Source organism: Gopherus flavomarginatus, chromosome 5 (assembly GCF_025201925.1).
Source record: "Gopherus flavomarginatus isolate rGopFla2 chromosome 5, rGopFla2.mat.asm, whole genome shotgun sequence".
NCBI lineage: Eukaryota > Metazoa > Chordata > Testudines > Testudinidae > Gopherus > Gopherus flavomarginatus.
This window is the reverse complement of record NC_066621.1, coordinates 29,531,393-29,660,494: the sequence shown is the minus strand read 5'-3', so window position 1 is coordinate 29,660,494 and position 129,102 is coordinate 29,531,393. Positions and strand designations below refer to the sequence as shown.

Genomic DNA, 129,102 nt, shown 5'->3' with positions numbered 1-129,102 from the left:
TGAGTTCCCTGTCAGGGAACTCAGAAGGGCCTTAAGGAAACCAGAATACAGCAGGAAATCTGCAGGGAAAAGCAAAAAAAATACATGTGCTGAGTGTGGGAAAAACTTCACTTACAGATCAGGCCTTTCTCAACATCAGAGAATCCACACAGGGGAGAGGCCCTGTGAATGCAATGAGTGCGGGAAAACTTTCAGTCGCAGCTCGCACCTTATTGGGCATCAGAGAATCAACACAGGGAAGAGATCCTATGAATGCAGTGAGTACGGGAAAACTTTCAGTCGCAGCTCACACCTTATTCGGCATCAGAGAATCCACACACAGGAGGGGTCCTATGAATGCAGTGAGTGCGGGAAAACCTTCAATCGCAGCTCTCACCTTATTCAGCATCAGAGAATCCACACGAGCAAGAAGCCCCGTGAATGCCGTCAGCAGGCCTGCACAACTCGTAAAGTGGTGATGTAGAGAAATCTCTGTATTAACTATCTATATAAACCTTTATAACGTTATAATGTTGTATTGTGTTATTTTGTATTAAGTATCTTTATCTTTATGACATTGCATCCGGCATGATGTTATTTTGTAATTCATATGACTTGACATTGTGCCTCTCTATTTTCATACAACTTTGTATTAGATCCCTATATAGAAAATTGGTAGAAAACTTTGTATCAAATGTTATAGCCCCTAAGGATAGTATAGTTAAAGTAAAAGAAAACATGTGCCTTTTTACTCTGTAATCAATTGCTCTATTGACTGAATGAGGTGTGAATGAGTGAGGCTTGGAAGACACCCACTTCCAGACAGCTACAACAGTTGAAGAGGGAATGGGAGCCAGAGCAAAGGACAATACAACTTGTCAAGTGGGCCCAATAAAGAAGAGAAGACATATTGATGACCTCAGGGATTAGAAGCAAGCACCTTCTTTAGAAAACACCCTCTTTGAGCAGCATTGGGACAACACCCAGAGAAAAGCAGCACAAAGACCAACGGACACAGACCCAGATTTTGAATCTGGTCTAGATTTGCATAAGAGGGAAGCTGCTATAAATGCGAGGTGTCTTGCAGAAGGACCCCGGATCTCGTCTTGTCACCATCGGACCATCGATTTGGATTGGTAGAAGCCCGGCTCCACCCCTCCCCCATCTAACTCACCTGGCCAGTGCAGTTAAGGGGAGCAACTAATTGGTAACAACAGCAAGATGGAGTGTGTTTATGTCTGTGTGTGTGCGTGAATGCATGACTGTGATATATATCTCATGTGCATATCATAGAGTATTAATTGATACCTGTATTACTAATAAATGTGGCATTTTGCCTTAATCCCCCTGAAAAGTTCCTGTACAGTACTTTGAGTAAAACAGCGAGGGCCACAATACTCCAAAGAAAACAGCTGAGGACCGAAACCTCCCGGCCCTGCGGAAACACCCCTCACTCAGGACCTCCCAGCCTAGCGGAAACACCCCGCCCAGCCCTGCAGAAAGAAACCCTCCTTCCCCAGCGCCGCCCCACCAAAACAGCAGTGGGTCAAAAAGGAAGGTTGGTGGTGGGAAGGTGTTACCTGATGTTAAATCAACCAGGGACTCCCTGCTAAAGAGGTGGCTGGGAGCCCTCAGGGTCAAATTAAAGGGCCTGGGGCTCTGACGTCTGGGGGAACCTGGAGCTTTTCAGGGCTGGGGCAGGGATTTAAAGGTCCCTGAGCTCCTGCTGCTGAGGGGAGCCTGAGCCCTTGAAATCCCAGCCTCACTCCATCCCCTGCAGCTGCCGCCAGGATTCAAAGGGCTCTGTGCTGCCTGCAGCCACAGGGATCCCTGAGCCCTTTAAATCTCAGCTGCTGCCGGGATTCAAAGGGCTCTGGGCTGCCCGTGCCTGTGGGGAGCCCTGAGACCTTTAAACCTCAGCTGCAGCCGGGAATCTCTGCGAGCAGCCCAGAGCCCTTTGAATCCCGGCCATGGCTGGCAGGCCGGCTTTAGGAAGTGCGGGGCCCATTTTGAACATTTTTGGCTGGGCCCCGCAGGGATGATTGGGGAAAAAAAAGCCTTTCAGTTCTTAACAACCGGTTCCCTATAAAAAGTTCTGCCACAGTATGTATTTTTTGTACCAGTAGGGTTACCATACGTCCGTATTTCCCTCCCAGATGGCGATTTAAGAACCAAAAAGCCTGACATGTCCGGGAAAGTACAGATGTATGTTAACCCTACCTAAAAGTTCTTTTTTAAAAAGATGGGTCTGAACTAGAAATGAGCTCTGCCACTCCCTTAGGGTGTGCTAGGGTGCACATGTGTGGGTCCCAGCTGCTCCCTGCCCATCTCATTGAAGCAGGTGTGCAGGGTTACTTCCCTCGGAACTGCAGGGCACCAGTGAACATGGGGCTGGCTGGAGGTGGGGGAGGGGGAGGATGCGATAGGTAGGGTCTGGCTGCAGGCTGGGCAAGGGGTGTGGGGCAGGCTGGAGACAAGAGGTGTGGGGTGGGCTGGCTGGCTACAGGCGGGGCCACAGGGAGAGTGCAGCATTGGTTGGCAGGGCTGGAGACAAAGGAGTGCGGGACTGGCTGGCTTCAGGCAGTGGGGTGCGGCAGGAGTTGGCTGGAGACGGGTTGGTGCAGGGCTGAAGGCAAGGCAGGGGGTACGGGGTTGGCTGGAGACAGGGCAGGGGGTGCAGGGCTGGTGCGGGCAGGGCAGGAAATGTGGCAGGAGCTGGCTGGAGACAGGGAAGGGGGTGCAGGGCCGGCTGGAGACGGGTTGGTGCAGGGCTGAAGGCAAGGCAGGGGGTGTGGGGCTGGCTGGAAATGGGCAGGCTGCAGGCAGGAACTGGTGCAAGCAGGGCAGGAGGTGCGGGGCTGGTGCGGGCAAGGTGTGCAGCAGGGGCTGGCTGGGGACGGGCTGGCTGCAGGCAGGGCAGGGGGTGCAGGTACAGGGGGTACAGCCCATCCTCTATGGTGAGTGCCTCCTTCTCCTCCTCCTCCTCCTCCTCCTCCTTCCCCCTCTCCCACTAGGGTAGCAGCAGCAGCCTGGGGCTTGGCGGCTATTTCTAGGGCCCAGGGCACCCGTGCTTCTACTGCCTCAGCTCTGTAAATAGCCACGGGAACCCTGGGGAAGCGGCGGAGCTCCAGTGGCTATTTAAAGGGCCGGAGAGGTAGAAGCAATGGGAGTCCTGGACTTTTTCAATATCCCCCAGAGCCCCGCAGCCATACCCCAGGGCTCCAGCAGCAGGGCTCTAGTGGCAATTTAAAGGGCATGGGGTTCCAGCCCCTGCTGGGAGCCCCAGGCCTTTTAAATTGCCCCCTGGAGAAACTGGGCCACCCTGGTACAGCGCACTGGCTTTTGCTGGTACTGGGGCTTGGGTGCGGAGTCCTGTTAGGAGCGAGACCGATTCAAGGGAATTGGTTAAATTGGCCTAAAGCCGGCCCTGGTGGCTGGGATTTAAAGAGCTCTGAGCTCCCCGCCCGCCTGCCCAGAGCCCTATAAATCCTGGCCGCGGCTGAGATTTAAAGAGCTCTGGGCTCCCTGCAGCTGTGGGCAGCTCAGAACCTTTTGAATCCCGGCCGCGGCTGAACTTTAAAGGGATTTGGATTCCCCACGGCTACGGGCACCCCAGAGCCCTTTGATTCCTGGCTGCAGGACGCACAGTGAGACTTCACGGGCCGCACGTTGCCCGTGGGCCGTATGTTGTGCAGGCCTGGCATGGAGGGGCAAAATAGGTAAGAAATTTCCGTGGCCTGTCACTAGCAAATAGTAGCCGCCATGCATCCTGCCAGAGGTGGCTACATCTTAGCACTGTGGGAAGCAACCCTTCACAGAGACATTTGTCTTGTGGTTTGGGATTCTTCTCAAGACATGCTGCACTCAGAGTGACCCCCTCATCCTGTGCCAGCTGGAGAAAAGAAAAGGGGCCAGCCAACTCTCCCACTACCAGCTGCGAACCACTGATCCCCAAACAGGGGGAGGCCTCTGGCTTTGATGTGTATTAAATATCAGGCTGGTCTCTTTCTTTGGCAAATATCTAACAGAGCTAAAAGAGGGAACAAATGATCCTCAAAGGAGAGGGGAAAGACAATCACTGGGAAATTTAATCTCCTGCAACATCCAGAATGGAGAGCGACTCAAGGCAACAGGTTCCCCCAAAGGAAGAAGTTTTTGGGATTTAGAAACATAAGGAACAGCACAAAACTTGAGAGGATTGTTAATTGACATTTGATAATGACACAGAGGGAAAACCTGAGCTTTCAGATCAGTGTTCAGAAATGAAAGACAAAGGGTGGAAATCAGAGATTTTGGATCCATTTTGCAAATTACAGAGAGGAAAGTGGAAAATCAGAGGGATTTTATATCAGTTGTTGACAGGAGGTAAAATCTGAGTGTTTCACATGAATACTTGATAAATGATTAAAGAGGAAATGGGCAACATTTGCAAACATTTTGTGTTCAATAATCTGAGAAAAGGTGTAAATCTGAGATTTTCTTATTATTTTATAATTAGAGACAGGAAAATCTCAGGGCATATTCAATTAGAAACAGACAACTAGAGAGAAGTGGGGCAAATGTTTAGGTTATTTTATTTGAATCTTTGAGATTTGCAAAGAAATTGTGTCACAAACTGCATATTTGATAACATGAGAGGAAAACACCAAGATCTGAGGGGAGAGAGTGACTTTCCTGTCAGGGCCCAGTGCTCCCTCCCCCTCCCCCTCCGGGGTCTCTCACTCACTGGGGGCTCCAGGCGGGGCTGGTGCGGTCAGAGCCTGGGGCTGCCTAGGGGGCAGGTCCCAGCTGGAGAAAGTCCCCTCGCCCCCGGCCAGGATAGGAATGTGCTACTGGTAGCACCCTGGGGCTGGACCCTCTTTATGGGGGACACTTGCTCCCCCCTCCCCTTCCTGGCCCTTCCCACGCCCTGTTGCCAGCAGAGAGTGGCCCCCCCAGCCCAGCCCAGAGGTGTCCCTGTCTCAGGCACCCCCCCAGCCTCTGCCCAGTTCAGATATCACTCGGGGGAACCATTTCCCAACTACACAAAGACAAATCACTGCAGATGAAAATGGGGGGAAACACCCCAAACCTGAGATCTGAACTGGCCATTGGCAAAGGGGAGAGAAAATGGGGCACAATGGCGGGAGGGGAACAGGGAACTTCTCAGGGGTTTGAGGGAAGGGGGTGTCAGCCTGGATGTTGCTTGTTGCTCTCTAGGGAGAAAGGGGGCAGGACAGGAGAGGAGGGGGGTCTCCACGGAGGGGGCAGTGGTAATTCCGAGGGGATTTCAGCCCTCCCTTTTTCTCCCCGCTCCTCAGTGGTCACCTGCTCTTCTCCTCTCGCCCCCCGGCCATGTCCCGGCTGCACAGACATTTTCCATCCATCCCTTTCCCAGGTCTCCCGCCTCCGCAGCCCCCGCCCGACCCCACGCAGGGGCTGCTAGGTGTAATGCATGTTCAGTAGGGATTTCTCCCCTACTAATGCCGGGGTGTCCTTCTCCTATACGTTAGTCTACTAATGATCTCCTCTTGGTGCCATGTGTGTCAGTTCATTGCTATGGCACTCGTGTGCTTAGACATCTGAGGATGCTCTATAGAAAAGCTCCTTGAGTGAGGTGATCCACAGGGAGTAGCTCAAAGCTCCAAAGTGCCTGGCCAGGGGCAGGACATTGGCACAGCAAGGGCGGGGTGTGGCAGTGACATCACAAAGGCCTTTTGCAGGACCTCACACTATTGGTCAAAGACTATTAGTGAGCAGGTGGTGACCTCACAGAGAGATCCTGACATCAGTCAGGGGCCAGGGGCTAGGGAAACCTCAGAGACCCCTGTGGCTTTGCTTCAGCAAGTCTCCTTCTCCAGGTCTCTGTCTGAGGACTGAGAGAGTATTCGGGTTCACGGACGTGAGCGCCAGGAGAAACCTCTTTCCAGTTTTCTCCTTCCCTTGTAGTGATTTTACTAGAAAACAGCCGTCCCTGTTTAGAAGGTAAGAGCCTCCTGGAGGTGTGAGACCTGTTCAGTCTGATCCATCTGGTGAGAGTTGAATTCTAGGCATGGAAAACATGAGCTTAAGGAGGCAGAATTTTATTCCGCACCTGGGATTTTGTCCATTAGAATCATGGGGACATTAGGGTTTGTCCTTTGTGTTTCACCTTTTCCTCCATCCACCTGTCCCTCCCTCCTTTCTCTTCATCTCTTCTTTTGTCCTTTCTCCTGTTCTCCTTCCAACACCAGGACGAGTGTGTGCGTGTGTGTTGCGGGGGAGTGCTCTGCAGCTCTCACTGTGGGAGTTCCACCCAAAGATGTGAGGCTGAAATAGTGCTCAGGCAGTCAGGGCTGGATTAACCTTTTGTTGGCCCTGGCACCAAACATATTTGTGGGCACCAGTGTAGTCACTGTGGGCTCCGAGTGTGGGCCTGGTGGGGCAATGCCATTGGTGCCTTCGTATACCCGGTACTGAACCTCAGAGACATTTTTCATTTTGATCACACACCTCTCCATGACTATATGCATTGCCATACACAGCTCCCTCAGCCCGCGGGTTTTCTTATTGAGCTGTACACCCATGTGGATTTACTAGAGTCCGCAGTGAGCAGAACTTTCATAGTGACAAAGGAAACTCCCCACAGATTTATCTCTTTCCTCATTCAGACCTTCTCTAGCCATGTCTCCAGTACCCCCCCATGTCACCAGTCACTGCATGTGGTCCTAGTCTCAGCTCAAAGTCCTAAAGCCAGCAGACACCTGATCTGTCCTGACAGATCCCTCCCTCAGCCCCCATCCTGCCATGTGAGCAAGCCACCTGCAAACACCATTTCCCCAAAGTGAGGACTTAGCCCTTGGGAATCTGAAGACACCAGAGTCTCTTCCTCTGCTCCCATCTACATGCTAGTCTGCTACCTGGTCACCACCACCTCTCCCCATACTTGTTTCCTTTCTACTTTGGACATGCTCCCAACCAGCTGGAAGCTCCCTCTGCAAGCCTGACCTGCTCCCGCCTTCCCTGCTCCCCCGACATTCCTTTCCTACTGGTGACCTCTCTTCCTTGAGGTTAACTCCAGTGTCTTTAGGTGCTCTAGCTTAATGTCCCCAGGAGTCATAGAGCCACTTGTAGTTTCTCTAGCTACAGCCATGGGGCAACTGCCAGAGGCCAGCCTTAGACAGCTGCAGCTACTTCCCGCAGGAGCGGAGGCAATGCCAAGGCTGAGCATGCTTGAACCTTGCAAGGGCAGCACAAGGGACTCTAAACCCTCAGCACTGGCCCTAGGCAGCTGCAGACTCTGGAGTTAGGCACTTTCCTCCTCTAGGTTCCTGCATGATAACAGAACTGCAGTAAAGTGGAACAATTATCAGCTTCTGTGATTGGAAGATGTCTGGATCCATAAAATAAGACTGTCCTACATAAATGAGGAAAGTTGAGGTGCCTTTATTATTCTTTTGTTCCATTCTTTGTTTCTAGGGGAATTTGCCAGTGCAATATCACTGTCTTCCTTTTAAACAAACAAAACTAAAAAAAAAGTGTAATGGCTGTTGAAAATAGCAATTCCAACCCTCGTTAGCATTATGAAGACCCCAACGTTTGTTGCTCAATTTTCTCCTACTTTTTCTAGAGTAAATGACAGTGGATCAGCATATTTGATTTGGGAGAAATGAAGTAACAGCTGCCCAAATTGAGCTTGAGCACTCCTGATTTTGAGGTGTTCAGATCTGGAAGGCAGGGGCTAGATTCCCTTTATGAATATTAGATACATCTGGAAAGGAAAAGACAATTTCTATTTTCATGGCTCAGAAGTGGAAATCCTCCTGTCCTGTATCTGAAGCTGTCCAGGTCCAGTAGAGCCTCCCCTTCCTTACTTACCATTTTACCTTCTGGTGGGATCCACATACCTCCCTTGCCCAGCTTCAGATAGAGAGGGGCCCTGTCCAGTTAGTCCACCCAGTTCCATCTTTGGGGGCTGCCAGGCGAGGTCACAGCAGCATCCCTAAGCCTGTCTGGGGAAGTCGTCTGCGGGTGCTACCTGGGCCAAAGCCTTCTACTGCTTGGTCACACCTCTTCCCTATTCACAGGTGGCACCCCCTTCTAGCAGCCAGCCCCCCAGCCACAGCAAGCTGCAGCGCATGGAGTCTCACAGCTTCCGCCCTCCCTTTCCTGTTGATAGCAGCCAAGGGAATGCTGGGAAATGTTCCTTCTCTGCTCCAAGGCAGGGAGCTGGTCAAGGAACTACAGCTCCCAGGCCCCTATGGGGTCTCAGCTCCCCTACTGAATCCAGGCTGCTCTGAGGCTCCCTTTCTGCAGAGGGGAGGAAGTTACTGTTATAGGTCCCTTCAGAGCTTGGGCCTAGCACTATGGCACCATGTCAAATCCAGTACTGCTCCCAACTCTATTCGGATCTGCTGCTGACAGGATCCCTTCCCATTCTTTTTGTTTCCTGTCTCCCCTCCAAGGAGAAGCTCTGCATTGTTTCTGTGTGGGGAATTGAACCCAGGCTGTCTGGGTAAAAGCCAAGAATCCTAACCACTAGACCACATGGGACTTCCATAACACCTTTACATGTTCATATTCTATAACACAATTAAACATAGCCATTCAAAGTAGCCATTTAAAAAAAGCCATTCAAAAAACTTCAAAAACAGACTTCAAAGAGAAATTGCAGAGTTACAACTGATCTGCAAACTTAACACCATTAATTTGAGCTTGAAGAGGGACTGGGGGTGACTGGCTCACTACAAAAGCAATTTTCCCTCTCTTGGTATTGAAACCTCCCTGTCAATTACTTGGAGAGAGCCACATCCACCCTGACTGAATTAGCCTTCAACACTGGTTCTCCCCTTGTATGGTAACTCTCTTTACATCATGTTCCAATATATATTTATGCTACTATCTGCAATTTTCACTCCATGCATCTGAAGAAGAGGGCTTTTTACCCAGGAATGCTTGTGTCCAAATAAATCTGTTAGTTCTTAAGGTGTCACCGGACTCCTCGTTGTTTTTGTGAAATAAAAGCAAAATGCACTCTAAGCTGATCTTAACCCTTTCAATGCCCTTACAAACTTAGATGCTTCTCACCACAGGCCGACTGGTGGCTTTTCAACCAGGCTCTCCCCTTTCGTCAGCGCTTCAGTTGCTTGGTGTGGGGGTGTCTGTAGATGTAGGTGGACGAGAGAGACAAAGCATGGCAAATGTCTCTGCTTTTATCATGTCCTTTCTTCCCTCTTGGCTTTGCTCCCCCTTCAGAGTCAGGTGAGCATCACTGCGTCTCTCCGAGCAAGTCTGAGCAATTCCCCTGGGGTGTCCTCTTGCAGGTAAGTGATTGCACTGTAGCTCCCTTGCTGAACAATGGCTGTTGATGGGTTGTTTGACACCCTGTCCGGGTGTTGGTTACTTTCCTTGCTGTTGTCACTGGGGAGCTAATATTTGGCTGACTCCCCCACCTTACAGCATAGTGATAACCACACTGCACAATTCTCATAACTTCATATGCATGAATGGTAAACATCTATGGGTAGAGAAATGACTTTCAGCAGATCATATCCTTTCCCCTGATACCTTACAAGGCATGCTCTGTATATAAGATCACGATTATATGAAAATGAGGAATATGGGGGTTACAGCACACTCCCCCAAAGGTACAGAATGTCACACTGAGATTCTATTTTCATTTGTTATGTAACAGCATTAAAGAGATCCAGTGACTGACCAATGGCATTTTCAAGTGCTAAAATAGCAAGCCCTGTTGGTCTCTCATTGGCCATCAGCGACTGAAGATACGGTTTAATGAGCCAGAGCTTCAAGGCGAGGGTGGCTCTGTCCACTGCCTTCCGTTGCGCTGCTGGGCACCAAGTCCCTGGCGGTCAATATGTGAATCTGGGAGAAGAGAGTGGGGTGGCAAGCGGTGGTAGAACTTTTGCCACCAGGGTCTAGCTGTCTAACTTCCTCTTCGTACTACTGGGCACCCGTTGCCTTCAGGTAACACAGGAACTAAGGCAGGAATAGGGTGAGGAAGCAAGTAAAGCCGAGCAAGGAAGGCAAAAGTTAATCTTGTCTTCATGGGCAGCTCGCAATGACGTCCTTTTTCTGTGCCACAGCTGACAACAACATCCCAGACAGAAAAGTAACAGGCCAAAAAGAAACCTAGCAGCTGCTGAAACAGTTCAGTTGGGAGCGTGCTAGACTAACAGGCTCTTCTATCCTCCTTTATGCACGGGCGGGATGTTTTCTGAGAGTGCAGCAGTTCCTTTAACTGCCACGAGTCCCTCATTTCAGGCTATGCAGCAGGAAAAGACAGCATGGGCTTCTGCACCGAGTTGGCCCACCTGACCTTTCATTCTTCTCTTGCTCTTTGTCAGCAAGGAGAAGAAAAAGAAGCTCTTCCTCAACCTGGAGTCACACGGGTGAGGTAAGGACGACTTCCTGAGTGCTGGCTCCAGTCCTCTGCCCTGCCAGCTGACCTATCGAGGGGCTACAAACCACATTCTCTAGATTTGTCCATCGGTCTGTGCCAGAGTGAGCAACATCCCAGTAGGTGGAGTTTCTGTAGTGTAGTGGTTATCACATTTGCCTAACACGCAAAAGGTCCCTGGTTCAAAACCAGGCAGAAACATGCTGGCTTCCTTTTCCCAGATCCCCTTGTTATTCAGAAAGGGCACTCCTCCTATTGGCCTGTCCCTGGGATAACTCCAACCCCTGCATGACAGAGGATGCTGACAGCAGTGGAGAAAGCACCTTGGTGTCAGGCTGGAGAACCTAGAGTAGTTAGGCCAGTCACCATTTGGAGGCTTGTGGCTTGGCCACCTCTGTTGTTGGAGGTTGGCCTATAGAGGCTCTCACTTCCTGCTGGGCTCCTTTGCGTGACTGGCCAAAGGAGGAAGTGAGGCAGGAATGGGGCAATAGAGGAAAGTTGAGCTGAGGAAGGCAGGGAAGAAGCTGTGCGGCTAAGTGGGGTTAGTAGAGCACCACACTTCATTCTGCAAAGCCTGGGGAGGTGTGGTTGGCTGCTGGGAGGTAGAATCCTGTGCCTGCCTCTTGGCTTCCCAGGAGTGGCTACTTGCAGCCCAGGAGAAGAAGGGAGGTTCTGGGTGAAAGGAAAACAGGCAAAGCTGAGTCCAAGTGGAGAATGGCGGCTCCATTATGGCCAACCTGGGGACATGACTGATGGTTTTAGAGGTGGAGGCTGGGCTGGCTGTGAGCAACTGGGATCCAGGAAACCCCCACCTGCCCTTCTGAGGGCTGAACCCATGGAGGTGCGGTTGGCTGCTGGGAGACAGAACCCTGTGGCTGCCTATTGGCATCCCAGGGATGGCTCCTTGCAGCCCAGGAGAAGCGGGGTTCTGGGGGGAAGGAAAAGCAGCAATGGTGAGGCTGAGTGGGCTCCTTTCTGGCTGAGATGGTGGACTGTGGTGAGTCTGGGAGTTGCCTGTAAGCCATAAGTGGACGTAGTGCAGTGAAAACTGCTGCTCCATTCTGGCCGACCTGGGGGCGCCATGGATGACTTGGGAGTGGGGGCAGGGCGCTGGCTGTGAGCAAATGGGATCCAGGAAGCCCCAGTCTGCCCCTCCAGGGGCCGAGTCTTCTTCTTTCCTGCCATGGGGAGCCCGACCTTAAGCCTGCCCAGCATGTGCAGCAGCTCGAGCATTAAGCCTTCCTATGTGCATAACTGAACTACGCCCTAGTGTAATAAGGTGTAAAGTTTAGATTGTGAATTTATCTTTAATTTCCATGGTAATTTACTTTGATCTTTTATTCCTAAAACTTATAATCCTTAAAACTCCATCTTTCTGTAGTTAATAAATCTGTTTTATGCTCTACTTAAACTGGTGTATTTTGCTTGAAGTTCTTGGGAAATCTCAGCTCCATTACAAGGCTGGTTCATGTACTATTCACAGTGAGGGAGGGGTGGACCCTGTGTAATAAACTCACACTGATCAGGCTTCTGATTAAGGCAAGATGGTATGATCCAGGGGTGCAAGGCTGCAGAGCTGTAGGGGGGACGACTTTCTATCATTAGTGTTATGAGTGGCTGCAGAAGCAGTCATGTAATTCAGTTGGCTGTGTCCCTACCTACGGATGTCTGTGTAAGTGCAATATCTGCCAGAGATTCACAGCTTGTCTCAGCATCACATGTGTGAGAGGGAGTCCAGGTGGTGGGATAAAGGGCTCAGGGGTCCCACTGTTCAGTTGCATCCCATAGATCCCATCACAGACTTTCAACAACCACAGCGGGTGCTCACTGAGACAGAGAGAGAGATGCCAAAATAGTGATCTCCAGTGCCAGCAGACATCAAACTATCAGAAATTCTGTGAACAGAGAAGACCTTGCTAGTGGAAAATGGCTTGTGAGGTATCTTTAGAAAATGCATAACCTACTGAATATTATCCTCCTGTTAAAATGTGTAGTAACACTGTATGTAAAATTGTGAGATTTTACAGTATGATATTACTGAAAAAGTTACAGTTCTGGGGAACACCCACAGACCAGTTCCTCAGAGATAGCAAGGCAAACAGCTGGTCAAACAGCCATTCTGCTGCAGGGGGAAGGTGTGAAGACATTAAGGGCTGGTCTACACTACGGGGGGAAATCGATCTTAGATACGCAAATTCAGCTACGTGAATAACGTAACTGAAGTCGAATATCTAAGATCGGATTACTCACCCATCCTCACCACGCGGGATCGATGTCCGCGGCTCCCCCTGTCAAATCAGCAACTCCTTTGGGGATGGTGGAGTTCCGGAATCGATATAAGCGCGCTCGGGGATCGATATATGGCGTCTAGATGAGACGCCATATATCGATCCCCGAGCAATCGATTTTAACCCACCGATACGGTGGGTAGTCTAGATGTAGCCTTACATTCCATCACAGGGACCTATTGAGGCTGTTGTGGAAAACGACCACTGGATTAATATTTGAATCAGCTCAGCCTGAGGCTCTTTTCTTGGTTACAAGCACGCAGGGGGCGACAGCTATTGGAATACTGTTCCCGAGCTAAAAATCACACAAGCCTTTTACAGCTTAATACCACAAACAATAACACATACGTTGCACGTTAATTTCCTTATTTGGAATATATTGCAAAATATGACGCAGGTCAAAAGCAAGCTGAACAAGCAGTTTTCCATATTTGGCCTTTCCTGTTATTTTTATTACACCTGGTGATATGGGAGCAAGACTCTTCATGTCTCAAGAAATGTCACTACCAACCTAGGCCATTTTCACATGCTGGGGTGCAATCCAGATCAGCGAGGAGTTGTGTCATCTGTAATCCTGGGTGAGATTCAGTGTTCTGCTGCTGGAGCTCCCCTGTCTGGATACTCCCAGTCAGAGTTCAAGGACGCACTGAGTGTCTGTATGATAAGTAACCCTGGACTGGCAGCTCTGACTCCAGCCGCCTGCTTGTTACACCCCAAGCACATACTGGTTTGGGTAGAGAAGGCTCAGGGTTTGAGAGAAGGCTGGGGGTAGGAAGCTTCTCTTCATTATGCTGGACCTAACCCCAGTTTTACTTGAGTAAAGAGGAGATATTTGACATTGTGTGATGCTGCTCCTGTGCTCTGTTCCCAAAGTGTTCTGCAGCAGAGGAGGGTCTCTGGTAGTATGTATGTTACTGGTCTATTGGGGTGATGCTGAAACAGGACAGGGTACAGATGGCATTGTGGGGGTGGCATGAACCTTCACTCTTCATTTCCCCTTCCAAGAACAGAAGGGACAGGAATCCTTACCCAGCAAGACCATCGTCTCATAGTTCCCCTGCATGACATCTCTGTAGAGGGCTCTCTGAGTGGGGTCCAGCAGAGTCCCCTCTTCCCTGGAGAAATACACAGACACCTCCTCGAAGGTCACCGGCCCCTGAAAGTGCAGGAGTCCAATACTCTGTATCTGCTGACCCACTCACAACCCCACTATTCACGGAACAGCAGCACCAGGGAAATGGAAGCTCCGGGAGGCACATGTTAACAGAGTCCCACCCCACCCTGCTTACGGCAGCCAGGAGGCATCAGAGGGTAGAAAGAGAGAACCTTTGTGTCTCCCATCTGACAGACAGAAGCAGGGTCTTCACATTTATCACATAGCTACTAGCCAGAGCTTAATATAGGAGATGGGGCTGTCTCTGGACCCTAATAGTGGCTCCCTGGTAGGAATCCAAGCACTCTCCAAATAAAATATATGGAAGAAAGGGGAAGTTAATCATAAAGAATAGAAGTTAGAAGGTCAGAATAGTAGTGCCCATTAACAAAGGTTTAGAGAAAATAGAGCTTATCAAACTAACGGGATATCCTTATTGGATGAGATCAAAAGTTTGGTTGCAGCTAATAGTATTGATGTAATATACCTAAACTTCCGTAAGGGACATGACTTGATTAGCACAATATTTTTACTAAAAAAAACTAGAATGATACAAAATAAACACGGCATACATTAAATAGATTAAAAACTCTGATAGTAAATGGGGAACCATGATCGAGTGGATTTCTTTCTAGCAGGTTCCTGCAGGGATTGGTTCTTGACCCTGTGCTATTTAACATTCTTATCCATGACTTAGAAGAGAGTACAAAATCATCACTGATAAAGTTTACAGTTGCCACAAAGATTGGGGTTGGTGGTAATTAATGAAATGTCAGTAGATTCAGGCTCCATCACTGAGAGTCTGGGAAGTTGTCCCAGCCCTGGCTGGAGGGTTATTTCCTGTTCCACAAAGAGGGGAAGTTCCATTCCCAACTCCTGTGCCTTGAAATTAGGACCTATCTGACACTACACCCCCATATTCATCATAGTGGTATGATTATAATATGATTAGGACATAATTATGATCTATTTTGTAGAAGATGCATCATGTGTGGTGTCACTGGAAAAGTTCTGATTTGCTGAATATGATTATCCTATTTGTGTGCACATATCATGTTCGTATCTGAAGTTATGGATATTGACTCTGTATCTGTATTTCAAATGTGCTTACTCTGGGTAACAGCCACAAGGAGCCTTTCAGGTACAACAATGAAGAAGCCAGACAGTGCTGATGGCTCAACAAAGACAATGGACTGTGGAAGAGCTTAGCCTTCCTGTGAATGTTTCAGCCAGCCTATGAGTCATGGCTACTATGACTCAGCAGGGCCTGTGACCAGACCACATGACACTAAACTCTATTTTAGTACCTGTATTTTTCCACAAACTGGACTAGGAACTGAGTTTGGAACAAAAGGTTCCCACCATATGGAAAAGCTACATAAGGTGGGGTGTGACATCATCTCTTGGCCTCATTCTCCACACAAGAGAACTTCTGGAAACACCTGAGAAACAAAAACGGATGTGGGGGAAGTGCTGCTCCCAGGATCAAGAGATTTCTAGCTTGTGTATGGAAACTTGGGGGACTGCTTGTACCATCAGTCAGGGTGAGAAATTGCTAATTCAAATTCTATCCATCTAGTATGTTAGGCTTAGTCTGAGTTTTGGTTATTTGCTAAATAATCTGCTTTGATCTGTTTGTTATCACTTATAATCACTTCATCTATCTTTCTGCAGTTAATAAACTTGTTTGATGCTTTATCTTAACCAGCGTATTTTGAGTGAAGTGTCTGGGGAAAATCTCAGCTTGTTGTGCACATCTGTCCCATATCGAGGGGAAGGGGAACTACATTAATGAGCTTGCATTATAGATGTCCCTGTGCACTATAAGATGGTATCATTCTGGATTTATACTACAGCAAGTGTGCAAGGTTGGGGAGTGGGAAATTGGCTCTTGTCTTCTATCTGTTCTTGATTGGCTTAGGTAACGCACTCAGGTAGCTTAGTTGGCTGCATGACGCCACCTGCTGTTGTGTTGGGTGATAACAGGCCCTGGAGAGGCTGGCGAAATCTCCAGCAAAGCAGTGTGAGAAGGGCCAGCCCAGCGTGAGGGTTAGAGGACACAGCAGTTCCCAGAAGCTCCACAAACTGCCTCCTGGGGGTGACAACCCATCACGCCCTACACTACACAAGTCTCAGCAGGTTTGTCACATGCTGTCCTCTCCCTTTCTTCACCTGAGATATTTCCTGCTTCCCACCACCTCTAGCAATTCCCACCCTCTTATGCATTTACTGCTCCTCAACCTCCAAGCAGGGCCCGCCACCCTGATAATCTCTTACCTGAGCCAGTTCCATTGCAGCCATTTCCTTGCCCCTGGGAGGACGAGATGATGTGCAGCGAAACATGGATGTTATTCTCTGGCCTGCCAGGGTGAAAAGGGCAAGGTGTGAGAATTCAGACTAGGCTTTTGTCCATTCCCCAAGCCGATTCCCCCCAGCTTTTCCCCTGCTAATGCACATTCTAGGTTCTAGCACACTGTGAAGCACAGAGTGACCTTATTCCAGTACAGGCCTAGCCCCCTCCCACCAGGGTGTAACCCTCTGACACATGGGGAAACCCTTCCAGTAACAGTCTCTCTCTTACACGTATCAAGTTTGCGGACAACACCGAGCTGGGAGGGGTTGTAAGTACTTTGGAGCATTGGATTAAAATTCAAAATGATCTGGACAAACGGGAGAAATGATCTGAAGTAAATAGGATCAAATTCAGTAGAGACAAGTGCAAAGTACTCCACGTTGGAAGAAACAATCGGAGGCCAGAGAAGAGCAGAAACAAAGGAGTCACTTCGGGGGATTCTCCCTGTCATTGTCCCCAAGGCAGCTGTCCCAGGTTTACAAAGGTGTTTCATGTTCCAGCCTTTATACAGTCTCTCCTGGGAGTGCCTCTTTCATGGACTGGGCCTAGTTTTAGTTTTTGGTAGTTAACAATCTTGATTTATTGTTCATCTAACCAGTATGTGTGGATTGAAGTGTGTTGGAAACTCTGTTTGGGAAAACAAGCTGGTGCATGTCATTTTCCGCTGATGAAATGACAGACTTCATATGAGCTTGGGTCGTTCAGTAGCGTGCTGGACAGTGCAAGATGCACATTTCTGGGGGAAAGTTGGGCACTTGAGAATTTGCTGGTTTTCTCCTGAGGTGTAATTCATGAGTGGCTGTCTAGCAGCACTCAATACTGTGTAGCTGGGAGTGAGTTACATGCTGGAGACTGTGTGTTAATTGGCCAAGAGGGGCTGTTCTCGTAGGAAAACAGCGGAAAAGGCACCCCATGCTGGAGGACTGAGGGGACAGCTATTTAACAGTCCAGATTGTACTCTGGGTAACATCACAGACACTCATTATGACAGAGCCTCTTACAACACAGAGAAAGTAAATCCATGTCCCAGAAATCGAAAACTCCAGACAGAGGGCAAGTGTCCCTGGCACTGCTTCTTGCTGACAGAGAGGTTCAGAGACAGTGCGAGAATCCTGGGGTAGCTGGGAACAGGAAGCATGGGCTGGCGGGGTTCGGTGGAGAAAGGGAACAGGAAGGGCAGGGATATTACTGAATCCAGGATCTCAGCAGTACTAGATGACAGGATAGCACATAGTGCAGCCCATTGGAAAACACAATCCCAACTATACATACAAAATGATGGGGTCTAAATTAGTTGTTTCCACTCAAGAGATGGATCTTGGAGTCATTGTGGATAGTTCTCTGAAAACATCCACTCAATGTGCAGCAGCAGTGAAAAAAAGTGAACAATGTAGGAAATAATTAAGAAAGTGATAGATATGACAGAATATCTCATAGATCATATTTGTAAAAACAGCAAATAAATCCATGATACACCCACATCTTGAATACTGCATGCACATGTCACCCCATCTCAAAAATAGATATATTGGAATTGGAAAAGGTTCAGAAAAGGGCAACAAAAATGATTAGGGGTATGGGACAGTTATGCCAGACCTAACCCCCAGTTTCACATCACAATTCCCCCAGGCCCTTTCCCTGCAGACAGACACCCTAGATTCTGTCATGCTGGGAAATGCTCAATCTGTTTATTACAATTTAGACCTGGCCCCTCCTGCCAGGCTAAGTCCACAGACACATTTTTAACCTCCCTTCTCTCTCCCCTCACCCCTTCTCTGAACACAAGGCTAGAAAAGAGCAGAACCAAAGGAGTCACTGTGGGGGATTCCCTCAGACACTGACCCCACGGCAGCCACACCCCAGCAGGGGGAATATGGAGTCAGGAACTGGCTTTTGCTCTGTCTGATCCTTGTTTTGTTCACTGGAAAGTGCTTCTGCCCCAGGATGCAGCAATACATGTGTCTGGGTGGACTAGAGAGCTGGAAATCTCTCACCCACATTCATTTTTCCCACTGCCCCTTTCAGTCTCTCCTTCCCCTGTCCTCTCTCACTGCCCCTCTGGCTGGGACAGTCCCATTCCTGGGGGCTTTGCTCTCCCATGGCTGGATTTCCTCCTGGCAACCGCTAATGGGAGGAGAAATGAGGTGGTGTTGTTTGTGCAGAGTCACTTTCTTGCCAGACCCTAGGACATTCCCTGAGGTCTTTTCAGTTACCTGGAGACTCTGGCTCAGAATTTAGTAGTAACAGGGCCCAGGACTGCCCTAGGGGGCTAGGACCAGCTGCAGAAAGTCATCCCCTGGGCCGGGCAGAGAAGAAGCTTTAATTAAGGTCACTTCCCAGCACAGAGCCCCACTGAGGGAGCAGCAGCTGGGACAGAGAGGGACAGAGTGTATGAGCAGCTTCCCTCCTTTAGCTCTCTGGGGAGAGCAGCTAATGGGAGCCCCTCCTCACAGGGAGAATGGCTGATCTCATTTGACCCACTGTCCATCTGGAATCACTCCTTGTCTTTCCATACAGTGACTCTGGATTAACAACGCTCTCAATGACACCGGATTTCAGAAAGAATGAGTTCAGAACGCTGTGGAAAAGACCATCGTGTGGCAGTGCTGACTCCCTTCCCACCTCCCTCACCCCTGCAGATCTAGGACAAGGACTGGGGGCAAAAATTTTCCAAACGGAACCGAAAGTTCCTGCAGTATTCAAAAGAGGAGAAAAGTAAATTCTGTGATTTCACACTAACAGTGTTTGCTAAGTGGACAGAAAGTTTTCACAGTGACAGGGCACGTGACTGGGGAATGGACTTGGTGACCTGGTGACTAGGATCCAGGACTCTGGTACAAGTTAACCAGAGAGAAGGATCATGGTTAGCAGCAGCCCCCAGACACCCCCTAGTACCCAGAGCCCAGTTCCCCCAGCCAGGGGCCCCAGACACCCCCCAGCCAGAATCCCATCAGATATTCCCTGGGACGCAGCCCCCAGAGTCCCTGGCCAGGGACCCCAGATACCCCTCAAAGCCCCACCGGCCAGACAACCCCCACCACACCATGATTGCCATGTTGGGAATCCCAAAGGGTTCCCCCCACCAAGAGCCCCCAGCAGCCAGGGACCCCCTCAAGGGACCCCCCCCACTGGGAACTCAGTCCCTCACTGCCTGCCTAGGAACTTCCCCACCCTCCAGAACGATCTACCCTGACATTTGCCTGGGACCCCTTTCTCTGCCCAGTGTGACCCCCTGATGCTTTACAGTGCGACCCATCACTCTGCTTCCCTGGCATGCCCTCATCTAGTGCCAGGGATCCCCTCCCCCAGCTCTGTGCACTGGGCATGGCAACAAAACCAGGAACCAGCGGGGGAAGCACAGACAGAGCCCCTGGCACAGAACCAGGCTCCCTCTAACCCTCTGTCCCGCCTCCCCAAGAGACACCCGCCCCCACTGTTCTGCAGCCACCAGGCTCCCAGCGATACCCACCTCCAGGACCCATAGCCTCAGGGATGGGCACATCAGAACCACCACCCCCGAAAACCCCAAACCTCCACAACCCACCAACCTGACTAGGGTACCCCCTGCCCAGCCACCCAGAGGCCTCCCCTTACCACAATGCCCCTTCAGCTGTAATCTCCCCACACAGACACCTTCCCTGCCCCTGCAAGTGTTACCTCACAGAGTGTGAGAAGTGGCTAGAAAGTTAACACCACCTCCTGCTGGCCAGTCACACAGGCAGAGGGAGCCTGGAGAGTGCTTCTTTAACAGGAGAATGGAAGGACTGGAGGGCAAGAAAGATCCACGGGCTGTCACTAGCAAATAATGGCCACCATGGATCCACCCCAGAGGCGGCTGCATCTTAGCACATTGGGAAACAACCCATCATATTCAATCAGAAATAAAACAACTAGAGAGAAGTGGGGCAAATGTTTGGGGTATTTTATATCAATCTTTGAGACAAGCAGAGAGAACCCTGTCACAAACGACATTTGATAACATGAGAGAAAACCACCAAGATCGGAGGGGATTTGATGTTGCTATTAAATAACTAGTGGAAAAGGGGGACTGTTGGACTAGATTTTATATGACTGTCCAATACATAAACAGAATGTGATGGTCCCCCCCGGCCACGGGGCAACCATTCACGTGAGCAGCTCAGAGCCCTTTGAGGAGCTTATTTAAGGGCGGGGGGAGCTGGAAGGTTCCCTGGACAATGGAAGGGGGCCGCAAGGGAATTGTGAAATGGGGTCTGGGCAGTCTCCATGGGGGATGTGCTCCTCCCTTCCCTTCCCTGCCCTGGCAGAGATCGGGAACCTCATCCCATCCCACTCCAGTGGGAGCCATGTTCTGGGGAATGACCCAGGGCAACAATTTCCCACCCAAACAAGGACAAATCGCTGCAGATAAAATGGGTGGGAAAATCCACCCCTCATCGGAGAGATTTTAAATTGACATTTGAGAAGTATGGAGAGAAAAGGGAAAATCAGAGGCAATTAGAGAGCTGATCATTGCGGGGGGGGGGGGAGGAGAATCTCCCTGGATTTTATAGCCACGTGTGATAATGAGAGAGAAAAAGGGAAATCTTGAGAGAATGTGTGTGTGGGAGGAAGTGGCAAAAACAGGGACAGGATCCAGTTAACTCACCTCCCTCCCACCCTGTGAATGTCCTGGCTGCACAGAGACAGATCTACCCCCGCCCGCCCCAGTGACCTCCCCGCCATGCAACTCCGGCTTCTACTCCCCCCTCGACACCTCCGCCCTCAGACCAAAGGGGGGGGCTTTGCCAGGGCCTCCCCCTGAGCTCAACTCCTGCTCCTCCCCCCAGCCCGGATTGTGCCCTTTAGCCCCCCACGAACCCCGCCTCCAGATGCCTGACCCCCCGCCCATCAATTTCCTGCTCTGCGCCCGCCCCCTCCACGCTCCCTGTTACTCCCCCGCCCCGCTCCAGCCCTGCCCCCAGCGCCCGGCGGAACGTTACGGCTGGTCCGGCAGGGGGAAGGGCAGCGGCTACAGCGGCTGTTACTGGGCATGCGCAGTGCCCGGGAGTAGCACATTGCTATGGGGAGGGATTTAATACACCGCCCGCCCCCGCCTGGCCCGGGGTCCGCCCCTTCCCCCCACACAACGGCCGGGACTGGCCCCCCCATCCCAACGGGGCAGGCGGGCGGATCCTCCTGCAGCTCCACTGGGGCCGAGGCGCCTTCAAGGCTTCTCCAAGGCTCCCTGGGGCAGAGTCACTTTCCTGCCCCGCAGCGACTCTCATTCCCCGGGGGCTCCGGGTCACAATGTCCCACCGCCCTTCCCCCGCCTGCAGCTCCGGCTTCTACCCTCCCGCCCCCACCAGCCACACCAAGGGGAACCCCCGGGCCCCAGTCTCTGTCCCCACCTGGATCACAGCGGTGCCGGGGGCAGATCCTGGCTGCAGCTGAGAACAGCGGCTCCGCTCCGGCTCGGGCAGCTCCAGGGCTGCTGGCAGCACGTGGAGAACCAGGAAGCAGCTGTTCATCCCGGGCCCCGCGTCACAATGTGCCAGAGCCCCGCCCCCAGGAGCTGCCCCGCCCCCGAGCTGAGTCAGAGCACCGCCCCCAGGAGCTGCCCGCACCTGGGATGTGTCAGAGCCCCGCCCCCTGGAATTTCCCCATGTTGGGTCTCTGAGCTTTGTTCTCCTGCCGCCTTCTTCCCAGCACCCCCTGCTCCCTTCCTGTGTCTGCAAACACCCCCCTCCCCCGGGGCCGGCTGCAGTGCTCTCTGAGGCTGACTCCAGTGGCTGAAGTTGCCTCCATCTCTGCTTCACCTGGAGGGGGAGAGACAAAGAGAGGAGATGGTCCCAGGGTGTGAAACCAGAATCAGGGGGCAAGGAAAGAAGGACTGTTTAGAAAGATGGGTTTTTTGTGGGGGGGGGGTGAGCCAGAGGGATTCAGAAGAAGTTGGGCAGCAGAGGCTCAGGGAAATTGAGGGGAACCTCCTGGGTGTCTCAGTGTTGCCCAGGGTTTGTACAGCACCTTGCATAATATGGGGTCTGATCTCAGTCATGGTCTGTGCAGCACCTGGGAGCCCTGATGTCTGTTTCCTGATCACAGGCTCTGGGAATGGAGAGAGGGAAACCTCAGCACCTGAAGGTTAATGCATCCCTGTGTTCAACCCCTGCTAGGGTGATCCGACAGCAAATGTGAAAAATTGGGATGGGGGTGGAGTTAATAGGCACCTATATAAGAAAAAGACCCAAAAATCGGGACATCTAGGCATGCTAGTCCCTGCTGTTCTCATAAGGGGTCGGCTTAGAGAGGGTTTGGCTACACTTGCAGTTGTCCAGCGCTGGGAGTTAAAGCTGTCTTCCTACAGCTGTTTAGGGAAAGCTCTGCAGTGTGGACACACTGACAGCTACCAGCACTCTGTCATGGCCACATTTGCAGCGCTGTTGGGAGTGGTGCATTATGGGCAGCTATCCCAGCATTCAAGAGGCTGCAATGTGCTTTTCAAAAGAGGAGGATAGGGTGGAGTTTGACACGGAGCGTGGGGAAAACAGAGCGAGTGGATTTTTGGAGCTGACACTGTGTCAGCTCCCTGCCTGGCAAGTTCAAGCCTCCTCCCCCACCCCTCTCTCATTCACTAAATGCAAATAGCTGCCTTTGTTTTTTTCCTCACAGACCAGATAAGCCGCTGATCCAAAACAGACCCCCCTTCCGTGCCCACCTTGCTGCTTCTCTCCTCAAGCAAACACCAACTGTGGGTGTTCCAAAGGGATCCTCCTGCCTCTGCTCGTTCACTGCAAACAGTAACTGTGTTTGGTTTTTAGATAAGCAGCTCCGGGAGCCTTGAGCTCACAACAAAACAAACAGAGGCATCACACCAAAACAAAGAGCGTTATCTCTACTTAAAAGCATTATGGGAAGGTTCCGGAGGTCAGTGACAGCGTAGTAAGATTAATCACTGTTTACACTGGCACCCCAGCGCTGCATCACCAGCTCTGTTCTCTTTATTCCTCTCACCGAGGTGGAGCACATGCAGCACTGTAGCCAGGGAGATACAGCGCTGTATGTGCCTTGCCAGTGTGGACGGGGAGTAAGTTACAGCGCTGTAAAGCCACCACCTGCACTGTAACTCTCCAGTGTAGCCAAGGCCTGTGTTGTAGTAATAAGAGCAGCCAAGAATCCGGTGGCACCTTATAGACTAACAGACGTATTGGAGCATGAGCTGTCGTGGGTGAATACCCACTTCATCAGATGCAACAATAGTCCCATATGGTCTAGTGGTCAGGATTCTTGGTTTTCACCCAGGTGGCCTGGGTTCAACTTCTGGTGTGGGAAGAGTGCAGAGCTTTTGCCCAGAGTGGAGGCAGGAAATGAAAGGAACAGGAAAGGATCCTGCCAGCAGTGGAGTTAGACAGTGTAGGGAGGGGACCCTAGAAGTGGGGGTGGGGCAGTGGTTTGAGGGGAGATGAGGGAAGGATCCCAGCAGTGCGGGAAGTTGACAACCTGGAGAGCACAGGCCTGGAATGGGGACCTGGAAGAGTGAATGTGTCCCTCTAAACCCATCAACTGCAGACTAGGCAGGCTTGGAAGAATTGTGTATTTGTTGGTAAATGTCAATTTCTGTGTCAACACACAACCCAATGGCAAAATATTTCCATCAATAATCATCAAAATTGACAGATGGGCAAGGTAAGAAACATGCTGCTTGAGAACTTATCATGTTGTAGGAGCAGCAGTGATCTGTATGCTCTGTATAACCTGTATGCTCAAAAGGTCTGTTAAATTCCCCCAACTTGTGTCCTTTCCCTCTTTGAAGGCCTGTGAAGTGACTTTCCCACTCTCCTTTGTACCTCCAGTGAATGCCCTTCACCCGGCCCATCTGGCCAGTGGTTCGCTGTGTTACATTCTATTGCACCACAGGGAGACTGATGTTCATCGCACCATCCATCGCTGAGCTGTGGGACACTTACCTTAAAGGATCCTGACATCTCCACTGCCAGGCCTGTCCCTGGAGCGTGAGTATGAGTGTGACACCCTCCCCCATCCCTTCTTTTGAGCTTAGCTATCAAGCTAATAAACGTGCTGCTTTCTGCCAAACGCGGGGGGGAGGGGCATTATTAGTTCTCTCTAAGCTTACTAACTGACTCAATTTTGGGTAACACAAGCAACATTGTTTGATCTGTTATTGTACCAAAGGGGGAGATGGTTGTCTATAAAAGAGGGTGAAGACTAAATGCCTCTGATGAGAATGGGATTTGCAGGCAGAGCGTAATGGGGTAGCAGTCCATCACCTTAACCACTCAGTCACCTCATCTGAGCTGTCAAAAAACGGACAGGAGGAGAAATCTAAGGCCAGCACAGATAGGGACACTAAGGAGTTTTTAAATACTAAGCGTAAGCAGCGTCTGAATGAGCTCCCCTCTCTCACCTAGTGAGGAGCTGGGGAAAGACTTCAGGAACAGATCGTGTTTGCATAGACACACCTACTCTGCCTAGCTATGCAGCATGATGGGGCCGCTTCCCCAAAATGACCAGTTTGGGATGATCTTGGGTTACAAATCACTTTAGGATTGAGTGGAATGAAATGTTATTCTCCTTCCTGTATGAGTGAAGGGCAGCAGAACATACCTAGTCCGTCCTGATGGAGGGGTAGGTGAGTGAGGAATAGCTTTTATTGGACTGCAGAGAAGTGATTGAGGACGTCACCCTAAACCAGTGGTCCCCAAACATTTCACATTGTGCCCTCTTAGCCATGGCTGTGGCCCCTCGGAAGCTACGGTCAAGAACCGGGGCTGGTAGGAGTGGGGCTGTTGCTTGCTGGGGAGAGGGGTGCGGACAGGGGTAAAGGGGTCGACGCCGGGCTGGGAGCCAGAGTCTCAAGCTGAGGGTGGGGTTGGGGAAGAGCTGTGGCAGAGCGTTGCTCCCTCCCTGCCCTCTATGTGGGCTGGCTCAGGTCCTGAGGTGCCCCCATGAATGTTCCTCTGTGTCCCCCTAGGAGTCGCACCCCACATTATGGGGACCACTGAACCCTACTCGCTAAGCCGGGGCTAGTGATGCCAAACCCCCGGGAAAGGGAGAACAAGTGTGGGGGCCCCAGCACCAGAACCATGCCCCTACCTTCTGTCTGTGGCTCTACCCCCTTCCACCCATGGCCCCATCCACTGTCAATTCTGTTCCACCCCTTCCCCCACCAGCCCCACCCTATCACTCCTTTAGCCCTGCCCCGCTGTGGCCCTGAGACCAGAGAAGCTCTGTGACCCTGCTGCAGCCCCCGGGCTGTAGCAGGAAGTGGGAGCTCCTCCAGCCCTGGGGCTGACATAGGGGAGACTTTTCCAGGGGGACCTAACTTGGCCAGGGCCCCTGATCATGGGCCCCACTGTCCCCTTGGCAGTGCAAGGTTTGGGGAGGCTGAGCCCCCTTGTCATAAACAGATAGCTAAGGGTTAATGTTCTTTTACCTATAAAGGGGTAACACCAGTAACCTAAAACACCTGACCAGAGGACCAATCAGGAAACAAGACTTTTTCAAATCTGGGTGGAGGGAAGTTTGTGTGTGAGTTCTTTGTTCTTTGTCTTGTGTCTTTGGCGTCTCGGCTATGAGAGTAATTTTTTATCTCCTGCCTTTCTAATCTTCTGTTTCCAAGTTGTAAGTACAAAGATAATAAGACAATAAGTTTATATTGTTTTTTTTGTATTGACATGTGTGTAGTTGCTGGAATGTTTAAATTGTATTCTTTTTGGATAAGGCTGTTTATTCATTTTTTTCTTTTAAGCAAATAACCCTGTATTTGTCACCTTAATACAGAGAGACCATTTTTATGTCCTTTTCTTTCTTTTTATATAAAGCTTTCTTTTTAAGACCTGTTGAATTTTTTCTTTAGTGGGGACTCCAGGGAATTGAGTCTGCAGCTCACCAGGGAATTGGTGGGAGGAAGAAGTCAGGGGGAAAATCTCGTTGTGTTAGATTTACTAGCCTGACTTTGCATACCCTCTGGGTAAGGGGGAAGACAGATTAGCTATCTTGGTACTTCTATTTCCTGGACTGGAAACAGGGAGGGGGGAGTCCCTCTGTTTAGATTCACGGAGCTTGCTTCTGTATATCTCTCCAGGAACCCAGGGAGGGAACACCTGGAGGGGAGGGGGGGGAAGGGAAATGGTTTATTCCCTTTTGTTGTGAGACTCAAGGCATTTGAGTCTGGGGGTCCCCCGGGGAAGGTTTTGGGGAGACCACAGTGAGCCAGGCACTGTATAAATCCCTGGCTGGTGGCAGCTTTACCAGGTCCAAGCTGCTAACTAAGCGTGCAGGTTTTCATGCTAACACCCATATTTTGGACGCTAAGGTCCAAATCTGGGAAAAAATGTTATGACACCCCTCCCCCATGAGCCTCCATTACGAGCCGCCCAGGCTACCACTGCTCAGTGTGTGGCCAGTCTCTGTGTTTTCTGCTGCTCGTTCTGGGGAGCCTTGCCGGTCTTAGGGGTGGTGCCCCCCGATAGTCGCCCAGGGCTCCAGGGGTCAAAGGGCACCGTGTGGCAGTGCAAAGGTGCTCACTGCTCTCCCCTGCCCCAATACTCCTCCATGGGTCCATAGACGTTTGAGGGGAGTAAGGAGCAACCCTATGTGCTCCATGCGTCCTGGTCACTTTTCCCACTTGGGCTGTGCTGTGAGGGGATGATCAGAAGCTGCTGCTCTCTGCCCTCCCGTTATGCAGCCCGGCTGAGGAAAGTGACCTGGATGCAGAGAGCTCGGATGATCTCACTTCTTGCCCCCACATCCCACTGCCCCTAGGGGTGCCCAGATGAGCAGTGTTTCAGGGAGGAGTGGGGGGCAGCAATGCCAGCTGCTCCATGCACACAGGTCAGTCTCCCCATGTGGGTGCAGGAGGGGGTGCAAGGGTTTCTGTGATGCCTATTCTATCAATATCGTCACTCAATACCAGGCACTCAAATTCACCAGTCTTAGTACTTAGACGTTTAGCGTTTGTATTTAAGCACTTCTAAAATGTGTCCCATTTTAGCTGTCTGCTATTACATAATGTAATTGAGGGAGACTCTTTCATTTCACTGTTTCTCATCAGAACCTACATGTACATTATCATCTTCCATCCTCTCCACCTTACTAGGTTATAGAGAATCCCTGTGAATAGTTCCTCTCCTAACGGATGTCTCTGTCTGAACCCTGTGCTCCTCAGATTGAAAGGTGATTTCGTTGAAATGTTGAAGGGCCTTAATGGAGAGAAAAGATTGGGTATTTACGGGCTCTTGAATGGAGCAGAGAAAGGCATAACAAGACCCAATGGCTGGAAAGTGAAAAGAGACAAATTCATATTACAACTGAGGCACAATAGTCAACAGCGAGGATGATTCACCACAGGAGCAAGCTACCAAGGAAAGTGGTGGATTCACCATCTCCTGATGTCATTTAATGAAGACTAGATGCCTTTCTGGAATGTGTTTGCCCCCAAAGTAGCTGTTATGTCATACAGGAGGCCTGTGATATGCAGGTTAGATGCTCTAATGGTGTCTTCTGTCCATGAAGTCAACTAATTTCTGAAAAACTGAGTGTAGCATTGGGAGCAGAGTCTGATGTTTTCCTGTCTAGCCGGCTTGCTGCCTAGAACGAACGCTCCTTGAGTGGGGTGATCCACAGGGAGTAGCTCAAACCTCCAAAGTGCCTGGCCAGGGGCAGGACATTAGCCCAGCAAGGGAGAGGTGCGGCAGTGACATCACAAAGGCCTTTTGCAGGACCTCAGACTATTGGTCAAAGGTGGTGGGGAGGTGGTGACCTCACAGAGAGATGCTGACATCAGCCAGGCAGGACAGGGGCGAGGAGCCAGGGAAACCTCAGAGACCTCTGTGGCTTTGCTTCAGCACGTTTCCTTCTCCAGGTCTCTCTTTGAGGACTGAGAGATTATTTGGGGTCATGGACGTGAGCGCCAGGAGGAACCTCTTTCGAGTTTCCTCCTTCCCTTGTAGTGATTTTACTAGAAAACAGCCGTCCCTGTTTAGAAGGTAAGAGCCTCCTGGAGGTTTGAAACCTGTTCTGTCTGATCTATCTGGTGACAAGTGAAATCTAGGCATGGAAAACACGAGCTTAAGGAGGCAGAATTTTATTGCGCACCTGGGATTTTGTCCCTTAGAATTGCTGGGGACATTAGGGTTTGTCCTTTTTGTTTCACCTCTTCCTCCATCCCTCCCTCCTCTTCTTCTCTTGCTTCTTTTGTCCTTTCTTCTGTTCACTTCCCAACAACAGGACGGAGGTGTGTGTGTGTGTGTGTTGCAGGGAAGTCCTCTGCAGCTCCCACTATGGAAGGTCCACCCAAAAATGTGGGACTGAAATAGTGCTCGGGCAGTGATCCCCACCGGTGACCTGGGCCATCCTTTGGGCTCTCTGGTGAGAACCCTCAGCCTCCCGTCCTCAGTCTCTACCCTGATTGGTTGAGCAGGGGGTTATTGACAGGGAGGAGACTCAGGTCCTTGTTGTTCTCTTTTAAGATCAAGTAAATAAGTCAGAACCAGTTCTGTCTTTGATTAATTTTGCTGCTTCTCTGCATTAATTGTCTCTGAGCAGTTGATGATTCCCTCTAACATTGCAGTTCTCCTCAAATACTTGCTGAATAATTACTGTCACTGTTGTTGGTCTGGAGCTCATCTGAGAGCACAGTATTCAGGTCATTCAATGTCTGAAATTCAAGATCCGATGGTTTGTTTGAAAATCAGGGCTCTTCGGTCCTATTCCCAACACTGCCTCTGACGGGCTGTGTGACGTAAGACAAGTCAATTCTCCTTTCTCAGCCTTAGCTTCTCCCTCTTTCAAGTAGGGATAATAATGATCCGCTCTTACCTACCTCATGGTGGGTGAAGGATGCGGATCCATTTGGGAGTGTCACTAGAAGTAGTGCATAATATGAAGTTTCCCATCATGTTTACTCAGAGCAGATTATGACATAATAGATTAGCTGAAATAGTCTATTTTATTTGTATTTTTTTCTTTTGAAATTGTTAATAGTAGCAACGACTTAGCTCAGATTGAAGCATCTTATCTAATGGTTGAGATGTAAGTGTCTCCTCTTTGTGTGCGAGGAGACAATTTAACACACTCTGACAAAGAGGAGATGCTTTTGTTTTGCAACAAAATATTTTTGCAAAGATCTTTCATCCCACTTGTTATGATTTTGAGAAACAAACTGGTTTAGTCTAAATGGGATTTTCGGACAGAAACGGTTTGAATGAAATTTTCCCACCATCTCGATTCCTGGGCTCTGGGGTGTTTTCATCTGTTAGAACAGGAGTCAGAACTGGTTGCTTCTCTTTCTGGCTCTGCCATCGCCTTGTTGTGTAGGCCTTGGGTAGGTCACTTCCCTTCTCCCATCTGTCAAATCGGAACAGGAACAGTTCCCGAACTATGGGCAGTTTAGAGCCCAAGTGAGGTAAGGGGTATTAAAGCCCTCTGTGAAGGAGAAAGGGGAGTTTCAAAGTGTTTAGCACCAAGGAATTCTAAAGTTTGCTAAAATGTCTAGTCTGTGGAAACAAGAAATGGTCGGGGCCAAACTTATTAACCACTGCCTTTTTAAAGCCCATTCAAAGATGTGAGTCCCTATCTTTTAGGTACCTGTGGTTCTTTGCCAGCAGCAGAGAAGAGGTTCCTGCCTCCGTTTTTGTGGCCTTAACAAACCAGGTGATGTGCACCAGTTCTCGTCTGAGACCCCTGAAAAACAACATCTTCCCTTCCATGAACAAGACAGGACCTATCTTTCAAAGGGGAACAAAAAGACCTCTGGGACTTACAGACTAGCTAGCCTGACTGCCATAGCTGGAGAGATCCTGCAATACCTTCTTAAACACTCAGTTTGTCAGCAGCACCTACTGGATGATTTGGTTCTTATGACTAGTGAGCGTGGAATTGTCAAGAACAAATCCTTCCAAACCAATCCTCTTTCCTTCTTTGGCAGGGTTCTGGGCCTGGTAGAGGTGAGTAAACAATAGATGGGATCTAGCTTGGTGTTACTAAGGCTTTTGACACAGTCCCATAGGACATTCTCAGTAGCAAACGAGGGAAATGTAGTCCAGCTGCAATCAGTGTAATGTGGGTGCAGAGCTGGTTGAAAGCCAAGATTCCAGGAGCCCTTCTCCATGTTTAGCTGCCCAACGGGGAGGGTGGACCTAGTGGGTCTGGCAGGGATCAGTCCGGTGTCAGGTACTATTCTATATTTTCATGAATGATTTGGAAAATGGAGTGGAGAGCATGCTCCTAAAGTTTACAACTGACACCAAGCACTTTGGAGCACAGGATTGAAATTCAAAACACCCTTAACAAATTGGAGACTTGGTCTTCTTGAGCCAAACTCCATGGTTAGGGCTCTCTCTCTACACTGGGCTGAAGTGAAACCCCAGAGCCAAGCACTCCTCCTGGGCAGTGAGCTCCGACCTTGATTGGTCAGATGCTGCTTAGCACTGTCAGAGCAGCTTTTGCTGGGAGATTCTCCCAGCACTTTTCAATAGCGGGAAGGTATGAAATCCCCATTTGTCTGCTGGGGACAGAGCCCGAGAGTGGGGAGCAACTTGCCCAAAGTCCCCAGGAAAAGGAAAACAACCAGCAGAGGAACCAATAGGAAACCCAGCAATGGAACTCAGGAGTCCTGGGGGTGTGCTGTGGTGACCAGATGTCCCAGTTTTATAGGGACAGTCCGAATTTTGGGGTCTTATCTACGATCCTATTACCTCCCACGCCGTCCCGATTTTTCACACTTGCTGTCTGGTCACCCTAGGGTGTGCACATGTGTGGGTCCCAGCTGCTCCCTGCCCCCCTCATTGAAGCAGATGTGCAGGGTTACTGCCCTGGGAAGTGCAGGGCACCAGTGGATGTGGGGTTGGCTGGAGGTAGGTTCTGGCTTCAGGCAGGGCAAGGGCTGCGTGGCTGGCTGGCTTCAGGCAGGGGGGTGCATCAGGGGTTGGCTGGAGACAGGGCAGGGAGGATGCGGCTGGTGCAGGCAAAGCAGAAGGTGCAGGGCTGGCTGGAGACAGAGGCTGACTGCCGGCAGGGCAGGGCAGGGGGTGCAGGGCTGGCTGCAGGCAGGGCGTGGGGCAGGGCCGGTGCAAGGAAGTTTCATGCCCTCGGCGAAACTTCCACCTTCCACCTTCCCCCCCCCACACCCCTGCCCTGAGGCGCCCCACCCGTGCCAGCTCCCCCCTCCACCCTGAGGCTCCCCTCTCGTGGCAACTCTCCTGCTCTGCCCTGCGGCACCCCCCTCGCCCGAGCTCACCCCTGCTCCGAGCACGAGCACCCCGAGCACGTCGTGGCTGCTTCACTTCTCCCACCTCCAAGGCTTGCGGCGCCAAAGCCTGCCAGGCGTCAAGCACCCTCCTCTGAGCCACAGCAGCCCTGACAGTTGACAATAGAGGCACCTTAACCCCTGAGTTCCTTCAATGTGTCCCCCTCGGGGGTCCAGCTCCGATCACCAGATACTCGGGGTATGTCTATACCACCTGCCGAATCGGTGGGCAGAGATCGATCCAGCGGGGGTCGATATATCGCGTCTAGTGTAGATGCAATACATTGAGTGCTCTCCCCTCACCTGCTGTACTCCAGCTCGGTGAGAGGCGCAGGCAGAGTCTACTGGGAGCTGCAGCAGTCAACTCACTGCGACTGTGATATTGTAAGTATAATCTAATATCTCACTGAAAGGTGACAGGGCCAGAAAGAGTTAATTAACTCACCTCACCGACTGACCTGACCCGTGGGTGAACCTTAATACTGGTTAACAAGATATGTAAATGAACAGAGCTTTGAAATGAAAGTCTGCAGTGTTAGAGGTAGAAGGGGAGGTGTTTGCTCAGGTCTTGTGATGTAGGCAAACAAGTCTTGTCTATTGCCATAGTTTTAATTCAAAGAGCAAAAAAAGAATATTAACATTTATGATGATACTTGTGTGAAATAGTATTATTGTCTGTGTCTCTTTGAAGGTTGTGGTAATCTGTATCTGAACTGTTTAATGAATAAATTACTCTGTACTAATTGCCAGGATGCTTGGAAGGAGAGTTAAGCCTATTGTTTTCTCAGGCCGAAAGGCTGCTGGAAATGTTTAAGAACCTGGGACACGATCCTTCTTCATCTCAGATCTGCTTTGGGTTTCAAGAGGGGGAAACCTTAAGCCACAAGGATTGAGATCCCCAGTCATTGACTGGAGCCACCCTGAATATGGACATTGGATTATAACCTATGGTCTATTTCTAAAAGGACTTTTGGCAACTACAAGCTCATCTCTACTTTGTATCTGAACCTGTAAAATTGAATTCAAGTCTATATGTCTATTAATCTTTTAACCAACACTCACTCTCTCTCTTTTCTTTTCTAATAAATTTTAGCTTACTTAATAAGAATTGGCTATAGCATGTATTTTAGGTAAAATCTAAGTTATAATTGAACCTGGTTATGTGGCTGATCCTTTGGGATCAGAAGAATCTTTTCTTTAACATGATGAAGTAAGATTTTCAGGAATCATCATCATATCTAACAGGTGTGTCTGGACGGAGGCCTGAGGCTGGGTACTTTAAGGGAACTGCGTGGTTTAAACTTCTAAGTAACTAGTGAGGTACTACAGAAGCTGTTTTGTGCTGGTTTGGTAAATCTAAGTATTGAAATAACCAGCAGCGTTTGGGATTTTTCTGCCCTGTTTTGTTTGCAATTCACTCTGATTCAGTGAGCTGAGCTGGCTCCCACGGGCAGCACCGTCACACCTACAGCCAGGCTGCAGAGGTCCGGGGGATCTTAGGGGCCTTGGGGTGCACAGATACCTATGTCCAGGCCATAGCAGTCCCTGGGGGGCTTAGAGAGTTTGTGGGGGACACAGATACCAATCTCCATGCTCGCTCTAGGGGTCCCATGGGGGCTTAGAGGGTTCGTGGGGGGCACATATTCCTACATCCAGGCTGTAGGGTTACCAGGGGGGCTTAGGGGGTTAGTGGGGGGCAAAGATACCTACGTCCAGGCTGGAGGCATCCTGTTAGTCTTAGGGGATTTGTGGGGGCCAAAGACACCTATGATGTCCAGGCTGTAGGCGTACCAGTGGGTTTTAGGGGTTCGAGTGGGCACAGATACGTATGTCCAGGCTGAATCGTTCCCAGGGGAGGTTAGAGGTTTCATGACTGGCACAGATATCTACGTCCAGATTGTAGATGTCCCGGGAGGGGGGGATTAGGAGGGTTGTGGGAGTGCAAATACCTATATCCAGGCTGTAGGGGTTCCTGGGGGCTTAGAGGGTTTCTGAGGGGCACATATACCTACGTGCACACTGGAGAGTCGCAAGGGGCTTATGGAGTCTATATGGGGTACAGATACCAATGTTCTGGCTGTATAGGTCCCTCGGGGGCTTAGGGGGTTTGTGGGGGGCACAGATACCTAAGTTCAGGCTGGAGGGATCTCTGAGTGTCTTAGGTGTTTGGTGGGAGGCACAGATACCTACGTCCAGGCTGCAGGGGTCTCGGAGGGGCTTAGGGTCTGTCACGGAGTGTGGGGGAGTCCGGTCCTGCACCCCTCTTCCTGGGACTCACAGTGACTCTCAGCCAGCCAGTAAAACAGAAGGTTTATTGGACAACAGGAGCGAAGGATACAGCAGAGCTTGGAGGCACAAGGAGAACCCCACAATCAAGTCTTCTAGGGGTTCAGGAAACTTAGTTCCCAGTTTGGGAATCCCTGAATTCCAACCACCCAGACCAAAAATGAAACTGAACTAACCCAACTCCCTCCAGCTGGCCATTTCCTGTGTCCAGCTTCCCGGGCAAAGATGATGACCCCTCCGCCCGCCTAGCTCAGGTTACAGGCTGAGCACGTGTCCGGTCCTAAAGTCACCCCCTGCTCTCCCATCCCCCACACAGACAGTCCCTACTCCATCACAGTAATGCACAGAGCATTTCCCGCATGGAGCAACAGTGACACCATGTGGCCACGCACGGTAACGCACAGAACATTTCCCATATGGAGCAACTGTGACACCGTGTGGCCAGGCAGGGTAATGCACAGAGCATTTCCCTCATGGAGCAACATTGACACCTTGTGACCACACCAGGTAATGGACAGAGCATTTCCTGCATGGAGAAACAGTGACACCATGTGGCCATGCAGGGAAATGCACAGAACAATTCCAGGATTGAGCAACAGTGATTCCATGTGGCCACGCAGGGTAATGCACAGAGCATTTCTCTCATAGAGGAACAGTGACAACATGTGGCCATGTAGGGTAATGCACAGAGCATCACGCCTATGTAGAGGCTGTAGAGATCCCTGGGGGGCTTAGGGGTCGTGGGGGGCACAGATAGCTACGTCCAGGCTGGAGACATTCTGGTGGGCATTAGGGGCTTCATGAGGGGCACAAATATCTACGTCAGGGCTGGAGAGGTCCCTGGATGGCTTAGGGGGTTGTGGTGAGCATAGATACATACGTTCAGGCTGTAGTGGTCACTGGGGGTTTAAGGAGTTGGTAAGGGTCACAGAAACCTACGTATGGTCTGGAGGGGTCCCTGGCGACTTAAGGGTTTGTGGCTGCACAGATACCTACGTACCGGTTGGAGGGGGCCCTGGGGAGTTTAGGGGGTTTGTGTGGCGTACACATAGCTATAACCAGGCTGGTGGGGGCCCTATGGGTCTTAGAAGGCTGGTGGGGGGCAGAGATACCTATGTAGGGACCGGAGAAGTCCTGGGGAGGGCTTTGGGGGTTCCTGGAAGTCACAAATATCTACGTCCAGGCTGGAGGAGTTCTGGGGGTATTAGGGAGTTGTGCGGGGGCAGAGATACCTATATCGAGGCTGTAGGGGTTCTGGGGTTGCTTTGGGGAATTTTGGGGTACAGATACCTACTTCCATGCTGTAGGGGTCGCTGGGAGGATCAGTGGGTTCGTGAGGGTGCACAGATATCTACGTCCGGTCTATAGGGATCCTGGGAGGGGCTTAGGGGTTTGTAAGGGGCACAGATACATTCATCCAGGCAAGAGGGGTCCTAGGGACCTTAGGGGGTTCATGCTGGGCACAGATACCTGCGTCTAGGCTGGAGGGGTTTTTGGGGTCTTAGGAGGGTTGTTTGGGCACAGATACCTATGTCGATGCTGGAGGGGTCCTGTCATGTGTTAGCAGATTCGTGGGGTCAGAGACACCTACATCTAGGCTGGAGGTGTTCCGGGGGGATTAGGTGTGTTTGGGGGGGGGAACAGATACCTACATCCTGATGGTAGGTGGCCCTGGGTAGCTTAGGCGGTTTTTGTCGGTCACCGATACAAACATCCATGCTGTAGGGGTCCCGAGGGACTTTGTGGGGCTCTAGGGGTCACAGATACCTACCTACAGTCTGGAAGGTTCCTGTGGGTATTAAGGGGTGTGTGGGGCATACAGATGCCTACATCTGGGCTTGTGGGTTCCCTGGGGGTCTTAGAGGTTTGTGGAGAGCACAGATACCATTATCCAGGCTAGATGGGTTCTGGTGGGATTAGGGGGTTGTGGGGAGCACAGATACCTGTGTAAGCAGAAGCATTATGAACTCTACCCTCACATCTGGTGGTGAATTATGGCAAGTGTGGAAAAGGTTTTCAGGGTCTGATCATGTTTGCATAGACACACCCACCGTGCGTGACACGGCCACGGCAGCCTGGGATGGTTACTTTGGCAGCTATGGTATCCCCAGTTTATTTGTTGTTGGGGTGTGAGATGTGGAGTGTTGTCACCCTGATTGTGTGGATGAGGAACTGTTAAACAGCTTTGAGACAGGGATTCTCACCATCAGTTGAGTGGCACTCACTAGACAAGGGAGTGGGCTCCTTGGGTGAGCTACAGTCACAAGTTGCACTTCTTTGCTTTTGACAGTTGAGTAGTAGTGTTGATTTTTTTATCCTCTTAAGAGTTGAATTTTTAGGTTCTTGAGCTGAAATCACTGAAAAGATGTGTTAGCTTGTGGGGGACTCTAAAACTGTATTGCAAAACACAGTAGTTGGCAGACAGGAGCAGTTTGTGGGAGTAGCCCACAGAGTGAGGTGAGTCTACCAGCTTTGGGGGACAGTTGGAGCAGAACACAGGTCGGCTGGCAGAGAAGCTGGTGGACTGAGCTGAGCAGTTTGTGGGGAAGGCAAAAGCAGAATCCCATGGAGAGGCAGAGCAGTCAGCAGTGGACCACATAAGGTGCCAATTTCTACTCAGGCTGGCAGGGGGAAAAACCCTGCAGATAGACTCTTGAACTCTGGGGTTGCGCAACTGTGGGTGATTTTGGGGTTCCTGGACTCTTGAAACATTGGAGATATTGGACTTTGGAGCCTTGGGGTGATTTGGGGATTGCTGGACTCATGAGCCCAGGGAAAAGGACACGGCCTAGTTGAGGTGTTTTCCCAATTTAATGCTATGTTGTTTATCTCACGTTATTAAACATTTTCTGCTACACCCAGACTCTGTGCTTGCGAGAGGGGAAGTATTACCTCTTTGAGGCACCTAAGGGTGCGTATGTAAAATTTTCCCATGTCACTGGGTCGGGGCTCGAGCTGGTTTGCATTACATTGTATGCAAGGGACCCCTATGTATTGAACCCAGTCCTTGCTGCTATCAGTTCAGCCTGGCAGAAGGGTTCCACCTACGTCCAGGCTCAAGGGGTCCCTGGGGGGCTTAGGGAGTTCGTGGGGGGCACAGATATCTAGGTCCAGGCTGTAGGGGGTCGGGGGGGGGCTCAGGAGTTTGGGGGGGGCACAGATACCTACGTCCAGGCTGCAGGGGTCCGAGAGGGACTTAGGGGGTGTCACGTAGTGTGGTGGAATCTGGCCCTGCACCCCTCTTCCTGGGACACACAGTGACTCAGCTAGCCAGTAAAACAGAAGGTTTTTTTGGCCAACAGGAATGAAGGATACAGCAGGGCTTTTGGGCACAACCAGGACCCCTCAATCGAGTCCTTCTGGGGGTTCAGGAAGCTTAGTTCCCGGTTTGGGATTCCCTGAATTCCAACAACCCAGCTCCTAACCAAAACTGAACTATCTCCCTCCAGGCAGCCCCTTCCTTTATTCAGCTTCCTGGGCAAAGGTGCTGACCCCCTCCCTGCTGCCTAGCTTAAGTTACAGGCTTAGGTCCTGTCCCTCACCTAAAGTCACCCGCTGCTCTCCCATCCCCAACACAGACAGTCCCCACTCCATCACAGTAATGCCCAGAGCATTTCACGCATGGAGCAACAGTAACACTGTGTGGCCATGCAGGGTAATGCCCAGAGCATTTCCCCGTGGAGCAACAGTAACACTGTGTGGCCATGCAGGGTAATGCCCAGAGCATTTCCCCGTGGAGCAACAGTGACACCATATGGCCACACAGGGTAATGCACAGAGCATTTCCTGCATGGACCAAGTCTGACACCATGTGGCCACACAGGGTAATGCACAGAGCATTTTCCCGTGGAGCAACAGTGACACCATTTGGCCACACAGGGTAATGCACAGAGCATTTCCTGCATGGAGCAACAGAGACACCATGTGGTCACACAGGGTAATGCACAGAGCATTTCCTGCATGGAGCAACAGTGACACCATGTGGCCACACAGGGTAATGCACAGAGCATCGCACCTACGTGGAGGCTGTAGAGATCCCTGGAGGGCTTACGGGGGTTCGTAGGGTCACAGATCTCTACATCCAGTATGGGCGGGACCCTGGGAGAGTTAGGGGGATTGTGAGGGGCATAGGTACTTGCGTCCAGGCTGTAGAGGTCCTGGTGGGGATTAAAGGCTTCCTGGAGGACAGGAATATCTGCGTCCAGGCTGAATGGGTCCCTGGACGCTTAGGGGGTTGTGGTGAGCACAGTGATCCCTGGGGGTATAGGGACTTGGTGAGGGGCACAGATACCTATGTATGTCCTGGAGGGGTCCCTGGTGGGGGGGCTTAGTGGTTCTGTAGGAGACACAGATACCTACGTCCAGGCTATAGGCATTCTGGGGGGGCTTAGGGCTTTGGGGGGCACAGATACCTACATCCAGGCTGGAGGGGTCCCGGGGGGCTTAGGTGGTTTGTGGGAAGGGGCACAAATATGTACATCCAGGCTGGAGAGGTTCCGGAGAGGATTAGGGGTTTTTGAGGATGGCAGAGATACCTATCTCCATACTCTAGGGGTCCCGGGGGGCTTAGGGTTTTTTGGGAGGCACAGATATCTATGTCCAGGTTGGAGTGGTTCCTGGGGGGTTTAGGGAGTTCCTGGGGGGCACAGATACCTAGGTCCATGCTGTTGGGTTCCCTGGGTGGATTAGGGATTTTCTGGGTGGCAGAGATACCTACGTCTAGGCTGTAGGTGTCCCTGGGAGGCTTAGGGGGTTTGTGGGGGGCAGAGATACCTACTTACAGGCAATAGATCTTCCAGGGGGAATTAGTGTGTTGGGGGGCACAGATACCTAGGTTCAGGCTGGAGGGTTCCTGCGGGAGGGGGCTTACGCCGTTTGTGTTGGGCACAGATATCTGCATCCAGGGTGGAGTGGTCCCTGAGGGGGCTAAAGCGGTTTGTGGTGGGCACAGATAACTACCTCCAGGCTGGAGGGGTTTGTCGGCACTTAGGGGTTGTGGGGGGCACAGATACTTCCATCCAGGCTGGTGGGTCCCTGGGGGGCTTAGCGGGTTCATGTGGGACACAGATCCCTAAGTCCAAGCTGGATGGGTCCAGGGGGGGATTATGGGGTTCAGGGAGCACAGATGCTTATCTCTAGGCTATAGGGGTCCCTGGTGGGCTTAGGGGGTTTTGCGGGCCCCAGATACCTAAGTCCATGCTGTAGGCGTTCCTACAGGTGCTTATGGGTTCGTGGGGTGCACAGATACTTATGTCCAGTCTGGAGGGGACGGGGGGGTTGGGGTTTCATGAGGGGCACAGATACAAACCTCCAGGCTGTAGGAGTCCCAGGGAGGCTGTGGGGGTACAGATACCTACATCTAGTCTGGATGGGTCCTGGGGGTTATAGGGGGTTTGTGGGGGGCACAGATACCTAGGTGCAGGCTGTCGGTGTCCCGAGGAGATTAGGCGGTTCACTGGGGGCTCAGATACATCCAGGCTGGATGTGTCCCGAGGAGCTTAAGGGGTTTGTGGGGTGCTCAGACACCTGTGTCCAGGCTGTAGGGATCCCTGGGGGCTTAAGGGGTTCGTGGGGGTCAGAGGTAGTTACGTCCAGGCTGAAGGGGTAATGGGAGTGCTTAAGGGATCGGGGCTGACACAGATACCTACGTCCAGGGTCTAGGGGAGGCAGGAGAAGTGAAGCGGCCATGGTGTGCTTTCAAGTAGGGATAATAATGATCCACTCTTACCTACCTCATGGTGGGTGGAGGATGGGGATCCATTGGAGAGTGTCACTAAGAGTAGTGCATAATATGAGGTGTCCCATCACGTTTACTCAGAGCAGATTATGACATAATAGATTAGCTGAAACAGTCTTTTTTATTTGTATTTTTTTATTTTGGAATTGTTAAGAGCAGCAATGACTTAGCTCAGACTGAAGCATCTTATCTAATTTTCAAGATCTAAGTGTCTCCTTCTTGTGTGTGATGACACAATTTAACACACTGTGACAAACAGGAGATGCTTTTGTTTTGCAACAAAATCTTTTTGCAAAGAACTTCCATCTCACTTGTTATGATTCTGAGAAACAAACTGGTTTAGTCTGAATGGGATATTTGGACAGAAACGGTTGGAATGAAATTTTCCCACCAACTCAGTTCCTGAGCTCTATCCCTGCCTCTGGGGGGATTTGTTGTTTGTTAGAACAGGAATCTGACTGGTGGCTTCTCTTTCTGGCTCTGCCACCGCCTTGCTGTGTAGGCCCTTGGGTAGGTCACCTCTCTTCTCTGTACCTCAGGCTCCTCCCATTTGTCCAATGGGAACAGGGACAGTTCTCGAATTCTGGGCAGTTGTGAGCCTGAGTGAGAAAAGGGGTGTTGAAGCCCTCTGTGAAGAAGAAAGGGGAGTTTCACGGTATTTTTGCACCAAGGAATTCTAAACCAAAACTGAACTAACTCCCTCGAGTCCTTCTGGAGGTTCAGGAAGCTTAGTTCCCAGTTTGGGATTCTCTGAATTCGAACTACCCAGCTCCAAACCAAAACTGAACTAACTCCCTCCAGCCGACCCCTTCCTGTGTCCAGCTTCCCGGGCAAAGTTGCTCACTCTCTCAGCCCTGCCTAGCTCGAGTTACAGGTTTAGATCCTGTCCCTCACCTAAAGTCACCCCCTGCTCTCCCATCCCCCACACAGACAGTCCCCACTCCATCACAGTAATGCCCAGAGCATTTCCCGCATGGAACAACAGTGACACCATGTGGCCACGCAGGGTAATGCCCAGAGCATTTCCTGCATGGAGCAACAGTGACACTGTGTGGCCACTCAGGGTAATGCACAGAGCATCACACCTACGTAGAGGCTGTAGAGATCCCTGGGGGCTTAGGGGTCATGGGAGGTACAGATAGCTACGTCCAGGCTGGAGGCATTCTGGGGGGCTTAAGGAGGTTCGTAGGGTCACAGATACCTACGTCCAGGATGGTCGGGACTCTGGGGGAGTTAGGGGGGTTGTGGGGGGCATAGGTACTTGCGTCCAGAGTGTAGAGGTCCTGGTGGGGATTAAGGGCTTCCTGGACGACACAAATATCTACGTCCGGGCTGGAGAGGTCCCTGGACGACTTAGAGGTTGTGGTGAGCACAGTGATCCCTGGGGGTTTAGGAACTTGGTGAGGGGCACAGATACCTATGTTTGTCCTGGAGGGGTCCCTGGGGGGGCTTAGTGGTATTGTAGGGGACACAGATACCTACGTCCAGGCAATAGGCATTCTGGGGGTCTTAGGGCTTTGGGGGGCACAGATACCTACATCCAGGCTGGAGGGGTCCCGGGGGGCTTAGAGGGGTTGTGGGGGGCACAGCTATGTACGTTCAGGCTGGAGAGGTTCCAGGGAGTATAAGGAATTTTTGTGGACAGCAGAGATACCTATCTCCAGGATCTAGGGGTCCATGGGGGGCTTAGGGTTTTTTTGGGAGGCACAGATAACTATGTCCAGGTTGGAGTGGTTCCTGGGGGGTTTAGGGGGTTCCTGGGGGGCACAGAAACCTAGGTCCATGCTGTAGGGGTCCCCGGGTGGATTAGGTGTTTTCTGAGGGGTACAGATACATACGTCTAGGCTGTAGGGGTCCATGGGAGGCTTAGCGGGTTTGTGGGGGGCAGCGATACCTAAGTCCAGGCAATAGGGCTTCCAGGGTGAATTAGTGTGTTGGGGGGGCACAGATACCTAGATCCAGACTGGAGGGTTCCCGATGGGGGGGGGCTTAGGCAGTTTGTGTTCGGCAAAGATACCTACCTCCAGGCTGGAGGGGTGTCTCGGCACTTAGGGATTGTGGGGAGGCACAGATACCTCCGTCCAGGCTGGAGGGTCCCTGGGGAGCTTAGCGGGTTCGTAGGGGTCACAGATACCTAAATCCAGGCTGGATGGGTCCAGGGGAGGCTTATGGGGTTCAGGGAGCACAGATACTTATCTCTAGGCTGTAGGGGTCCCTGGTGGGCTTAGGGGGTTTTGGGGGGCCCCAGATACCTAAGTCCATGCTGTAGGCGTTCCTACAGGTGCTTTTGGTTCATGGGGTGCACAGATACTTATGTCCAGGCTGGAGGGGGCAGAGGCCGTTGGGGTTTCATGGGGGGCACAGATACGAACCTCCAGGCTGTAGGAGTCCCAGGGAGGCTGTGGGGGTACAGATACCTACATCTAGTCTGGATGGGTCCTGGGGGGTATAGAGGGTTTGTGGGGGGCACAGATACCTAGATACAGGCTGTCGGTGTCCCGAGGAGATGAGGCGGTTCACTGGGGTCTCAGATACATCCAGGCTGGATGTGTCCCGAGGAGCTTAGGGGGTTCGTGCGGTGCTCAGACACCTGTGTCCAGGCTGTAGGGATCCCTGGGGGCTTAGGGGGTTCGTGGGGGTCACAGGTAGTTACGTCCAGGCTGAAGGGGTAATGGGAGTGCTTAAGGGATCGGGGCTGACACAGATACCTACGTCCAGGGTCTAGGGGTCCCGAGGGGATTGGGGGTTGAGGCGGGAAAAGATACCTACGTCACAGCTGAGGTGACTTGGGTGGTTTAGGAGGTTCGTTGGAGTCACAGATACCTAAGTCCAGGCTGTAGGTGTTCCTAGGGCATTCAGGGATTTCTGGGGGTCACAGATACCTACGTGCAGACTAGAGGGGTCCCAGAGGTCTTAGGAGAATTATGGTGGTCACAGATACCTACATGCAGACTGGAGGGGTCCTGGAGCGCTTAGGAGATTTATGGGGGCACAGATACCAACATACTGGCTGTAAAGGTCCCTGGGGGGCTTTGTGGGTTCGGGGGGTACAGATACCAATGTCCTGGCTGTAAATGTTCCTGGGGTACATAGAGGGGCTGTGGTCGCACATAACCCTACATCCAGGCTGTCGGGGTCCCGGGGGCCCCTGGCCAAATTGGGTCCCCCTGGAAAAGTCTCCCTCACGGTGACCCCAGGGCTAGAGGAGCTCCCACTCCCTGATATGACGCAGAGGCTGCAGCAGGGGCACAGAGCTTCTCTGGTGTCAGGGCCACAGCGGGGCAGGGGTAAAGGAGTGAGACCAGAGAAGCTCTGTGCCCCTGCTACAGCCCCCAGGTAATAGAAGGGAGTGGGAGCTCTTCCAGCCCTGAGGCCACCGTGGAGGAACATCTACAGCCAGGACATTGGTATCTGTCATACATTGGAAGCAAAAGGAAGACTAAGGACAGGGTAGGCCCACTGCTCAGTCAGGAGTGGGAAACAGTAACGGGAGACTTGGAAATGGCAGAGATGCTTAATGACTTCTTTGTTTCAGTCTTTACTGAGAAGTCTGAAGGAATGTCTAGTATAGTGAATGCTTACGGGAAGAGGGTAGGTTTAGAAGAGAAAATAAGGAAAGAGCAAGTAAAAAATTACTTAGAAAAGTTAGATGCCTGCAAGTCACCAGGGCCTGATAAATGCATCCTAGAATACTCAAGGAGTTAATAGAAGAGGTATTTGAGCCTCTAGCTATTATCTTTGGGAAATCATGGGAGACGGGGGAGATTCCAGAAGACTGAAAGGGGGAAATATAGTGCCCATCTATAAAAAGGGAAATAAAAACAACCCAGGAAACTACAGACCAGTTAGTTTAACTTCTGTGCCAGGGAAGATAATGGAGCAGGTAATCAAAGAAATCATCTGCAAACACTTGGAAGGTGGTAAGGTGATAGGGAATAGCCAGCATGGATTTGTAAAGAACAAATCGTGTCAAACTAATCTGATAGCGTTCTTTGATAGGATAACGAGCCTTGTGGATAAGGGAGAAGCGGTGGATGTGATATACCTAGACTTTAGTAAGGCATTTGATACGGTCTCGCATGATATTCTTATAGATAAACCAGGAAAGTACAATTTAGATGGGGCTACTATAAGGTGGGTGCATAACTGGCTGGATAACCGTACTCAGAGAGTAGTTGTTAATGGCTCCCAATCCTGCTGGAAAGGTATAACAAGTGGAGTTCCGCAGGGGTCTGTTTTGGGACCGGTTCTGTTCAATATCTTCATCAACGATTTAGATGTTGGCATAGAAAGTACGCTTTTTAAGTTTGCGGATGATACCAAACTGGGAGGGATTGCAACTGCTTTGGAGGACAGGGTCAAAATTCAAAATGATCTGGACAAATTGGAGAAATGGTCTGAGGTAAGCAGGATGAAGTTCAATAAAGATAAATGCAAAGTGCTCCACTTAGGAAGGAACAATCAGTTTCACACATACAGAATGGGAAGAGACTGTCTAGGAAGGAGTATGGCAGAAAGAGATCTAGGGGTCGTAGTGGACCACAAGCTTAATATGAGTCAACAGTGTGATACTGTTGCAAAAAAAGCAAACGTGATTCTGGGATGCATTAACAGGTGTGTTGTAAACAAGACACGAGAAGTCATTCTTCCGCTTTACTCTGCGCTGGTTAGGCCTCAACTGGAGCATTGCGTCCAGTTCTGGGCACCACATTTCAAGAAAGATGTGGAGAAATTGGAGAGGGTCCAGAGAAGAGCAACAAGAATGATTAAAGGTCTTGAGAACATGACCTATGAAGGAAGGCTGAAGGAATTGGGTTTGTTTATTTTGGAAAAGAGAAGACTGAGAGGGGACATGATAGCAGTTTTCAGGTATCTAAAAAGGTGTCTTCAGGAGGAGGGAGAAAACTTGTTCACCTTAGCCTCCAATGATAGAACAAGAAGCAATGGGCTTAAACTGCAGCAAGGGAGATTTAGGTTGGACATTAGGAAAAAGTTCCTAACTGTCAGGGTAGTTAAACACTGGAATAGATTGCCTAGGGAAGTTGTAGAATCTCCATCTCTGGAGATATTTAAGAGTAGGTTAGATAAATGTCTATTAGGGATGGTCTAGACAGTATTTGGTCCTGCCATGAGGGCAGGAGACTGGACTCGATGACCTCTCGAGGTCCCTTCCAGTCCTAGAGTCTATGAGTCTATGAGTAAACTGTGCCCCCCATAAACCACCAAATCCCCACGGGAACCCCTACAGCCAGGATGTTGGTATCTGTCCCCCTATAAATCTCCTAAGCCCTCTGGAACCCTTCCAGTCTGAAAGTAGGTCTCTGTGACCCCCAGAAATCCCCGAATGCCCCAGGAACCCCTACAGCATGGACTTAGGTGTCTGTGACTCCAACGAACCTCCTAAACCACCCAGGACCCCTTCAGCTAGGACGTAGGCATCTGTTCCCCCCTCAACCCCCAATCCCCTCGGGATCCCTAGACCCTGGACGTAGGTATCTGTGTCCGCCCCGATTCCCTAAGCACCCCCATTACCCCTTTAGCCTGGACGTAGGTATCTGTACTCCCACAAACCCCCTAAACGTCCCAGCGACCGCTTCAGCCTGGTAGTCCCCATCTGTGACACCCACGAACCTCTAACCTCCCAGGGATCCCTACAGCCTGGACACAGGTGTCTGAGCACCCCACAAACCCCCTAAGCTCCTCGGGACACATCCAGCCTGGATGTATCTGAGACCCCAGTGAACCGCCTCATCTCCTCGGGACACCGACAGCCTGTACCTAGGTATCTGTGCCCCCCACAAACCCCCTATAACTCCCAGGACCCATCCAGACTAGATGTAGGTATCTGTACCCCCACAGCCTCCCTGGGACTCCTACAGCCTGGAGGTTTGTATCTGTGCCCCTCATGAAACCCCAACCCCCCCTGTCCCCTCCAGACTGGACATAATTATCTGTGCACCCCACGAACCCATAAGCACCTGTAGGGACGCCTACAGCATGGACTTAGGTATCTGGGGCCCCCCAAAAACCCCTAAGCCCACCAGAGACCGCTGTAGCCTAGAGATAAGCATCTGTGCTCCCTGAACCCCATAAGCCCCCCCTGGACCCATCCAGCCTGGAATTAGGTATCTGTGCCCCACATGAACCCGTTAACCCCCCAGGGACCCTACAGCCTGGATGGAAGTATCTGTGACCCCACAACCCCTAAGTGCCGAGAAACCACTCCAGCCTGAAGGTAGTTATCTGTGCCCAATATAAACCGCTTTAACCCCCCCAAGGGACCCCTCCAGCCTGGATGCAGATATCTGTGCCCAACACAAACGGCGTAGCCCCCCCCCCCGGGAACCCTCCAGCCTGAACCTAGGTATCTGTGCCCCCCCAACACACTAATTCCCCCTGGAAGACCTATTGTCTGGAAGTAGGTATCTCTGCCCCCCACAAACCCCCTAAGCCTCCCAGGGACCCCTACAGCCTAGACGTAGGTATCTCTGCCACCCAGAAAACCCATAATCCTCCCAGGGAACCCTACAGCATGGACGTAGTTATCTGTGCCCCCCAGGAACTCCCTAAACCCCCCAGGAAAAACTCCAACCTGGACATAGATATCTGTGCCTCCCAAAAAACCCTAAGCCCCCCGGGACCCCTAGAGTATGGAGATAGATATCTCTGCCATCCTCAAAAACCCCTAATCCTCACCAGAACCTCTCCAGCCTGGATGTACATATCTGTGCCCCTCCCCACAAACCACCTAAGCCCCCCGGGACCCCTCCAGCCAGGATGCAGGTATCTGTGCCCCCCCAAAGCACTAAGCCCCCCCAGAATGCCTATAGCCTGGACGTAGGTATCTGTGTCTCCTACAGTACCACTAAGCCCCCCCCCAGGGAACCCTCCAGGACATACATAGGTATCTGTGCCCCTCACCAAGTCCCTATACCCCCAGGGATCACTGTGCTCACCAAAACCCCATAAGCGTCCATGGACCCCTTCAGCCTGGACGTAGATATTGCTGTCCTCCAGGAAGCCTTTAATCCCCACCAGGACCTCTACAGCCTGGACGCAAGTACCTATGCCCCTCACAACCCCCCTAACTCTCCCAGGGTCCCGCCCATACTGGATGTAGAGATCTGTGACCCTACGAACCCCCGTAAGCCCTCCAGGGATCTCTACAGCCTCCACGTAGGTGAGATGCACTGTGCATTACCCTGTGTGGCCACATGGTGTCACTGTTGCTCCATGCAGGAAATGCTCTGTGCATTACCCAGCGTGACCACATGTTGTCACTGTTGCTCCATGCAGGAAATGCTCTATGTATTACCCTGCGTTTCCACACGGTGTCACTGTTGCTCCATGCAGAAAATGCTCTGTGTATTACCCTGTGTGGCCACACGGAGCCACTGTTGCTCCATGCATGGAAATGCTCTGTGCACTACCCTGTGTGGCCACACGGTGTCACTGTTGCTCCATGCAGGAAATGCTCTGTGTATTACCCTACATCGCCACACGGTGTCACTCTTGCTCCATGCAGGAAATGCTCTGTGCATTACCCTGTGTGGCCACATTGTGTCACTGTTGCTCCACGGGGAAATGCTCTGGGCATTACCCTGCATGGCCACACAGTGTTACTGTTGCTCCATGCGTGAAATGCTCTGGGCATTACTGTGATGGAGTGGGGACTGTCTGTGTTGGGGATAGGAGAGCAGCGGGTGACTTTAGGTGAGGGACAGGACCTAAGCCTGTAACTTAAGCTTGGCAGCGGGGAGGGGGTCAGCACCTTTGCCCAGGAAGCTGAATAAAGGAAGGGGCTGGCTGGAGGGAGTTAGTTCAGTTTTGGTTTGGAGCTGGGTTGTTGGAATTCAGGGAATCCCAAACCGGGAACTAAGCTTCCTGAACCCCCAGAAGGACTCGATTGAGGGGTCATGGTTGTGCCCAAAAGCCCTGCTGTATCCTTCATTCCTGTTGGCCAAAAAAACCTTCTGTTTTTCTGGCTGGCTGAGTCACTGTGTGTCCCAGGAAGAGGGGTGCAGGGCCAGATTCCACCACACTACGTGACACCCCCTAAGTCCCTCTCGGACCCCTGCAGCCTGGACGTAGGTATCTGTGCCCTCCACCAAACTCCTGAGCCCCCCCCGACCCCCTACAGCCTGGACCTAGATATCTGTGCCCCCCACGAACTCCCTAAGCCCCCCAGGGACCCCTTGAGCCTGGACGTAGGTGGAACCCTTCTGCCAGGCTGAATTGATAGCAGCAAGGACTGGGTTCAATACATAGGGGTCCCTTGCCTACAATGTAATGCAAACCAGCTAGAGCCCCCACCCAGGGACATGGGAAAATTTTACATACGCACCCCTAGGTGCCTCAAAGAGGCAATACTTCCCCTCTCGCAAGCATAGAGTCTGGGTGTAGCAGAAAATGTTTAATAACGTGAGATAAACAACATAGCATTAAATTGGGAAAGCACCTCAACTAGGCCGTGTCCTTTTCCCTGGGCTCATGAGTCCAGCAATCCCCAAATCACCCCAAGGCTCCAAAGTCCAATATCTCCAATGTTTCAAGAGTCCAGCAACCCCAAAATCACCCACAGTTGCGCAACCCCAGAGTTCAAGAGTCTATTTGCAGGGTTTTTCCCACTGCCAGCCTGAGCAGAAAGGGGCACCTTATGTGGTCCACTGCTGACTGCTCTGCCTCTCCATGGGATTCTGCTTTTGCCTTCTCCACAAACTGCTCAGCTCGGTCCACCTGCTGCTCTGCCAGCCGACCTGTTTCCTGCTCCAACTGTCCCCCAAAACTGCTAGACTCACCTCACTCCATGGGCCACTCCCACAAACTGCTCCTATCTGCCAACTACTGTGTTGTGCAATACAGTTTCAGAGTACCCCACAAGCTAAAACATCTTTTCAGTGATTTCAGCTCAAGAACTTAGAAATTCAACTCTTAAGAAAATAAAAAATCAACCCTGCTATTGAAGTGTTAAAAGAAAAAAGCGCAAACGGTGACTCCAGCTCACCCAAGGAGCCCACTCCCTTGTCTAGTGAGTGCCACTAAACTAATGGTGAGAATCCCTGTCTCAAAGCTGTTTCACAGTTCCTCATCCACACAATCAGGGTGACAACACTCCACATCTCACACCCCAACAACAAATAAACTGGGGATACCATAGCTGCCAAAGTAACCATCCCAGGCTGCCGTGGCCGTGTCACGCATGGTGGGTGTGTCTATGCAAACATGATCAGACTCTGAAAGCTTTTTCCACACTTGCCATAATTCACCACCAGATGTGAGGGTAGAGTTCATCCTGCTTCTGCTTACATAGGTATCTGTGCCCCCCACAACCCCCTAATCCCACCAGAAAACATCTAGCCTGGATAATGGTATCTGTGCTCTCCACAAACCTCTAAGCCCCCCAGGGAACCCACAAGCCCAAATGTAGGCATCTGTATGCCCCACACACCCCTTAATACCCACAGGAACCTTCCAGAATGTAGGTAGGTATCTGTGACCCCTAGAGCCCCACAAAGTCCCTCGGGACCCCTACAGCATTGATGTTTGTATCTGTGACCGACAAAAACCGCCTAAGCTACCCAGGGCCACCTACCATCAGGATGTAGGTATCTGTTCCCCCCCCCAAACACACCTAATCCAACCGGAACCCCTCCAGCCTAGATGTAGGTATCTCTGACCCCACGAATCTGTTAACACATGACAGGACCCCTCCAGCATCGACATAGGTATCTGTGCCCACACAACCCTCCTAAGACAACCAAAACCCCTCCAGCCTAGACGCAGGTATCTGTGCCCAGCATGAACCCCCTAAGGTCCCTAGGACCCCTCTTGCCTGGATGAATGTATCTGTGCCCCTTACAAACCCCTAAGCCCCCACCATTATCCCTATAGACTGGACGTAGATATCTGTGCACCCTCACGAGCCCACTGATCCTCCCAGCGACCCCTACAGCATGGAAGTAGGTATCTGTACCCCAAAATTCCCCAAAGCAACCCCAGGACCCCTACAGCCTCGATATAGGTATCTGTGCCCCCGCACAACTCCCTAATACCCCCAGAACTCCTCCAGCCTGGACGTAGATATTTGTGACTTCCAGGAACCCCCAAAGCCCTCCCCAGGACTTCTCCAGTCCCTACATAGGTATCTCTGCCCCCCACCAGCCTTCTAAGACCCATAGGGCCCCCACCAGCCTGGTTATAGCTATGTGTACGCCACACAAACCCCCTAAGCTCCCCAGGGCCCCCTCCAACAGGTACGTAGGTATCTGCGCAACTACAAACCTTTAAGTCCCCCAGGGACTCCTCCAGACCATATGTAGGTTTTTGTGACCCTCACCAACTCCTTAAACCCCCAGGGACCACTACAGCCTGGACGTATGTATCTATGCTCACCACAACCCCCTAAGCCATCCAGGGACCTCTCCAGCCCTGACGTAGATATTTGTGCCCCTCATGAAGCCCCAAATGCCCACCAGAATGTCTCCAGCCTGGACGTAGCTATCTGTGCCCCCCACGACCCCTAAGCCCCCCAGGGATCTCTACAGCCTCTACATAGGCGTGATGCTCTGTGCATTACCCTGCATGGCCACATGTTGTCACTGTTCCTCTATGAGAGAAATGCTCTGTGCATTACCCTGCGTGGCCACATGGAATCACTGTTGCTCCATCCAGGAAATGCTCTGTGCATTTCCCTGCATGGCCACATGGTGTCACTGTTTCTCCATGCAGGAAATGCTATGTCCATTACCTGGTGTGGTCACAAGGTGTCAATGTTGCTCCATGAGGGAAATGCTCTGTGCATTACCCTGCCTGGCCACACGGTGTCACAGTTGCTCCATATGGGAAATGTTCTGTGCGTTACCGTGCATGGCCACATGGTGTCACTGTTGCTTCATGCGGGAAATGCTCTGTACATTACCAGTGTGGCCACACGGTGTCACTGTTGCTCCATGCGGGAAACGCTCTGTGCATTACTGTGATGGAGTAGGGACTGTCTGTGTGGGGGATGGGAGAGCGGGGGGTGACTTTAGGACCGGACACGTGCTCAGCTTGTAACCTGAGCTAGGCGGGGGGAGGGGTCAGCACCTTTGCCCGGGAAGCTGGATACAGGAAATGGCCAGCTGGAGGGAGTTGGGTTAGTTCAGTTTCGGTTTTGGTCTGGGTGGTTGGAATTCAGGGATTCCCAAACTGGGAACTAAGTTTCCTGAACCCCTAGAAGGACTTGATTGTGGGGTCCTGCTTGTGCCTCCAAGCTCTGCTGTATCCTTCGCTCCTGTTGTCCAATAAACCTTCTGTTTTACTGGCTGGCAGAGAGTCACTGTGAGTCCCAGGAAGAGGGGTGCAGGACCGGACTCCCCCACACTCCGTGACAGACCCTAAGCCCCTCCGAGACCCCTGCAGCCTGGACGTAGGTATCTGTGCCTCCCACCAAACACCTAAGACACTCAGAGATCCCTCCAACCTGAACTTAAGTATCTGTGCCCCCCACAAACCCCCTAAGCCCCCGAGGGACCTATACAGCCAGAACATTGGTATCTGTACCCCATAGAGACTCCATAAGCCCCTTGCGACACTCCAGTGTGCACGTAGGTATATGTGCCCCTCAGAAACCCTCTAAGCTCCCAGGAACCCCTACAGCCTGGACAAAGGTATTTGCACTCCCACAACACCCCTAACCCCCCCTCCCGGGACATCTACAATCTGGACGTAGATATCTCTGCCCCTCACGAAACCTCTAACCCCCCCTGGGAAAGATACAGCCTGGACATACGTATCTGTGCCCACTCGAACCCCTAAAACCCACTGGTACCCCTACAGCCTGGACATCATAGGTGTCTTTGGCCCCCACAAATCCCCTAAGACTCCCAGGATGCCTCCAGCCTGAACGTAGGTATCTTTGCCCCCCACTAACCCCCTAAGCCCCCCTGGTAACCCTACAGCCTGGATGTAGGAATATGTGCCCCCCACGAACCCTCTAAGCCCCCATGGGACCCCTAGAGCATGGAGATTGGTATCTGTGTCCCCCCCAAACTCTCTAAGCCCCCCAGGGACTGCTATGGCCTGGACATAGGTATCTTTGCACCCCAAGGCCCCTAAGTTCCCCCGGACCTCTGCAGCCTGACTGTAGGTGTGACGGTGCTGCCCGTGGGAGCCAACTCAGCTCACTCAATCAGAGTGAATTGCAAACAAAACAGGGCAGAAAAATCTCAAACGCTGCTGGTTATTTCAATACTTCGATTTACCAAGCCAGCACAAAACAGCTTCTGTAGTACCTCACTGGTTACTTAGAAGTTTAAACCACACAGTTCCCTTAAAATACCCAGCCTCAGGCCTCCGTCCAGACACACCTGTTAGATATGATGATGATTCCTGAAAATCTTACTTCATCATGTTAAAGAAAAGATTCTTCTGATCCCAAAGGATCAGCCACATAACCAGGTTCAATTATAAATTAGATTTTACCTAAAATACATGCTATAGCCAATTCTTATTAAGTAAGCTAAAATTTATTAGAAAAGAAAAGAGAGAGAGTGAGTGTTGGTTAAAAGATTAATAGACATATAGACTTGAATTCAATTTTTGAGGTTCAGATACAAAGTAGAGATGAGCTTGTAGTTGCCAAAAGTCCTTTTAGAAAAAGTCCATAGGTTATAATCCAATGTCTATATTCAGGGTGGCTCCAGTCAATGACTGGGGATCTCAATCCTTGTGGTTTATGGTTTCCCCCTCTTGAAACCCAAAGCAGATCTGAGATGAAGAAGGATCGTGTCCCAGGTTCTTAAACATTTCCAGCAGCCTTTCGGACTGAGAAAACAATAGGCTTAACTCTCCTTCCAAGCATCCTGGCAATTAGTACAGAGTAATTTATTCATTAAACAGTTCAGATACAGATTACCACAACCTTCAAAGAGACACAGACAATAATACTATTTCACTCAAGTATCATCATAAATGTTAATATTCTTTTCTTGCTCTTTGAATTAAAACTATAGCAATAGACAAGACTTGTTTGCCTACATCACAAGACCTGAGCAAACACCTCCTCTTCTACCTCTAACACTGCAGACTTGCATTTCAAAGCTCTGTTTATTTACATATCTTGTTAACCAGTTTTTAAGGTTCACCCACGGGTTAGGTGAGTCGGTGAGGTGAGTTAATTAACTCTTTCTGGCCCTGTCACCTTTCAATGAGATATTAGAATATACTTATAATGTCACAGTCGCGGTGAGTTGATTGCTGCAGCTCCCCGTAGACTCTGCCTGCGCCTCAGGCGATGGGAGAGCTCTCAATGTATTGCATCTACACTAGACGTGATATATCAACCCCCGCTGGATCGATCGCTGCCCACCGATTTGGCAGGTGGTAAAGACATACCCCGAGTATCTGGTGATCGGAGCTGGACCCCCGAGGGGGACACATTGAAGGAACTCAGGGGTTAAGGTGCCTCTATTGTCAACTGTCAGGGCTGCTGTGGCTCAGAGGAGGGTGCTTGACTGCCCGGCAGGTTTAGGCGCCGCAAGCCTTGGAGGTGGGAGAAGTGAAGCGGCCACGGCGTGCTCGGGGTGCTCGTGCTCGGAGCAGGGGTGAGCTCGGGAGAGGGGGGTGCCGCAGGGCAGAGCAGGAGAGTTGCCACAAGAGGGGAGCCTCAGGGTGGAGGGAGGAGCTGCCACGGGTGGGGCGCCTCAGGGCAGGAGTGCGGGGGCGGGGAGGGTGCAAGGTGGAAGTTTTGCCTAGGGCATGAAACTTCCTTGCACCTGCCCAGCCCCACGCCCTGAATGCAGCCAGCCCTGCACCCCCTGCCCTGCCCTGCCGGCAGTCAGCCTCTATCTCCAGCCAGCCCTGCACCTTCTGCTTTGCCTGCACCAGGCCGCATCCTCCCTGAGCTGTCTCCAGCCAACCTCTGATGCACCCCCCTGCCTGAAGCCAGCCAGCCACGCAGCCCTTGCCCTGCCTGAAGCCAGACCCTACCTCCAGCCAACCCCACATCCACTGGTGCCCTGCACTTCCCAGGGCAGTAACCCTGCACATCTGCTTCAATGAGGGGGGCACGGAGCAGCTGGGACCCACACATGTGCACACCCTAGGTGACCAGACAGCAAGTGTGAAAAATCGGGACTGCGTGGGGGGTAATAGGATCGTAGATAAGACCCCAAAATTCGGACTGTCCTATAAAATTGGGACATCTGGTCACCACAGCACACCCCCAGGACTCCTGAGTTCCATTGCTGGGTTTCCTATTGGTTCCTCTGCTGGTTGTTTTCCTTTTCCTGGGGACTTTGGGCAAGTTGCTCCCCACTCTCGGGCTCTGTCCCCAGCAGTCAAATGGGGATTTCATACCTTCCCGCTATTGGAAAGTGCTGGAAGAATCTCTCAGCAAAACCTGCTCTGACAGTGCTAAGCAGCATCTGACCAATCAAGGTCGGAGCTCACTGCCCTGGAGGAGTGCTTGGCTCTGGGGTTTCACTTCAGCCCAGTGTAGAGAGAGAGCCCTAACCATGGAGTTTGGCTCAAGAAGACCAAGTCTCCAATTTGTTAAGGGTGTTTTGAATTTCAATCCTGTGCTCCAAAGTGCTTGGTGTCAGTTGTAAACTTTAGGAGCATGCTCTCCACTCCATTTTCCAAATCATTCATGAAAATATAGAATAGTACCTGACACCGGACTGATCCCTGCCAGACCCACTAGGTTCACCCTCCCCGTTGGGCAGCTAAACATGGAGAAGGGCTCCTGGAGTCTTGGCTTTCAACCAGCTCTGCACCCATATTACACTGATTGCAACTGGACTGCATTTCCTTCATTTGCTTCTGAGAATGTCCTATGGCACTGTGTCAAAAGCCTTAGTAACACCAAGCTACATCCCATCTATTGTTTACTCACCTCTACCAGGCCCAGAACCCTGCCAAAGAAGGAAAGAGGATTGGTTTGGAATGATTTGTTCTTGACAATTCCACGCTCACTAGTCATAAGAACCAAATCATCCTGTACGTGCTGCTGACAAACTGAGTGTTTAAGAATGTATTGCAGGATCTCTCCAGCTATGGCAGTCAGGCTAGCTAGTCTGTAAGTCCCAGAGGTCTTTTTGTTCCCCTTTGAAAGATAGGTCCTGTCTTGTTCATGAATGGGAAGATGTTCTTTTTCAGGGGTCTCAGACAAGAACTGGGGCACAACACCTGGTTTGTTAAGGCCACAAAAACGGAGGCAGGAACCTCTTCTCTGCTGCTGGCAAAGAACCACAGGTATCTAAAAGATAGGGACTCACATCTTTGAATGGGCTTTAAAAAGGCAGTGGTTAATAAGTTTGGCCCCGACAATTTCTTGTTTCCACAGACTAGACATTTTAGCAAACTTTAGAATTCCTTGGTGCTAAACACTCTGAAACTCCCCTTTCTCCTTCACAGAGGGCTTTAATACCCCTTATCTCACTTGGGCTCTAAACTGCCCATAGTTCGAGAACTGTTCCTGTTCTCATTGGACAGATGGGAGAAGGGAAGTTACCTACCCAAGGCCTACACAACAAGGCGATGGCAGAGCCAGAAAGAGAAGCAACCAGTTCTGACTCCTGTTCTAACAGATGAAAACACCCCAGAGCCCAGGAATCGAGATGGTGGGAAAATTTCATTCAAACCGTTTCTGTCCGAAAATCCCATTTAGACTAAACCAATTTGTTTCTCAAAATCATAACAAGTGGGATGAAAGATCTTTGCAAAAATATTTTGTTGCAAAACAAAAGCATCTCCTCTTTGTCAGAGTGTGTTAAATTGTCTCCTCGCACACAAAGAGGAGACACTTACATCTCAACCATTAGATAAGATGCTTCAATCTGAGCTAAGTCGTTGCTACTATTAACAATTTCAAAAGAAAAAAATACAAATAAAATAGACTATTTCAGCTAATCTATTATGTCATAATCTGCTCTGAGTAAACATGATGGGAAACTTCATATTATGCACTACTTCTAGTGACGCTCCCAAATGGATCCGCATCCTTCACCCACCATGAGGTAGGTAAGAGCGGATCATTATTATCCCTACTTGAAAGAGGGAGAAGCTAAGGCTGAGAAAGGAGAATTGACTTGTCTTAGGTCACACAGCCCGTCAGAGGCAGTGTTGGCAATAGGACCGAAGAGCCCTGATTTTCAAACAAACCATCGGATCTTGAATTTCAGACATTGAATGACCTGAATACTGTGCTCTCAGATGAGCTCCAGACCAACAAGAGTGACAGTAATTATTCAGCAAGTATTTGAGGAGAACTGCAATGTTAGAGGGAATCATCAACTGCTCAGAGACAATTAATGCAGAGAAGCAGCAAAATTAATCAAAGATAGAACTGGTTCTGACTTATTTACTTGATCTTAAAAGAGAACAACAAGGACCTGAGTCTCCTCCCTGTCAATAACCCCCTGCTCAACCAATCAGGGTAGAGACTGAGGACGGGAGGCTGAGGGTTCTCACCAGAGAGCCCAAAGGATGGCCCAGGTCACCGGTGGGGATCACTGCCCGAGCACTATTTCAGTCCCACATTTTTGGGTGGACCTTCCATAGTGGGAGCTGCAGAGGACTTCCCTGCAACACACACACACACACCTCCGTCCTGTTGTTGGGAAGGGAACAGGAGAAAGAGAAGAAGAGGAGGGAGGGATGGAGGAAGAGGTGAAACAAAAAGGACAAACCCTAATGTCCCCAGCGATTCTAAGGGACAAAATCCCAGGTGCGCAATAAAATTCTGCCTCCTTAAGCTCGTGTTTTCCATACCTAGAATTCACTTGTCACCAGATAGATCAGACTGAACAGTTTTCAAACCTCCAGGAGGCTCTTACCTTCTAAACAGGGATGGCTGTTTTCTAGTAAAATCACTACAAGGGAAGGAGGAAACTCGAAAGAGGTTCCTCCTGGCGCTCACGTCCATGACCCCAAATAATCTCTCAGTCCTCAAAGAGAGACCTGGAGAAAGAAACGTGCTGAAGCAAAGCCACAGAGGTCTCTGAGGTTTCCCTGGCCCCTCGCCCGTGTCCTGACTGGCTGATGTCAGCATCTCTCTGTGAGGTCACCACCTCCCCACCACCTTTGACCAATAGTCTGAGGTCCTGCAAAAGGCCTTTGTGATGTCACTGCCGCACCCCTCCCTTGCTGGGCTAATGTCCTGCCCCTGGCCAGGCACTTTGGAGGTTTGAGCTACTCCCTGTGGATCACCCCACTCAAGGAGCGTTCGTTCTAGGCAGCAAGCCGGCTAGACAGGAAAACATCAGACGCTGCTCCCAAAGCTACACTCAGTTTTTCAGAAATTAGTCGACTTTCTGGCCAGAAGAGACCATTAGATCATCTAATCTGACCCCCTGCATGTCACAGGCCTCCTGTATGACACAAGAGCTACTTTGGGGGCAAACACATTCAAGAAAGGCATCTAGTCTTCATTAAATGACATCAGGAGATGAAGAATCCACCCCTTTCCTTGGTAGCTTGTTCCTGTGGTGAATCATCCTCGCTGTTGACTATTTGTGCCTTAGTTGTAATAGGAATTTGTCTCTTTTCACCTTCCAATCATTGGGTCTTGTTATGCCTTTCTCTGCTAGATTCAAGAGCCCTTTAATAACCAGTCTTTTCTCTCCATTAAGGCACTTCAACACTTCAGCGAAGTCACCTTTCAATCTTCTTTTCATAAGCTAAACAGGTTGAGCTCTTTCAATAGCTCACTAGAAGGTATTTTTCTCCAGCCCTCAGAACATTTGGTAGCTCTTTGCTGGCCTAGCTCCAATTTCACAACATCTTTTTCAAATGAGGACACCAAAACTGAAAGCTATTCCAATATCAGTCTCACTGATGCCATGTCACCTCCTGTGACGTTATTGACATAATCTGTAACTGTATAGATCACCGTTGCGACCACTGTTCTATATTTGCAGTCAATATTGTAGAAAGGTTGTTTTGTAAGGGGTCTATGGAGAGGTTCTGATTGGCAGATTATAATGATGCTATCTCTAGATGTTTATCATTTTTGTAGTTGATGTTATGAATATTGGCTCTATGCTGCCCATATTTCAAACTTGTGCCATAATGGGGGACAAAACAGCTACCTTGTTAGAAGTGGCTTTGCCAATAGATGGAACCTGGGATTTAAACTCCCAATGATCGCACTGTGTTTGGGATCCATTTGAATTCCTCTCCCAGGTCTTTGACACTTTCATCTCCACTCATAGCGACTCTGATAGAGGATTAAAGAAGTCAAAGCATCATCTCCAAGCACAGACAACGGAGAATGCTTCATCACATGACACTTTGAGAAGTGGATGGATAGAACGTGATGAAGATAAACTCTGCCTGGCTCAGACAAAAGATAACAGTTGTGTAGTGATGAGGAAGGAGGGAATTTCTGAGTCACCCGTCCACGGTCGTGTCTTCACAGTGCTCCCAAGCTGGAGAGTGAAGAACCCCCTCGGTCCCACCGTGAGACTGAGGAACAGGAGGCCTGTCACCCCCATTCCTGCCGTCCTGCATTCCTGGTGTCCAGCATCCCAGAGGGCCTCCGTGCCAGCAACGAAACCCAACCGTCGTCTGGACTCCCCAGTGCTCCTCCTCAACGGTTCTAAATCAGCGGGAGAGTGGAAGGTCCTGGGCGTCGCGCCGGCACCTGGGATCCACTGCACCTGAACAGTGGGGAAAGGTTTCTGTGTTGGGGCATTGTTTAGTGTTTTCTAGTTTCCAAGGGAGGGTTTATGGGCCTGAGCGTTAAGCCCACAAACCCAGTCACTGTTTCATTGTATTCATTAAGTTTGCATTTTCCCCTGTTCCCCCAGCTTTCTGTACCTTTACCCTGACTACACTTACCTTTGTTTGTGCCAAACCACCTTGTCTCCTCTTTATTTTATTTACACCTCAGAAGGAGGGAGGCAAAATCCACTGGTGATAGAGACAGGAGGGAGTCGAGTTTGTATCTCCTGAGAAAAGGGGTTTTTCCCTTTCCTATTTCTCCCCTACAATTTCTAACATTTTCCTTTGAAGCGTTGCCTTATTCAGCTTGAGGAAACATTAGCTTTTAAGATAAAAACTACGAAAAACAGAACTAGAGACATTTTTTAGAAATCTGGGATTTAGACATTTTATTTAAAGCCGGGGAGGGGGGGGGTGTTGGAGTTTCTGAGAAGGTTTTTGTTTGCAAGAAGCAACATTGTTGTGTCTGTTATTGTACCAAGTGGGGAGATGGTTGTCTATAAAGGAAGAGTCAAGACTAAATGCATCCAGTGAGGACGGGATTTGAACCCATGCATGCTGAGCACAATGTATCAGCAGTCCACCACCTTAACCACTGGGCTACCTCATCTGAGCTGTAATGAAAGAGTCAGGAGGAGAAATCTAAGGCCGACAGAGATAGGGACACAGGAGTTTTTAAATACTAAGCGTAAGCAGGGTCTGAATGAGCTCCCCCCTCACATCTAGTGAGGAGCTGGGGAAAGACTTCAGGAACAGACCGTGTTTGCATAGACACACCTACTCTGCCTAGCTATGCAGCATGATGGGGCCGCTTCCCCAAAATGACCAGTTTGGGATGGTCTTGGGTTACAAATCACTTTAGGATTGAGTGGAATAAAATGTTATTCTCCTTCCTGTATGAGTGAAGGGCAGCAGAACAGACCTAGTCCATCCTGATGGAGGCGTAGATGGGTGAGGAATAGCTTTTATTGGACTGCAGAGAAGGATTGAGGACATCACGCTAAAACAGTGGTCCCCAAATATTTCACATTGTGCCCTCTTAGCCATGGCTGTGGTCCCTCGGAAGCCACGGCCGAGAAGCAGGGCTGGGAGTGGGGCTGTTGCTTGCTGGGGAGAGGGATGCGGAGAGGGGCAAGGGGGTCATCGCTGGGCTGGGAGCCAGAGGCCCAGACTGAGGGTGGGGTTGGGGAAGAGCTGGGACAGAGTGGGATTGAGTGGTGCTTCCTTCCTGCCCTCCATGGGGGCTGACTCAGGCCCTGAGGTGCCCCCATGAATGTTCCTTTGTGTCTCCCTAGGAGTCATACCCCACATTATGGGGACCACTGAACCCCACTCGCTAAGCAAGGGCTAGTGATGCCAAAGCCCAGGGAAAGGGAGAACAAGTGTGGGGGCCCCAGCACCAGAACCATGCACCCCTTTCTGTCTGTGGCTCTGCCCCCTTCCACCCATAGCCCCATCCACTATCACCTCTGTTCCACCCCTTCCCCCACCAGCCCCACCCTGTCACTCCTTTACCCCTGTCCCGCTGCGGCCCTGAGACCAGAGAAGCTCCGTACCCCTGCTGCAGCCCCTGGGCCGTAGCAGGGAGTGGGAGCTCCTCCAGCCCTGGGGCTGACATAGGGGAGACTTTTGCAGGGTGGCCTAATTTGGCCTAGGTCCCAGTCATGGGCCCCACTGTCCCCTTGGTGATGCAAGGTTTGGGGAGACTGAGCCCCCCCGCTGCTCAGTGTGGGGCCAGTCTCCCTGTGTTTTCTGCTGCTTGTGCTGGGGAGCCTGACCAGCAGTAGGGGTGGGGCCCCCAGCAGCCACCCAAGGCTCCAGGAGGTCAAAGGGCACCGTGTGGCAGTGCAAAGCTGCTCACTGCTCTCCCCTGCCCCAATGCTCCTCCATGGGCCCATAGACGGTTGGGGGGAGTGAGGAGCAACACTATGTGCTCCATGCGTCCTGGTCACTTTCCCCACCTGGGCTGTGCTGTGAGGGGAGCATCAGAAGCTGCTGCTCTCTGCCCTCCCCTTATGCAGCCCAGCTGAGGAAAGTGACCTGGATGCAGGGAGCTCGGATGACGTCACTTCTCATCTCCCCACCCCCATAGCCCCTAGGGGTACCCGGAGGAACAGCATCCTAGGGAGGAGCAATGCTAGCTGCTCCATGCACACAGATCACTGTCCGCACGTGGGTGCAGGAGGGGGCGCAGGGGTTGGGGACAAAAGAGCGGGGGAAGGGGTTGGGGTGAAGGGGGTGCAGGAGAGGGGCAGTGGCTGGTGGCACAGGAGGGGCTGCAGGGGTTAGGGGTGAAGGGAATTCAGGAGGGGGCAGTGGCTGGTGGCACAGGAAGGGGTGCAGGGGTTAGAGGTGAAGGAGGTGCAGGAGATAGCAATGGCTGGTGGCACAGAAGGGGGTGCAGGGGTTAGGGGTGAAGGGGGTGCAGGAGAGGGTCAGTGGCTGGTGGCACAGGAGGGGGTGGAGGGATTAGGGTGAAGGGGGTGCAGAAGATGGGCAGGGGTTGGGGCGCAGGGTTTAGGGGTGAAGGGGGTGCAGAAGAGGGTCAGTGGCTGGTGGCACAGGAGGGGGTGCAGAGGTTAGGGATGAAGGGGGTTCAGGAGAGGGGCAGTGGCTGGTGGCACAGGAGGGGGTGCAGGGGTTGGGGTGAAGGGGGTGCAGGAGAGGGGCAGGAGTTGAGGCGTAGGGGTTAGGGGTGAAGGGGGTGCAGGAGAGGGTCAGTGGCTGGTGGCACAGGAAGGGGTGAAGGGGTTAGGGGTGAAGGAGGTGCAGGAGAGGGGCAGTGGCTGGTGGCACAGGAGGGGGTGTAGGATTAGGGTGAAGGGGGTGCAGGAGAGGGGCAGTGGCTGGTGGCACAGGAGGGGGTGCAGGGGTTAGGGGCGAAGGGAATTCAGGAGGGGGCAGTGGCTGGTGGTACAGGAAGGGGTGCAGGGGTTAGGGGTCAAGGGGGTTCAGGAGGGGGCAGTGGTTGGTGGCACAAGAGGGGAGTATGGGAGTTAAGGGCAAAGGGGACACAGTGTAGGGGTTAGGGCACAGGAGGGGGCAGGAGTTGGGGTGAAGGAGGCACAAAGGTTGGGAGTGCCGGAGCTAGGGGGTAAAGGGAGAGGGGGATCGTCTAGGGGCGATGGGGAAGTGCCAAAGTCTAAGTTTTACCCAGGGCACCATTTCCCCTAACGCTGATCCTTGGTAACATTTCTTGCTGGGACGGGGAGGGGAGAGAGATGAGGCGTTTTCTCTCTGTTTCTTTCCTCTCCATTTTTTGCTCCTTCCTTCAATTCCAGAATCCTCCCTTGTGTTTCAGACTGTGCAGTGACGCCCTCCCAACCCCAGGCCTCTGGAGCCTTTGGAGCAGAAAGATCCCAGGAGCTGAGTGTGAATCCAGGAGTGAGTAGCTGGCAGGAAGGAGTCCTAGCAGTTCTTCTGGGAGCACAGGTGAGGAATGACTCCCCCTTCCCTAGATTCTCCCCATGGGAACAGGGAGGGTTGTGTGATAAATTCCTGTAACTCTTCTGCCCCTCTGAGTTGGCAGAAACAAGGGCTGAGTTCAGTATCTAGGGGTTCTGCTTCAATAAAACAATACAAAACTGGCTCGAGCCCCCACCCAGTGACCTGGGACAATTACACATCACCCCCCTGGGTGCCTCTAGGAGGCAATACTTCCCCTCTTGCAAGCAGGGAGTCTGAACCGCTCCACTCCACCAGCCATTCCATGAACCACTCCAGTGGTCCCTGCAAACTGCTCTGCTGGGATAGCAAAGAGCCACCAAATGTTCTGAGGGGTGGAGAAAAATGCCTTCTAGTGAGTAGTGAAAGAGCTCAACCTGTTTAGCTTATCAAAAGAAGATTGAAAGGTGACTTCACTGAAGTGTTGAAGTGCCTTCAGGGAGAGAAAAGACTGGGTATTAAAGGGCTCTTTAATCGAGCAGAGAAAGGCATAACAAGACCCAATGGCCGAAAAGTGAAAAGAGAAATTCATATTACAAATAGGGCGCAAAAATTCAGCAGTGAGGATGATTCACCACAGGAACAAGCTACCAAGGAAAGTGGTGGATTCGCCATCTCCTGATGTCATTTAATGAAGACTAGATGCCTTTCTGGAATGTTTTTGCCCCCAAAGTAGCTCTTGTGTCATACAGGAGGCCTGTGATATGCAGGGGGTCAGATTAGATGTTCTAATGGTCTCTTCCGGCCATAAAGTTGACTAATTTCTGAAAAACAGAGTGTAGCATTGGGAGCAGCGTCTGATGTTTCGCTGTCTAGCTGGCTTGCTGCCTAGAACGAACACGCCTTGAGTGGGGTGATCCACAGGGAGTAGCTCAAACCTCCAAAGGTCCAGGCCAGGGGCAGGACATTGGCACAGCAAGGGAGGGGTGTGACAGTGAAATCACAAAGGCCTTTGCAGGACCTCAGACTATTGGTCCAAGGTGGTGGGGAGGTGCTGACCTCACAGAGAGATGCTGACATCAGCCAGGTAGGACAGGGGTGAGGGGCCGGGGAAACCTCAGAGACCCTTGGGGCTTTGCTTCAGCAAGTCTCCTTCTCCAGGTCTCTCTTTGAGGACTGAGAGAGTATTTGGGTTCACAGACGTGAGCGCCAGGAGGAACCTCTTTTGAGTTTTCTCCTTCCCTTGTAGTGATTTTACTAGAAAACAGCCGTCCCTGTTTAGAAGGTAAGAGCCTCCTCGAAGGAAGGGGTATCATGGGGGTGTCACAGTTCAGATGCCAATGCCCCACCGCCCCCACTGTAAGGAAGCTCCTGCCACCTGCTCTGTGTTTGCAGGGCGGGAGAGAGCAGCATCCACGGCAGAGATTTGCTCCTGGCTGCCGGAGCAGAGCAGCAGGCTTAGCTGTCAGAACTTCCTGGAGCTATGAAAGAGGAGGGTCCCATGGCTCTGTAGCAGAATGCAGGGCAGGCGAGTTCACGGCAGGCATTATGGGATACTGGAGGAGGCCAGTTATGGTTATATAATGAACGGCAGCATCTACACTGGCACTCTGTCCCTTTAAGTTTGCTGCAAAAAGCTCTAGGCCTCTCATCGAAGTGGTTTTATTTTGTCACCAAAACAGGGCAGTTTTGTCACCAGATGTGGCATTGCAGTGTGTACACCAGCCACGAGCTGCCGACCGAAGGTGGTCAGACACTGTGTTTTAACCAGATGCAAGCACCATGGCTTAGCTGGCTAAAGCACTTGCCTTATAAGCAGGAGATCCTGGGTTCAGGTCCCTAGGGGAGTGGCTTTTGGGGTACATGGTATTGGCTACTGTCAGAAGACAAGATTCAGAGCTAGATGGGCCTTCGGCCTAGCCCAGTGTGGTTTTTCTTATGGTTTAAATTATGCTCAGAGCCACTGATAATAGAGTTATTGAAAGTTTGGGAGATAAGAGCTGAAAGGACAGTGGTCCAGTCCCCTCGCAGCTGACCCCCTCCCTCTGAGACAGGGGCAGGTCTGAGCTCTCGCACCAAATGCTCATTGTGGCTGCCAGAATCTGTGGGCAGCTCAATTAATTTGCATTGAGGGTTGAGTCCTGCTTTGTGCCCAGTGTCTGAGAATGAAAATCCTAAACCGCCCTTTGAAACAACAAAAGCAGCAGGACGTGTTATTGTCCCTGCCCCAAAGCAGACAGACCAATGGAGAAATGCCACTGAGTCCACGGTAATACTCCACTGCCATTTTACCTTTTTTGCTTGCTAAACTCCCTCCCAACCTTGTGGGGTCCCAGACCCCGGTATTGAGCCTGAGCTGAGATGTCTACACTGCAAATTTACCACCCCACGGCCCAAGCCCCAGGACCCAGAGCTGGCATGGGGCAGCCCTGGATGTTTCATTGCAGTGTGGACATAGCCTAGCATTATGTCTACACTGCCATTAGCACACCCAAGTCACTATTCTCAAACCCTGGGTCAGCTGATTCAGGCTTGTGGGGCTTGTGCGACAGGGTAATAAAATTACAGTGTAGACACTTGGGCTTGAGCCCAGCCTCTGAGACTCCACAAGGGGTGAGGGTCTCCGAGCCTGGGCTCCAGTCTGAGCCCAAATGTCTACACTGCAGTTTTTAGCCTCACAACCTGAGCCCCAGGAGCCCAAATCAGATCATCCAGGCCAGCCAGGCCACAGGGATTTTATCTCAGTATAGCTGCACTCTCAGGGTACGTCTACATTGCAATGCAAGCCCAGGGTTAGCAGAAGTCATGTCAGCAGCCCCAACACATAAACCTAAACTATGAGGAAAAGACCCACCCACAAATAAGCTGGGCAGTGTCCTTCTCCCTAAGGTTCGTAAGTCCAGCAACCAAAAGTCATTTAACATGAGCCATCTCCTCTCTGCACCCCACTCACAGCTGTTGTCCTTAGTCAGTGCAAGCCCAGAGGTGCCTCTGTAGAGTTCATCTGCCATCCTGGGTGGAAAAGGGGGAAAATAAGAAGGCACCGTACTCACTATGTTGTCTAGGGACTCACTCATCCCTCCACAACCACCCTGTCCTAAAGTTGGTCTAACACATAAATTTTAGCATGAAGACTCAGGCCCCAGCCCACTTGGCTTTGGAACCAATGTCCCCTGCCTAGCAAGTGCTATTGAATTGAGGGTGAGTCCCTCCATCTGGGTCTGCCAAGCACAGTTCTGCTGCCCTCGATTCACACAAGAAGGACAACAACCCTTTATTTCTCCTGTCCCAATAACAAGGAGACTGGGAATCCAACACCAGCCAAAAGTGATCATTTTGGCAAGCAACCCAACATATTCCCAAAATACTGTAAAATCCACATGAAGACTCATACACGAAACCTTGCAAGAAAATCTTCCTGAGGGGGTCTGAAGCACCTGCTGCTGGGGGGAAGGAAGGAGCTGTGGGTTGAGATTGAGGGGCACTGGGAATAGGAGGGGGTTGTGGGTTGGGACAGAGGAGAAGGGTGAAGAGGAACAGGCTCTGGTTGGGAGTGAGGAGCAGTGAGCATAGGAGGGACTGAGGGTTGGGACTGAGGGGCACTGGGCAAAGAGGGGACATGGGTTTAGGCTGAAGAGTATCCTCATTTGGGGATCCAGCAGAACAGGGGAAGGCAGCAGGTGATTCTAATTCCATAGGGATATTTTGTGTGTGTGCGTGCAGGGGAGGAACATGCTATATGCCCAGAGGCCTTTATTCCTCCAGCCTGCAAGGACAGAGGGGCTGTCAGGAAGTTGCCCCTTCAATCCCCCACACACAAAGGCCCTTCTTAGAAAAGGCAAAATCCTGAAGAGAAAAAACACCAGAGAAGACTCCAGAAAGACAGATTTTTAAGATATAATGAGTAGTTTATTACCTGACCAGGGACTTGAACCCTCAGATTAAAAGTCTGATACTTTACCAACTGAGCTAGTCAGACTCACAAACAAATACAGCAAGTTGGTGCAGAGGAGAAACTAGTCAAGGAAACGAAAGCAGGAAACAAAAGGGGAAACCTGCTGCTCTCTCTGGCCTGGTCAACACTACGAGTTTATGTCACATTAACCCTGCATCCGTCCACACAAAGAAGCCCTTTATATTGATATAAAGGGCTCTTAATATCGGTATCTGTACTCCTCCTTGATGACGAGTAGTGCTGAAATCAGTATTGCCATGTCAGATTAGGGTTAGTGTGGCTGCAATTTGACGCTATTGGTCTCTGGGCGCTATCCCACAGTGCACCATTGTGACTGCTCTGGACAGCAATCTGAACTCGGATGCACTGGCCAGGTAGACAAGAAAAGCCCCGTGAACTTTTGAATTTCATTTCCTGTTTGCCCAGCGTGGAGCGCTGATCAGCACAGGTGACTATGCAGTCCCAGAATCAAAAAAGAGCTCCAGCATGGACTGTTCGGGAGATACTGAAGCTGATCTCTGTATGGGGAGATGAATCTGTTTTATCAGAACTCCGTTCCAAAAGACGAAATACCAAAACATTTGAAAAAATCTCCAAGGCTATGATGGACAGAGGCCACAATAGGGACTCAACGCAGTGCTGAAACTTAAGGAACTGAGACAAGCGTACCAGAAAGTCAAAGAATGAAATGGGGACGCTCATGGGGGAGGGGCGACTGAGGATTGTAACTATCCCACAGTTCCCGCACTCTCCAAAAACCATTTGAATTCTTGGCTGAGTTCCCAAAGCCTGAAGGGTGAAAAACATTGTCGTGGGTTGTTCAGAGTATATGTCGTTCCCCCGCCTCCTGCCCCCATGAAAGCAAAGGGAAAAAAATCCTCTCTCACCTTTTTTCAGTGTCACTGTATGTCTACTGGATGCTGCTGGCAGATGTGGTGCTGGAGCACTACACAGCAGCATCCCCTTCCCTTCCCTTGCGGACGGCAGACGGTACAGTAGGACAGGTATCCATCATCGTCGTCCCGTGAGTGCTCCTGACTGGCCTCGGTGAGGTCGGCCAGGGGTGCCTGGACAAAGATGGGAATGACTCCCAGGTTCATTCATAGCAGCTGGAGGCTGCGCTCCCCTCCCCCCTTTGATCCCTGCTTGCAGAAGCAATAAAGTCAGTGTTGTTTCAAATTCCTGCATTCTTTATTACTTCATCACACAAATGGGAGGATAACTGCCATGGTAGCCCAGGAGGGGTAGGGGAGGAGGGAAGCAATGGGTAGGGTTGTTGCAGGGGCACCCACTAGAATGGCATGCAGCGCATCATTTCTGCGGGATCTCTAGGGCTCTGACCTGGAGTGCCCGTTTGCCCCTCTGGTTCATTAGTAGGCTTGCCTGATAATCTAGGCAGAACTGACTCTCCATTAGACAAAACTTAAAGAAGAGAATGACCTGGGGAGTCATTCCTATTTTTGTCCATAAGCCCGTGGCTGACCCCATCGAGGCCAGCCAGGAGCACCCATGACAGCAGCAGATGGTGCAGTATAACTGGTAACTGTCATTGTCAACTTGCAAAGCAGCAGACGGTACAGTAGGGCTCGTAACCATCTTTGCTAACTTGCAAAAAGCAAGGGGATGCTGCTGTGTAGCACTGCAGTACCACGTCTGTCAGCACTATAAAGAAGACATACGGTGACAGTGAAAAAAGGCTGAACGGGCTCCATGGTTGCTGTGCTATGGCGTCTGCCCAGGCAATCAAGGGAAAAGGGCGCAAAATGATTGTCTGCTGTTGTTTTCATGGAGGGAGGATTGAGTGATGACATTTACCCAGACTCACTCATGACACTATTTTTGCCCCATCAGGCATTGAGATCTCAACCCAGAATTCCAATGGGCAGGGGAGACTGCGGGAACTATGGGACAGTTACCCACAGTGCAACACTCTGGAAATTGTATAAAGTCGAGGACACAGGCCCATACTAAGCACATTAATTCGGCGGTGTGCGTCCATGTACCAAGGCTAGCATCAATTTCCCTGGCCAGGCCCTTTGGAGGTTTGAGCTACTCCCTGTGGTCACCCCACTCAAGGAGCGTTCGTTCTAGGCAGTAAGCTGGCTAGACAGTAAAACTTCAGACGCTGCTCCCAATGCTACACTCAGTTTTTCCGAAAACTAGTATCTGTAAAATTAGTCTACTTTCTGTCCAGAAGAGACCATTACAGCATCTAATCTGACCCCCTGCATATCACAGGCCTCCTGCATGACACTATAGCTACTTCTGGGGGAAAGGCATCTAGTTTTCATTGAATGACTTCAGGGGATGGAGATTCCACCACTTTCCTTGGTAGCTTGTTCCTGTGGTGAATCATCCTCGCTGTTGACTATTTGGGGCTCAGTTGTAATATGAATTTCTCTCTTTTCACCTTCCAATCATTGGGTCTTGTTATGTCTTTCTCTGCTCCATTCAAGAACCCTTTAATATCCAATCTTTTCTCTCCATTAAGGCACTTCAACACTTCAGTGAAGTCACCTTTCAATCTTCTTTTGATAAGCTAAACAGATGGAGCTCTTTCAATAGCTCACTAGAAGGCATTTTTCTCCAGCCCTCAGAACATTTTAGTGGCTTTTTGCTGCCCCAGCTCCAATTTCACAGTATCTTTTTCAAATGAGGACACCAAAACTGGAGACAGTATTCCAATATCAGTCTCACTGATGCCGTGTCACCTCCTGTGATGTTCTTGACATAATCTGTAACTTTATAGATCACCATTGTGACCACTGTTCTATATTTGCAGCCAATATGATTGAAAGGTTGTTGTGAAAGGGGTCTATGGAGAGGTTCTGATTGGCTGATTATAATGATGCTATCTCTAGATGTGTATCATTTTTGTAGTTGACTTTATGAATATTGGCTCTATGCTGTCTGTATTCAAACTTGTGCTATGCTTCCGAGGAACACCCCAGCCAGACAAGTTGATGTCAGTTCTGCCTAGCCTGCTTGATGGCCCACTAAGGACCATCAGCTCTACAATCAACCCATTGAGAGAAGGTAGATATGCCTTGTGGCTCAGCAAGGTATGCAGGGACCTGCCTATGGACAAAACTCAAAGGTTTTTCTATGCCACGTGCTGGATAGAGTGTCCTTGGGACAAAGAAAACAAAGACCACATGGCAAGAGACTGTAAAAGGCTGATGCCTCGTCTCCATCTTGTCTTCAGTCCTGCTTCATACCTCTGAAGGGACTTTGCTACAAACTGAAGCTCTGTACAAGGGACTGAATGACCCATCCCAGCTGTGGATGGACTCCAGAGACTTGATTTGAACCTCCAGTTTATTCCATCACTGCTACAAGCCTGAACCAAGAACTTTGCCATTGCTGCATGTGAAGGGTTAAAATTCATGTGCATATTATATAACAACCTGGTCTATGGATTGTGCCAGCTCTTTTCCAGACCCAAAGTCCAGAGTATAATCAAGGGACCAGAAGCCTAGCAAATAGTGACCAGCTAAAAGAAAGCTGGGTAAACAGAAAGCCTTGCTTGCTAAGATAGGCTTGGTCAGCAAATTGCCAGGTGTTGGAGCTAAGAACTAAAGAATTGTATCTTATTCAGAGTTGCAGATTGAACAAAGAATCCCTGTTCCTATTGTGTAAGTCTCTTCTGTAGGGAGACGTTCTTCCCAGAGATCCAACCTTGAGTTTATGAAAAGTTGGCAGATGTCAATATAAGATATGGCATCCTTCCACCTCCCTTCCCAGGGACCAATGCCTTGCCTTAAGACACACAGAAAACAATCTTTATTGCCATATACTTTCACTGTTTCTTTGCTTTAAACCCTAGGAATGTACCTGGAGGACAATCAAAGGAGTTGCTCCTTTCCTATGGACCTCAAATCAGAATTCAGCATAGATATTTTATACTAATAACATTTTATCAAAGTATTCATGAAATGTTAACTTGCTAACTTGAGACCATGGGTGGAGACATTATGTAACCTGTTAACCTTTGGCTACTGTGCTTATCATGTCTTGCTGCAAAACCTATCCCAGAGTTTGGAACTCCCTACCCCGTCTCTTTCCCCCACCCATGGAAAATCTATATATTCTATTGTAATCAATTAACAGTGTCTCTGAGCCTAATAAGCAAGGTGACACTCTGCCACTTCTGTGTGTAATAAACTCCTATTCTTGCCCTCTACATGGTGGAGATTTATGTCCTTCACAGACACCTGCTGAACAAAGAGGAGATTCAGCATCCAGCTTGGCTGAATGTGTCTTCTCTTCCCACAGCTTGGTGATCTTCTGAGGAAATGGAGAAGACTGCCTTTGCCTAGCTGCACATTGCTTGCAAGAGAAACAAGTCTTTTTGGTGGCAAGTGTTGAAAGGAGCCATTAGACAAATGTGGAGACAGGAAAAATGTCCCCCAACTCAACTGGCATCTGTGGATGCTGAAGTCACAACACAAAGTGCTAAACAGTACATGAGCACAGGCTGGTGTCAGAAGAGTCTCTACCAAAGCCTTTTCCACCAGCAGGGGCCTCTCTGTGTGCAGAACTCCTGGTAGTGTGATGGCTGCAGGCAGTGGAGAACTCTATTTTGGCATCTCTTTGTCAGTGAACATCTACAGAGGCTGTTTAAAGGTCTTTAGATAGTGATCTTTGGGAAGAGCTGGCTGAAGTGTCTTCCTAGTAACCAGAAGATCCTGGCTTGGCCTGCCAGTTCTTCCGTGCAAGTCTTGAGGGAAATGGGGAATGTCTGTAGTTTGGAATTTGCAGGTGTTGTCCTGGACCATCAAAGGGAACAGTTGCAAGCATTTTCTCAAGGCAGGCACCATGGCTTGGGTGGCTAAAGCACCAGTCTAGTAAACAAAAAATCCTGGGTTCAACTCCCAGTAGTACCTTGTTCTATGGGTTTTGTCTCCTCTGCTCACATTTTCCTGTGTCTTTCTAGGAAACAGAAGAGACCTCCCTTGGTATCCAAGTCATTGCTTGCTAAGGAAAAGGCTTCTTTGGAGAGAAACATTGGGAAGAATCAAATCACAAGCCTGGAGTTGATGAAAAGGCTGCTGTGACTGGCATTGGCATGGTGGTTGCTTTGACTGCAATTGCTGCAACACAAAAGCCTCAACCACACGTCCTTGTGATTCGCTGGGGATGTCCACACACAGATGTCATGTCATCTTCCTTTTGATTGTCACTGATGAAAAATGGAGCAACTGGGAGAAAAGTCCCAGAGGCACTTGCCAGGTAAAGTAGAGGTTAGAGATGCAGCACCCAGTGGTGCGTTGCCAAATCTGTCCACTCCTCCCACTTTTTGGTCAATCTTTTGAAGAAGCAGAGAAGACTGCCTCTGCCTTGCAGTGCAAATGCTTCCAAAAGAAACCGGTCATATTTCCTGACAAGTGTTGGAAGAGGCACCTAAGAAATGTGGAGACAAGGAAAAGGTCATCGTAACTCAACTTGCATCCATGACTCTTGAGGCCACAACGCAGAGCACTGAGCACTGTACGACCACAGCTGGGGACAGAAGGGCCTTTTTCAAAGGCATTTTCCACTAGCAGGGTCTTCTCTGTTCACAGAATTTCTGATAGTTTGATGTCTGCTGGCACTGGAGATCACTATTTTGGCATCTCTCTCTCTGTCTCAGTGAGCACCCGCTGTGGTTGTTGAAAGTCTGTGATGGGATCTATGGGATGCAACTGAACAGTGGGACCCCTGAACCCTTTGTCCCACCACCTAGGCTCCCTCTCACACATGTGATGCTGAGACAAGCTGTGAATCTCTGGCAGATATTGCACTTACACAGACATCCGTAGGTAGGGACACAACCAACTGAATTACATGAATGCTTCTGCAGCCACTCATAACACTAATGATAGAAAGTGGCCCCCCCTTCAGCTCTGCAGCCTTGCACTCCTGGATCATACCATCTTGCCTTAATCAGAAGCCTGATCAGTGTGAGTTTATTACACAGGGTCCACCCCTCCCTCACTGTGAATAGTACATGAACCAGCCTTGTAATGGAACTGAGATTTCCCAAGAACTTCAAGCAAAATACACCAGTTTAAGTAGAGCATAAAACAGATTTATTAACTACAGAAAGATGGAGTTTTAAGGATTATAAGTGGTAGGAATAAAAGATCAAAGTAAATTACCATGGAAATTAAAGATAAATTCACAATCTAAACTTTACACCTTATTACACTAGGGCGTAGTTCAGTTATGCACACAGGAAGGCTTAATGCTCGAGCTGCTGCACATGCTGGGCAGGCTTAAGGTCGGGCTCCCCATGGCAGGAGAGAAGAAGACTCGGCCCCTGGAGGGGCAGGCTGGGGCTTCTTGGATCCCATTTCCTCACAGCAAGAGCCCTGCCCCCACTCCCAAGTCATCCATGGCGCCCCCAGGTCGGCCAGAATGGAGCAGCAGTTTTCACTGCACTACGTTCACTTATGGCTTACAGGCAACTCCCAGACTCACCACAGTCCACCATCTCGGCCAGAAAGGAGCCCACTCAGCCTCACCATTGCTGCTTTTCCTCCCCCCCAGAACCCCGCTTCTCCTGGGCTGCAAGTAGCCATCCCTGGGATGCCAACAGGCAGCCACAGGGGTCTGTCTCCCAGCAGCCAACCGCACCTCCATGGGTTCAGCCCTCAGAAGGGCAGGTGGGGGTTTCCTGGATCCCAGTTGCTCACAGCCAGCCCAGCCTCCACCTCTAAAACCATCAGTCATGCCCCCAGGTTGGCCATAAAGGAGCCGCCATTCTCCACTTGGACTCAGCTTTGCTTGTTTTCCTTTCACCCAGAACCTCCCTTCTTCTCCTGGGCTGCAAGTAGCCACTCCTGGGAAGCCAAGAGGCAGGCACAGGATTCTACCTCCCAGCAGCCAACCACACCTCCCCAGGCTTTGCAGAATGAAGGGTGGTGCTCTACTAACCCCACTTATCCGCACAGCTTCGTCCCTGCCTTCCTCAGCTCAACTTTCCTCTATTGCCCCATTCCTGCCTCACTTCCTCCTTTGGCCAGTCACGCAAAGGAGCCCAGCAGGAAGTGAGAGCCTCTATAGGCCAACCTCCAACAGCAGAGGTGGCCAAGCCACAAGCCTCCAAATGGTGACTGGCTTAACTACTCTAGGTTCTCCAGCCTGACACCAAGGTGCTTTCTCCACTGCTGTAAGCGTCCTCTGTCATGCAGGGGTTGGAGTTATCCCAGGGACAGGCCAATAGGAGGAGTGCCCTTTCTGAATAACAAGGGGATCTGGGAAAAAGAAGCCAGCATGTTTCTGCCTGGCTTTGAACCAGGGACCTTTTGAGTGTTAGGCAAATGTAATAACCACTACACTACAGAAACTCCACCTACTGGGTTGTTGCTCACTCTGGCACAGACTGATGGACAAATCTAGAGAATGTGGTGGTAGCCCCTCGATAGGTCAGCTGGCAGGGCAGAGGACTGGAGCCAGCACTCAGGAAGTCGTCCTTACCTCGCCTGTGTGACTCCAGGTTGAGGGAGAGCTTCTTTTTCTTCTCCTTGCTGACAAAGAGCAAGAGAAGAATGGAAGGTCAGGTGGGCCAACTCGGTGCAGAAGCCCATGCTGTCTTTTCCTGCTGCATAGCCTGAAATGAGGAACTCGTGGCAGTTAAAGGAACTGCTGCACTCTCAAAAAACATCCCGCCCGTGCACAAAGGAGGATAGAAGAGCCTGTTAGTCTAGCACGCTCCCAACTGAACTGTTTCAGCAGCTGCTAGGTTTCTTTTCGGCCTGTTACTTTTCTGTCTGGGATGTTGTTGTCAGCTGTGGCACAGAAAAAGGACGTCATTGCGAGCTGCCCATGAAGATAAGATTAACTTTTGCCTTCCTTGCTCGGCTTTACTTGCTTCCTCACCCTATTCCTGCCTTAGTTCCTGTGTTACCCGAAGGCAACGGGGGCCCAGCAGTACGAAGAGGAAGTTAGACAGCTAGACCCTAGTGGCAAAAGTTCTACCACCGCTTGCCACCCCACTCTCTTCTCCCAGCTTCACATATTGACCGTCAGGGACTTGGTGCCCAGCAGCGCAACGGAAGGCAGTGGACAGAGCCACCCTCGCCTTGAAGCTCTGGCTCATTAAACCGTATCTTCAGTCGCTGATGGCCAATGAGAGACCAACAGCGCTTGCTATTTTAGCACTTGAAAATGCCATTGGTCAGTCACGGGATCTCTTTAATGCTGTTACATAACAAATGAAAATAGAATCTCAGTGTGACATTCTGTACCTTTGGGGGAGTGTGCTGTAACCCCCTTATTCCTCATTTTCATATAATCGTGATCTTATATACAGAGCATGCCTTGTAAGGTATCAGGGGAAAGGATATGATCTGCTGAAAGTCATTTCTCTACACATAGATGTTTACCATTCATGCATATGAAGTTATGAGAATTGTGCAGTGTGGTTATCACTATGCTGTAAGGTGGGGGAGTCAGCCAAATATTAGCTCCCCAGTGACAACAGCAAGGAAAGTAACCAACACCCGGACAGGGTGTCAAACAACCCATCAACAGCCATTGTTCAGCAAGGGAGCTACAGTGCAATCACTTACCTGCAAGAGGACACCCCAGGGAAATTGCTCAGACTTGCTCGGAGAGACGCAGTGATGCTCACCTGACTCTGAAGGGGGAGCAAAGCCAAGAGGGAAGAAAGGACATGATAAAAGCAGAGACATTTGCCATGCTTTGTCTCTCTCGTCCACCTACATCTACAGACACCCCCACACCAAGCAACTGAAGCGCTGACAAAAGGGGAGAGCCTGGCTGAAAAGCCACCAGCCGGCCTGTGGTGAGAAGCATCTAAGTTTGTAAGGGCATTGAAAGGGTTAAGATCAGCTTAGAGTGCATTTTGCTTTTATTTCACAAAAACAAAGAGGAGTCCGGTGACACCTTAAGAACTAACAGATTTATTTGGACACAAGCATTCGTGGGTAAAAAGCCCTCTTCTTCAGATGCATGGAGTGAAAATTGCAGATAGTAGCATAAATATATATTGGAACATGATGTAAAGGGAGTTACCATACAAGGGGAGAACCAGTGCTGAAGGCTAATTCAGTCAGGGTGGATGTGGCTCTCTCCAAGTAATTGACAGAGAGGTGTCAATACCAAGAGAGGGAAAATTGCTTTTGTAGTGAGCCAGTCACCCCCAGTCCCTCTTCAAGCTCAAATTAATGGTGTTAAGTTTGCAGATCAGTTGTAACTCTGCAATTTCTCTTTGAAGTCTGTTTTTGAAGTTTTTTGAATGGCTTCTTTTAAATGGCTACTTTGAATGGCTACGTTTAATTGTGTTATTTAATATGAACATGTAAGCGTGTTATGGAAGTCCCATGTGGTCTAGTGGCTAGGATTCTTGGCTTTCACCCAGACAACCTCGGTTCAATTCCCCACGCAGGAACAATGCAGAGCTTCTCCTTGGAGGGGAGACAGGAAACAAAAAAAAAAAAAAGGGGAAGGGATCCTGCCAGCAGCAGAGCTCGATAGAGTTTGGAGCAGTACTAGATTTGACATGGTGCCATAGTGCTAGGCCCAAGCTCTGAAGGGACCTGTAACAGTAACTTCCTCCCCACTGCAGAAAGGGAGCCTCAGAGCAGCCTGCATTCAGTAGGGGAGCTGAGACCCCATAGGGCCCTGGGAGCTGTAGTTCCTTGGCCAGCTCCCTGCCTTGGAACAGAGAAGGAACATTTCCCAGCATTTTCTTGGCTGCTATCAACAGGAAAGGGAGGGGGGAAGGTGTGAGATTCCATGCGCTGCAGCTTGCTGCGGCTGGGGGGCTGGCTGCTAGAAGGGGGTGCCACCTGTGAATAGGGAGGAGGTGTGACCAAGCAGTAGAAGGCTTTGGCCCAGGTAGCACCCGCAGAAGACTTCCCCAGACAGGCTTAGGGATGCTGGTGTGACCTCGCCTGGCAGCCCCCAAAGATGAAACTGGGTGGACTAACTGGACAGGGCCCCTCTCTATCTGAAGCTGGGCAAGGGAGGTGTGTGGATCCCACCAGAAGATAAAATGGTAAGTAAGGAATGGGAGGCTCTACTGGACCTGGACAGCTTCAGATACAGGACAGGAGGATTTCCACTTCTGAGCCATGAAAATAGAAATTGACTTTTCCTTTCCAGATGTATCTAATATTCATAAAAGGAATCTAGCCCCTGCCTTCCAGATCTGAACACCTCAAAATCAGGAGTGCTCAAGCTCAATTTGGGCAGCTGTTACTTCATTTCTCCCAAATCAAATATGCTGATCCACTGTCATTTACTCTAGAAAAAGTAGGAGAAAATTGAGCAACAAACGTTGGGGTCTTCACAGAGCTAACGAGGGCTGGAATTGCTATTTTCAACAGGCATTACTCTTTTTTTTTTAGTTTTGTTTGTTTAAAAGGAAGACAGTGATATTGCACTGGCAAATTCCCCATAGAAACAAAGAATGGAACAAAAGAATAATAAAGGCACCTCAACTTTCCTCATTTATGTAGGACAGTCTTATTAGATGGTTCCAGACATCGTCCAATCACAGAAGCTGATAATTGTTCCACTTTACTGCAGTTCTGTAACCATGCAGGAACCTAGAGGAGGAAAGTGCCTAACTCCAGAGTCTGCAGCTGCCTAGGGCCAGTGCTGAGGATTTAGAGTCCCTAGTGCTGCCCTTGCAAGGTTCAAGCATGCTCAGCCTTGGCATTGCCTCCGCTCCTGCGGCTAGTAGCTGCAGCTGTCTAAGGCTGGCCTCTGGCAGTTGCCCCATGGCTGTAGCTAGAGAAACTACAAGTGGCTCTATGACTCCTGGGGCCATTAAGCTAGAGCACCTAAAGACACTGGAGTTAACCTCAAGGAACAGAGGTCACCAGTAGGAAAGGAATGTCGGGGGACAGGGAAGGCGGGAGCAGGTCAGGCTTGCAGAGGGAGCTTCCAGCTGGTTGGGAGCATGTCCAAAGTAGAAAGGAAACAAGTATGCGGAGAGGTGGTGGTGACCAGGTAGCAGACTAGCATGTAGATGGGAGCAGAGGGAGAGACGCTGGTGTCTTCAGATTCCCAAGGGCTAAGTCCTCACTTTGAGGAAATGGTGTTTGCAGGTGGCTTGCTCACATGGCAGGATGGGGGCTGAGGGAGGGATCTGTCAGAACTGATCAGGTGTCTGCTGGCTTTAGGACTTTGAGCTGAGACTAGGACCACATGCAGTGACTGGTGACATGGGGGGGTACTGGAGACATGGCTAGAGAAGGTCTGAATGAGGAAAGAGATAAATCTGTGGGGAGTTTCCTTGGTCACTATGAAAGTTCTGCTCACTGTGGACACTGGTAAACCCACATGGGTGTACAGCTCAATAAGAAAACCGGCGGGCTGAGGGAGCTGTGTATGGCAATGCATATAGTCATGGAGAGGTGTGTGATCAAAATGAAAAATGTCTCTGAGGTTCAGTACCGGGTATACGAAGGCACCAATGGCACTGCCCCACCAGGCCCACACTCGGAGCCCACAGTGACTACACTGGGGCCCACAAATATGTTTGGTGCCAGGGCCAACAAAAGGTTAATCCAGCCCTGACTGCCTGAGCACTATTTCAGCCTTACATTTTTGGGTGGAACTCCCACAGTGAGAGCTGCAGAGCACTCCCCCGCAACACACACGCACACACTCGTCCTGGTGTTGGGAGGGGAACAGGAGAAAGGACAAAAGAAGAGATGAAGAGAAAGGAGGGAGGGACAGGTGGATGGAGGAAAAGGTGAAACACAAAAGACAAACCCTAATGTCCCCATGATTCTAAGGGACAAAATCCCAGATGCGGAATAAAATTCTGCCTCCTTAAACTCATGTTTTCCATGCCTAGAATTCAACTCTCACCAGATGGATCAGACTGAACAGGTTTCACACCTCCAGAAGGCTCTTACTTTCTAAAGAGGGACGGCTGTTTTCTAGTAAAATCACTACAAGGGAAGGAGAAAACTGGAAAGAGGTTTCTCCTGGCGCTCACGTCCGTGAACCCGAATACTCTCTCAGTCCTCAGACAGAGACCTGGAGAAGGAGACTTGCTGAAGCAAAGCCACAGGGGTCTCTGAGGTTTCCCTAGCCCCAGGCCCCTGACTGATGTCAGGATCTCTCTGTGAGGTCACCACCTGCTCACCAATAGTCTTTGACCAATAGTGTGAGGTCCTGCAAAAGGCCTTTGTGATGTCACTGCCACACCCCGCCCTTGCTGTGCCAATGTCCTGCCCCTGGCCAGGCACTTTGGAGCTTTGAGCTACTCCCTGTGGATCACCTCACTCAAGGAGCTTTTCTATAGAGCATCCTCAGATGTCTAAGCACACGAGTGCCATGGCAATGAACTGACACACATGGCACCAAGATGAGATCATTAGTAGACTAACCTATAGGAGAAGAACACCCCAGCATTAGTAGGGGAGAAATCCCTACTGAACATGCATTACACCTAGCAGCCCCTGCGTGGGGTCGGGCGGGGGCTGCGGAGGGGGGAGACCTGGGAAAGGGATGGATGGAAAATGTCTGTGCAGCCGGGACATGGCCGGGGGGCGAGGGGAGAAGAGCAGGTGACCCCGGAGGAGCGGGGAGAAAAAGGGAGGGCTGAGATCCCCTCGGAATTACCACTGCCCCCTCCATGGAGACCCCCCTCCTCTCCTGTCCTACCCCCTTTCTCCTTAGAGAGCAACAAGCAACATCCAGGCTGGCACCCCCTTCCCTCAAACCCCTGAGAAGTTCCCTGTTCCCCTCCCCCCATTGTGCCCCATTTTCTCTCCCCTTTGCCAATGGCCAGTTCAGATCTCAGGTTTGGGGTGTTTCCCCCCATTTTCACCTGCAGTGATTTGTCCTTGTGTAGGTGGGAAATGGTTCCCCCGAGTGATTTCTGAACTGGGCAGAGGCTGGGGGGGGCCTGAGACAGGGACACCTCTGGGCTGGGCTGGGGGGGCCACTCTCTGCTGGCAACAGGGCGTGGGAAGGGCCAGGAAGGGGAGGGGGAAGCAAGTGTCCCCCATAGAGAGGGTCCAGCCTCAGGCTGCTACCAGTAGCACATTCCTATCCTGGCGGGGGGGGGGGCTTTCTCCAGCTGAGACCTGCCCCCTAGGCAGCCCCAGGCTCTGACCGCACCAGCCCCGCCTGGAGCCCCCAGTGAGTGAGAGACCCCGGAGGGGGAGGGGGAGGGAGCACTGGGCCCTGACAGGAAAGTGACTCTCTCCCCTCAGATCTTGGTGTTTTCCTCTCATGTTATCAAATATGCAGTTTGTGACACAATTTCTTTGCAAATCTCAAAGATTCAAATAAAATAACCTAAACATTTGCCCCACTTCTCTCTAGTTGTCTATTTCTAATTGAATATGCCCTGAGATTTAATTATAAAATAATAAGAAAATCTCAGATTTACACCTTTTCTCAGATTATTGAACACAAAATGTTTGCAAATGTTGCCCATTTCCTCTTTATTCATTTATCAAGTATTCATGTGAAACACTCAGATTTTACCTCCTATCAACAACTGATATAAAATCCTTCTGATTTTCCACTTTCCTCTCTATAATTTGCAAAATGGATCCAAAATCTCTGATTTCCACCCTTTGTCTTTCATTTCTGAACACTGATCTGAAAGCTCACGTTTTCCCTCTGTGTCATTATCAAATGTCAATTAACAAAACTCTCAAGTTTTGTGCTGTTCCTTATGTTTCTAAATCCCAAAAACTTCTTCCTTCGGGGGAACCTGTTGCCCTGAGTCGCTCTCCATTCTGGATGTTGCAGGGGATTAAATTTCCCAGTGATTGTCTTTCCCCTCTCCTTTGAGGATCATTTGTTCCCTCTTTTAGCTCTGTTAGATATTTGCCAAAGAAAGAGACCAGCCTGATATTTAATACACATCAAAGCCAGAGGCCTCCCCCTGTTTGGGGATCAGTGGTTCGCAGCTGGTAGTGGGAGAGTTGGCTGGCCCCTTTTCTTTTCTCCAGCTGGCACAGGATGAGGGGGTCACTCTGAGTGCAGCATGTCTTGAGAAGTATCCCAAACCACAAGACAAATGGTCTCTGTGAAGGGTTGCTTCCCACAGTGCTGAGATGTAGCCACCTCTGGCAGGATCCATCGTGGCTACTATTTGCTAGTGACAGGCCACGGAAATTTCATACCTATTTTGCCCCTCCATGCCAGGCATGCACAACATACGGCCCACGGGCAACTTGCGGCCCGTGAAGTCTCACTGTGCGTCCCGCAGCTGGGAATCAAAGGGCTCTGGGCTGCCCGTAGCCGCGGGGAATCCAAACCCCTTTAAAGTTCAGCCGCGGCCGGGATTCAAAAGGTTCTGAGCTGCCCGCAGCTGCAGGGAGCCCAGAGCTCTTTAAATCTCAGCCGCGGCCAGGATTTATAGGGCTCTGGGCAGGCGGGCGGGGAGCTCAGAGCTCTTTAAATCCCAGCCACCAGGGCCGGCTTTAGGCCAATTTAACCAATTCCCTTGAATCGGCCTCGCTCCTAAGAGGACCCCGCACCCAAGCCCCAGTACCAGCAAAAGCCAGTGCGCTGTACCAGGGTGGCCCAGTTTCCCCAGGGGGCAATTTAAAAGGCCTGGGGCTCCCAGCAGGGGCTGGAACCCAAGGCACTTTAAATTGCCACTAGAGCCCTGCTGCTGGAGCCCTGGGGTATGGCTTGGGGTCTCTGGGGGCTATTTAAAAAGTCCAGGACTCCCATTGCTTCTACCTCCCCGGCCCCTTAAATTGCCACTGGAGCCCCGCCGCTTCCCCAGGGTTCCCGCGGCTATTTACAGAGCTGGGGCAGTGGAAGAAGGGGCGCTCCGGGCCCTTGAAATAGCCCCCAAGCCCCAGGCTGCTGCTGCTATCCCAGTGGGAGAGGGGGGAGGAGGAGGAGGAGGAGAAGGAGGCACTCACCATAGAGGATGGGCTGTACCCCCTGTACCTGCACCCCCTGCCCTGCCTGCAGCCAGCCCGTCCCCTGCCAGCCCCTGCTGCACCTCCTGCCCTGCTTGCACCAGTTCCTGCCTGCAGCCTGCCCATCTCCAGCCAGCCCCACACCCCCTGCCTTGCCTTCAGCCCTGCACCAACCTCTGTCTCCAGCCAGCCCTGCACCCCCATCCCTGTCTCCAGCCAGCCCCTGCCACACTGCCTGCCCTGCCCGCACCAGCCCTGCACCCCCTGCCCTGTCTCCAGCCAACCCCTGCCATACTGCCTGCCCTGCCCGCACCAGCCCTGCACCCCCTGCCCTGTCTCCAGCCAACCCCGTACCCCCTGCCTTGCCTTCAGCCCTGCACCAACCCGTCTCCAGCCAACCCCTGCCACACCCCGCTGCCTGAAGCCAGCCAGTGCCGCACTCCTTTGTCTCCAGCCCTGCCAACCCATGCCGCACCCTCCCTGTGGCCCTGCCTGAAGCCAGCCAGCCCACCCCACACCTCTTGTCTCCAGCCTGCCCCACACCCCTTGCCCAGCCTGCAGCCAGACCCTACCTCTCGCATCCTCCCGCTACCCCACCTCCAGCCAGCCCCATGTTCACTGGTGCCCTGCAGTTCCGAGGGAAGTAACCCTGCACACCTGCTTCAATGAGATGGGCAGGGAGCAGCTGGGACCCACACATGTGCACCCTAGCACACCCTAAGGGAGTGGCAGAGCTCATTTCTAGTTCAGACCCATCTTTTTAAAAAAGAACTTTTAGCTAGGGTTAACATACATCTGTACTTTCCCGGACATGTCAAGCTTTTTGGTTCTTAAATCGCCATCTGGGAGGAAAATACGGACGTATGGTAACCCTACTGGTACAAAAAATACATACTGTGGCAGAACTTTTTATAGGGAACCGGTTGTTAAGAACTGAAAGGCTTTTTTTTCCCCAATCATCCCTGCGAGGCCCCGCCAAAAATGTTCAAATTGGGCCCCGCACTTCCTAAAGCCGGCCTGCCAGCCATGGCCGGGATTCAAAGGGCTCTGGGCTGCTCGCAGAGATTCCCGGCCGCAGCTGAGGTTTAAAGGTCTCAGGGCTCCCCACAGCCACGGGCAGCCCAGAGCCCTTTGAATCCCGGCAGCAGCTGAGATTTAAAGGGCTCAGGGATCCCTGTGGCTGCAGGCAGCACAGAGCCCTTTGAATCCTGGCGGCAGCTCCAGGGGATGGAGTGAGGCTGGGATTTCAAGGGCTCAGGCTCCCCTCAGCAGCAGGAGCTCTGGGACCTTTAAATCCCTGCCCCAGCCCTGAAAAGCTCCGGGTTCCCCCAGTCGTCAGAGCCCCAGGCCCTTTAATTTGACCCTGAGGGCTCCCAGCAACCTCTTTGGCTGGGAGTCCCTGGTTGATTTAACATCAAGTAACACCTCCCCACCACCAACCTTCCTTTTCGACCCACAGCTGTTTTGGTGGGGCGGCGCTGGGGAAGGAGGGTTTGTTTCTGCAGGGCTGGGTGGGGTGTTTCCGCTAGGCTGGGAGGTCCTGAGTGGGGGGTGTTTCCGCAGGGCCGGGGGGTTTCTGTCCTCAGCTGTTTTCTTTGGAGTATTGTGGCCCTCGCTGTTTTACTCAAAGTACTGTACAGGAACTTTTCAGGGGGATTAAGGCAAAATGCCACATTTATTAGTAATACAGGTATCAATTAATACTCTATGATATGCACATGAGATATATATCACAGTCATGCATTCACGCACACACACAAACATAAACACACTCCGTCTTGCTGTTGTTACCAACTAGTTGCTCCCCTTAACTGCACTGGCCAGGTGAGTTAGATGTGGGAGGGGTGGAGCCGGGCTTCTACCGATCCAAATCGATGGTCCGATGGTGACAAGACGAGATCCGGGGTCCTTCTGCAAGACACCTCGCATTTATAGCAGCTTCCTTCTTATGCAAATCTAGACCAGATTCAAAATCTGGGTCTGCGTCCGTTGGTGTTTGTGGTGCTTTTCTCTTGGTGTTGTCCCAATGCTGCTCAAAGAGGGTGTTTCCTAAAGAAGGTGCTTGCTTCTAATCCCTGAGGCCATCAATATGTCTGCTCTTCTTTATTGGGCCCACTTGACAAGTTGTATTGTCCTTTGCTCTGGCTCCCATTCCCTCTTCAACTGTTGTAGCTGTCTGGAGGTGGGTGTCTTCCAAGCCTCACTCATTCACACCTCATTCAGTCAATAGAGGAATTGATTACAGAGTGCGGGGGAAGATCTTATTCTACTTCTAGCAAAAAGGCACATGTTTTCTTTTACTTTAACTATACTATCCTTAGGGGCTATAACATTTGATACAAAGTTTTCTACCAATTTTCTATATAGGGATCTAACACAAAGTTGTATGAAAATAGAGAGGCACAATGTCAAGTCATATGAATTACAAAATAACATCATGCCGGATGCAATGTCATAAAGATAAAGATACTTAATACAAAATAACACAATGCAACGTTATAAAGATTTATAGAGATAGTTAATACAGAGATTTCTCTACATCACCACTTTACGAGTTGTGCAGGCCTGCTGACAGCATTCACGGGGCTTCTTTCTCGTGTGGATTCTCTGATGCTGAATAAGGTGAGAGCTGCGATTGAAGGTTTTCCCGCACTCACTGCATTCATAGGACCCCTCCTGTGTGTGGATTCTCTGATGCCGAATAAGGTGTGAGCTGCGACTGAAAGTTTTTCCGCACTCAGTGCATTCATAGGATCTCTTCCCTGTGTGAATTCTCTGATGCCCAAAAAGGTGCGAGCTGCGACTGAAAGTTTTCCCGCACTCATTGCATTCACAGGGCCTCTCCCCTGTGTGGATTCTCTGATGTTGAGAAAGGCCTGATCTGTAAGTGAAGTTTTCCCACACTCAGCACATGTATTTTTTTTGCTTTTCCCTGCAGATTTCCTGCTGTATTCTGGTTTCCTTAAGGCCCTTCTGAGTTCCCTGACAGGAAATAAATTTATCCATTTTCTCCCCTGGCTGGTTTCCCTGCTCTTTTTCTGGTCTGTGCTGAACCTCACACGTCATTGCATCACCTGCTGTGATAGAGACAGAAACCTCAAACAGGGATGGAAAGGGGAAGGCCAAACCAAAACAAGTGCTGGAGAGAGGACAAATAAAAATCAGGAACTCAGCTCCCCCCAACAGGAGAGAGGAAGGGATCAATTCAGCCTTCACATCCCATCCAACTTCACAGGGGGAAGGGAGAAAGCTACTGCCCGGTGTCTGCTAGCATCTATAGGAAGCCTTGAGCTATATTTACCCTGCGGATGCGACCCCTGCTATGGACAATAATGAACTGAGAGACTTACCAAGAGCTTTGTAGGGCATCCTAGATGTTTCCTTCAGGCACTTACAGATTCTGAGTTGGTTTAATGTTTCCTCATCTGTGCGGGGAGATCTCAGGATCTCTCTTTCCTCTGAACCCTGGAGCTCTGGGACCCATGGCTCTTCCCCTTGTTCCAGCTGGGAGATCATATCACGTTGGAAAACCAGAAACTCCGCTCAGATGAAAGAAAACAAAGGAGTTCAGTTGATTTCATACAACTTGATCATCAAAAACATTCTGTTAATTTATCTTCAGTGCTTAGTGTGACCTAGTGTGCCTGGGGCAGTCCTCACTGAAAATGCCAAGGTCAGAGCAGGCTGAAAAAGGGAGAGCAGATGCTCCCCATACTGGTGGTTAACACTGAAATTAAACTCACTGACCGGTCACAAACTGTGCTTCTGATCCCACACACTGGTTAACGAGACTCTGAAAAAAGAAATCACACGGCCCCCTTTATTGCATGACAGTTCTCTGACTCCTAATCAGCAACTAGGTCCCGTACAGTGAGAGGTTATTTAAAAACTCTGCTCACTGTGATACAGCATGGCCAGAGGGCAGCAGGAGAGTGATCCTAATTGGATCCAGGAAGTGGGTGGGTAGAAGGTTAGCCACATTACCCAGGTTTGGATTTCATCCAAAATAGCATGCTGCAAGCCAATCCTTTAGCAGTTAAACTAAATGTTTAGAAGAAAGAACAAATGAAAGAATGAAGTTAATTCCATCCTTCCAGACAATTCTTTAGCATCTAAACTAAAGGTTTAAAAGAAAGAAAGACAGAAAGAATTTAAATGGAAAAGCAGTCAGATACATTCCAAAATGGATATATCAGGTTCTTAGCAGTATTGGTGAGTTGCTGGCTTGAAAGTCTGTCTGGAACGCATCCACAGCTTGGATGGGTCATTCAGTCCTTTGTTCCAGGGTTCAGTTTGTAGAGAAGTTGCTCCAGAGGTAGGAAGGGGGATTGAAGACAAGATGGAGATGATGCAGCTGCGCTTTATATTCCTTTTGCCATGTGGCTTGTACTTCCTGTGTCCCAAACACAAGCTTCACAGCACATGGCATGGAAAAGCTTTGGAGGTTTCATTACACAGGCAAACCCCGGCATGTCTTGCTGACTCAATAGGTGAATCCCCTTGGTCCATAGGTTCATTGTACAGCTGATGACCCTCAATGGGCCATCAAACATGCTAGGCAATGTTGATGCCAATATGTCTGGGGGTGTCACCCAGAAAAACTGCACAAGTCTGGAAATACAGATATACCTTACATATCTGTAACTCACAATACAAAGGTGATAGAAACATAGAAACAAAATTATCATACTTGGCAAATCATAACATTTTCACTGACACTTTACATGGCATACCTAGCATTATTCATTGCAATTTTATCAGATTATATTATTTTATTATTAATACCAAAGTGTCTCACAATTTCATGCAGTCTCACACTTGCTAAACTAGTGAATTCCCAGGACCACTTCCCCAGGTCCTTGAAGATGCCAAACATTGTGCTTATGAGGGATTGAAATACCCACATATCTGCTGGGAACGCACACACAGACACTGTGTCAATCTGTACCCCTGTGTTCACTCTTCTAGAAAATTATGATCAATTTTGTACCCAGTATGGCTTGTGAGATATCATTAGAAAACGCATAACCTACTGAATATTATCCTCCTGTTAAAATGTGTAGTAACACTGTATGTAAAATTGTGAGATTTTACAGTATGATATTACTGAAAAAGTTACAGTTCTGGGGAACACCCACAGAAAAGTTCCTCAGAGACAACAAGGCAAACAGCTGGTCAAACAGCCATTCTCCTGCAGGGGGAAGGTGTGAAGACATTAAGGGCTGGTCTACACTAGGGGGGGAAATCGATCTTAGATACGCAAATTCAGGTACGTGAATAACGTAACTGAAGTCGAATATCTAAGATCGGATTACTCACCCATCCTCACCACACGGGATCGATGTCCGCGGCTCCCCCTGTCAAATCAGCAACTCTGTTGGGGTTGGTGTTCTTCCGGAATCGATATAAGCGCGCTCGGGGATCGATATATGGCGTCTAGATGAGACGCTATATATCGATCCCCGAGCAATCGATTTTAACCCGCCGATACGGTGGGTAGTCTAGATGTAGCCTTACATTCCATCACAGGGACCTATTGAGGCTGTTGTGGAAAACGACCACAGGATTAATATTTGAATCAGCTCAGCCTGAGGCTCTTTTCTTGGTTACAAGCACGCAGGGGGCGACAGCTATTGGAATACTGTTCCCGAGCTAAAAATCACACAAGCTTTTTACAGCTTAAAACCACAAACAATGACACATACGTTGCACGTTAATTTCCTTATTTGGAATATATTGCAAAATATGATGCAGGTCAAAAGCAAGCTGAATAATCAGTTTTACATATTTGGCCTTTCCTGTTATTTTTATTGCACCTGGTGATATGGGAGCAAGACTCTCCATGTCTCAAGAAATGTCACTACCAACCTAGGCCATTTTCACATGCTGGGGTGCAATCCAGATCAGCGAGGAGTTGTGTCATCTGTAATCCTGGGTGAGATTCAGTGTTCTGCTGCTGGAGCTCCCCTGTCTGGATACTCCCAGCCAGCGTTCAAGGACGCACTGAGTGTCTGTATGATAAGTAACCCTGGACTGGCAGCTCTGACTCCAGCCGCCTGCTTGTTACACCCCAAGCACATTCTGGTTTGGGTAGAGAAGGCTTAGGGTTTGAGAGAAGGCTGGGGGTAGGAAGCTTCTGTTCATTATGCTGGACCTAATCCCAGTTTTACTTGAGTAAAGAGGAGATATTTGACATTGTGTGATGCTGCTCCTGTGCTCTGTTCCCAAAGTGTTCTACAGCAGAGGAGGGTCTCTGGTAGTATGTATGTTACTGGCCTATTGGGGTGATGCTGAAACAGGACAGGGTACAGATGGCATTGTGGGAGTGGCATGAACCTTCACCCTTCATTACCCTTCCAAGAACAGAAGGGACAGGAATCCTTACCCAGCAAGACCATCGTCTCATAGTTCCCCTGCATGGCATCTCTGTAGAGGGCTCTCTGAGTGGGGTCCAGCAGAGTTCCCTCTTCCCTGGAGAAATACACAGCCACCTCCTCGAAGGTCACCGGCCCCTGAAAGAGCAGGAGTCCAATACTCAGTACCTGCTGACCCACTCACAACCCCACTATTCACGGAACAGCAGCACCAGGGAAATGGAAGCTCCGGGAGGCACATGTTAACAGAGTCCCACCCCACCTTGCTTACAGCAGCCAGGAGGCATCAGAGGGTAGAAAGAGAGAACCTTTGTGTCTCCCATCTGACAGACAGAAGCAGGGTCTTCACATTTATCACATAGCTACTAGCCAGAGCTTAATATAGGAGATGGGGCTGTCTCTGGACCCTGATAGTAGCTCCCTGGTAGGAATCCAAGCACTCTCCAAATAAAATATATGGAAGAAAGGGGAAGTCAATCATAAAGAATAGAAGTTAGAAGGTCAGAATTGTAGTGCCCATTAACAAAGGTTTAGAGAAAATAGAGCCTATCAAACTAACGGGATATCCTTATTGGATGAGATCAAAAGTTTGGTTGCAGCTAATAGTATTGATGTAATATACCTAAACTTCCGTAAGGGACATGACTTGATTAGCACAATATTTTTACTAAAAAAAACTAGAATGATACAAAATAAACACGGCATACATTAAATAGATTAAAAACTCTGATAGTAAATGGGGAACCATGATCGAGTGGATTTCTTTCTAGCAGGTTCCTGCAGGGATTGGTTCTTGGCCCTGTGCTGTTTAACATTCTTATCCATGACTTAGAAGAGAGTACAAAATCATCACTGATAAAGTTTACAGTTGCCACAAAGATTGGGGTTGGTGGTAATTAATGAAATGTCAGTAGATTCAGGCTCCATCACTGAGAGTCTGGGAAGTTGTCCCAGACCTGGCTGGAGGGTTATTTCCTGTTCCACAAAGAGGGGAAGTTCCATTCCCAACTCCTGTGCCTTGAAATTAGGACCTATCTGACACTACACCCCCATATTAATCATAGTGGTATGATTATAATATGATTAGGACATAATTATGATCTATTTTGTAGAAGATGCATCATGTGTGGTGTCACTGGAAAAGTTCTGATTTGCTGAATATGATTATCCCATTTGTGTGCACATATCATGTTCGTATCTGAAGTTATGGATATTGACTCTGTATCTGTATTTCAAATGTGCTTACTCTGGGTAACACCCACAATGAGCCTTTCAGGTACAACAATGAAGAAGCCAGACAGTGCTGATGGCTCAACAAAGACAATGGACTGTGGAAGAGCTTAGCCTTCCTGTGAATGTTTCAGCCAGCCTATGAGTCATGGCTACTATGACTCAGCAGGGCCTGTGACCAGACCACATGACACTAAACTCCATTTTAGTACCTGTATTTTTCCACAAACTGGACTAGGAACTGAGTTTGGAACAAAAGGTTCCCACCATATGGAAAAGCTACATAAGGTGGGGTGTGACATCATCTCTTGGCCTCATTCTCCACACAAGAGAACTTCTGGAAACACCTGAGAAACAAAAACGGATGTGGGGGAAGTGCTGCTCCCAGGATCAAGAGATTTCTAGCTTGTGTATGGAAACTTGGGGGACTGCTTGTACCATCAGTCAGGGTGAGAAATTGCTAATTCAAATTCTATCCATCTAGTATGTTAGGCTTAGTCTGAGTATTGGTTATTTGCTAAATAATCTGCTTTGATCTGTTTGTTATCACTTATAATCACTTCATCTATCTTTCTGCAGTTAATAAACTTGTTTGATGCTTTATCTTAACCAGCGTATTTTGAGTGAAGTGTCTGGGGAAAATCTCAGCTTGTTGTGCACATCTGTCCCATATCGAGGGGAAGGGGAACTACATTAATGAGCTTGCATTATAGAGATCCCTGTGCACTATAAGATGGTATCATTCTGGATGTATACTACAGCAAGTGTGCAAGGTTGGGGAGTGGGAAATTGGCTCTTGTCTTCTATCTGTCCTTGAGTGGCTTAGGTAACGCACTCAGGTAGCTTAGTTGGCTGCATGGCGCCACCTGCTGTTGTGTTGGGTGATAACAGGCCCTGGAGAGGCTGGCGAAATCTCCAGCAAAGCAGTGTGAGAAGGGCCAGCCCAGCGTGAGGATTAGAGGACACAGCAGATCCCAGAAGCTCCACAAACTGCCTCCTGGGGGTGACAACCCATCACGCCCTACACTACACAAGTCTCAGCAGGTTTGTCACATGCTGTCCCCTCCCTTTCTCCACCCGAGATATTTCCTGCTTCCCACCACCTCTAGCAATTCCCACCCTCTTATGCATTTACTGCTTCTCAACTTCCAAGCAGAGCCCGCCACCCTGATAATCTCTTACCTGAGCCAGCTCCATTGCAGCCATTTCCTTGTCCCTGGGAGGACGAGATGATCTGCAGCGAAACATGGATGTTATTCTCTGGCCTGCCGGGGTGAAAAAGGGCAAGGTGTGAGAATTCAGACTAGGCTTTTGTCCATTCCCCAAGCCGATTCCCCCCAGCTTTTCCCCTGCTAATGCACATTCTAGGTTCTAGCACACTGTGAAGCACAGAGTGACCTTATTCCAGTACAGGCCTAGCCCCCTCCCACCAGGGTGTAACCCTCTGACACATGGGGAAACCCTCCCAGTAACAGTCTCTCTCTTACACGTATCAAGTTTGCGGACAACACCAAGCTGGGAGGGGTTGTAAGTGCTTTGGAGGATTGGTTTAAAATTCAAAATGATCTGGACAAACGGGAGAAATGATCTGAAGTAAATAGGATCAAATTCAGTAGAGACAAGTGCAAAGTACTCCACGTTGGAAGGAACAATCAGAGGCCAGAGAAGAGCAGAAACAAAGTAGTCACTTTGGGGGATTCTCCCTGTCATTGTCCCCAAGGCAGCTGTCCCAGGTTTACAAAGGTGTTTCATGTTCCAGCCTTTATACAGTCTCTCCTGGGAGTGCCCCTTTCATGGACTGGGCCTAGTTTTAGTTTTTGGTAGTTAACAATCTTGGTTTATTGTTCATCTAACCAGTATGTGTGGATTGAAGTGTGTTGGAAACTCTGTTTGGGATAACAAGCTGGTGCATGTCATTTTCCGCTGATGAAATGACAGACTTCATATGAGCTTGGGTCGTTCAGTAGCGTGCTGGACAGTGCAAGATGCACATTTCTGGGGGAAAGTTGGGCACTTGAGAATTTGCTGGTTTTCTCCTGAGGTGTAATTCATGAGTGGCTGTCTAGCAGCACTCAGTACTGTGTATCTGGGAGTGAATTACATGCTGGAGACTGTGTGTTAATTGGCCAAGAGGGGCTGTTCTTGCGGGAAAACAGTGGAAAAGGCACTCCATGCTGGAGGACTGAGGGGACTGCTATTTAACAGTCCAGATTGTACTCTGGGTAACATCACAGACACTCATTATGACAGAGCCTCTTACAACACAGAGAAAGTAAATCCATGTCCCAGAAATCGAAGACTCCAGACAGAGGGCAAGTGTCCCTGGCACTGCTTCTTGCTGACAGAGATGTTCAGAGACAGTGCGAGAATCCTGGGGAAGCTGGGAACAGGAAGCATGGGCTGGCGGGGTTCGGTGGAGAAAGGGAACAGGAAGGGCAGGGATATTACTCAATCCAGGATCTCAGCAGTACTAGATGACAGGATAGCACATAGTGCAGCCCATTGGAAAACACAATCCCAACTATACATACAAAATGATGGGGTCTAAATTAGTTGTTTCCACTCAAGAGATGGATCTTGAAGTCACTGTGGATAGTTCTCTGAAAACATCCACTCAATGTGCAGCAGCAGTGAAAAAAAGTGAACAATGTAGGAAATAATTAAGAAAGTGATAGATATGACAGAATATCTCATAGATCATATTTGTAAAAACAGCAAATAAATCCATGATACACCAACATCTTGAATACTGCATGCACATGTCACCCCATCTCAAAAATAGATATATTGGAATTGGAAAAGGTTCAGAAAAGGGCAACAAAAATGATTAGGGGTATGGGACAGTTATGCCAGACCTAACCCCCAGTTTCACTTGAGCAAACAGGAGATATTTGACACTGTGCAATACGGCTCCTGTGCTCTGTTCCCAAAGTGTTCTGCAGCAGAGGAAGGTCTCTGGTATTATGTGTGTCACTGGCCTATTGGGGTGATGCTGAAACAGGACAGGGTACAGATGGCATTGTGGGGGTGGCGTGAACCTTCACCCTTCATTTCCCCTTCCAAGAACAGAAGGGACAGGAACCCTTACCCAGCGAGGTCACAGTCTCATAGTTCTCCTGCATGACATCCCAGTAGAGGGCTCTCTGAGTGGGGTCCAGCAGAGCCCACTCTTCCCTGATGAAATACATAGCCATTTCCTTGAAGGTCACCAGTCCCTGAAAGAGTAAGAGTCCAACACTAAGGACTTTCTGCCCCACTCACAGCCCCACTATTTGTGGCAGAGAAGAGTGAATCAAATGGAAGCTCTGGGTGGATCATAGTCAGGAGAGTCCCACCTCGACCTGGCTCAGAGTATCCAGCAAATGGCAGGGTGAGGGGATGAAGAGAGAGCCCCTTATCTCTCCCAGCATATCCATCACCCCCCTACTAGCCACTGACTGATACAGGAGATGGAGCCCCTAGCAGGATCCAGGGAGAGCTCGCTGGTAGGATGCCCAACATCCTCCTCATTGTGAGGAGCGGGATATGAAGGGAGAGGCAGCTCCAATAAGCCTGACTCATGGGTGTCCCCTTTATATCTCACAGCAGCTGATGGTTAATGAGGTCAAGCTCCAGCACTAGGAGTCTGGTCAGTTTGACTAGCTCCATGTAGGTGGGTTATTTTCTCTCTTCACAAATTAGGGCATTTCCACCTCCAAACCTCCTGGGTCTGTTCCTAGAATCTAGACCACTTAGTAAATAACTCCCAGCAGGTCTGCCACACCCTGGCCTCCTCCTTTCCCCACGCTGTGAATTTCCTGCCCCGCTCCAACCTCCAAACCAGACTCTGCAAACCTTCCCACCTCTGGTGTATTTGCTCTCCCTTTCCTCCAGCAGGAACCCACCAGCAACCCCCCGATAATCTCTACCTGGACTGACTCCACTGCAGCCATTTCTCTTCCCTGTCCCATGCCAGGCTGGGATGAGCTGGAGCAAAACATTCTGCAGCCTGTCTGGGGGAGAAGGGCAGTTGTGGGTGTTTCAGAACCGCTTTTAGTTAATTTCACATCACAATTCCCCCAGGCCCTTTCCCTGCAGACAGACACCCTAGATTCTGTCATGCTGGGAAATGCTCAATCTGTTTATTACAATTTAGACCTGGCCCCTCCTGCCAGGCTAAGTCCACAGACACATTTTTAACCTCCCTTCTCTCTCCCCTCACCCCTTCTCTGAACACAAGGCTAGAAAAGAGCAGAACCAAAGGAGTCACTGTGGGGGATTCCCTCAGACACTGACCCCACGGCAGCCACACCCCAGCAGGGGGAATATGGAGTCAGGAACTGGCTTTTGCTCTGTCTGATCCTTGTTTTGTTCACTGGAAAGTGGTTCTGCCCCAGGATGCAGCAATACATGTGTCTGGGTGGACTAGAGCGCTGGAAATCGCTCCCCCAAATTCATTTCTCCCACTGCCCCTTTCAGTCTCTCCTTCCCCTGTCCTCTCTCCCTGCCCCTCTGGCTTTGACAGTCCCATTCCTGGGGGCTTTGCTCTCCCATGGCTGGATTTCCTCCTGGCAACCGCTAATGGGAGGAGAAATGAGGTGGTGTTGTTTGTGCAGAGTCACTTTCTTGCCAGACCCTAGGACATTCCCTGAGGTCTTTCAGTTACCTGGAGACTCTGGCTCAGAATTTAGTAGTAACAGGGCCCAGGACTGCCCTAGGGGGCTAGGACCAGCTGCAGAAAGTCATCCCCTGGGCCGGGCAGAGAAGAAGCTTTAATTAAGGTCACTTCCCAGCACAGAGCCCCACTGGAGGAGCAGCAGCTGCCAAGCCTGGTCTCCCAGATCACAATGGAGGCTGCAGCATCTGACCCAGGAAGCTGAACCCCAATATCCTGAGCAGAGAGGGACAGAGTGTATGAGCATCTTCCCTCCTTTAGCTCTCTGGGGAGAGCAGCTAATGGGAGCCCCTCCTCACAGGGAGAATGGCTGATCTCATTTGACCCACTGTCCATCTGGAATCACTCCTTGTCTTTCCATACAGTGACTCTGGATTAACAACGGTCTCAATGACACCGGATTTCAGAAAGAATGAGTTCAGAACACTGTGGGAAAGACCATCGTGTGGCAGTGCTGACTCCCTTCCCACCTCCCTCACCCCCGCAGATCTAGGACAAGGACTGGGGGCAAAAAATTTTCAAATGGAACCGAAAGTTCCTGCAGTTTTCAAAAGAGGAGAAAAGTAAATTCTGTGATTTCACACTAACAGTGTTTGCTAAGTGGACAGAAAGTTATCACAGTGACAGGGCACGTGACTGGGGAATGGACTTGGTGACCTGGTGACTAGGAGCCAGGACTCTGGTACAAGTTGACCGGAGAGAAGGATCATGGTTAGCAGCAGCCCCCAGACACCCCCTAGTACCCAGAGCCCAGACCCCCCAGCCAGGGGCCCCAGACACCCCCCAGCCAGGATCCCATCAGATATTCCCTGGGACGCAGCCCCCAGAGTCCCTGGCCATGGAACCCAGATACCCCTCAAAGCCCCACCGGCCAGAGAACCCCCACCACACCATGATTGCCAGGTTGGGAATCCCAAAGGGTTCCCCCCACCAAGAGCCCCCAGCAGCCAGGGACCCCCTCAAGGGACCCCCCCCAATGGGAACTCAGTCCCTCACTGCCTGCCTAGGAACTTCCCCACCCTCCAGAACGATCTACCCTGACATTTGCCTGGGACCCCCTCCTCTGCCCAGTGTGACCCCCTGATGCTTTACAGTGCGACCCATCACTCTGCTTCCCTGGCATGCCCTCACCTAGTGCCAGGGATCCCCTCCCCCAGCTCTGTGCACTGGGCATTGCAACAAAACCAGGAACCAGCGGGGGACGCACAGACAGAGCCCCTGGCACAGAACCAGGCTCCCTCTAACCCTCTGTCCCGCATCCCCAAGAGACACCCACCCCCACTGTTCTGCAGCCACCAGGCCCCCAGCGATACCCACCTCCAGGACCCATAGCTTCAGGGATGGGCACATCAGAACCACCACCCCCGAAAACCCCAAACCTCCACAACCCACCAACCTGACTAGGGTACCCCCTGCCCAGCCACCCAGAGGCCTCCCCCTACCACAATGCCCCTTCAGCTGCAATCTCCCCACACAGACACCTTCCCTGCCCCTGCAAGTGTTACCTCACAGAGTGTGAGAAGTGGCTAGAAAGTTAACACCACCTCCTGCTGGCCAGTCACACAGGCAGAGGGAGCCTGGGGAGTGCTTCTTTAACAGGAGAATGGAAGACCTGGAGGGCAAGAAAGATCCACGGGCTGTCACTAGCAAATAATGGCCACCATGGATCCACCCCAGAGGCGGCTGCATCTTAGCACATTGGGAAACAACCCATCATATTCAATTAGAAATAAAACAACTAGAGAGAAGTGGGGCAAATGTTTGGGGTATTTTATATCAATCTTTCAGACACGCAGAGAGAACCCTGTCACAAATGACATTTGATAACATGAGAGAAAACCACCAAGATCGGAGGGGATTTGATGTTGCTATTAAATAACTAGTGGAAAAGGGGGACTGTTGGACTGGATTTTATATGACTGTCCAACACATAAACAGAATGTGATGGTCCCCCCCGGCCACGGGGCAACCACTCACGTGAGCAGCTCAGAGCCCTTTGCGGAGCTGATTTAAGGGCGAGGGGGAGCTGTAAGGCTCCCTGGACAATGGAAGGGGGCCGCAGGGGAATTGGGAAATGTGGTCTGGGCAGTCTCCATGGGGGATGTGCTCCTCCCTTCCCTTCCCTGCCCTGGCAGAGAACGGGAACCTCATCCCATCCCACTCCAGTGAGAGCCATGTTCTGGGGAATGACCCAGGGCAACAATTTCCCACCCAAACAAGGACAAATCGCTGCAGATAAAATGGGTGGGAAAATCCACCCCCCATCGGAGAGATTTTAAATTGACATTTGAGAAGTATGGAGAGAAAAGGGAAAATCAGAGGCAATTAGAGAGCTGATCATTGGGAGGGGGGGAGGAGAATCTCCCTGGATTTTATAGCCACGTGTGATAATGAGAGAGAAAAGGGGAAATCTTGAGAGAATGTGTGTGTGGGAGGAAGTGGCAAAAACAGGGACAGGATCCAGTTAACTCACCTCCCTCCCACCCCGGGAATGTCCTGGCTGCACAGAGACAGATCTACCCCCCCCACCCCAGTGACCTCCCCCCCCTGCAACTCCGGCTTCTCCTCCCCCCCGACACCTCCGCCCTCACACCAAAGGGGGGGGGCTCTGCCAGCGCCTCCCCCTGAGCTCAACTCCTGCTCCTCCCCCCAGCCCGGATTGTGCCCTTTAGCCCCCCACGAACCCTGCCTCCAGCTGCCTGCCCCCCCGCCCATCAATTTCCTGCTCTGCGCCCGCCCCCCCACGCTCCCTGTTACTCCCCCGCCCCGCTCCAGCCCCGCCCCCAGCGTCTGGCGGAACATTACGGCTGGTCCGGGCAGGGGGAAGGGCAGCGGCTTCAGCGGCTGTTACTGGGCATGCGCAGTGCCCTGGAGTAGCACATTGTTATAGGGAGTGATTTAATACACCGCCCCCCCCGCCTGGCCCGCTGTCCGCCCCTTCCCCCCACACGACGGCCGGGCCCCGGCCCCCCTATCCCAGCGCGGCGGGCGGGCGGATCCTCCTGCAGCTCCACTGGGGCCGAGGCGCCTTCAAGGCTTCTCCCAGGCTCCCTGGGGCAGAGTCACTTTCCTGCCCCCCAGCGCCTCTCATTCCCCGGGGGCTCCGGGTCACAATGTCCCACCGCCCTTCCCCCGAATGCAGCTCCGGCTTCTCCCCTCCCGCCCCCGCCAGCCACACCAAGGGAAACCCCCGGGCCCCAGTCTCTGTCCCCACCTGGATCCCAGCGGGGCCGGGGGCAGATCCTAGCTGCAGCTGAGAACAGCGGCTCCGCTCCGGCTCGGGCAGCTCCAGCGCTGCTGGCAGCACGTGGAGAACCAGGAAGCAGCTGTTCAGCCCGGGCTCTGCGTCACAATGTGCCAGAACCCCGCCCCCAGGAGCTGCCCCGCCCCTGAGCTGAGCCAGAGCCCCGCCCCCAGGAGCTGCCCTGCCCATGGGCTGTGCCAGAGCCCCACCCCCAGGAGCTGCTCCGCCCCTGCTCTGTGAAGGAGCCCCGCCCCGAGGAGCTGCCCCGCCCCCGAGCTGAGCCAGAGCCCCGACCCCAGGAGCTGCCCCCACCTGGGATGTGTCAGAGCCCCGCCCCCTGGAATTTCCCCATGTTGGGTCTCTGAGCTTTGTTCTCCTGCCGCCTTCATCCCAGAACACCCTGCTCCCTTCCTGTGTCTGCAAACACCCACACTCCCCCTGGGCCGGCTGCAGTGCTTGCTGAGGCTGACTCCAGTGGCTGAAGTTGCCTCCATCTCTGCTTCACCTGGAGGGGGAGAGACAAAGAGAGGAGATGGTCCCAGGGTGTGAAACCAGAATCAGGGGGCAAGGAAAGAAGGACTGTTTGGAAAGGTGGGTTTTTTGTGGGGGGGGGGTGAACCAGAGGGATTCAGAAGAAGTTGGGCAGCAGAGGCTCAGGGAAATTGAGGGGAACCTCCTGGGTGTCTCAGTGTTGCCCAGGGTTTGTACAGCACCTTGCATAATATGGGGTCTGATCTCAGTCATGGTCTGTGCAGCACCTGGGAGCCCTGATGTCTGTTTCCTGATCACAGGCTCTGGGAATGGAGAGAGGGAAACCTCAGCACCTGAAGGTTAATGCAGCCCTGTGTGCAACCCCTGCTAGGGTGATCCGACAGCAAATGTGAAAAATTGGGATGGGGGTGGGGTTAATAGGCACCTATATAAGAAAAAGACCCAAAAATCGGGACATCTAGTCATGCTAGTCCCTGTTGTTCTCATAAGGGGTCGGCTTAGAGAGGTTTGGCTACACTTGCAGCTGTCCAGCGCTGGGAGTTAAAGCTGTCTTCCTACAGCTGTTTAGGGAAAGCGCTGCAGTGTGGACACACTGACAGCTACCAGCACTCTGTCATGGCCACATTTGCAGCGCTGTTGGGAGTGGTGCATTATGGGCAGCTATCCCAGCATTCAAGTGGCTGCAATGTGCTTTTCAAAAGAGGAGGGTGGGGTGGAGTGTGACACGGAGCGTGGGGGAGACAGAGCGAGTGGATTTTTGGAGCTGACACTGTGTCAGCTCCCTGCCTGGCAAGTTCAAGCCTCCTCCCCCACCCCTCTCTCATTCACTAAATGAAAATAGCCGCCTTTGTTTTTTTCCTCACAGACCAGATAAACCGCTGATCCAAAACAGACCCCTCCCGTGCCCACCCGGCTGCTCCTCTCCTCATGCAAACACCAGCTGTGGGTGTTCCAAAGGGATCCCCCTGCCTCTGCTCATTCACTGCAAACAGTAACTGTGTTTGGTTTTTAGATAAGCAGCTCCGGGAGCCTTGAGCTCACAACAAAACAAACAGAGGCATCACACCAAAACAAAGAGCGTTATCTCTACTTAAAGCATTATGGGAAGATTCCGGAGGTCAGTGACAGGGTAGTAAGATTAATCACTGTTTACACTGGCACCCCAGCGCTGCATCACCAGCTCTGTTCTCTTTATTCCTCTCGTCGAGGTGGAGCACATGCAGCACTGTAGCTAGGGAGATACAGCGCTGTATGTGCCTTGTCAGTGTGGACGGGGAGTAAGTTACAGCGCTGTAAAGCCACCACCTGCACTGTAACTCTCCAGTGTAGCCAAGGCCTGAGTTGTAGTAATAATAGCAGCCAAGAATCCGGTGGCACCTTCTAGACTAACAGACGTATTGGAGCATGAGCTGTCGTGGGTGAATACCCACTTCGTCAGATGCAACAATAGTCCCATATGGGCTAGTGGTCAGGATTCCTGGTTTTCACCCAGGTGGCCTGGGTTCAACTTCTGGTGTGGGAAGAGTGCAGAGCTTTTGCCCAGAGTGGAGGCAGGAAATGAAAGGAACAGGAAGGGATCCTGCCAGCAGTGGAGTTAGACAGTGTAGGGAAGGGACCCCAGAAGTAGGGGTGGGGCAGTGGTTTGGGGGGAGATAAGGGAAGGATCCCAGCAGTGCGGGAAGTTGACAACCTGGAGAGCACAGGCCTGGAATGGGGACCTGGAAGAGTGAATGTGTCCTTCTAAACCCATCAACTGCAGACTAGGCAGGCTTGGAAGAATTGTGTATTTGTTGGTAAATGTCAATTTCTGTTTAAACACACAACCCAATGGCAAAATATTTCCATCAATAATCATCAAAATTGACAGATGGGCAAAGTAAGAAACATGCTGCTTGAGAATTTATCATGTTGTAGGAGCAGCAGTGATCTGTATGCTCTGTATAACCTGTATGCTCAAAAGGTCTGTTAAACTCCCCCAGCTTGTGTCCTTTCCCTCTTTGAATGCCTGTGAAGTGGCTTTCCCACTCTCCTTTGTACCTCCAGTGAATGCCCTTCACCCGGCCCATCTGGCCAGTGGTTCGCTGTGTTACATTCTATTGCACCTCAGGGAGACTGATCTTAATCGCACCGTCCATCGCTGCGCTGTGGGACACTTACCTTAAAGGATCCTGACATCTCCCCTGCCAGGCCTGTCCTGGGAGCGTGAGTATGAGTGTGACACCCTCCCCTATCCCTTCTTTTGAGCTTAGCTATTAAGCTAATAAATGTGCTGCTTTCTGCCAAACTCTGGGTGGAGGAGCATTATTAGTCCTCTCTAAGCTTACTAACTGACCCAATTTTGGGTAACACAAGCAACATTGTTTGATCTGTTATTGTACCAAAGGGGGAGATGGTTGTCTATAAAGGAGGGTGAAGACTAAATGCCTCTGATGAGAATGGGATTTGAACCCATGCAGGCAGAGTATAATGGGGTAGCAGTCCATCACCTTAACCACTCGGTCACCTCATCTGAGCCGTCAAAAAGCGGACAGGAGGAGAAATCTAAGGCCGGCAGAGATAGGGACACTAAGGAGTTTTTAAATACTAAGCGTAAGCAGGGTCTGAATTAGCTCCCCTCTCTCACCTAGTGAGGAGCTGGGGAAAGACTTCAGGAACAGACCGTGTTTGCATAGACACACCTACTCTGCCTAGCTATGCAGCATGATAAGGCCGCTTCCCCAAAATGACCAGTTTGGGATGGTCTTGGGTTACAAATCACTTTAGGATTGAGTGGAATGAAATGTTATTCTCCTTCCTGTATGAGTGAAGGGCAGCAGAACATACCTAGTCCGTCCTGATGGAGGGGTAGGTGAGTGAGGAATAGCTTTTATTGGACTGCAGAGAAGTGATTGAGGACGTCACCCTAAACCAGTGGTCCCCAAACATTTCACATTGTGTCCTCTTAGCCATGGCTGTGGCCCCTCGGAAGCCACGGTCAAGAACCGGGGCTGGGAGGAGTGGGGCTGTTGCTTGCTGGGGAGAGGGGTGCGGACAGGGGTAAACGGGTCGACGCCGGGCTGGTAGCCAGAATCTCAGGCTGAGGGTGGGGTTGGGGAATAGCTGTGGCAGAGTGGTGCTCCCTCCCTGCCCTCTATGTGGGCTGGCTCAGGTCCTGAGGTGCCCCCATGAATGTTCCTCTGTGTCCCCCTAGGAGTCGCACCCCACATTATGGGGACCACTGAACCCTACTCGCTAAGCCGGGGCTAGTGATGCCAAACCCCCGGGAAAGGGAGAACAAGTGTGGGGGCCCCAGCACCAGAACCATGCCCCTACCTTCTGTCTGTGGCTCTACCCCCTTCCACCCATGGCCCCATCCACTGTCACTTCTGTTCCACCCCTTCCCCCACCAGCCCCACCCTATCACTCCTTTACCCCTGCCCCGCCGTGGCCCTGAGACCAGAGAAGCTCTGTGCCGCTGCTGCAGCCCCCGGGCTGTAGCAGGGAGTGGGAGCTCCTCCAGCCCTGGGGCTGACATAGGGGAGACTTTTCCAGGGGGACCTAACTTGGCCAGGGCCCCTGATCATGGGCCCCACTGTCCCCTTGGCAGTGCAAGGTTTGGGGAGGCTGAGCCCCCTTGTCATAAACAGATAGCTAAGGGTTAATGTTCTTTTACCTATAAAGGGGTAACACCAGTAACCTAAAACACCTGACCAGAGGACCAATCAGGAAACAAGACTTTTTCAAATCTGGGTGGAGGGAAATTTGTGTGTGAGTTCTTTGTTCTTTGTCTTGTGTCTGTGGCGTCTCGGCTATGAGAGTGATTTTTCTATCTCCTGCCTTTCTAATCTTCTGTTTCCAAGTTGTAAGTACAAAGATAAGAAGACAATAAGTTTATATTGTTTTTTTTGTATTTACATGTGTGTAGTTGCTGGAATGTTTAAATTGCATTCTTTTCGATAAGGCTGTTTTTTCATTTTTTTCTTTTAAGCAAATAACCCTGTATTTGTCACCTTAATACAGAGAGACCATTTTTATGCCCTTTTCTTTCTTTTTATATAAAGCTTTCTTTTTAAGACCTGTTGGATTTTTTTTTTAGTGGGGATTCCAGGGAATTGAGTCTGCAGCTCACCAGGGAATTGGTGGGAGGAAGAAGTCAGGGGGAAAATCTCGTTGCGTTAGATTTACTAGCCTGACTTTGCATACCCTCTGGGTAAGGGGGAAGAGAGATTAGCTATCTTGGTACTTCTATTTCCAGGACTGGAAACAGAGAGTGGGGAGACCCTCTGTTTAGATTCACGGAGCTTGCTTCTGTATATCTCTCCAGGAACCCAGGGAGGGAACACCTGGAGGGGAGGAGGGGGAAGGGAAATGGTTTATTCCCCTTTTTTGTGAGACTCAAGGCATCTGAGACTGGGGGTCCCCCGGGGAAGGTTTTGGGGAGACCACAGTGAGCCAGGCACTGTATAAATCCCTGGCTGGTGGCAGCTTTACCAGGTCCAAGTTGGTAACTAAGCTTGGAAGTTTTCATGCTAACACCCATATTTTGAACGCTAAGGTCCAAATCTGGGAAAAAATGTTAAGACACCCCTCCCCCCTGAGCCTCCATTACGAGCCGCCCAGGCTACCACTGCTCAGTGTGTGTCCAGTCTCTGTGTTTTCTGCTACTCGTTCTGGGGAGCCTGGCTGGCCTTAGGGGTGGTGCTCCCCGATAGCCGCCCAGGGCTCCAGGGGTCAAAGGGCACCGTGTGGCAGTGCAAAGGTGCTCACTGCTCTCCCCTGCCCCAATGCTCCTCCATGGGTCCATAGAGGTTTGAGGGGAGTAAGGAGCAACCCTATGTGCTCCATGCATCCTGGTCACTTTTCCCACTTGGGCTGTGCTGTGAGGGGAGCATCAGAAGCTGCTGCTCTCTGCCCTCCCGCTATGCAGCCCGGCTGAGGAAAGTGACATGGATGCAGGGAGCTCGGATGATCTCACTTCTTGCCCCCACATCCCACAGCCCCTAGGGTGCTCAGATGAGCAGCGTTCCAGGGAGGAGTGGGGGGCAGCAATGCCAGCTGCTCCATGCACACAGGTCAGTCTCCCCATGTGGGTGCAGGAGGGGGTGCAAGGGTTTCTGTGATGCCTATTCTATCAATATCGTCACTCAATACCAGGCACACAAATTCACCAGTCTTAGTACTTAGACGTTTAGCGTTTGTATTTAAGCACTTCTAAAATGTGTCCCATTTTAGCTGTCTGCTATTACATGATGTAATTGAGAGAGACTCTTTCATTTCACTGTTTCTCATCAGAACCTACCTGTACATTTTCATCTTCCATCCTCTCCACCTTACTAGGCTATAGAGAATCCCTGTGAATAGTTCGTCTCCTAACGGATGTCTCTGTCTGAACCCTGTGCTCCTCAGCGCCTGTCGGCTTTCCCCAGCTCTGAGGCTGTGTCTACACCACGCACCTTACCAGGGTGCAGCTGTGCCACTCTAACCATGCCATTGTAAGGTGCTCTGTGTGGCCGTCCTTATCGCTGAGAGAGAGCTTCCCCGGCAACAAAGCCAAACTACCTCCAATGAGGGGCAGGAGCTTTGTCACTGGGAGCACAGCTCCACCTATGATGCGCTGTTCACACTGCCGCTTTTCATGACTCAAATTTTGGCATTTGGGGAGTGTTTTTTCTCACTGCAGAGAGACAAAATTTTTAGCAACAAAAGCCGAAATTAAAAAAAAATCCTCTGCAACCTATTTAATTTTACCTTTATACAACCTTTATACTGCCTCCAGTTCTGGTATCCTCATTTGAAAAAGATGTTGTGAAATTGGAGCTAGGGCTGCAAAGAGCCACCAAATGTTCTGAGGGCTGGAGAAAAATGCCTTCCAGTGAGCTATTGAAAGAGCTCAACCTGTTTAGCTTATCAAAAGAAGATTGAAAGGAGATTTCATTGAAATGTTGAAGGGCCTTAATGGAGAGAAAAGATTGGGTATTTACGGGCTCTTGAATGGAGCAGAGAAAGGCATAACAAGACCCAATGGCTGGAAAGTGAAAAGAGACAAATTCATATTACAACTGAGGCACAATAGTCAACAGCGAGGATGATTCACCACAGGAGCAAGCTACCAAGGAAAGTGGTGGATTCACCATCTCCTGATGTCATTTAATGAAGACTAGATGCCTTTCTGGAACGTTTTTGCCCCCAAAGTAGCTGTTATGTCATACAGGAGGCCTGTGATATGCAGGTTAGATGCTCTAATGGTGTCTTCTGACCATGAAGTCGACTAATTTCTGAAAAACTGAGTGTAGCATTGGGAGCAGCGTCTGATGTTTTCCTGTCTAGCCGGCTTGCTGCCTAGAACGAACGCTCCTTGAGTGGGGTGATCCACAGGGAGTAGCTCAAACCTCCAAAGTGCCTGGCCAGGGGCAGGACATTAGCCCAGCAAGGGAGGAGTGTGGCAGTGACATCACAAAGGCCTTTTGCAGGACCTCAGAGTATTGGTCAAAGGTGGTGGGGAGGTGGTGACCTCACAGAGAGATGCTGACATCAGCAAGGCAGGACAAGGGCGAGGGGCCAGGGAAACCTCAGAGACCTCTGTGGCTTTGCTTCAGCACCTTTCCTTCTCCAGGTCTCTCTTTGAGGACTGAGAGATTATTTGGGGTCATGGACGTGAGCGCCAGGAGGAACCTCTTTCGAGTTTCCTCCTTCCCTTGTAGTGATTTTACTAGAAAACAGCCGTCCCTGGTTAGAAGGTAAGAGCCTCCTGGAGGTTTGAAACCTGTTCAGTCTGATCTATCTGGTGACAAGTGAATTCTAGGCATGGAAAACACGAGCTTAAGGAGGCAGAATTTTATTGCGCACCTGGGATTTTGCCCCTTGGAATCGCTGGGGACATTAGGGTTTGTCCTTTTTGTTTCACCTCTTCCTCCATCCCTCCCTCCTCTTCTTCTTTAGCTTCTTTTGTCCTTTCTCCTGTTCCCTTGCCAACAACAGGACGGAGGTGTGTGTGTGTGTGTTGCAGGGAAGTCCTCTGCAGCTCCCACTATGGAAGGTCAACCCAAAAATGTGGGACTGAAATAGTGCTCGGGCAGTGATCCCCACCGGTGACCTGGGCCATCCTTTGGGCTCTCTGGTGAGAAGCCTCAGCCTCCCGTCCTCAGTCTCTACCCTGATTGGTTGAGCTGGGGGTTATTGACAGGGAGGAGACTCAGGTCCTTGTTGTTCTCTTTTAAGATTAAGTAAATAAGTCAGAACCAGTTCTATCTTTGATTAATTTTGCTGCTTCTGTGCATTAATTGTCTCTGAGCAGTTGATGATTCCCTCTAACATTGCAGTTCTCCTCAAATGCTTGCTGAATAATTACTGTCACTGTTGTTGGTCTGGAGCTCATCTGAGAGCACAGTATTCAAGTCATTCAATGTCTGAAATTCAAGATCCAATGGTTTGTTTGAAAATCAGGGCTCTTCGGTCCTGTTCCCAACACTGCCTCTGACGGGCTGTGTGACGTAAGACAAGTCAATTCTCCTTTCTCAGCCTTAGCTTCTCCCTCTTTCAAGTAGGGATAATAATGATCCGCTCTTACCTACCTCATGGTGGGTGAAGGATGCGGATCCATTTGGGAGTGTCACTAGAAGTAGTGCATAATATGAAGTTTCCCATCATGTTTACTCAGAGCAGATTATGACATAATAGATTAGCTGAAATAGTCTATTTTATTTGTATTTTTTTATTTTGAAATTGTTAACAGTAGCAACGACTTAGCTCAGATTGAAGCATCTTATCTAATGGTTGAGATGTAAGTGTCTCCTCTTTGTGTGCGAGGAGACAATTTAACACACTCAGACAAAGAGGAGATGCTTTTGTTTTGCAACAAAATATTTTTGCAAAGATCTTTCATCCCACTTGTTATGATTTTGAGAAACAAACTGGTTTAGTCTAAATGGGATTTTCGGACAGAAACGGTTTGAATGAAATTTTCCCACCATCTCGATTCCTGGGCTCTGGGGTGTTTTCATCTGTTAGAACAGGAGTCAGAACTGGTTGCTTCTCTTTCTGGCTCTGCCATCGCCTTGTTGTGTAGGCCTTGGGTAGGTCACTTCACTTCTCCCATCTGTCCAATCGGAACAGGAACAGTTCTCGAACTATGGGCAGTTTAGAGCCCAAGTGAGATAAGGGGTATTAAAGCCCTCTGTGAAGGAGAAAGGGGAGTTTCACAGTGTTTAGCACCAAGGAATTCTAAAGTTTGCTAAAATGTCTAGTCTATGGAAACAAGAAATGGTCGGGGCCAAACTTATTAACCACTGCCTTTTTAAAGCCCATTCAAAGATGTGAGTCCCTATCTTTTAGGTACCTGTGGTTCTTTGCCAGCAGCAGAGAAGAGGTTCCTGCCTCCGTTTTTGTGGCCTTAACAAACCAGGTGATGTGCCCCAGTTCTCGTCTGAGACTCCTGAAAAAGAACATCTTCCCATCCATGAACAAGACAGGACCTATCTTTCAAAGGGGAACAAAAAGACCTCTGGGACTTACAGACTAGCTAGCCTGACTGCCATAGCTGGAGAGATCCTGCAATACATTCTTAAACACTCAGTTTGTCAGCAGCACCTACAGGATGATTTGGTTCTTATGACTAGTGAGCGTGGAATTGTCAAGAACAAATCATTCCAAACCAATCCTCTTTCCTTCTTTGGCAGGGTTCTGGGCCTGGTAGAGGTGAGTAAACAATAGATGGGATCTAGCTTGATGTTACTAAGGCTTTTGACACAGTCCCTTAGGACATTCTCAGAAGCAAACGAGGGAAATGCAGTCCAGCTGCAATCAGTGTAATGTGGGTGCAGAGCTGGTTGAAAGCAAAGACTCCAGGAGCCCTTCTCCATGTTTAGCTGCCCAACGGGGAGCGTGAACCTAGTGGGTCTGACAGGGATCAGTCCGGTGTCAGGTACTATTCTATATTTTCATGAATGATTTGGAAAATGGAGTGGAGAGCATGCTCCTAAAGTTTACAACTGACACCAAGCATTTTGGAGCACAGGATTGAAATTCAAAACACCATTAACAAATTGGAGACTTGGTCTTCTTGAGCCAAACTCCATGGTTAGGGCTCTCTCTCTACACTGGGCTGAAGTGAAACCCCAGAGCCAAGCACTCCTCCTGGGCAGTGAGCTCCGACCTTGATTGGTCAGATGCTGCTTACCACTGTCAGAGCAGCTTTTACTGGGAGATTCTCCCAGCGCTTTCCAATAGCGGGAAGGTATGAAATCCCCTTTTGACTGCTGGGGACAGAGCCCGAGAGTGGGGAGCAACTTTCCCAAAGTCCCCAAGAAAAGGAAAACAACCAGCAGAGGAACCAATAGGAAACCCAGCAATGGAACTCAGGAGTCCTGGGGGTGTGCTGTGGTGACCAGATGTCCCAATTTTACAGGGACAGTCCGAATTTTGGGGTCTTATCTAGGATCATATTACCCCCCACGCTGTCCCGATTTTTCACACTTGCTGTCTGGTCACCCTAGGGTGTGCACATGTGTGGGTCCCAGCTGCTCCCTGCCCCCCTCATTGAAGCAGAGGTGCAGGGTTACTGCCCTGGGAAGTGCAGGGCACCAGTGGATGTGGGGTTTGCTGGAGGTAGGGTCTGGCTTCAGGCAGGGCAAGGGCTGCGTGGCTGGCTGGCTTCAGGCAGGGGGGTGCATCAGGGATTGGCTGGAGACAGGGCAGGGAGGATGTGGCTGGTGCAGGCAAAGCAGAAGGTGCAGGGCTGGCTGGAGACAGAGGCTGACTGCCGGCAGGGCAGGGCAGGGGGTGCAGGGCTGGCTGCAGGCAGGGCGTGGGGCAGGGCCGGTGCAAGGAAATTTCATGCCCTAGGCGAAACTTCCACCTTGCACCCTCCCCCCCCTGCACCCCTGCCCTGAGGCGCCCCACCCGTGGCAGCTCCTCCCTCCACCCTGAGGTTCCCCTCTTGTGGCAACTCTCCTGCTCTGCCCTGCGGCACCCCCCTCGCCCGAGCTCACCCCTGCTCCGAGCACGAGCTCCCAGAGCACGCCGTGTCCGCTTCACTTCTCCCACCTCCAAGGCTTGCGGCACCTAAGCCTGCCAGGCAGTCAAGCACCCTCCTCTGAGCCACAGCAGCCCTGACAGTTGACAATAGAGGCACCTTAACCCCTGAGTTCCTTCAATGTGTCCCCCTCGGGGGTCCAGCTCCGATCACCAGATAGTCGGGGTATGTCTATACCACCTGCCGAATCGGTGGGCAGAGATCGATCCAGCGGGCATCGATATATCGCGTCTAGTTTAGATGCAATACATTGAGTGCTCTCCCCTCGCCTGCTGTACTCCAGCTCGGTGAGAGGCGCAGGCAGAGTCTACGGGGAGCTGCAGCAGTCAACTCACCGCAACTGTGACATTATAAGTATAATCTAATATCTCACTGAAAGGTGACAGGGCCAGAAAGAGTTAATTAACTCGCCTCACCGACTGACCAGACCTGTGGGTGAACCTTAAAAACTGGTTAACAAGATATGTAAATGAACAGAGCTTTGAAATGCAAGTCTGCAGTGTTAGAGGTAGAAGGGGAGGTGTTTGCTCATGTCTTGTGATGTAGGCAAACAAGTCTTGTCTATTGCTTTAGTTTTAATTCAAAGAGCAAAAAAAGAATATTAACATTTATGATGATACTTGAGTGAAATAGTATTATTGTCTGTGCCTCTTTGAAGGTTGTGATAATCTGTATCTGAACTGTTTAATGAATAAATTACTCTGTACTAATTGCCAGGATGCTTGGAAGGAGAGTTAAGCCTATTGTTTTCTCAGGCCGAAAGGCTGCTGGAAATGTTTAAGAACCTGGGACACGATCCTTCTTCATCTCAGATCTGCTTTGGGTTTCAAGAGGGGGAAACCTTAAGCCACAAGGATTGAGATCCCCAGTCATTGACTGGAGCCACCCTGAATATGGACATTGGATTATAACCTATGGACTATTTCTAAAAGCACTTTTGGCAACTACAAGCTCATCTTTACTTTGTATCTGAACCTCAAAAATTGAATTCAAGTCTATATGTCTATTAATCTTTTAACCAACACTCACTCTCTCTCTTTTCTTTTCTAATAAATTTTAGCTTACTTAATAAGAATTGGCTATAGCATGTATTTTAGGTAAAATCTAAGTTATAATTGAACCTGGTTATGTGGCTGATCCTTTGGGATCAGAAGAATCTTTTCTTTAACATGATGAAGTAAGATTTTCAGGAATCATCATCATATCTAACAGGTGTGTCTGGACGGAGGCCTGAGGCTGAGTACTTTAAGGGAACTGCGTGGTTTAAACTTCTAAGTAACCAGTGAGGTACTACAGAAGCTGTTTTGTGCTGGCTTGGTAAATTTAAGTATTGAAATAACCAGCAGCGTTTGGGATTTGTCTGCCCTGTTTTGTTTGCAATTCACTCTGATTGAGTGAGCTGAGCTGACTCCCACGGGCAGCACCGTCACACCTACAGCCAGGCTGCAGAGGTCCGGGGGATCTTAGGGGCCTTGGGGTGCACAGATACCTATGTCCAGGCCATAGCGGTCCCGGAGGGGCTTAGAGAGTTTGGGGGGGGGACAGATACCAATCTCCATGCTCGCTCTAGGGGTCCCATGGGGGCTTAGATGGTTCGTTGGGGGCACATATTCCTACATCCAGGCTGTAGGGTTACCAGGGGGGCTTAGGGTGTTAGTAGGGGGCAAAGATACCTAAGTCCAGGCTGGAGGCATCCTGGGAGTCTTTGGGGATTTGTGGGGGCCAAAGAAACCTATGATGTCCAGGCTGTAGGGGTACCAGTGGGTTTTAGGGGTTCGAGTGGGCACAGATACGTATGTCCAGGCTGTATCGTTCCCAGGGGGGGTTAGAGGTTTCGCGAGGGGCACAGATATCTACGTCCAGATTGTAGATGTCCCGGGAGCGGGGGGTTAGCGGGGTTGTGGGAGTGCAAATACCTATGTCCAGGCTGTAGGGGTTCCTGGGGGCTTAGAGGGTTTCTGAGGGGCACATATACCTACGTGCACACTGGAGTGTCGCAAGGGGCTTATGGAGTCTCTATGGGGTACAGATACCAATGTTCTGGCTGTATAGGTCCCTCGGGGGCTTAGGGGGTTTCTGGGGGGCACAGATACCTAAGTTCAGGCTGGAGGGATCTCTGAGTGTCTTAGGTGTTTGGTGGGAGGCACAGATACCTACGTCCAGGCTGCACGGGTCTCGGAGGGGCTTAGGGTCTGTCACGGAGAGTGGGGGAGTCCGGTCCTGCACCCCTCTTCCTGGGACTCACAGTGACTCTCAGCCAGCCAGTAAAACAGAAGGTTTATTGGACACAGGAGCGAAGGATACAGCAGAGCTTGGGGGCACAAGCAGGACCCCACAATCAAGTCCTTCTAGGGGTTCAGGAAACTTAGTTCCCAGTTTGGGAATCCCTGAATTCCAACCACCAAGAACAAAACCGAAACTGAACTAACCCAACTCCCTCCAGCTGGCCATTTCCTGTGTCCAGCTTCCAGGGCAAAGGTGCTGACCACTCCCCCCTCCTAGCTAAAGTTACAGGCTGAGCACGAGTTCGGTCCTAAAGTCACCCCCTGCTCTCCCATCCCCCACACACTCAGTCCCTACTCCATCACAGTAATGCACAGAGCATTTCCCGCATGGAGCAACAGTGACACCGTGTGGCCACACTGGGTAATGCACAGTGCATTTCCCGCATGGAGCAACAGTGACACCATGTGGCCACGCATGGTAACTCACAGAACATTTCCCATATGGAGCAACTGTGACACCATGTGATCAGGCAGGGTAATGCACAGAGCATTTCCCGCATTGAGCAACATTGACACCTTGTGACCACACCAGGTAATATCCAGAGCATTTCCTGCATGGAGCAACAGTGACACCATGTGGCCATGCAGGGAAATGCACAGAGCATTTCCTGTATGGAGCAACAGTGATTCCATGTGGCCACGCAGGGTAATGCACAGATCATTTCTCTCATAGAGGAACAGTGACAACATGTGGCCATGCAGGGTAATGCACAGAGCATCACGCCTATGTAGAGGCTGTAGAGATCCCTGGGGGGCTTAGGGGTCGTGGGGGGCACAGATAGCTACGTCCAGGATGGAGACATTCTGGTGGGCATTAGTGGCTTCATGAGGGGCACAAATATCTACGTCAGGGCTGGAGAGGTCCCTGGATGGCTTAGGGGGTTGTGGTGAGCATAGATACATGCGTCCAGGCTGTAGTGGTCCCTGGGGGTTTAATGAGTTGGTAAGGGTCACAGAAACCTACGTATGGTCTGGAGGGGTCCCTGGGGGACTTAAGGGTTTGTGGTTGTGCAGATACCTACGTACCGGTTGGAGGGGGCCCTGGGGAGCTTAGGGGGTTTGTGTGGCGTACACATAGCTATAACCAGGCTGGTGGGGGACCTATGGGTCTTAGAAGGCTGGTGGGGGGCATAGATACCTATGTAGGGACTGGAGAAGTCCTGGGGAGGGCTTTGGGGGTTCCTGGAAGTCACAAATATCTACGTCCAGGCTGGAGGAGTTCTGGGGTTTTAGGGAGTTGTGCGGGGGCACAGATACCTATACCGAGGCTGTAGGGGTCCTGGGGTTGCTTTGGGGAATTTTGGGGTACAGATACCTACTTCCATGCTGTAGGGGTCGCTGGGAGGATCAGTGGGTTCGTGAGGGTGCACAGATATCTACATCCGGTCTATAGGGATCTGGAGGGGGGGCTTAGGGGTTTGTAAGGGACACAGATACATTCATCCAGGCAAGAGGGGTCCTAGGGACATTAGGGGGTTCATGCTGGGCACAGATACCTGCGTCTAGGCTGGAGGGGTTTGGGGGGTCTTAGGAGGGTTGTGTGGGCACAGATACCTATGTCGATGCTGGAGGGGTCCTGTCATGTCTTAGAGCATTCGTGGGGTCAGAGATACCTACATCTAGGCTGGAGGGGTTCCGGGGGGTTTAGGTGTGTTGGGGGGGGGAACAGATACCTACTTCCTGATGGTAGGTGGCCCTGGGTATCTTAGGCGGTTTTTGTCGGTCACAGATACAAGCATCCATGCTGTAGGGGTCCCGAGGGACTTTGTGGGACTCTAGGGGTCACAGATACTTACCTACAGTCTGGAAGGTTCCTGTGGGTATTAAGGGGTGTGTGGGGCATACAGATGCCTACATCTGGGCTTGTGGGTGTCCTGGGGGGCTTAGAGGTTTGTGGAGAGCACAGACACCATTATCCAGGCTAGATGGGTTCTGGTGGGATTAGGGGGTTGTGGGGGGCACAGATACCTATGTAAGCAGAAGCAGGATGAACTCTACCCTCACATCTGGTGGTGAATTATGGCAAGTGTGGAAAAGGATTTCAGGGTCTGATCATGTTTGCATAGACACACCCACCGTGCGTGACACGGCCACGGCAGCCTGGGATGGTTACTTTGGCAGCTATGGTATCCCCAGTTTATTTGTTGTTGGGGTGTGAGATGTGGAGTGTTGTCACCCTGATTGTGTGGATGAGGAACTGTGAAACTGCTTTGAGACAGGGATTCTCACCATCAGTTGAGTAGCACTCACTAGACAAGGGAGTGGGCTCCTTGGGTGAGGTAAAGTCACCAATTGCACTTTTTTTTTTTAACAGTTGAGTAGTTGTGTTAATTTTTTATTCTCTTAAGAGTTGAATTTCTAGGTTCTTGAGCTGAAATTCCTGAAAAGTTGTGTTAGCTTGTGGGGGACTCTGAAACTGTATTGCAAAACACAGTAGTTGGCAGAGAAGAACAGTTTGTGGGAATGGTCCATGGAGTGAGGTGAGTCTAGCAGGTTTGAGGGACAGCTGGAGCAGAACACAGGTCGGCTGGCAGAGCAGCTGGTGGACCGAGCTGAGCAGTTTGTGGGGAAGGCAAAAGCAGAATCCTATGGAGACGCAGAGCAGTCAGCAGTGGACCACATAAGGTGCCCCTTTCTACTCAGGCTGGCAGGGGGAAAAACCCTGCAGATAGGCTCTTGAACTCTGGGGTTGCGCAGCTGTGGGTGATTTTGGGGTTGCTGGACTCTTGAAATATTGGAGATATTGGACTTTGGAGCCTTGGGGTGATTTGGGGATTGCTGGACTCATGAGCCCAGGGAAAAGGACACGGCCTAGTTGAGGTGTTTTCCCAATTTAATGCTATGTTGTTTATCTCACGTTATTAAACATTTTCTGCTACACCCAGACTCTATGCTTGCGAGAGGGGAAGTATTGCCTCTTTGAGGCACCTAGGGGTGCGTATGTAAAATTTTTACATGTCACTGGGTGGGGGCTCGAGCTGGTTTGCATTACATTGTAGGCAAGGGACCCGTATGTACTGAACCCAGTCCTTGCTGCTATCAGTTCAGCCTGGCAGAAGGGTTCCACCTACGTCCAGGCTCAAGGGGTCCCTGGGCGGCTAAGGGAGTTCGTGGGGGGCACAGATATCTAGGTCCAGGCTGTAGGGGGTCGGGGGGGGCTCAGGAGTTTGGTCGGGGGCACAGATACCTACGTCCAGGCTGCAGGGGTCCCAGAGGGACTTAGGGAGTGTCACGTAGTGTGGTGGAATCTGGCCCTGCACCCCTCTTCCGGGGACACACAATGACTCAAGCAGCCAGTAAAACAGAAGGTTTTTTTGGCCAACAGGAATGAAGGATATAGCAGGGCTTTTGGGCACAACTAGGACCCCTCAATCGAGTCCTTCTGGGGGTTAAGGAAGCTTAGTTCCCAGTTTGGGATTCGCTGAATTCCAACAACCCAGCTCCAAACCAAAATTGAACTAACTCCCTCCAGCCAGCCCCTTTCTTTATTCAGCTTCCTGGGCAAAGGTGCTGACCCCCTCCCCGCTGCCTAGCTTAAGTTACAGGCTTAGGTCCTGTCCCTCACCTAAAGTCACCCCCTGCTCTCCCATCCCCCACACAGACAGTCCCCAATCCATCACAGTAATGCCCAGAGCATTTCGCGCATGGAGCAACAGTAACACTGTGTGGCCATGCAGGGTAAAGCACAGAGCATTTCCCCCGTGGAGCAAGAGTGACACCGTGTGGCCACACAGGGTAATGCACAGAGCATTTCCTACATGGAGCAACAGTGACACCGTGTGGCCATTCAGGGTAATGCACAGAGCATTTCCTGCATGGAGCAACAGTGACACCATGTGGTCACGTAGGGTAATGAACAGAGCATTTCCTGCATGGAGCAACAGTGGCACCGTGTGGCCACGCAGGGTAATACACAGAGCATTTCCTGCATGGAGCAACAATGACATCATGTGGTCACGCGGGTAATGCACAGAGCATTTCCCCGCATGGAGCAACAGGGACACCTTGTGGCCACACAGGGTAATGCACAGAGCATTTCCTGCATGGAGCAACAGTGACACCATGTGGCCACACAGGGTAATGCACAGAGCATCGCACCTATGTGGAGGCTTTAGAGATCCCTCGAGGGCTTACGGGGGTTCGTAGGGTCACAGGTATCTACATCCAGTATGGGCGGCACCCTGGGAGAGTTAGCGGGGTTGTGAGGGGCATAGGTACTTGCGTCCAGGCTGTAGAGGTCCTGGTGGGGATTAAAGGCTTCCCGGAGGACAGCAATATCTACGTCCAGGCTGAAGGGGTCCCTGGACTCTTAGGGGGTTGTGGTGAGCACAGTGATCCCTGAGGGTATAAGGACTTGGTGAGGGGCACAGATACCTATGTATGTCCTGGAGGGGTCCCTGGGGGGGGTTTAGTGGTACTGTAGGAGACACAGATACCTACGTCCAGGACATAGGCATTCTGGGGGGGCTTAGGGCTTTGGGGGTTCACAGATACCTACATCTAGGCTGGAGGGGTCCCGGGGTGCTTAGGGGGGTTGTGGGGGGCACAGATATGTACATCCAGGCTGGAGAGGTTCCTTAAAGGATTAGGGGTTTTTGTGGACAGCAGAGATACCTATCTCCAGGATCTAGGGGTCCCTGGGGGGCTCAGGGTTTTTTGAGAGGCACAGATATCTATGTCCAGGTTGGAGTGGTTCCTTGGGGGTGTAGGGAGTTCCTGGGGGGCACAGATACCTAGGTCTATGCTGTTGGGCTCCCTGGGTGGATTAGGGGTTTTCTGGGTGGCAGAGATACCTACGTCTAGGCTGTAGGGGTCCCTGGGAGGCTTAGGGGGTTTGCGGGGGGTAGAGATACCTAAGTACAGGCAATAGGTCTTCCAGGGGGAATAAGTGTGTTGGAGGGGCACAGATACCTAGATCCAGGCTGGAGGGTTCCCGATGGAGGGGGGCTTAGGCAGTTTGTGTTGGGCAAAGATATCTACCTCCAGGCTGGAGGGGTGTCTCGGCACTTAGGGATTGTGGGGGGGAACAGATACCTCCGTCCAGTCTGGAGGGTCACTGGGGAGCTTAGCGGGTTCGTAGGGGACACAGATACCTAAATCCAGGCTGGAGGGATCCAGGGGGGGCTTATGGGGTTCAGGGGGCACAGATAATTATCTCTAGGCTGTAGTGGTCCCTGGTGGGCTTAGGGGGTTTTGGGGGCCCCCAGATACCTAAGTCCATGCTGTAGGCGTCCCTACAGGTGCTTATGGGTTCATGGGGTGCAAAGATACTTATGTCCAGGCTGGAGGCGGCAGGGGGGTTGGGGTTTCATGGGGGGCACAGATACGAACCTCCAGGCTGTAGGAGTCCCAGGGGGGCTGTGGGGGTACAGATACCTACATCTAGGTTGGAGGGGTCCTGGGGGGTATAGATGGTTTGTGGGGGGCACAGATACCTAGGTACATGCTGTCGGTGTCCCGAGGAGATTAGGCAGTTCACTGGGGGCTCAGATACATCCAGGCTGGATGTGTCCCGAGGAGCTTAGGGGGTTCGTGTGGTGCTCAGACACCTGTACCCAGGCTGTAGGGATCCCTGGGGGCTTAGGGGGTTCGTGGGGGTCACAGGTAGTTACGTCCAGGCTGAAGGGGTAATGGGAGTGCTTAAGGGATCGGGGCTGACACAGATACCTACGTCCAGGGTCTAGGGGTCCCGAGGAGATTGGGGGTTGAGGGGGGAACAGATACCTACGTCATAGCTGGAGGTGTCTTGAGTGGTTTAAGAGTTTCGTTGGAGTCACAGATACCTAAGTCCAGGCTGTAGGGGTTCCTGGGGCATTCAGGGATTTCTGTGGGTCACAGATACCTACGTGCAAACTAGAGGGGTCCCAGAGGTCTTAGGAGAATTATGGGGGTCACAGATACCTACATGCAGACTGGAGGGGTCCTGGAGCTCTTAGGAGATTTATGAGGGGCACAGATACCAACATACTGGCTGTAAAGGTCCCTGGGGGGCTTTGTGGGTTCGGGGGGTACAGATACCAATGTCCTGGCTGTAGATGTTCCTGGGGTCATAGAGGGGCTGTGGTCGCACATAACCCTACATCCAGGCTGTCGGGGTCCCGGGGGCCCCTGGCCAAATTGGGTCCCCCTGGAAAAGTCTCCCTCACGGTGGCCCCAGGGCTGGAGGAGCTCCAACTCCCTGATATGGCGCAGAGGCTGCAGCAGAGGCACAGAGCTTCTCTGGTGTCAGGGCCACAGCGGGGCAGGGGTAATGGAGTGAGACCAGAGAAGCTCTGTGCCCCTGCTGCAGCCCCCAGGTAATAGAAGGGAGTGGGAGCTCTTCCAGCCCTGAGGCCACCGTGGAGGAACATCCAGAGCCAGGACATTGGTATTTGTCATACATTAGAAGCAAGAGGAAGACTAAGGACAGGGTAGGCCCACTGCTCAGTCAGGAGGGGGAAACAGTAACGGGAGACTTGGAAATGGCAGAGATGCTTAATGACTTCTTTGTTTCAGTCTTCACTGAGAAGTCTGAAGGAAGGTCTAGTATAGTGAATGCTTACGGGAAGAGGGTAGGTTTAGAAGGGAAAATAAGGAAAGAGCAAGTAAAAAATCACTTAGAAAAGTAAGATGCCTGCAAGTCACCAGGGCCTGATGAAATGCATCCTAGAATACTCAAGGAGTTAATAGAAGAGGTATCTGAGCCTCTAGCTATTATCTTTGGGAAATCATGGGAAACGGGGGAGATTCCAGAAGACTGGAAGGGGGCAAATATAGTGCCCATCTATAAAAAGGGAAATAAAAACAACCCAGGAAACTACAGACCAGTTAGTTTAACTTCTGTTATCTCTTGTAGTGGAAAGGAAGTAGAATTGTGGTGGGACTTTTGCTATTTCTGTTCAGGGAGTCAGTGGCTGTGAGGCAACCCTTACTGATAATGGCAGGGGAAGAGTTCTCTCTTCTGCATTGATGCTGCCATTTTTTGTTGTGCCCTTTCTCTCCCCCTTCAATGCAGGCAGGTAGGCTTGGTGGCTTGGGGATGTGGGTCAAGCCTGGTTTCTTTTAGCAGACACCTGGTTGAGAACTGGTGCTCTACGGTCTTGTCTAAACTGACCAGCCCTAATGTCTGTAGCCTCGTCTCATACTTTGGAAGCCTTTTATTTACCCCTTTCCACTGCAAAAACGACTATTTAGTCCTACTCTTTCTTTCCAAGCTGCTAACCAGTTACTGATCCATGAGAGAGCCCCAGCCATCTGGAGTAGCTTGTGACTGTGAGTGGCAACCTCAGGGCAGATTGTTAAGAAGCAGAGCACAATCCCCAAACTGGTTGTGTGTTCTAGACTTACGTTTCACCAAGTGTCAGATTCTGGATGACACCCCTTTTATGACTTTTTAAAGCAAACTTGCTATTTTTGCATCATTTGAGCGTTCTATGCAGAGGACTAGAAATGTTTCTATTAACCTGAATGTTAGATCATTTTAACATTGGCTGGAATCACAATGTTAAACTAGTTCTTATGAGTTTAATAACTGATACTTCCTCTATCTCAGGACTAGCTATTAAACTGATTTTTGGACTAGGGAGATGGAATAGCAGCTTCCTCCATCCCTTGCACACATCACCCTGTTACTGTGGCACTGAACCCCCAGGAGCGATGGACCTCCCTATAGGGAGAATATCGTGGTTGAAGAGCAGCGAAGAAAAATGGTGTTGTCTGTGTTCCCATTTGGTTTGTTCTGAGTATGGTTTTGAGTCCTTTGTAACTCTTTCATCAGTTATTAGTAACATCTTATTATCAGGCCTCTGAACTGAAAGGCTGCTCTTGCAGGTTTTACTTTGTCGTTGTTTGTAGGTCAAACAGTAGCTTTCTTAGGCCTCGTCTACACTAAGCATTTAAATCGAATTTAGCAGCATTAAAACGAATTAACCCTGCACCCGTCCACACAATGAAGCCCTTTATATCGATATAAAGGGTTCTTAATACCGATATCTGTACTCCTCCCCGACGAGGGGAGTAGCGCGGAAATCGGTATTGCCATGTTGGATTAGGGTTAGTGTGGCCGCAATTCAATAGTATTGGCCTCCGGGCGGTATCCCACAGTGCACCCTTGTGACCGCTCTGGAAAGCAAACTGAACTCGGATGCACTGGCCAGGTAAACAGAAAAAGCCCCGCGAATTTTGAATTTCATTTCCTGTTTGCCCAGCATGGAGCTCTGATCAGCACAGGTGGCTATGCAGTCTCAAACCCAAAACGAGCTCCAGCGTGGACCGTCTGGGAGGTACTGGATCTGATCGCTGTATGGAGAGCCAAATCTGTTCTATCAGAGCTCCGTTACAGAAGACGAAATGACAAAGCATTTGAAAAAATCTCCAGGCTGTGATAGACAGAGTCCACAGCCGGGACTCAGCACAGTGCTGCGTGACAAGCGTAACGGAAAGCCAAAGAATCAAATGGACGTTCATGGAGGGAGGGAGGGGAGACTGAGGACTCCAGCGATCCCACAGTCCCCGCAGTCTTTGAAAAGCATTTGCATTCTTAGCTGAGCTCCCAATGCCTGAACAGTCAAACACATTTTCCCAAGTGTTTCAAGGGACCCTGGAGCTAGGCAAAGGGGTCCAACGGGCAGGGCCCCTGGAGCTAGGTTTAGGGGCCCCAGAGATAGGGCCCCTTGAGCTAGGCTTGGGGGACCCATGCATAGGGCCCCTTGACCTAGGGTAAAGGGCCCCATGGGTAGGGCCTCTGAAGCTAGGGTTAGGGGACCCAGGGGTACAGGGCCTGCAGATAGGGTTAAGGGTCCCACGAGAAGGGACCTTGGAGCTGGGGTTAGGGGCCCCACGGGAAGGGCCGTTGGAGCTAGGGTTAGGATTCCCACATGTAGGGACCCTGGAGCTAGGGCTAGGAGCCCCAGGGACGGGGCCACAGGAGCAAGGATTGGGGGTCCCAGGGGTGGGGTGCCTGGAGCTAGTGTTCAGGTGTCTAGGGGTGGGGCCCCTGGAGCTAGGGTTAGCGGCCCCATGGGCAGGGTACCTTGAGCAAGGGTTTGGATCCCCAGCAATGGGGCCTCTGGAGCAAGGGTTAGGGGTCCAAGGGGTGGGACCCATGGAACTAGGGTTAGGGGTCCCACTGGTAGGGCCCCTGAAGCTAGAGTTAGGGGACCCAGGGGTAGGGCCCATGCAGCTAGGGTTTGGAGCCCCAGAGATGGGGCCCATGGAGCTAGGGATAGGGGTTCCAGGAGTGGGGCCCCTGGAACTAGGGTTAGAGGCCCCACAGGTAGGGCCCCTGAAGGTAGGGTTAGGCACCCCAGGGGTAAGGCCCCTGGAGCTAAGATTAGGGGTCCCACGGGTAGGTCCCCTGGAGCTAGGATTATGGGTCAAATGGGCACGAAGCCAGGAGCTAAGGTTAGAGCTCCCACAGGTAGGAGCTCAGGAGCTAGGGTTAGGGGCTTCACGGATAGGGCCCCTGGAGCTTGGGTTAGGGATCCTAAGGGAAGGGCCTCTGGAGCTAGGGTTAGGTGCCCCACGGGTAGGGCCCATGGAGCTAAGGCTAGGGGCCCCATGGGGAGGTCCCATAGAGCTAGGATTAGGGTCCCCACGGGTAGGGCCCCTGGAGATAGGGTCAGGGGCCCCAGGGATAGAGCCCCTGGAGCTAGTGTCAGGGACTCTTACCCCCAGATGGCAAAGTTAGTTGTCTGACCGCGAGAGAGACAGGCAACACCAGCAAGGTCCGATCAAAAGATCTTTATTGACAAGTGCACGCATCAATATAGAGCAGCTCGTCTCCCGAGAGAACCAGCCCGCTCTTTAAATCTTAGTATAAGCCTATATAGACAGTTCTGTCGCGTCATAAATTATTCACTGGAGCAACCCACTCCCTTCTTTTAACAACTAGAAACTAGACACCTTTAGTATACATACATACCTAAAGTTAGAAATGTAGGGGAGTTAAAAACAAACAACGAACAAAACCAGGGAGTGAAAACAAGGAGGCTGGGAAACTAGGGCTCTTATCAGTTCTTCGAAGGAGCTGCCCTAACACAGCACATCTGGTACTATGCCAGGAATGCAGCTTCTCGCTTATCTCACTTTTTCCCAGCGCTTCTGAGACATGCTGCTGCTTCTCAGTGTTTTCCACTCAGGAATTACCCAAAAACCTCTGTTAGTCTGATTTTGGTCAGGTTGGCATACCTGGTTTTGTCTGCAATATCTTTGTTCAGGCCTAACACTAGGGATAGGGGCCCCACGAGTACGGTTCCTGGAACTAGGACTGGGGGCCCAAGGGGTATGCCCCCTGGAGCTAGGGATAGGGGTCACAAAAGTAAGGCCTTTGGAGCTAGGGTTAAGGGCCCAACGGGTGGGGTCCCTGAAGCTAGGGATAGGAGCCCCATGGGTAGGGCCCCTGGAACTAGGGTTAAGGGCCCCAGGGATGGGGCCCCTGAAGCTAGGGTAAAGGGTCCCAGGGTTGGGGCGCCTAGAGATATGTTTAGGGGCCCGACGGGTATGGCCCCTGCAGCTAGGGTTAGGGGCCCCAATGGTAGGGCCCATGGAGCTAGGTTTGGGGGTCCCACGGGTAAGGACTCTGTAGCTCGGGTTAGATCCCCATGGGTTGGGCCCGTGGAGCTAGGGTTAGAAGCCATAGGGATGGGGTCCTTGGAGCTTGGGTTAGGGGTACTGGGGGTCAGACCCCTGGAGCTAGGGTTAGGGACCCACGCATATGGCATCTGGAGCTAGGGTTAGGGGACACAGGGGTAAGGCCCCTATAGCTAGGGTTAGTGGTCGCATGGGTAGGTCCTCTGGAGCTAGGGTTAGGGGCCCCACAGGAAGGGACCCTAGAGTTTGGGTTAGGGGCCCCAGGGCTGGGGCTCATGGTGCTAGGGTTAGGGGTCCTAGGGGTGGGCCCTGGACCTAGGGATAGGGGTCTTAGTGGTGGGGTGCCTGGAGCTACGGTTAGGGGCCCCAGGGGTAGAGCCCATGGACCTAGGGTTAGGGGTCCCACCGGTTGGGACACTGGAGCTAGGGACAGGGACCCCATGGGTAGGGCCCCTGGAAATTGGGTTAGTGGTTCCATGCGTAGAGCCCCTGTAGCTAGCGTTAGCGGGCGCATGGCTAAGGCCCTTGGAGTTAGGATTTGGGGCCCCAGGGACTTGGCCCTTGAGCTAGGGTTAGTGTTCGTGTGGGTAGGGCCTCTGGAGCTAGTGTTTGGGTTTCCAGGGGGGTGGGGTCTATGGAGCTAGGGCTAAGGACCCCATGGGTAGGGCCTCTTTAGCTAAGGTAAGGGCCCTACGGGCAGGGTGCCTGGAGGAAGCGTTAGGGGGCCCACGGGTAGGGACCTTGGAATTAGGGTTAGGAGCCCCAGGTATGGGGCCCTTGGAGCTAGGGTTAGGGGATGCAGGGGTGGGGTCCCTGGAGCTTGGGTTAGGGGCCCCACGGAGAGGGCCCCTGTAGATAGGGGTAGTGGCGCAAGGGGTAGGGCCCCTGGATCTTTGGTAATGGACCCAAGGGGTAGAGCCCCGGAAGCTAAGGTTAGGGGTCCCATAGGTAGGGCCATTGGAACTAGGATTATGATTCCCACATTTAGGGCCCCTGGAGCTAGGGTTAGGGTTCCCAGGGGTGGGGCCTCTGGACCTAGTGTTAGGGGCACCACGAGGACGGCCCCTGGAGCTAGGGTAAGGTCCCACGGGTAGAGCCCTTGGAGCTAGGGTTAGGGGAACCACGGGTAGGGCCCCTGGAGCTAGGGGAAGAAGCCCCACGAGTAGGGCCCCTGGAGTTGGGTTAGGGAAACCAGGGATGGGGCCCCTGGAGGTAGGGTTAGGGCCCCAAGGGTTAGAGCCCCTGGAATTTCCATTAGGGGTCCCATGGGTAGGATCCCTGGAGCTAGGGTTAGGAGCCCTAGGAGTAGATCCTCTGGAGCTGGGGATATGAGCCTCAGTGGTAGGGCCCCTGGAGCTATGGTTAGGGGTCTCACGGGTAAGGCCTCTGGAACTAGGGTTAGGGGCCCACAGGTAGGAGCCCTGCAGTTAGGGTTAGGGGTCCCACTGGTAGGGCCCCTGGAGCGAGGGTTAGGGGCCCCACGGGTTGGGCCCCTGGAGCTAGAGTTAGGGGCCCCAGGGAAGGAGTCCCTGGAGCTAGGGTTAGGGGCCCAGTGGTAGGTCCCCGGTAGCTAGGGTTAGGGGCCCCAGGGGTAGAGCCCTATAGCTGGGTTGTTTTTTCTCCATAATAAAAAGTCAGACTGTTTCAGGATCCCAATGGGTAGGGCCCCTGGAGCTATAGTTTGGGGCCCTACGAGCAGGGTCCCTAAAGCTAGGGTTAGGGGCCCCAGGGATGGGGCACCTGGAGCTAAGTTTAGGGGCACCATGGGTATGACCCCTGCAGCTAGGGTTAGGACCCTAAGCGGTAGGACCCCTGGAGTTTGGGTTAGGGGTCCCACGTGAAGGGCCTCTGGCGATAGCGTTAGTGGACTGACTGGTAGGGCCCCTGCAGCTAAGGATAGGGGCCCCAGGTTGAAGGGCCCCTGCACTTAGGGATAGGGGCCCTACGGGTAAGGCCCCTGGAGTTAGGGTTAGGGGCCGCACAGTTAGGGCCTCTGGAGCTATGGTAAGGGGCTTCACGTGTAAGGCCCCTGGAGCTAGGTTTACGGGCCCCATGGGTAGGGCCCCTGGAGCTAGGGTTAGTGGCCCCAGGTATGGGGCACTTGGAGTTACTGTTAGGGGCTCCACGAATGGGACCCCTGGATTTAGGATTAGGGACCCCATGGGTATGGCCCCTGGAGCTAGCGTTAGGGGCCCCAGGGGTAGTGCACCTGGAGCTAGGGTTAGGGGTCCCACAGGTAGGGACTCTGGAGCTAGCGTTAGGGGCCCCATGTGTAGGGCCTCTGGAGCTATGGTTTGTGACCCCTTGGGCAGTGTCCCTATACCTAGGGTTAGGTGCCCCAGGGATGTGACCCATGGAGCAAAGGTTAGGGGTCCCAGGGGTGGGGCCCCTGGAGCTAGGGTTAGAGATCTCACGCTTAAGGCCTCTGGAGCTAGGATTAGGGGCCCACTCGTAGGGCCCCTGAAACAAGGGCTATGGGTCCCACGGGTTGGGCACCTGGAGCTATTGTTCGGGGCCCCAGGGATGGAGCCTCTGGAGCTCGGGTTAGGGGCCCATGGGTATGGCAACTGGAGCTAGAGTAAGGGGCACAGGGGTAGGGCCCCAGGAGCCAGGGTTAGGGGCCCCACGGGTAGGGACCCTGGTGGAGTAGGGACTATCTGTGTGGGAGATGGGAGAGCAGGGAGTGATGTAAGGTGAGGGACAGGACCTAAGCCTGTAACTCGAGCTAGGCAGCGAGGAGGGGTCAGCACCTTTGCCTGGGAAGCTGGACACAGGAAGGGGACGGCTGGAGGGAGTTAGTTCAGTTTTGGTTTGGAGCTGGGTTATTGGAATTCAGGGATTCCCAAACTGGGAACTAAGCTTTCTGAACCCCCAGAAGGACTCGATCGAGAGGTCCTGGTTGTGCCCAAAAGCTCTGCTGTATCCTTCGTTCCTGTTGGCCAAAAAAACCTTTTGTTTTACTGGCCGGCTGAGTCACTGTGTGTCCCAGGAAGAGGGGTGCAGGACCGGATTCCCCCACACTCCGTGACATAAATATCTGTGCCCCCTACTAACCCTCCAAAGCCCTTCTGGGACCCCTTCAGCCTGGACGTAGGTATCTGTGCCCCCCACGAACCCCCTAAGCCTCCCAAGGACCCCTTCAGCCTGCATGTAGGTGGAACCCTTCTGCCAGGCTGAATTGATAGCAGCAAGGACTGGGTTCAATACATAGGGGTCCCTTCCCTACTAGGTAATGCAAACCAGCTCGAGCCCCCACCCAGTGACATGGGAAAATTTTACATACGCACCCCTAGGTGCCTCAAAGAGGCGATACTTCCCGTCTCGCAAGCACAGAGTCTGGGTGTAGCAGAAAATGTTTAATAACGTGAGATAAACAACATAGCATTAAATTGGGAAAACACCTCAATTAGGCCGTGTCCTTTTCCCTGGGCTCTTGAGTCTAGCAATCCCCAAATCACTCCAAGACTCCAAAGTCCAATACCTCAAATGTTTCAAGAGTCCAGCAACCCCAAAATCACCCACAGTTGCGCAACCCCAGAGTTCAAGAGTCTATCTGCAGGGTTTTTCCCCTTGCCAGCCTGGGTAGAAAGGAGCTCTTTACGTGGTCTACTGCTGACTGCCCTGCCTCTCTGTGGGGTTCTGCTTCCGCTTTCCCCATGAACTGCTCAGCTCGATCCACCAGCTACTCTGTTCTACCAGCCGACCGGTGATCTGCTCTAGCTGTTCTAAAAAACTACTCAGCTCACCTCACTCTGTGGGCTATTCCAACCATCCCACAAACTGCTTCTCTCTGTCAGCTGCTCTGCTCCCCAACATAACTTCAGACTCTTTTACTAGCTAACAAAGCTCTTCAGTGATTTCAGCTCAGAAACCTAAAACTTCAATTGTTAAAAAAATCAAATTTCAGCTTTACTCTTCAACTGCTAAAAGAGAAGAAAATGCAATTCATGTGTTTGGTTCACCCAAGGAGCTCACTCCCTTGTCTAGCAAGTGCCCCTCAAGTGATGGTGAGAATCCCTGTCTCAAAGCAGTTTCACAGTTCCTCATCCACACAATCAGGGTGACAACACTCCACATGTCATGCCCCAACAACAAATAAACCGGGGATACCACAGCTGCCAAAGCAGCCGTCCCAGGCTGTCGTTGCCGTGTCAGGAGGGGTGGGTGTGCCTATGCAAACACGATCAGTCCCTGAAATTCTTTTCTACACTCTCCATAATTCACCACCAGATGTCAAGGTAGAGTTCATCCTGCTTCTGCTTACATAGGTATCTGTGCTCCCCACAACCCCCTAATCCCACCGGGACCCATCTAGCCTGGATAAAGGTATCTGTGCTCCTCACAAACCTCTAAGCCCCCCAGGGAACCCGCAAGCCCAGATGTAGGCATCTGTACGCCCCACAAACACCTTAATACCCACAGGACCCCTCCAGCCTGTAGGTAGGTATCTGTGACCCCCAGAGCCACAGAAAGACCCTCAGGACCCCTACAGCATGGATGTTTGTATCTGTGACCCCCACAAAGCGCCTAAGCTACCCAGGGACCCCTACAATCGGGATGTAGGTATCTGTTCCCCCCAAAACACCTAATCCTCCCCGAGACCCCTCCAGCCTAGACATAGGTATCTCACACCCCACAACCCTCCTAAGACCCCCGAAATCCCTCCAGCCTAGACGCAGGTATCTGTGCCCCTCACAAACCCCCTAGGCCACGATGGGACCCCTCCAGCCTCGACATAGTTATCTGAGCTCCCCCACCCCCCCTAAGGCCCCTAGGACCCCTCTTGCCTGGATGAAGGTATCTGTGCCCTCCACAAACCCCTAAGCCCCACCAACATCCCTATAGCCTGGAAGTAGGTATCTGTGCACCCTCACAAACCCACTGATCCTCCCAGCGACCCTAAAGCATGGACATAGGTATCTGTACCCCAAAATGCCCCAAAGCAACCCTGGAACGCCTACAGCCTCGAAATAGGTATCTGTGCCCCCCCACAACTCTCAAATACCCCCACAACCCCTCCAGCCTGGAAGTAGATATTTGTGACCTCCAGGAACTCCCTAAGCCCTCACCAGGGCTTCTCCAGCCTGGACATAGGTATGTCTGCCTCCCACAAGCCCCCTAAGACCCATAGGTCCCCCACCAGCCTCGTTGTAGCTATGTGTATGCCACACAAACCCCTAAGCTCCCCAGGGCCCACTCCAACCAGGACATACGTATCTGCACAACCACAACTCTTCAAGTCCCCCAGGGATCCCTCCAGACCATGCATAGGTTTCTGTGCCCCTCACCAACTCCCTAAACCCCCAGGGACCACTACAGCTTGGACGTATGTGTCTGTGCTCACCACAATCCCCTAAGCAATCCAGGGACCTCTCCAGCCAGGATGTAGATATTTGTGTCCCCTATGAAGTCCCAAATCCCCACCGGAATCCCTCCAGCCTAGACGTAGCTATCTGTGCCCCTCACTACCCCTAAGCCCCAGCAGGGATCTCTACAGCCTCTACGTAGGTGTGAAGCTCTGTGCATTACCCTGCGTGGCCACAGGGTGTCACTGTTGCTCCATGCAGGAAATGCTTTGTGCATTACCCTGCGTGGCCACACAGTGTCACTGTTGCTCCATGTGGGAAATGTTCTGGGCATTAACCTGCATGGCCACACGGTGTCACTGTTGCTCCATGAGGGAAATGCTCTGGGCATTACTGTGATGGAGTAGGGACTGTCTGTGTGGGGGATGGGAGAGCAGGGGGTGACTTTAGGACCGGACACGTTCTCAGCCTGTAACGTGAGCTAGGCAGGGGGGAGGGGGTCAGCACCTTTACCAGGGAAGCTGGACACAGGAAGGGGCCGGCTGGAGGGAGTTAGTTCAGTTTCTGTTTTGGTCTAGGTGGTTGGAATTCAGGGAATCCGAAACTGGGAATTAAGTTTCCTGAACCTCCAGAAGGACTCGATTGAGGGGTCCTGCTTGTGCCTCCAAACTCTGCTGTATCCTTCACTCCTGCTGTCCAATAAACCTTCTGTTTTACTGGCTGGCTGAGAGTCACCTTGTGTCCCAGGAAGAGAGGTGCAGGACCGGACTCCACCACACCCCGTGACAGATCCTCAGCCCTTCCGGGACCCCTGTAGCCTGGACGTAGGTATCTGTGCCCCCCCACCAAACACCTAAGACCCCTGTAGACCCCTCCATCCTGAGCTTAGGTATCTGTGCCCCCTCACAAGCCCCCTAAGCCCCCCAGGGACCTATACAGCCAGAACATTGTTATCTGTGCCCCATATAGACTCCATAAGCTCCCCAGGACACTCCAATGTGCACGTAGGTATATGTGCCCCTCAGAAACCCCCTAACCGCCCAGGAAACCCTACAGCCTGGATGTAGGTATTTCTACCCCCACAACCCCCCTATCCCCCCGCCGGGACATCTACAATCTGGATGTAGATATCTGTGCCCCTCACAAAACCTCTAATCGCCTCTGGGACCGATACAGCCTGGACATACGTATCTGTGCCCACTCGAACCCCTAAGACCCCCTGGTACCCCTACAGCCGGGACACAGGTATCCTGGGCCCCCAAAAATCCCCTAAGACTCCCAGGATGCCTCCAACCTGGACGTAGGTATCTATGCCCCCCATGAACCCCCTAAACCCCACTGGGACCCCTAGATCCTGGAGATTGGTATCTGTGTCCCCCCAAAAACTCTCTAAGCCCCCCAGGGACCCCTATGGCCTGGACGTAGTTATCTGTGCACCACAAGGCCCCTAAGATCCCTCGGACCCCTACAGCCTGGATGTAGGTGTGACGGTGCTCCCTGTGGGAGCCAGCTGAGGTCACTTAATCATGGTGAACTGCAAACAAAACAGGGCAGACAAATCCCAAATGCTGGTGGTGATTTCAATACTTAGATTTACCAAGCCAGCACAAAGCAGCTTCTGTAGTACCTCACTGGTTACTTAAAAGTTTAAGCCACGCAGTTCCCTTAAAGTACCCAGCCTCAGGCCTCCGTCCAGACACACCTGTCAGATATGATGATGATTCCTGAAAATCTTACTTCATCATATAAAAGAAAAGATTCTTTCAATCCCAAAGGATCAGCCACATACTTAGGATCTATTACAACTTAGATCTTACCTAAAATACATGCTATAGCCAATTCTCATTAAGTAAGCAAAAATGTATTAGAAAAGAAAAGAGAGAGAATGTTGGTTAAAAGATTAATAGACATATGGTCTTGAATTCAATTCTTGAGGTTCAGATACATAGTAGAGGTGAGCTTGTAGTAGCCAAAAGTCCTTTTTGAAATAGTCCATAGGTTATAGTCCAATTTCCATATTCAGGGTGGCTCCAGTCAGTGACTGGGGATCACAATCCTTGTGGCTTAAGGTTTCCCCGTCTTGAAAGCCAAAGCAGATATGAGATGAAGAAGGATCGTGTCCCAGGCTTCTTATACATTTCCAGCAGCCTTTCGGCCTGAGAAAACAATAGGCTTAGCTCTCCTTCCAAACATCCTGGCAATTAGTACAGGGTAATTTATTCATTAAACAGTTCAAATAGAGGTTACCACAACCTTCAAAGAGACACATAGACAATAATACTATTTCACTCAAGTACCATCATAAATGTTAATATTCCTTTTTTGCTCTTTGAATTAAAATTATAGCAACAGACAAGACTTGTTTGCTTACATCACAAGACCTGAGCAAAAATCTCCCCTTCTACTTCTAACAATGCAGACTTGCATTTCAAAGCTCTGTTCATTTACATATCTTGCTAAGCAGTTCTTAAGGTTCACCCATGGGTCAGGTCAGTCGGTGAGGTGAGTTAATTAACTCTTTCTGGCCCTGTCACCTTTCAATGAGATATTAGATTATACTTATAATGTCACAGTGGTGGTGAGTCGACTGCTGCAGCTCCCCGTAGACTCTGCCTGCATCTCTCACCAAGCTGGAGTACAGCAGTCAAGGGGAGAGCACTCGATGTGTTGCATCTACACTAGACGCGATATATCGACCCCGCTGGATCGATCGCTGCCCACTGATTCTGCAGGTGGTATAGACATGCCCCGAGTATCTGGTGATCAGAGCTGGACCCCGGAGGGGGACACATTGAAGGAACTCAGGGGTTAAGGTGCCTCTATTGTCAAGTGTCAGGGCTGCTGTGGCTCAGAGGAGGGTGCTTGACTACCTGGCAGGCTTAGGTGCCGCAAACCTGGGAGGCAGGAGAAGTGAAGCGGTCACGGTGTGCTTGGGGTGCTCGTACTCGGAGCAGGGGTGAGCTGGGGCGAGGGAGGGGGTGCTGCAGGGCAGAGCGGGGGAGTTGCCACAAGAGGGGCGCCTAAGAGTGGAGGTTGGAGCTGCCACGGGTGGGGCGCCTTAGGGCGGGGGCGCGGGGGAGGAGGGCGCAAGGTATAAGTTTCGCCTATGGCATGAAACATCCTTGCACCGGCCCTGCCCCATGCCCTGCCTGCAGCCAGCCCTGCACCCCCTACCCTGCCCTGCCCGCAGCCATCCAGCCCTGCACCTTCTGCCCTGCCCGCACCAGCCGCATCCTCCCTGCCCTGCCTGCAGCCAGTCCCACAGCCAGCCCCTGACACACCCCCTGCCCTGTCTCCAGCCAACTCCTGCCGCTCCCCCTTGTGGCCCTGCCCAAAGCCAGCCAGCCCCCACACACCCCCAGCCTGCACCAGCCCTGCACCCCCTGTCTGCAGCCAGCCCCGCTCCCCCTACCCTGTCTCCAGCAAACCCCTGATGCACCAGCCAGCCTGAAGCCAGCCAGCCCCGCATCCCTTGCCCTGCCTGCAGCCAGACCCTACCTCCAGCCAACTCCATGTCCCCTGGTGCCCTGCAGTTCCCAGGGCAGTAACCATGCACATCTGCTTTAATAAAGGGGGCAGGCAGCTGGGACCCACAAATGTGCACACTCATGAGTGACCAGACAGCAAATGTGAAAAATCGGGACTGGGGTGGGGGTAATAGAATCCTAGATAAGAAAAAGACCCCAAAATTTGGACTGTCCCTATAAAATCGGGACATCAGGACACCTTAGCACACCCCCAGGACTCCTGAGTTCCATTGCTGGGTTTCCTATTGGTTCCACTGCTGGTTGTTTTCCTTTTCCTGGGGGGACTTTCGGCAAGTTGCTCCACATTCTAGGGCTCTGTCCCCAGCAGTCAAATGGGGATTTCATACTTTCCCGCTATTGGAAAGTGTTGGGAGAATCCCCCAGCAAAAGCTGCTCTGACAGTGCTAAGCAGCATCTGACCATTCAAGGTCAGAGCTCGGTATCTGGGAGGAGTGTTTGGCTCTGGGGTTTCACTTCAGCCCAGTCTAGAGAGAGGGGCCCAACCATGGAGTTTGGCTCAAGAAGACCAAGTGTCCAATTTGTTAAGGGCGTTTTGAATTCCAACCCTGTGCTCCTAAGTGCTTGGTGTCAGTTGCAAATTTTAGAAGCATGCTCTCCACTGCATTTTCCAAATCATTCATGAAAATATTGAATAGTATCGGACCGCGGACTGATCCCTGCCGGACCCACTAGGTACACCCTCTCCGTTGGACAGCCAAACATGGAGAAGGGCTCCTGAAGTCTGGGCTTTCAACCAGCTCTACACCAACATTACACTGATTACAGCTGGACTGCATTTCCCTCGTTTGCTTGTGAGAATGTGCTACGGGACTGTGTGAAAAGCCTTAGCAACCCCAAGCTAGATCCCATCTACTGTTTACCCACCTCCACCAGGCCCAAAACCCTGCCAAAGAAGGAAAGAGGATTGGTTTGGAATGATTTGTTCTTGACAAATCCATGCTCACTAGTCCTAAGAACCAAACTATTCTGTAGGTGCTGCTGACAAACTGAGTGCTTAAGAATGTATTGCAGGATCTCTCCAGCAATGGCAGTGAGGTTAGCTAGTCTGTAAGTCTCAGGGGTCTCTTTGTTCCCCTTTTAGAG

The 129,102-nt window shown here is 51.1% G+C and overlaps 1 protein-coding gene, 1 long non-coding RNA gene and 2 other non-coding genes across 4 annotated transcripts; 2 read left to right on the top strand and 2 right to left on the bottom strand.

Moving 5' to 3' along the window:
- Window positions 1-8: 8 nt before the first annotated feature.
- On the bottom strand, window positions 9-474 carry LOC127052677 (uncharacterized). The gene is made up of 2 exons (XR_007774857.1): window positions 377-474; window positions 9-208 (listed from the first exon to the last, which is right to left on the bottom strand). It is a non-coding gene; the product is annotated as an uncharacterized LOC127052677 (long non-coding RNA).
- A 10,011-nt stretch (window positions 475-10,485) lies between these two features.
- Window positions 10,486-10,558, top strand: TRNAV-AAC (transfer RNA valine (anticodon AAC)). The gene has a single exon. It is a non-coding gene; the product is annotated as a tRNA-Val (tRNA).
- A 2,825-nt stretch (window positions 10,559-13,383) lies between these two features.
- On the bottom strand, window positions 13,384-91,075 carry LOC127052645 (zinc finger protein 707-like). Its single transcript, XM_050956530.1, has 3 exons — window positions 91,001-91,075; window positions 89,095-89,177; window positions 13,384-13,801 (listed from the first exon to the last, which is right to left on the bottom strand). Exons 1-3 carry the CDS (start codon window positions 91,032-91,034, stop codon window positions 13,634-13,636), a joined length of 285 nt encoding a protein of 94 aa, XP_050812487.1. The 5' UTR covers window positions 91,035-91,075; the 3' UTR covers window positions 13,384-13,633.
- Window positions 91,076-116,049: 24,974 nt separating this feature from the next.
- Window positions 116,050-116,242, top strand: LOC127053002 (U2 spliceosomal RNA). The gene has a single exon (XR_007774928.1). It is a non-coding gene; the product is annotated as a U2 spliceosomal RNA (small nuclear RNA).
- Window positions 116,243-129,102: the final 12,860 nt, after the last annotated feature.

What these genes read in the sequence shown, in the direction of transcription:
- LOC127052645 (XM_050956530.1), bottom strand. Translation starts at nt 91,034, where the DNA reads ATGCAGGAGAACTATGAGACTGTGACCTCGCTGG. An exon ending in TGAGACTGTGACCTCGCTGG is followed by an intron (nt 89,178 to 91,000) that starts GTAAGGGTTCCT and finishes TCACCCCGGCAG; the next exon opens with GCCAGAGAATAACATCCATG. An exon ending in CTGCAATGGAGCTGGCTCAG is followed by an intron (nt 13,802 to 89,094) that starts GTAAGAGATTAT and finishes CTGCACTTTCAG; the next exon opens with GGGCCGGTGACCTTCGAGGA.